Source organism: Taudactylus pleione, unplaced genomic scaffold (assembly GCF_031769625.1).
Source record: "Taudactylus pleione unplaced genomic scaffold, aTauple2 ptg000130l, whole genome shotgun sequence".
NCBI classification, from domain to species: domain Eukaryota; kingdom Metazoa; phylum Chordata; class Amphibia; order Anura; family Myobatrachidae; genus Taudactylus; species Taudactylus pleione.
In genome coordinates, this window is record NW_028284532.1 from 6,165,901 (window position 1) to 6,310,079 (window position 144,179).

Consider the following 144,179-nt stretch of genomic DNA (forward strand, 5'->3'; position numbering starts at 1 on the left):
ACCAGAACGCACGCACAGAAGCCCTAGCAGACCCTGGGGAGAATACTCAGACACCACTCACCTCCACTCCCAGTGACTGAACACCTAAGCCCAAGGATTCCAGCATGCAGGTGAGTAGCGGCCGATCCTAGGCTGCATCCTGACAGGTGGAATGTATTTTGTAGTGATTAATTGGAGAGGCATGACTTCCAGGCGAGTTAAGAGAGAGAGGAGTATGGAGGAGGAAGAAGATGAGGTCACACTCCAGTTGCAGTCTGATCCTGCCAAAGAGGAGGAAAACAGTGAGGTAGAGGAAGTGCAGGAGAGTGCTGTGGAGGACATTGAGGAGGATGGTGAGGAGGCTACTGTACCTGCACCTGGCAAAACAAGAACAGGACATAATGTCAGGTTGTCATATGCTGAGAACTGCACCCTGGTCCATGCCTTTGTGCAGGTATTCCCATGCCTGCTGGGTGCCCTGGTCCATCGGACCCCTGCGTCCGGTCCAGGACGCAGTCAATGCATTAAGCTCCTGCCATCAGGACATCTTGAATGTGAAGAAGTAATTCGGCAACATAAAGATGGTCCTGAAAAGCAAGATGCCCGAGGAGTACTGTGAGGCTCATATGACAGGAGGAGGAGGTGTCGCACTGGTCCAATACCTAGAGGAAGAACTGAAGTAGATCATCCCTCCAGAGGTGCTTCCTGGGATACATGTAGTGGACTCTGACCATCCAGCATCCCCACCTCGTCCTAGTAAACACCTATAAAAACCTTTTAACTGTAACAATGTACATAAATGTCAACTCTTATTTTTTTAAACTCTTTACGGACAAAATATTGCATGACACATAATTATTATTATATTTTATGCATTTTTTTTAATATCCCTATAAACATTTTTTTATTGATAACAAAGTGAGGGCAAGACCCTTCAGCCTCACAGTAATTTTTTTTTCAACATTATTTTCTTGTTTATTGATTCATTTTCAGTTTTTTTCTTAATATATTATTGTTTCAGTAAAGTTGTTTACAAAAAACATTTCTGTATATTTCTTAATAATATGTACCCCCTAAATAATATATTTATTATTTAAAGTAATGTGTGTTTTAATTGTTTGTATAAGTAGGTACACATTTAGGGGGTACATTAAGGTAAAAAGATTTAAAAACACTTACATGTAGGAACACTATTTAGGGGGTACGTTTTATCTAATATGGGTTAGTGTAGTAGGAAAACTTTTAAACATACATGTACGTAGGCTAATTTATTTTTAGTTTTAAGTTACACATTCTTAAAATATGTTTAATTATTGTAAAAACGCTAAAAACGTGTACTTGTTTTCAGAATTTGACACTTACAACTCACCTAACAAAACACCTATTTCTTAAAGAGTTTTCAGTCATGTTTTATGTCCGAGTTTCAAACTCGGATCCTATTACATTGGCCGAGTTATATGTTCAACATGGGAAAATATCTGGATTCCAGTTTAAATCATGAGAGTTGTTTGCATCTGAAAAACATGCGAGTTTGCATTTTCTCGGACCTTATTACATTGGTCGAGTTTACAAAATTCCGACCCTATTACATTTTGCCCCTAATGTCCAATGAAAATACCGGTTATGTAACTCGGTTAACTGTGCTACATGGTAAAGTTGGAAGATGTAAATGAAGGTCTACTTTCTTTAGTATTGTCAAATCAGAAGGCCTGGTGTCCATTTATTTTAATGCTAGTTAAGTAGCTATTGTACACCGCTAAACCTGCTGTATCTGCAATTGAAAAACAAATGTCCTTGTTGTTAAACCAGCATGTGAAGGGTCACTTGTTTGCTGTTGATCCATGCCACAGGATCTTGAGGTGAGTTTGTGGATGGCAATAGGGGGGTGGCGATTCTGAAGTGTAGGTATGTTGCAACCATTTTCGGGGCTTGTCTTAACCATGCGAATGTAATCCTGTACGCAGTTGCAAAGCTCTGGCATCTCAGTTTCAACAGCCATTCTGCGCGACATTAGGGTTTCTCAGAACTTTGATGATCAGTATCTGACGCTGCGTTTTTGTACGCAATCGGTTGGACTTGTGAAGATGCTGGTGTGTGTCTCAATAAAACATTTGCATGATTTCACAGCGTATAAAGATGCAGCCGTGACGTGATTTGCATCCATCTCTGTATCAGGCCCTGTGTCCTACTAAGTATATCATGTGCTGTGCCCTTTGTACCATAAATACTGTGTTATGCTCCCTGTGCCATATATACTGTACTGTGGCACCTGTACTGTATACACTGTGCTGTGTCCCTCTACTTACCACTCTTCTGAAGGTTAATATAGAGGTAGGTACAGTATATTGGAGGAAAACATTGCCACCAACCACCAGGTACACAGGCTATTATATTTACTAAAATGTATTAATGTCACTAATGGCTGGAATAAAAGGTTGTTGTAATTATCACAAAAAAAGAATAAAAAAATAAGAAAGTACTGAGAGATCGGTTCAGACCTATGGGAATAAAAGTTAATTTCCATTTAAATTTTCACTAGGTAAAACAGCTCAGAATATTAAATGTGTATTAATTGCCAAATACAGTATGTACAGTGTGAGCATTAGCTGCTTACATGGTATAGTCACTGATAGCTTCTACAGACATCACAACAACTCAGTTTTATAACAAGTTACAACTGATCTACTTTTAGATCAGTATTCACCACATAATCTACGTATAGAACAAAGAATAAAGAAGCTAGCTCCTAAATACAGAGCGTAAGGTAAAGAACTGCTTTCTTACTGTACCTCTCAATAGACAATCACAGGAAGGAATGGATATGAAGCTGCATACATTACATACAGCATGCAGGATATCTATTACACCCAGAAGGACAAATGGCATTGGCTGTGTTTATGAGCAATGGACTTTATAACTAATATCAAACCAACCCCCCTTCCCCTGTGGAGAGTGAAAACATAGGAGCCTGACACAGCCAGGACTGTGACATAGAGATTGAAACACTTTGTAACATTAGTACTATCTAGTAACCATTGCAATTAGTGAAAGGTCAGAAGGGAGACCCCACTAAACACACAAATACTGAACTGAAAGAACCAGCTGCACAAGAAACAAAAAGTCAGTGTAGAAAACTTGAAAAAAAAACAGATTTTATGCCAGTGTAAATTCAAAGATCCTGTTTAAACAGATGCTTAGTTAAATACCAATACTGGGCAGGGCCAGATTAAAGCTTGTAAGGGCCCCAAAGCAACTAAGTTGTGGGGGGCCCTTTAAGCCACACAGAGTCCACCAATGCACCCTCCCCGCTCCTCCCCCCAAGCCACACGGAGCCGCTGGGCACCTGTTCTTGGCAGGGTCACACCAACCCTGTGTGGGGGCCAATCTGTGTGTGGGGACCCCGGAGCTGCCGCCTCTGTTGCCTCCCTCTTTCTTGCAGCCCTGATACTGGGTTACCTTTGCTATTATAAGTTTTAGCTATTAATGTATATTGTTAAATATACAGAGTAATATGCAATCACTTTATTTTCAGTTTCTGTTCCAGCATACTTACTGCACATGTGGTCATTGGATCCATCTCCTGAAATTTGTGCGTAAATGCAGCCCATAGACTAAAGATGACATTAGGGGGTATATTTACTAAAGGTCGATTTTGGCTTTTTGGTGTATTTATAGGTGATTTTCTGAGTGATTTGCAAAACAGGGATTTACTAAATGCAAAATCGACTATAAAATTGACTATAGAACCAAATCCCGACCGAAATCCATCATGGACCAAACATCAATACTTTCACATAGACCACTACAAGATTCTTTCATTTACTAACAGTTGGATTGAAAATTGATTTAAACTCGACTACAAAATCGACAGAAAATCCCCTTAAATAAATTGAGTTAAAAAAATCAGATGATTTGTAGCTTCTGAACACAATTCTGTTGATAGCAACTTAATTATGATGTCTATGAAAGTAGACACAAGTAGACACAAGGATGTGGTGCACTGTGGCATGCACATAACTCCTGACACTAGTTTCTGCTGCATAATTTCCTTGACCCATTCCTTATACTCATTCTAATCTACCTCCACAGTTGACCCTCCTCCGGTGCTGCATGCAGAGCTCCTTTCCAGGGCCATCTTGGATTTGACTTGGCCTCGGATGTCTAAAAAGGCTTCACGCACTGGTGCTTGTCACATTTAAAATGCCCAATAGAATTCACCGCATCAACTGCTGCCTGCCTCATGGCATGCTTTCTTCTTGCATATGTGCTCCTCAAAGTTAGACAACAGCGAGTTTACCAATGCACAATTCTCCTCAAAGATAAACCTAACATTGTGGCCAGATTTAGTTTGCCAGGCTGAGCCTCCTGCGCAAATCGGAGGCCTGGCCCTCTGTCTCATCCATCACACTATCCTCATCAACTGGATCCCTATCCTCTCTTGTCCTACTCCTGGCAGCCTCCATAACAAATAGAAAAATAAATACACAAACTACAATTAAAACCTATCACAAAATGTAAAAACACACACTCCCCAGGCACACACACAGAAACACTGACAAAGACAAAAACAATTATTAGACAAAATATAAACAAACTTCAAGATGACAATAATAATACAGAACTTGACAGGACAGAACTCTGAGAAATCACTTATTAAGCAACTATATGTAAACACCACTCTCCTGCTAAACACTCCTCCCTCCTCTGTCTCCATAGAACTAGAGATGTGCAGTTCAGTTTTCCTGAAAAAGAAACACACCCAAACTTCCAAGTGGAACCGAGTCTTGTCTCCAGTCTGCTATCAGTGTGGAACTCGGATTTAAAAAACGAACTTGGGTTTTGGATTGCTTGTAAACAGGTCCAAATGATATGATTTTAGCTGTTTTTATTGTTTTTTTTTATAGATTTGTATTGAGTTTTTAGGAACCCAAAACTGAACTAAAACTGAATCCGAACCAAATTACTTGAGCGTTGTTTTGCAAAACCAAAACACGTTGATCAATTACAACCACAGGGGGGTCCGCGCACATCTCTACACAAAACACCCTTTCAATTTGCTTAGGTGTATACCAACCTTTTTATAATGAGTTTTTGTAGCTTACAGTGTTTTGGTCAATAGGAGTACATAAGGAAGTGTTTGCCGATGTTGTAGGTGATTTTGTAGGTTATTTTGAAGTCCACATTCCAAATCGACCATATTTACACTCTTGAAAATCAACCCATATCGCATTTGATTTTGAAATTGATTTAAAAATTTTATGTTAGTAAATGAGAGATTTGGCAAGTGATCTATACAGGCAATTTTGAGTAAATTTTAGTCGATTAAAATCAACATGAAAATCAACTCAAAAATGTACCTTTAGTAAATATACCCTGAGGTATCTAGACCAAGTTCCAAAAAGCATAGCATCCCAGAACCTGGTACATTATTTAGAAGCCCACATAGAAACCTATAGCATCTGCATTTGTGATTGAAAATTAAGGGACCCCAGTTGATATCAGAGATATCTACTGCAGATACTTAATTGTTGCAGGAATCATCTGAAAAAGAAAGATTTCCTGGAAAATCCTGTTAAAAAATAGATTTCTATAACCTTACAGAGCAAATAACCGATTGTTTACCACAACCCTTCTCAAATTTTTTATATTATCAATCCTTAGTAGTGTTTTCCTTGTTGCTGAGCTACAATCATCTGGTCTTCTACTAGTGAGGTAAGGAGCCAGTCCAATGTCTCCCCACAATGAAAAGATCCACTGAGGCTTCCACATTCAGAGTTTCTTACACAATTCATTAAACCGTGACCAACTTTACATAACTCCTAGTCAGTACTATCCAAGGATAAGTCACCATTTGGTGGGGTGAACCCCTCTTTTATCCCTTGTCCGGACAAGTTCCCATGGTGGTGTGGCTTCAACAGTCCTGCCCTAAAATATCGACCCGACTCATGATTGGTACCTGCTAGCATAACCCCAGTCCTCAGGAAATAGCAAGCACCATGTGGTGGTTGACTGAGCAATGGGCACCCACTTTATCAAACAGAAGGAGCATAATCACATTAGTCCCTGGGCACCTTGAGCCAAGCTCCAGTATAACACTGTGTAGTCTTTCCTGTGATTTTTTGCTCTTAACTGACTAGTATTTCTGGCAAAACATGGCTGACTGCTAGCAGAGGAAGTTCCAAAAATCAAGCTATTGGCACAACTTCTCAGGATGCCTCCTGTCTTGTGTGCATACAGAAATCTGGCTATACATAAGACAGTATGACAAAAATGAAAGCAACACATGCTACAATATGTTTCCACATTCTACAATATGTTTCTCCGATACCTACTGCAGTCCTTCCATTCCCGCCTGCAGCTGCATCACCCATAGATTTCTATGGGGAATGTGATGCTGCCATATTTATCAATGCCCCTGTGCCTGCTGGCACTTTCACACACATCCGGACAGTATGACTGCATCCTGCAATGCGATCATGGGCACTAATATCGTGCCCAGATCGCATTGCAAATGCGATCATAGATAAATGGGCCGCTAAATGTCAATTTATAGTGTGAAAGTGTGAGTCACTACACTGTACATAAGGACTCTGCCATTGCACTCAGAATACATTTCCCAGACCACTAGTACTGTTTCATAAATTTATGTGGCTAAGAGATATTCTGGGTGTAAATTACTCAACAGAGAAGTGCGTGGACAGATAATGTATTCCCAAGGGGAGACCAAAAACACACAAGTGTTACATCAGAGTACTACTCACACCCAGAGAATAGGATACCTTTAAGTAACAGGTTTCACATGTTAGGTAAGGAGGATTTTTTATGGTCGGATCCAAATTACAGTCATTATCAAAGATAAGAAGCTACACGTATAGAAGTATAAGGGGGAGAAGAGTGAATTAATATAAATAAAAAACTAGTAATAAACAGCACTGTGTACCAAATAACATACTAACAGGAAGGATGCAAATAATATGAAGATATTCAACTTCAATACTTATACTCTAAGATTGGATGAAGAATCTGTCCTAAGGGAAGGATTACAATTTGCTCTGGGTAGCAATTTAAATAAATGTGAAACAAATGTATAGTACATTCAGAAATTCAAAAGAAAGCTGTCTCTTAATATTTCATAAACTAAAAACGTAACAGTAGCCTTAGATGTTGGTGTTTTAAACACAAATCAGTGCTAAATCCCAGCCATAACAGAGGATTATTGTAGAGACATTTAATAAACTACCGGTACTATGTGAAGATTTGGACAAGATCAATCCACAATGGGTAAATCACTGAATTTAACAAAAACTGAAAGACCAATAATACATTTATTGGAAAAGAAGACAGGGTAAATTTACTAAAGTGAGCATTTTTAGAATGTTTAGATGTTGCCATAGCAACCAATCAGATTCTAGCTATTATCTTCTAGAAGGTGCTAGTTAAATGTTACGTAGAATCTGATTGGTTGCTATGGGCAACATTTCCACTTCTGAAAACTCTCACTTTAGTAAATTTACCCCTACGTCTATCACTATCAATGCCACTGATAAGGGGGCCGTATTGTTATAATGAATACAACTAAAAGTTATAGTAAGACAACTAAAGGATAGGAAGACATATAGTATCGGGCATGATTCTGAGTCAGACAGATTTCTGCTCACTTACACAAATAGTGATATTATACAGTGCATGCAGCGAAGCAATGTACACATTTTTACATGCCTACTATCAATTCTGAATCAGATTGATCTCTACCAAATCTCTCTTTGCATGGAATGGGCTCAAACTTGAAATGCAAATGGGTCACAACAAGCAAGTGATCTGTCTCGTAGGAGGGTCGTGGGAGTGTCACAGGGGTCTATCTAAAAGCTCCATGTGATTATGAGTCATGTGTACAGAGAATGAAAGACCATTTTTCAATGCTCCCTTGCACCTACAATGCTGCAACTGCTGATACTAATGATGAAGATTGCGGTGGTTGGTGTAACATCAGTGGGATTCCAGATTGAAGACACACATATCATATTAGATGTACGGAATCTCACGTTAGCATAAGGTAGTAAATCAGGCTTCCACCGCTTCACGCAACAACAGTCACTTTGTGTTCGACACAGAATTAGGATCGAAGTGCTGACTCTACCTATTTCTGCAATTGTTAATATTCAACATATATCTGCAGAGACTACAATGCACCCATGCATCAAGTGTACTTCATAGTTGCTCAGCGAAATAGCCGACATGGAATTCTTGCTTATCACCTAGTGCTTCCTACAGCTGTTCTGACAACATGGAACAACACTCAAGAATTGGCTTAGGTGCAGTAGTTCACTGAAATTGTGATTTTAAAAGATGGAAGCAAAGTCCTAAAATGAGTAGAATTTTAAGAAAACTGTCTTTATAAATATTCTAGAGTCATAAATTAACAAGAAGTATATTATTATATCATTAATAACACTCCTACACTGCCTGTATTCTACTGGTAACCAAACATTATACAATGATATAACCAATACCCCACATCATCCTATGTGGCCGGGACAGACTCTTTAACAGCAAATATGTCCCATTTCATAGATAATTTCCACCAACCAGTGGTTATAGAATGAAAGCCATTAAATGGGAAGAGAGATACACGTTAGCTTTTGCTGACGTGAGTTCCCTATACAAAATCATCAATCATGCATTAGATTTAGATGCAGTACAGTAGTTTTGGAACTATTCAATATGGATTAAAATAAATGAATTTTTTTAAGTGATGGGATAAAATTTATATTGGAAAATAATTTATTTTGGTTTAAGGATATGTATTATACTGTGCAACAGTGAAAATGTTTCTGACATGAACATAGTGTTACTTTAGCATGTGAAGATGAATGTGACAATCTCTCAATTAGCTCTCAGTTCTGAGATATAGCCCATGTATGATGATGTAGGGGTATTTTGTTAAATACTAGGAAATTTAGGCATCTAGAGAATAAATAGGTCACCAAACCGGAATACAGGAATGCTGACTCATTGTAGGCCATGTAATCATCGTAGGCCATGGAAAAAAATGTCCATCACAGCCCCCTGGTTGATTGAAGCAAAATTCTTTTGCAACCTTTACACATCAAACTCAGACTTATGAAAAACGTTGTAAAGGGGATGAGCAAAGTTGGGGAAGTTTTCAACTACCTGAGAGGAAAATTTGCACTTTGAAGTGATGCTAAAGTTAAGGTCTGTCTACCAATTTGTCAAATTTTGAAGGATGAAAACTTTGACTGAGGCCCTGATTCAGAGCCGGACGCTCTGACAGAGCGCTCGCTCTGAATTAGGGCCGGGCTATTTTTTATTTACAACGGCCTCCTGGCTGCTCGCATAGCTGTGGGTGACCACCCACAGCTATAGCGAGCAGCCAGGAAGATAGTCTCGATGGTCAAGACCATCATTACCATCGGGCTTGCGATGAGACCCTTGTGGTAGGGTCTCGTTGCTGCAAGCTCCAGAGAGATTTCGGCTCAAACAGAGCCGAAATCTCTCCCACTGACATCACTCGTGATGTCAGTGGGGCCGCCCCCAAACGGAGGCGTTCACATGGGAATGCCTCTTTTTGGGCAGCCATTCCCCTGGCCCACCCACCAAAGGGGGCGTGCTGTCACTCAACATCGACAGCACGCCCCCTTTGGTATGAGATCTGGAGCAACAGATTGCCCATCGCTATCCGGGTCTCGCGCATGCTCTGGGCCACCATCGACCCAGTTGCGAGCGCTCAGTGCTTGTGACCAGGTCTGAATCAGGCCCTGAGTCCTCCAGGTTAATGAGAAAGCAGATTTAAATGTATTGTGCACAACGTCTTGGGTAACAGAACAGCTGGAAACTATGTTGAGATTATGAACAACCTTCTAGAAAAAGATAATCAATTAGGCTGCAACATGTCACTCAAAATCCACATTCTCGACTCCCATCTGGACCTCTTCCCTGACAACTGCGGTGCTGTGAGTGACGAGCGCAGTGAGCTTTTTCACCAAGACAATACAGCAATAGAATGAAGATATCAGGGTAGGTGGAATGCTTCTATGCTTGCTGACTACTGTTGGACAGTGACAAAAGATGCCCCAGAAGAGTACAAGCAAGAAGCAAAGAGAAAATGCTCTCATGAATAGACCACTATTTGAGATAGTACTTTTAGTTGCTATATGTTGTTTTTGTGTGATCTTATTTGTGATTAATTGAATTGAAACAACTGTTATTTAGTTGTATCAATAAAATATCAGATTATTTTAAAATTGCTTCTCATTATAACTATATAACTGAAATACATACTGTATAGCACATGAGTGTAGCTCAAAAACTAGAGCTAATAAAAACATTCTAAACTTATATTTGTTTTTCTTTTGCTCAAATTTGTAAAGTATGACTATTTTTTGAAAGGAAACAAATTAAAGGTATTTTTTTGTGATACAGTTTTATTAGAAAAAATAGGTATGGCAATGGGAATCCATTACGTCTCCTCATATACAAAAATATATAAATGTGTTTATGTGAGAAAGAACGTATATCGAACAATAATATAAGTTGCAATTATGGCTTAGGTATATTATTGACATTTTATTAATTTGGAGAGGGGAAGAAGTGTATTAGTAGAAATATTATTCCTATCTCAATAATAAAACTATATTAATTTAGCATGTAATACCAGTGATACCAGAAGAATTTTTTTTATACATTTAGTTTACTATATAAAGGATTGCACTATACAAACAACAGTAATTCTTATACAGATAAAAATAGTGTTCACCATTCCTTCTGGCTTAGAGATGCAATGAGGTCAAATAAATACAAAATTGTTGGGAAATTGAGGCATTTAAAAGTCAGTCACAAGATATGAAAAAAAAACATTTTGAAGACAAAGGTTATTCTGCTCTGTAGATAAAACAATTGAAGAAATGATGGGAATCGATAGAGATGGTCTTACACCTTACATATAGACAAAATGCTGGACCATGGCTAAGATTTACCGGTCTGGTGTAATTGGTGTTCCCTTGCTGGCTCCATGCAATCTTTCAGCTCATCACAGAATGACAAGCATGCAGGCTGACATCTTCCCACATAGGCTGTGCTCACCTCCTTTCTGTAACTTTTAGTCATGTGATCAGATGAGCCAATGACCGGCCTTACCTCTGTTTGACATCATACAGTATTTAGACTAGTTTAGATTGCTGCTTAGTGCCAGATCTTCATCATACAGTACTTTCTAGTTGCCTGACATCTTGACTTCTGGGACTCACAAAATCTCCTAGCAAAGGGGTAGGCAATATATGGCACTTAAGCTGCTGTAGTACTACACATCCCAGCATACCCTGCCACAGTATTGCTGTTAGTGCATGCTAAAGGTGTGTCAGGGCATGCTGGGATATGTAGTTCCACAGAAAATGGAGTGCCACAGGTTGGCCTATCCCTGTCCTACTCTAGCATCCTATGGTGTCTACTGTTACTTCTTCAAGATCCTTAATGCCTCCCTGTGCTAACATACATATTCTGGTGTCTCATGCTTCCCTGCACTGCACCATTTTAAGCATACCACCTGATGCCTCATGCCTCACTGCTCTCCATAGTATAAGCCATCATATCCCTAACCTTCTGTTTTGTCTGTCATTCACTGCATCATACTGTGTTAACTGATATACCTCCAGAAGACCTTGTGTCTTGTGCCTAAAACTTCAAGTCATCTTTCGTCATTTTAATCCCTACTGGTTATGTCTTGTGCCTACTTAGATGGTTGCAACTTGCATGGTAATAGCCATGAAATCCAAACCTGAGGTGGTCATGGATAGAGAGAGGTCCAAGGATGTATTTAGCTGTTTTTCAGAAGTTCATGAACCACATATTTTGAGATCTGTTGTACCAGTATGCAGTAGTATATCTTGATAACATCTTGATATTCTCCAAAGATTTGGCAAGTCATTGCAAGCACGTCTGTGAAGTTTTATCCCGACTTTGCACTAATCAGCTCTTTTGTAAATTAGAGAAATGCTCCTTTGACCAAACAGAGTTGAAGTTTTTTGGTTATATAATTTTGAGTTCTAGTCTCCAGATGGACCCAGAGAAAATTTCTGCCATCGTCAGTTGGCCTCGTCCGACAGGACAAAAGGCAATACAACGTTTCCTTGGCTTCTGCAAATTTTATCGCCTATTTATCAGAAACTATTCATCTGCGCAACCCCTATCACTGCACTCACCAAGAAAGACCAGGATACCAGGGTTTGGCCACAGAACGCAGAGGCAGGGTTTGTCAAATTAAAGCAGTATTTAATTTCAGCTCCCATTCTGAGACAACCCAAATGTGATCAACTTTTCTTCATAGAGGTGGATGCCTCTACAGTTGGTGTTGGGGAGGTCTTGTACCAGAAGGATGAAGGGGGTAAATGGTACTTTTGTGGCTTATTTTCCCGTATATTCTCAGCACCAGAGAAGAACTATGCAGTCATGGATAAGGAGTTACTAGCCATTAAACTGAGTGGAGAGATCTGCTGGAGGGGGCAAAATTTCCGGTCATGGTTTTTACAGATCACAAGAATGTCACTTATCTCAAAACTGCTCATTGTCTGAATTATTATCAGTCAAGATGGTCCCTGTTTTTTGATCTTTTTAACATAATTATTACCTATCATCCAGGTTGTAAAAACGTGAAAGCTGACACTCTGTCTCGAGCATTTAGTTCCACCAAGGAGAATGAAGTACAGGAGGACAAGCCAATTCTGAATCCTGCGTGTTTTGTTGCAGCTACTAAGATCAAGATTCCACCAGGGAAAACGTTTGTAGCACCTAAACTCTGAACTAAATTACTTCAGTGGGCTCATTCTTCATGCTTCTCTGGACATGCAGGAGTGGCAAAAATGCTGGAGTTGATCCTCAGGAAGTATTGGTGGCTGACTGTGTGTCGCGATGTTAAAGACTTTGTGGCAGCCTGTATCACCTGTGCTCAACACGAGGTGCCTCCTCAACTTCCCTTGGGTTCTTTCTGTCTGTACCTCATCATCCTTGGTCTTATGTTTCCATGGATTTCATAACGGATCTACCTTATTGCCAGGGTTTCAATACAATCTGGGTAGTGGTGGGCAGGTTCTCCAAGGTTGCACACTTTGGGGGTCATTCAGACCCACTCGCAAGTGGCAGTACGCTCGCAAGTGGGTCGATGTTCCCCACTGCGCATGCGCACGACGGAGGGAGCTCCGTCGCGCGCATGCGCGAGACCCGGACTGCGACAGCCAAGCTGTCGCTCCGGGTCTCGCACCAAAGGGGGCGTGCTGTCGATGGTGACTGACAGCATGCCCCCTTTGGTGGGCGTGCCAGGGGCGTGCCTGCCAGATGGAGGCACTCCCATGGGAACGCCTACCGTCTGAAGCCGGCCCCACTGACATCACTAGTGATGTCAGTGGGAGTGATTTTGGCTCTGATAGAGCCAAAATCACTCCACGGCTTGTGGCTGGGAAACCCTACTGCAGGGTTTCCCTCGCAAGTCCGATGGTCGCGATGGTCAAGACCATCGCGACCATCTTTTTGAACGCTCGTATATGCTGTGGGTGGTAACCCACAGCTATACGAGCGTCCAGGAGGATGCTCCATTTTAATGGAGGAGGGCCCTGATTCAGAGCGAGCACTATGGTCAGAGCATCCGGCTCTGAATCAGGCCCTTTGTCCCATTGAAAGGGTTACCATCGGCACCCAAAATTGGCTGACATATTTATAAAGGAAATCTTCAAGCTACATGGATTTCCCAAATACATTGTTTCAGACAATGGTGTGCAATTTACTTCTAGGTTCTGGAGGTCCTTATGCAAGTGCTTTGATATCAACCTAAGTTTCTCTTCTGCATACCACCCTCAGAGTAATGGTCAAATGGAGTGTGTAAATCAAGATCTAGAGAAATTCATTCAGATATATGTCTCAGCCAATCAAGACGATTGGGTTTCTTTGGTGCCATGGGCTGAATTTGCTCACAATAATTTGTACCATGAAGCATCGGGGTACTCTCCGTTCTTCATTCAGTATGGGTTGCATCCTGTGATACCCGAGTTACTGGCTCTTCACAGTATTCCTTCCAGCTGTTGGTGTCACAGTGAGTCGGTTCCTCAATATTTGGATAGAGGTAAATTGTGTAAAGCCTCTGCCAGGTATAAATAGCTGGCAGACAAGAAGAGAAAGAAGGGTCCTATATTGAGCCCTGGTTATAAAGTCTGGTTGTATACTAAACACTTGCGATTAAAAGTCCCCACCGTGAAGTTTGCTCCCAGATTTATTGGTCCTTTTCAGTTCCTTCAGTTAATCAATCTGGTGGCTGTCCTGGTACTCTTAAGATTCCCAACATATTTCACCTCTGGTGCTCAAGCGATGTTTGAGACATTGCAATTTTCCCTCTGCGATTCCAGTGGATCACCAAGAGGAGTATGAAGTTGAACAGATTTTGGACTCCAGAATTTCCCAAGGTTCAGATCAATTTCTGGTGGATTGGAAAGGATATGGTCCAGAAGAACGTTGTTGGGTTAATGCCACGGATATTCATGCACCTCAACTTCTTCCAAAGTATTATCAAAACTTCCCTGGCATGCCATTTGTAGGGTGTTTGCTGTCTACCCCTAGAAGGGGGGGGTAATGTCACAGCGCAGTCAAAACCCGGGTGTCACTTACCGGAACCGGTGATGCTGGGTTATGGTCCGGCATTGGACAGTGGGCGGGAGATCCTGGATGCCCGCTGTCAGCTGCTCTCTCCTCTCTCCTCCTATAGACAGGTGGCCACGGCTCCCATAGGGGTGCGCGTGCCACTCTATTCAAGATTTAAAGGGACAGGCACAGGAGATTCGAGAATCTGAATGGCGCTGTACTCACCTTGACCTATTTAAGGAAGTTCTTGGGAGCACTTCAGTGCCAGAGTATAGTATCCATTACCTTACTCCAGCGTTCCTGTGCATATCCTGTTACTTGTTCCTGACCTTGGCTTTGTTCATGACTCCGATTTCATCTCACCCCTGGTACTGCATTTGATATCTGGTTCTGACCTTGGCTTTCCTCTGTGACCTGCATATGTCTGCTCCCTGGTACCGTCTTGTCTGTTTGGTTCTGGCCCGGCTTGTTGACTATGCTGAAAGTCTTCTCTGCTCCATCCAGAGTTCGTGAGCACCTGTATTGCGGAACCTATCCTGACGGCCGCGACCTATGTGTCGGACGCAGCCAAGTCCATACCTTCTTGCGAGGGTCCCTGGTGAATACCGCGGCACATTAGACTCTGTGCCTCAGAAATAGGTCACATCAATCCCAAAATACCGGTTGCATCCACTATTCACCCGAGAGTTAATGACATCAACTTAGTGTGAAGGAGCCATATGCTGTTTAGGAAATGTGAAGATGTTACATGTTCACCAGTAAAAAGCCATCTGACAAGGACAACTGCTGTCAAGAGTGTGTTCTTTGTAAGGACAATCTTACTATATATAGATATATATATATATATATATATATATTGTTTTTTTGCACACAATTTGCACTTATTAACCAGCAATTACACCTGGTGCCCTCCAATGAAACTCCATACTGTTACATTTTGTAAGTTTTCCTGCAGTATACTGTTTTTATTTCAACCTTGAGAGCCGCCATATTACATGGTATGTATATATAATATATATATATCAGGGGCATATCTATAATGAGTGCAGGGTGTGTGGTGCACATGGGCCCCTTGGTCCAGGGGGGCCCACACCGCACACCCTGCACTCATAGAGTCTTTATACTTACCTGTCCATTGTCGCCAGAGTTTATACAACCTGTGTGCACTGTCCCCAGTGCGTTTTAGTTCACATACATAGAAGCACTGTAAATGCAAATTCAATTTCATCTACTAAAGCGTCAGGGCATCTGAAATCCAAAAATCAATATGTTACAGTGGTACAGAAAAAAAACATCTGTAATAAAGAGAAAGTTATTGCATACATTTGTTTTTATAAAATTGCCAATATACCTTTCACCACACGCAGTGGCAAAGAAAGGCTCAGGTCTTGGCCTTTATTTATGAGTGGTAGTTCTGCAACTGCTGGCAGTGAGGCATCTAATGTCTCTCACGATGACAATGCAAGCCATTGAACACCAGAAAATCAGTGCAAAAGAAAAGTCAAACCACTAAGCCAGTAGAAGAAACTGTGTGTTCAGTATTGTCACAAATCCATGAGTAGAGTCTAAGGGGTAAATTTACTAAAGTGAGAGTTTTTAGAAGTGGAGATGTTGCCCATAGCAACCAATCAGATTCTAGCTATTATCTTCTAACAGGTGCTAGTTAAATGTTAAGTAGAATCTGATTGGTTGCTATGAGCAACATCTCTACTTCTAAAAACTCTCACTTTACTAAATATACCCCTAAGTGTGTCCATGAGTGCTATGTGTAAGTTTGACCTTTCTGAACTTGTAGAGAAGCCTCCTTCCTCCATAACTGCACCCTCTGTTTGAGACAAGTCATCTATTGAGCTGTTTTGACGTGTTTTTATTTTTTAGCCCTGTGGTTCTAGTAGAACTACAAGTGCCAGCAGGCTGGTGGCACCTTTACCCCCACTGTGAAGAATATATTAAACAAAACACAGTACACATACAACGAATATTGTTTTCCTTTATGACACATTCATTCACTCACGTGCACTCACACTACATACAGTACTTAAAGTACCTACTCCCTGATGGAGGTTGGTCCCCTTCTCCAAATGGTAGTCATGGTAAAATAAAATACCATACGAGACCCCAAGGACATGCAGTGGGCAGTGGGCCTGATTCACAGTTCTATGCTAATGCAAACACATTTGCGAATTTTGTTGCTTAGCAATTGCTAAAATATGATAATGTATCAGTCAGCAGAATATGTATTGAGACCCCCACTGGAGCCCTCACAGCTTACCGCAACTGCGTACACAAACGCAGCATTGGACGCAGATCCTAAAAACATTGACACCTCAACTGAGTCCATGGTTGCTCAGAATAGCCATGGTAACTGAGATGCTGGATTTGTATTCTCTGCGAGCACAGACCCTGGCTAGTACATGCCCAGGAAAAGTCCCCGATACGCCTGCTTTTTGGCCAGAACTTTCCGTAACCACCCTCAAAACGGTCTTTTCCTGTCAGTCAATTGCGAATGAATCCTCACAGCGAGCTCGATCACTATTCATTAGCCACGCGATGCAGCTGTGATGCATGCGCAGACCTCCGATAATCAGTCAACTGCTGAAAATCGGCATAGCGCTCAACTACCAGGCCAAGTGTTCGCTGCCACAGTAAATGATTTAAGGTCATTGCAATCAGCTCGTCAGCTCCATTAACTGTAATGGAGAAACGGTTTCCATGGCAGAGGCCGCTCTCAGCCAAACAGTGGCTGCTGTCATGAAAAAAGGCATTACCACCCTGGCTGATTCAGCTAGATACTGGTTAATGGAAAACAGGGGTAACCCCATGCCGGTTTTTCCTATGATTTTCCCTGACCAGACCAGTCTAAAAGGTCCAGGGTTGGTTATAAATTCAGGGGGTCAACTCACAGCGTTTTTTTTTTTTAACTATATATATGGTTTTAAGCCTAAGAGGCACGCACACATCATAGTGATCTGTGCATGCTTCTTTTTACATGTGTTTCAGTTCAATTTTTAGGTTGTATTTGCATTCGGTAAATCTGACTAACATCGAATTCGATTTTGAAACAGATTTCCAAATTGAATGTTAGTAAATAAGAGATTTGGCCAGTGATTTATCTGTTCGATTTTGAGCTGATTTCAGTCGATTAAAATCTGCATAAAATTTGGATCAAAAAAATTTACCTTTAGTAAATATTCCCCTTAGTTTACTATTTTGTGAACATACTTGTCCTTGAAGTACAGTATAAGGACAGGTATATTTACAGGGTATAACTGTGCAAGTGAGTTTAAAGGTATATAATTATTAATATTTGTTATAATGATAATTAATAGTGGAAATTGTCGAAGCTGGATAATTGGCTGAGACAGAATCAGTCTAAAATTAGATTGGAACAACGCCATCTTGCGAATGGCCATAAGACACCATCTTAAAAATGAAATCTGCACAATGCCATTTTGCGAATGGCCGCCCAGCGCCATTTTAGAGAAACTCATACTTAAGTAAATATGGCGATGCTATTATTAGCATCATGTGATCGCATATTTCACCATACCCATACACCATACACACATTAAAAATACGCACATTAGCAAATACATAATACCCCGCATACGGACGCTGTTTATTAGCTTCATGCGTATGCATCTTCCCTAAGTTAAAAGTCCTCACTACATAAATCTAACTAGCGTCTTTTCCCACACCCCTAATACTTACACACTGCACACTCACATAAAAGGTTCCATAGCTTCAAAGTGTTGTGAAATAAAGACTATTTGATATCTATGGTTTAGTACATGATAAGCAAACCGTGTTTGGTGTTGTACTGATCTACTCTGTCTCAACAGTTTTCTGGTGTCATCGGTGAGAAGATCGCAACATGCGTTCGCAACTTATTGACTGTAGAGAGTTAAAACACTAAAATGTACTATGTAATGTTAGCAGCTTAGATTTGCATGCGGCGGGAAAAAGGAGACAAAAGGCTGTTGGAGGCTGACCTGTGTCCATTTGAATCGACCTGTTAAATGTCCTGTAATAGAAGCACCGTGACGGAGAACCAATGGAATCATGCCAAACCTACCTATTGTATTGCTTATCCCTGTAAGGGTATATATGTGCATTCAGACCCCAATCTGGAGTCTTCTTGTTGATGGAGGTTTCTTGTTGATGCCAGTAACTGGTCCCAGAGCACGTGCGTATGTAATAACTGTATCTTGGGTCTGTATGATTTCTTTGTGCTAAATTGTCTTTAGATCAGAGCGTCTAACCTACTGTTTTTATGTTGAATAATAACCTTTGTGTGTTGGAAACACATTTCAAAGTCTGGAGGCATTTATTTGCTGTATGACTGCGTACGCAAATAGCGACAATTCTAGAAGGTATAGGCAGGATTTAGAAGGTATAGGCAGGAGCATATAGAGGTTTAAATCCAGTATCGTTAGTTGGGGGCTCGCAGTGTTAATCTCGCAATCGGTCTGTAACACTCGGTATTGAACTCTCAGCAAAAGGGTGGAGGCGCCTGACAGGAGAACGCATTGTGCATTCGGAATCTGTTACTACCGTTGTTGCTGAGAGTGCGCTACCGGTTACTGTGACTTTAGGAGCGTTGATTGAGAATCCAGGGACGGGGAGGAAAAAGTTTGTTTTCCTTCGTCGATAGGTTGTTTTTCCATTTTATTTTGTGTGTTAAAAAGGGGGTGTCGCATTATTGCGTACACGGTTGGGTTGCATTTTTGCATACGCAGCTGAGTCAAATTTTTGCGTACGCAGCTAAGTGAAAGAGTCATAATACAGTTGTGTAATAGTCGCATTATTGTGTATGCGACTAGTCGCACAATAGCGTATACGTATTTCCGGTCTTGCTGCCACATGTTTTAAACAAAGCCGTTGAGATTACATTATCAATTGTTACCAATAACTGGGTTAACGTGTATTTTTCTGCACAGGAAAAAAGTGTGTAACTGTGAGTATTTGTTTAGGGTGTAACAAGTGACCTAAATGTTAAGGGTATCGTAGGACCCTTAAGTGCTAGGCGTAACGAATGGCCTAGTGACTCGGTAGCATATTACCGTTTACTTTACACAAGCCAGGTGTATGGGTCGTTATTTTTGTTAGGGTTTGGCTCCCAGTGTGATTATAGTATTCAGTAATCGGTTAGGCTTACTTGAGAACTATAATTGAACCGCATAGTTTTGGGCTAAACTGTGATTGTGAACTGCTGAGAGGGTGGACGAAATCAACTGGAAAACAAAGGGTATATATTGCCCCCTAGCGGTTGAAACGTAGTCAAAAAGGGATTTCTGCGTGGGAGCAGCTTTTCTTCCATAGGTGAGTGGAGGCGTCTAGAGGTCTTCCATAGGGTTTGTGGATACACCATTTTTCCAAGACGTCCGCAGGTAAGTGAAAGTATCTTGACTGTCTTTCACCAGTTTAAATCTTTATTGAAAAACGTAGGATTTGTCCCAGGATGGGAGCCACGCAAACAGTAGAGATGTTAGACAATGATGTGCTGCTAATGGAAGCGCCGCTTGGATCGGCACATCGTATTATGCATACTAAGTATGGTGCTTATGTAATTAGGTACTGTGATATATGGTTTAAGATGATGATAAAGAGTGTAAGGCTGTTTCCTAGAACTGGTAATTTTGATAAGGATGTATTGAACAATGTCCGAGATCACATCAGTCTGGTGCGTTCTCGAGTGAAAAAGGTAAAATATAACGAATGTTTAAAATTATGGCAGCATGAGGGGGATGCGTGGCTTAAAGGTGTGCAAGAGACGCAAACTAGAGTCTCGAGCACATTACCAGAAAGTACACTCGCAGCGCTGAATTGCAATGCATGCGAGCCGTGAAATAGCGTGCATGTGCAGCAAGGTAGCATTGTGGAAGGTATTGCCAGTGGTTCACGCGCACCACCGCCGCCCTATGTTGATGGTGGTGCAGGTACAGTTGTTGAAAAAAAACATAAAAATGTAACAAGTAATTTGTACCCTCTCTTAAGTAATCATAAGGAAAATGTTTATGATGTGGATGATGAGCCTATTGTTATGTCTGTACACATGTTAGATGCTCCACCACGACAATCACAAGTGGTGCCGCCATCTCCATCAGTGATAGTACAGGAAGTGTTAACATCCACTGCACCCATAGAGGAGGTTGTTAACCCTATACGTTGCAGTAACAGACTAAGCCCCCAGCCAGGTAATAAGTAGCAGTGCGGCCGGGCTGCATCCCATCTGGACAATAACTGTTCCGAATGGGAATGCGTATGCGAATGCAGTAGTGCCCACAAGGGAAGTAGTAATGCATTGTCCTTGGACAAGAGTGGAGCTAAATTCCATAATGAATGATTTCCCCGATCCCAAAAAGGAATTAGCCAAATGTCAAAGATTTTTGAGAAATTTAAGTAGTTCTCATGAGCCAACCAACAAAGATTGGCGAGTGGTGTTAAGAGCCTGTCTACCACGCAATACCGACTTGACAAAATTTATCACGGCTTGTGTATTGGATGGAGATGTTCCCTTAACAGACTAAATTAATCAAGGTAACATTTCCCGCATTGTAACTCCATTGGGTGTATATTTTCCAGTAGTAGTTAACTGGAACAAAATCTTCACCATAAAACAAAGAGAGAGTGAATCTGCAGAAGATTATTGTGATCGGGCTCTGCAGGCTATCACCCAGTTCACTGGGTTAGAAGATATTAAAGATAGCACTCCCCACAAGGGAATGATTGTCACTGTACTCATGGATGGTCTTAAAGAGAACCTAAAGACCTGGGTTCAGACCTCACAGCCTGGCTGGAGGGGAGTCACAGTAGACAACCTCATAGAATCCGCAATTGAACATGATAAGAACATCTCTAAGAAGAGAGAGACCCAGAGCGAGAAACTAATGGCTGTCAGTATTCAAGCTCTAGAAAGAATGACGGTAACATCACAGCCAGCAGACACACCTGCATCCACACCGGCATCCACACCTGGACCTGAACAGTTACACCTCCTCACTAATCCTACACCACCGCAATTGCAGCCCTAACCAACTTATCACACACAGCCACAATTCCCATACTATCCTCAAACCCCATATCTCCCACAATATCCTCTTCCTCAATATCGTTACCCATACCCACCACCTTTCCCTCCTGCTAAACCCACACAACAATCCTTTCATCCACCCCACCCACAAAAGTGTTTTAATAGCAACCAGCCAGGACATCTAAGTAAGAACTATACGGCAAAGAAGGTAGGATCCCCTAACCAGGGAGTACCTGGATATCCCCATAAAGGATATAAACAGAGACCAGCAAAAATGTCCAACAGGCACCAGCTCCAATTGTGGCCATTAATGCTTTATTGGAGAGTGGGAGCCAACGCTAGGGGTCAGGTCATACCTGTAGAATACAGATAGTCAGGTTAATGGGAAGTACTAGGGAAGAACCGGTAATGATGGTTGATTTAGCTGGTACTAAATATCCTTTTCTTGTAGACACAGGGGCGACCAGGTCAGTGATAAAATCTCCCGTTAATTTACAGGTAACCAACGAGACAGTACCAACAATGGGCATAACAGGTAAAGTGCAACATTAACCTTTAACAAAATCCACAGAGGTCACTATCGGGCCATTGCATACCAGGCATTCTTTCCTCCTGGCAGCAGCAGCTCCTACTAACCTACTGGGAAGGGATTTGTTATGTAAGATGGGATGTGTTATATATTGTACCCCTGATGGTGTATTTTTAGATATCCCAGAGAGAGTTGCGCATGAGGTGAGGGATATGTTAGACACTCCCCAAAGGATAATGTATCACTCTACCAGTTTAAGTGAAAATCCATCTCAGGTAGATCAAATGTTATCCCAAATTCCAGATTCACTTTGGACCAAGGATGGACAGGACACTGGATTAATGGCAAACGTAAGCCCCGTAATGGTAAATTTAAAAGGTGGTAGCCAAGCTCCAAAAATTCCCCAGTACCCACTAAAACAGGAGGTAGAATTAGGGGTTTATCCCATAATTGAGCGATTGTTACAACAGGGAACTTTAGTTCGTACAGCTAGTGTAGCCAACAGTCCCATCTTTCCGGTAAAGAAGAGTGGTGGGAGGGGTTAGAGGCTGGTACAAGACCTTAGAGGTGTTAATAAAGTGGTAGAGAGCCAATTTCCCATAGTGCCAAATCCAGCTGTCATTCTCATGCAGATCCCACCACATGCAACCCATTTCCCTGTCATTGACCTCTGTTCTGCTTTCTTCTCTGTGCCTCTTCATCCTGACTGTCAGTACCCATTCGCTTTCACATACAGGGGTGTACAATACACATGGACACGATTGCCCCAAGGTTTCATAGACAGCCCCAGTATCTTTTCCCAGGCCTTGCACGACTGTTTACAATCTTTTCAACCTGCCAATGGGTCTGTTCTAATACAATATGTAGATGATTTATTGCTATGTTCTGATTTGTTTATGTCATGTTTAAATGATACTAAACTTTTGTTGCTTCATCTCTCGCAAACAGGACACAAGGTTGCTAAGGACAGACTACAGCCGTGCCAATCCAGAGTAAAATACTTGGGACACTGCCTAACACAGGGGTTACAACATCTAACTACTGATCGAATCCAGGCCATACAGAACATGACACTGCCGCAGAACCAACAGCAAATTCGTACCTTCTTGGGAATGTGTGGATACTGCAGAATGTGGATCCCAGGTTTTTCTATTTTGGCCTTGCCATTACAGGACTTAGGACCTCATTCAGAGTCGGTCGAAGGGGCCGCACGGTCGTACGCAGCCGATGTTCGCTTAACTGCGCATGCATACAGTTCACAATGCGCGTGCGCAAACTAGCGACTACGATCAGAAATTTCTCTCTCCTTGAATACCGCCAGGTCGGTAGTTTGAGTGACAGATTGCGGCGTTTGTGGGTGATAACATGGGAAGGTGCTTGAAAACGGGGGTGTGGAGATCCGAACGCAGGCGTGCCTCATTATGCGAATGGCGTTTAATGGGAGTGCATAATTAAGAAAGTAGTGTCATGGCACACGTGACAGGGGAGGTTTTACACTGACATGATCGTAGAGCTTAAGAGAGGGTATGGTCAACCTTAAGCTCTACGACCAGTTCCGATGGTTACCGATGCTCGCGATTAATCCTTAAATAGCCGGAGATGACGTGCTATGCGTACGAGATGTGGGCATATTTTTAGCGGTCCGACCGCATCCACCCCTTGGTCGGCCAGCTAACGATCCGACCTTAGGGATGCAACATGCGTGTGCATCATTTGCATATCCGGCCCCTTTCCTATACGACCGTGCGGCCGCTTGGACCGACTCTGAATGAGGTCCTTAGTTTCTTCCTCAAAGCCCGACCATGTCATACAAACAGAGGAATCAGAGCAGGCTTTCCTTAATCTTAAGGATAGTCTGACAAAAGCACCTGCATTGGGAATACCTGACTATGAAAAACATTTTGATTTGTATTGTACGGAAGCCGATGGTTGTGCAGCAGGTGTCCTCACACAAAAACATGGTGATGCCAGTAGGCCCATAGCATACTACAGTGCACAATTGGACACTGTGGCAAGATCACTCCCAACGTGTTTAAGAAGTGTAGCAGCAACTGCTCTATTGGTCACTAAGAGTGAGGATGTGGTACTAGGCCATGCTCTGCTGAACTCTGCCCAAACCAGACACGTCTCTTCAGCTAGATTTTCCAAGTGGGAACCAGCTCTAATAGCCCCTGCAAACATCACTGTTAGATGATGCAGTACGTTAAATCCAGCAACATATTTACCATATGTGCAACATGATGCACAAAGGGTGGAGGGAGATGGGTTGCTGGCGGGAAGTGAGTTCAGCGGACATAGTGATGCACATGATTGTATGGAATATCTGAACCAGACCTTTACTGCATGACTTGACATATGTGATACACCTTTAGAGAATGTGGATGTGACATTTTACACGGACGGTAGTTGTCATAGACAAACAGACACAGGTGAATTATGTACAGGTTATGCTGTTGTAAATGACACAGACATCATAGAAGCTGAACCCCTTGGTCCTCCTCACTCAGCCCAGGTGGCGGAGTTAGTAGCACTAAAAAGAGCGTGTGAATTGGCAGCAGGCAGACCTCCTAACATTTACACTGACTTTAAGTATGTGTACGGAGTGATACATGATTTCGGAGCTCTATGGCGTCTGAGAAATTTTTTGACAACAGCAGGCACACCAGTTGCACATTCCAGACATATAAAACAATTACTAAAAGCAATTCAACTGCCCAAAATGGTGGCAGTAATTAAGTGTAAAGCCCATACATGTGAGGATGATTCGGTGTTACTGGGCAACAACAGAGCAGAATGCAAAATGGGCAGCATTTATGTCTTTTCAAACAATTGATATGCTGAAATTAATTGAGATGCAAAATTTGTGTTCTATCCAGGAAAAATCAGTCTGAAAGTCCAAAGGATGTGGGCAATAGTCCTCTGGACTCTGGAGGGACGGACAAGGTAAGCCAGTAGCTCCCAAGGCATACTACCCCAGCCTGGCTGAGGCAGCACACGGTCTGACTCATTTGGGAAAGCAAGGTATGTGCAAATTGGTGAGAGCATACTGGTGCGCAGCAGGGTTTTCTTCTCAAGCGGAAAAGAGAGCAATGTCCTGTCTGACCTGCTTGAGGAAAAACATTGGGAAAATGATCCCTACCGAACCATCCCACATTCCACTGGCTGACGGACCTTTCCAGGTAATACAAATTGATTTCATCCAATTACCACCTTGCAGGAATCTCAAGTATGTATTAGTGTGTACTAACGTGTTTTCCAATTGGGTTGAGGCATACCCAGCAGCCACTAATACTGCTGCGTTTACTGCCAAGAAAATTGTACAGGAGTTTGTATGCAGATACGGTATCCCTAAAATTATCGAGTGTGACAGGGGTACTCATGTCACAGGTGATGTTTTCAAAATATGTGTAAACTGATGGGTATTAATAGTCGACTTCACACCCCCTACCGACCGCAAGCCAGTGCCAAGGTAGAGAGGATGAACGGGACTATTAAAAATAAACTAAGTAAAATCATGGCAGAGAGTGGACTAAGATAGCCAGAAGCATTACCGTTGGTCCTACATAGCATAAGGACCACTCCTAGACCCCCTCTAAATCTGTCCCATTTGATTATAAGTCCACAGGAAGACTTGAAGGGTAACAACAAAGTAACTGTAAGGTATTTTATATCAATGAGTAAACAGTTAAAACAGCAACAGCAGAAACTGAAATTGTTGTCACATGATATGCCTGAAACTAACTGTCATGATGTTGAACTTGGAGAATATGTTATGATCAGAAATTTCTTACATTCAGATTGTTTGACTGATCATTGGGAGGGTCCATATCAGGTGTTGCTGATGAGTACCACATCTTTGAAGGTGGCCGAGAGAGATACCTGGGTCCATTCCATTTATTTGCTGTATGACTGCGTACGCAAATAGCGACAATTCTAGAAGGTATAGGCAGGATTTAGAAGGTATAGGCAGGAGCATATAGAGGTTTAAATCCAGTATCGTTAGTTGGGGGCTCGCAGTGTTAATCTCGCAATCGGTCTGTAACACTCGGTATTGAACTCTCAGCAAAAGGGTGGAGGCGCCTGACAGGAGAATGCATTGTGCATTCGGAATCTGTTACTACCGTTGTTGCTGAGAGTGCGCTACCGGTTACTGTGACTTTAGGAGCGTTGATTGAGAATCCAGGGACGGGGAGGAAAAAGTTTGTTTTCCTTCGTCGATAGGTTGTTTTTCCATTTTATTTTGTGTGTTAAAAAGGGGGTGTCGCATTATTGCGTACACGGTTGGGTTGCATTTTTGCATACGCAGCTGAGTCAAATTTTTGCGTACGCAGCTAAGTGAAAGAGTCATAATACGGTTGTGTAATAGTCGCATTATTATGTATGCGACTAGTCGCACAATAGCGTATACGTATTTCCGGTCTTGCTGCCACATGTTTTAAACAAAGCCGTTGAGATTACATTATCAATTGTTACCAATAACTGGGTTAACGTGTATTTTTCTGCACAGGAAAAAAGTGTGTAACTGTGAGTATTTGTTTAGGGTGTAACAAGTGACCTAAATGTTAAGGGTATCGTAGGACCCTTAAGTGCTAGGCGTAACGAATGGCCTAGTGACTCGGTAGCATATTACCGTTTACTTTACACAAGCCAGGTGTATGGGTCGTTATTTTTGTTAGGGTTTGGCTCCCAGTGTGATTATAGTATTCAGTAATCGGTTAGGCTTACTTGAGAACTATAATTGAACCGCATAGTTTTGGGCTAAACTGTGATTGTGAACTGCTGAGAGGGTGGACGAAATCAACTGGAAAACAAAGGGTATATATTGCCCCCTAGCGGTTGAAACGTAATCAAAAAGGGATTTCTGCGTGGGAGCAGCTTTTCTTCCATAGGTGAGTGGAGGCGTCTAGAGGTCTTCCATAGGGTTTGTGGATACACCATTTTTCCAAGACATCCGCAGGTAAGTGAAAGTATCTTGACTGTCTTTCACCAGTTTAAATCTTTATTGAAAAACGTAGGATTTGTCCCAGGATGGGAGCCACGCAAACAGTAGAGATGTTAGACAATGATGTGCTGCTAATGGAAGCGCCGCTTGGATCGGCACATCGTATTATGCATACTAAGTATGGTGCTTATGTAATTAGGTACTGTGATATATGGTTTAAGATGATGATAAAGAGTGTAAGGCTGTTTCCTAGAACTGGTAGTTTTGATAAGGATGTATTGAACAATGTCCGAGATCACATCAGTCTGGTGCGTTCTCGAGTGAAAAAGGTAAAATATAACGAATGTTTAAAATTATGGCAGCATGAGGGGGATGCGTGGCTTAAAGGTGTGCAAGAGACGCAAACTAGAGTCTCGAGCACATTACCAGAAAGTACACTTGCAGCGCTGAATTGCAATGCATGCGAGCCGTGAAATAGCGTGCATGTGCAGCAAGGTAGCATTGTGGAAGGTATTGCCAGTGGTTCACGCGCACCACCGCCGCCCTATGTTGATGGTGGTGCAGGTACAGTTGTTGAAAAAAAACATAAAAATGTAACAAGTAATTTGTACCCTCTCTTAAGTAATCATAAGGAAAATGTTTATGATGTGGTTGATGAGCCTATTGTTATGTCTGTACACATGTTAGATGCTCCACCACGACAATCACAAGTGGTGCCGCCATCTCCATCAGTGATAGTACAGGAAGTGTTAACATCCACTGCACCCATAGAGGAGGTTGTTAACCCTATACGTTGCAGTAACAGACTAAGCCCCCAGCCAGGTAATAAGTAGCAGTGCGGCCGGGCTGCATCCCATCTGGACAATAACTGTTCCGAATGGGAATGCGTATGCGAATGCAGTAGTGCCCACAAGGGAAGTAGTAATGCATTGTCCTTGGACAAGAGTGGAGCTAAATTCCATAATGAATGATTTCCCCGATCCCAAAAAGGAATTAGCCAAATGTCAAAGATTTTTGAGAAATTTAAGTAGTTCTCATGAGCCAACCAACAAAGATTGGCGAGTGGTGTTAAGAGCCTGTCTACCACGCAATACCGACTTGACAAAATTTATCACGGCTTGTGTATTGGATGGAGATGTTCCCTTAACAGACTAAATTAATCAAGGTAACATTTCCCGCATTGTAACTCCATTGGGTGTATATTTTCCAGTAGTAGTTAACTGGAACAAAATCTTCACCATAAAACAAAGAGAGAGTGAATCTGCAGAAGATTATTGTGACCGGGCTCTGCAGGCTATCACCCAGTTCACTGGGTTAGAAGATATTAAAGATAGCACTCCCCACAAGGGAATGATTGTCACTGTACTCATGGATGGTCTTAAAGAGAACCTAAAGACCTGGGTTCAGACCTCACAGCCTGGCTGGAGGGGAGTCACAGTAGACAACCTCATAGAATCCGCAATTGAACATGATAAGAACATCTCTAAGAAGAGAGAGACCCAGAGCGAGAAACTAATGGCTGTCAGTATTCAAGCTCTAGAAAGAATGACGGTAACATCACAGCCAGCAGACACACCTGCATCCACACCTGCATCCACACCTGGACCTGAACAGTTACACCTCCTCACTAATCCTACACCACCGCAATTGCAGCCCTAACCAACTTATCACACACAGCCACAATTCCCATACTATCCTCAAACCCCATATCTCCCACAATATCCTCTTCCTCAATATCGTTACCCATACCCACCACCTTTCCCTCCTGCTAAACCCACACAACAATCCTTTCATCCACCCCACCCACAAAAGTGTTTTAATAGCAACCAGCCAGGACATCTAAGTAAGAACTATACGGCAAAGAAGGTAGGATCCCCTAACCAGGGAGTACCTGGATATCCCCATAAAGGATATAAACAGAGACCAGCAAAAATGTCCAACAGGCACCAGCTCCAATTGTGGCCATTAATGCTTTATTGGAGAGTGGGAGCCAACGCTAGGGGTCAGGTCATACCTGTAGAATACAGATAGTCAGGTTAATGGGAAGTACTAGGGAAGAACCGGTAATGATGGTTGATTTAGCTGGTACTAAATATCCTTTTCTTGTAGACACAGGGGCGACCAGGTCAGTGATAAAATCTCCCGTTAATTTACAGGTAACCAACGAGACAGTACCAACAATGGGCATAACAGGTAAAGTGCAACATTAACCTTTAACAAAATCCACAGAGGTCACTATCGGGCCATTGCATACCAGGCATTCTTTCCTCCTGGCAGCAGCAGCTCCTACTAACCTACTGGGAAGGGATTTGTTATGTAAGATGGGATGTGTTATATATTGTACCCCTGATGGTGTATTTTTAGATATCCCAGAGAGAGTTGCGCATGAGGTGAGGGATATGTTAGACACTCCCCAAAGGATAATGTATCACTCTACCAGTTTAAGTGAAAATCCATCTCAGGTAGATCAAATGTTATCCCAAATTCCAGATTCACTTTGGACCAAGGATGGACAGGACACTGGATTAATGGCAAACGTAAGCCCCGTAATGGTAAATTTAAAAGGTGGTAGCCAAGCTCCAAAAATTCCCCAGTACCCACTAAAACAGGAGGTAGAATTAGGGGTTTATCCCATAATTGAGCGATTGTTACAACAGGGAACTTTAGTTCGTACAGCTAGTGTAGCCAACAGTCCCATCTTTCCGGTAAAGAAGAGTGGTGGGAGGGGTTAGAGGCTGGTACAAGACCTTAGAGGTGTTAATAAAGTGGTAGAGAGCCAATTTCCCATAGTGCCAAATCCAGCTGTCATTCTCATGCAGATCCCACCACATGCAACCCATTTCCCTGTCATTGACCTCTGTTCTGCTTTCTTCTCTGTGCCTCTTCATCCTGACTGTCAGTACCCATTCGCTTTCACATACAGGGGTGTACAATACACATGGACACGATTGCCCCAAGGTTTCATAGACAGCCCCAGTATCTTTTCCCAGGCCTTGCACGACTGTTTACAATCTTTTCAACCTGCCAATGGGTCTGTTCTAATACAATATGTAGATGATTTATTGCTATGTTCTGATTTGTTTATGTCATGTTTAAATGATACTAAACTTTTGTTGCTTCATCTCTCGCAAACAGGACACAAGGTTGCTAAGGACAGACTACAGCCGTGCCAATCCAGAGTAAAATACTTGGGACACTGCCTAACACAGGGGTTACAACATCTAACTACTGATCGAATCCAGGCCATACAGAACATGACACTGCCGCAGAACCAACAGCAAATTCATACCTTCTTGGGAATGTGTGGATACTGCAGAATGTGGATCCCAGGTTTTTCTATTTTGGCCTTGCCATTACAGGACTTAGGACCTCATTCAGAGTCGGTCGAAGGGGCCGCACGGTCGTACGCAGCCGATGTTCGCTTAACTGCGCATGCATACAGTTCACAATGCGCGTGCGCAAACTAGCGACTACGATCAGAAATTTCTCTCTCCTTGAATACCGCCAGGTCGGTAGTTTGAGTGACAGATTGCGGCGTTTGTGGGTGATAACATGGGAAGGTGCTTGAAAACGGGGGTGTGGAGATCCGAACGCAGGCGTGCCTCATTATGCGAATGGCGTTTAATGGGAGTGCATAATTAAGAAAGTAGTGTCATGGCACACGTGACAGGGGAGGTTTTACACTGACATGATCGTAGAGCTTAAGAGAGGGTATGGTCAACCTTAAGCTCTACGACCAGTTCCGATGGTTACCGATGCTCGCGATTAATCCTTAAATAGCCGGAGATGACGTGCTATGCGTACGAGATGTGGGCATATTTTTAGCCGTCCGACCGCATCCACCCCTTGGTCGGCCAGCTAACGATCCGACCTTAGGGATGCAACATGCGTGTGCATCATTTGCATATCCGGCCCCTTTCCTATACGACCGTGCGGCCGCTTGGACCGACTCTGAATGAGGTCCTTAGTTTCTTCCTCAAAGCCCGACCATGTCATACAAACAGAGGAATCAGAGCAGGCTTTCCTTAATCTTAAGGATAGTCTGACAAAAGCACCTGCATTGGGAATACCTGACTATGAAAAACATTTTGATTTGTATTGTACGGAAGCCGATGGTTGTGCAGCAGGTGTCCTCACACAAAAACATGGTGATGCCAGTAGGCCCATAGCATACTACAGTGCACAATTGGACACTGTGGCAAGATCACTCCCAACGTGTTTAAGAAGTGTAGCAGCAACCGCTCTATTGGTCACTAAGAGTGAGGATGTGGTACTAGGCCATGCTCTGCTGAACTCTGCCCAAACCAGACACGTCTCTTCAGCTAGATTTACCAAGTGGGAACCAGCTCTAATAGCCCCTGCAAACATCACTGTTAGATGATGCAGTACGTTAAATCCAGCAACATATTTACCATATGTGCAACATGATGCACAAAGGGTGGAGGGAGATGGGTTGCTGGCGGGAAGTGAGTTCAGCGGACATAGTGATGCACATGATTGTATGGAATATCTGAACCAGACCTTTACTGCATGACTTGACATATGTGATACACCTTTAGAGAATGTGGATGTGACATTTTACACGGACGGTAGTTGTCATAGACAAACAGACACAGGTGAATTATGTACAGGTTATGCTGTTGTAAATGACACAGACATCATAGAAGCTGAACCCCTTGGTCCTCCTCACTCAGCCCAGGTGGCGGAGTTAGTAGCACTAAAAAGAGCGTGTGAGTTGGCAGCAGGCAGACCTCCTAACATTTACACTGACTTTAAGTATGTGTACGGAGTGATACATGATTTTGGAACTCTATGGCGTCTGAGAAATTTTTTGACAACAGCAGGAACACCAGTTGCACATTCCAGACATATAAAACAATTACTAAAAGCAATTCAACTGCCCAAAATGGTGGCAGTAATTAAGTGTAAAGCCCATACATGTGAGGATGATTCGGTGTTACTGGGCAACAACAGAGCAGAATGCAAAATGGGCAGCATTTATGTCTTTTCAAGCAATTGATATGCTGAAATTAATTGAGATGCAAAATTTGTGTTCTATCCAGGAAAAATCAGTCTGAAAGTCCAAAGGATGTGGGCAATAGTCCTCTGGACTCTGGAGGGACGGACAAGGTAAGCCAGTAGCTCCCAAGGCATACTACCCCAGCCTGGCTGAGGCAGTGCACGGTCTGACTCATTTGGGAAAGCAAGGTATGTGCAAATTGGTGAGAGCATACTGGTGCGCAGCAGGGTTTTCTTCTCAAGCGGAAAAGAGAGCAATGTCCTGTCTGACCTGCTTGAGGAAAAACATTGGGAAAATGATCCCTCCTGAACCATCCCACATTCCACTGGCTGACGGACCTTTCCAGGTAATACAAATTGATTTCATCCAATTACCACCTTGCAGGAATCTCAAGTATGTATTAGTGTGTACTAACGTGTTTTCCAATTGGGTTGAGGCATACCCAGCAGCCACTAATACTGCTGCGTTTACTGCCAAGAAAATTGTACAGGAGTTTGTATGCAGATACGGTATCCCTAAAATTATCGAGTGTGACAGGGGTACTCATGTCACAGGTGATGTTTTCAAAATATGTGTAAACTGATGGGTATTAATAGTCGACTTCACACCCCCTACCGACCGCAAGCCAGTGCCAAGGTAGAGAGGATGAACGGGACTATTAAAAATAAACTAAGTAAAATCATGGCAGAGAGTGGACTAAGGCCCTCATTCAGAGCCGGACGCTATTTGCGGTCGTTCGTTTAAAAACAAGGGGTGGCTATTCAAATGATCCGTACGCACATTGCAGTCTGTTCACACCTCTAAGTCTGAACGAACGAGCAAAACATACGCTAGTTTATTTGTTAAAAACGCCCCCTGGCCGCACGCATCCTACGTCATGTCCGCTATTTATTAGATTAATCGAGTACATCGACCAGCGTATGAACTGCTCGCTATTCTTGTGGTTGGTGTTTGCTACCACAAATTTGCGAGCAGTTCTGGCTCTAAAATAACCCAGTGACGTGGTCAATGACGCTGCTATTTTAAATATACACACCCATAAAACGCCCGTTTTGACCTTTAAGCACGCCTGCGTTCGGATCTCCACTCCCCATTTTCAAGCACCTTCCCCTGTTACCACCCACATACGCCTCATTCTGTCACTCAAAATAGCAGGCACTCGCTATATAGCGTACAAACGATTTTCGGCCGCACTGACTGGTTCGCGCATGCGTACTAAAAAGCGTACGCATGCGCAGATGTGCAAACATCGCTCGGAACGAGCGTACTGCCGCTAACGAGCGGCTCTGAATGAGGGCCTAAGATAGCCAGAAGCATTACCGTTGGTCCTACATAGCATAAGGACCACTCCTAGACCCCCTCTAAATCTGTCCCATTTGATTATAAGTCCACAGGAAGACTTGAAGGGTAACAACAAAGTAACTGTAAGGTATTTTATATCAATGAGTAAACAGTTAAAACAGCAACAGCAGAAACTGAAATTGTTGTCACATGATATGCCTGAAACTAACTGTCATGATGTTGAACTTGGAGAATATGTTATGATCAGAAATTTCTTACATTCAGATTGTTTGACTGATCATTGGGAGGGTCCATATCAGGTGTTGCTGATGAGTACCACATCTTTGAAGGTGGCCGAGAGAGATACCTGGGTCCATTCCATTTATTTGCTGTATGACTGCGTACGCAAATAGCGACAATTCTAGAAGGTATAGGCAGGATTTAGAAGGAATAGGCAGGAGCATATAGAGGTTTAAATCCAGTATCGTTAGTTGGGGGCTCGCAGTGTTAATCTCGCAATCGGTCTGTAACACTCGGTATTGAACTCTCAGCAAAAGGGTGGAGGCACCTGACAGAAGAACGCATTGTGCATTCGGAATCTGTTACTACCGTTGTTGCTGAGAGTGCGCTACCGGTTACTGTGACTTTAGGAGCGTTGATTGAGAATCCAGGGACGGGGAGGAAAAAGTTTGTTTTCCTTCGTCGATAGGTTGTTTTTCCATTTTATTTTGTGTGTTAAAAAGGGGGTGTCGCATTATTGCGTACACGGTTGGGTTGCATTTTTGCATACGCAGCTGAGTCAAATTTTTGCGTACGCAGCTAAGTGAAAGAGTCATAATACGGTTGTGTAATAGTCGCATTATTATGTATGCGACTAGTCGCACAATAGCGTATACGTATTTCCGGTCTTGCTGCCACATGTTTTAAACAAAGCCGTTGAGATTACATTATAAATTGTTACCAATAACTGGGTTAACGTGTATTTTTCTGCACAGGAAAAAAGTGTGTAACTGTGAGTATTTGTTTAGGGTGTAACAAGTGACCTAAATGTTAAGGGTATCGTAGGACCCTTAAGTGCTAGGCGTAACGAATGGCCTAGTGACTCGGTAGCATATTACCGTTTACTTTACACAAGCCAGGTGTATGGGTCGTTATTTTTGTTAGGGTTTGGCTCCCAGTGTGATTATAGTATTCAGTAATCGGTTAGGCTTACTTGAGAACTATAATTGAACCGCATAGTTTTGGGCTAAACTGTGATTGTGAACTGCTGAGAGGGTGGACGAAATCAACTGGAAAACAAAGGGTATATATTGCCCCCTAGCGGTTGAAACGTAATCAAAAAGGGATTTCTGCGTGGGAGCAGCTTTTCTTCCATAGGTGAGTGGAGGCGTCTAGAGGTCTTCCATAGGGTTTGTGGATACACCATTTTTCCAAGACATCCGCAGGTAAGTGAAAGTATCTTGACTGTCTTTCACCAGTTTAAATCTTTATTGAAAAACGTAGGATTTGTCCCAGGATGGGAGCCACGCAAACAGTAGAGATGTTAGACAATGATGTGCTGCTAATGGAAGCGCCGCTTGGATCGGCACATCGTATTATGCATACTAAGTATGGTGCTTATGTAATTAGGTACTGTGATATATGGTTTAAGATGATGATAAAGAGTGTAAGGCTGTTTCCTAGAACTGGTAGTTTTGATAAGGATGTATTGAACAATGTCCGAGATCACATCAGTCTGGTGCGTTCTCGAGTGAAAAAGGTAAAATATAACGAATGTTTAAAATTATGGCAGCATGAGGGGGATGCGTGGCTTAAAGGTGTGCAAGAGACGCAAACTAGAGTCTCGAGCACATTACCAGAAAGTACACTTGCAGCGCTGAATTGCAATGCATGCGAGCCGTGAAATAGCGTGCATGTGCAGCAAGGTAGCATTGTGGAAGGTATTGCCAGTGGTTCACGCGCACCACCGCCGCCCTATGTTGATGGTGGTGCAGGTACAGTTGTTGAAAAAAAACATAAAAATGTAACAAGTAATTTGTACCCTCTCTTAAGTAATCATAAGGAAAATGTTTATGATGTGGTTGATGAGCCTATTGTTATGTCTGTACACATGTTAGATGCTCCACCACGACAATCACAAGTGGTGCCGCCATCTCCATCAGTGATAGTACAGGAAGTGTTAACATCCACTGCACCCATAGAGGAGGTTGTTAACCCTATACGTTGCAGTAACAGACTAAGCCCCCAGCCAGGTAATAAGTAGCAGTGCGGCCGGGCTGCATCCCATCTGGACAATAACTGTTCCGAATGGGAATGCGTATGCGAATGCAGTAGTGCCCACAAGGGAAGTAGTAATGCATTGTCCTTGGACAAGAGTGGAGCTAAATTCCATAATGAATGATTTCCCCGATCCCAAAAAGGAATTAGCCAAATGTCAAAGATTTTTGAGAAATTTAAGTAGTTCTCATGAGCCAACCAACAAAGATTGGCGAGTGGTGTTAAGAGCCTGTCTACCACGCAATACCGACTTGACAAAATTTATCACGGCTTGTGTATTGGATGGAGATGTTCCCTTAACAGACTAAATTAATCAAGGTAACATTTCCCGCATTGTAACTCCATTGGGTGTATATTTTCCAGTAGTAGTTAACTGGAACAAAATCTTCACCATAAAACAAAGAGAGAGTGAATCTGCAGAAGATTATTGTGACCGGGCTCTGCAGGCTATCACCCAGTTCACTGGGTTAGAAGATATTAAAGATAGCACTCCCCACAAGGGAATGATTGTCACTGTACTCATGGATGGTCTTAAAGAGAACCTAAAGACCTGGGTTCAGACCTCACAGCCTGGCTGGAGGGGAGTCACAGTAGACAACCTCATAGAATCCGCAATTGAACATGATAAGAACATCTCTAAGAAGAGAGAGACCCAGAGCGAGAAACTAATGGCTGTCAGTATTCAAGCTCTAGAAAGAATGACGGTAACATCACAGCCAGCAGACACACCTGCATCCACACCTGCATCCACACCTGGACCTGAACAGTTACACCTCCTCACTAATCCTACACCACCGCAATTGCAGCCCTAACCAACTTATCACACACAGCCACAATTCCCATACTATCCTCAAACCCCATATCTCCCACAATATCCTCTTCCTCAATATCGTTACCCATACCCACCACCTTTCCCTCCTGCTAAACCCACACAACAATCCTTTCATCCACCCCACCCACAAAAGTGTTTTAATAGCAACCAGCCAGGACATCTAAGTAAGAACTATACGGCAAAGAAGGTAGGATCCCCTAACCAGGGAGTACCTGGATATCCCCATAAAGGATATAAACAGAGACCAGCAAAAATGTCCAACAGGCACCAGCTCCAATTGTGGCCATTAATGCTTTATTGGAGAGTGGGAGCCAACGCTAGGGGTCAGGTCATACCTGTAGAATACAGATAGTCAGGTTAATGGGAAGTACTAGGGAAGAACCGGTAATGATGGTTGATTTAGCTGGTACTAAATATCCTTTTCTTGTAGACACAGGGGCGACCAGGTCAGTGATAAAATCTCCCGTTAATTTACAGGTAACCAACGAGACAGTACCAACAATGGGCATAACAGGTAAAGTGCAACATTAACCTTTAACAAAATCCACAGAGGTCACTATCGGGCCATTGCATACCAGGCATTCTTTCCTCCTGGCAGCAGCAGCTCCTACTAACCTACTGGGAAGGGATTTGTTATGTAAGATGGGATGTGTTATATATTGTACCCCTGATGGTGTATTTTTAGATATCCCAGAGAGAGTTGCGCATGAGGTGAGGGATATGTTAGACACTCCCCAAAGGATAATGTATCACTCTACCAGTTTAAGTGAAAATCCATCTCAGGTAGATCAAATGTTATCCCAAATTCCAGATTCACTTTGGACCAAGGATGGACAGGACACTGGATTAATGGCAAACGTAAGCCCCGTAATGGTAAATTTAAAAGGTGGTAGCCAAGCTCCAAAAATTCCCCAGTACCCACTAAAACAGGAGGTAGAATTAGGGGTTTATCCCATAATTGAGCGATTGTTACAACAGGGAACTTTAGTTCGTACAGCTAGTGTAGCCAACAGTCCCATCTTTCCGGTAAAGAAGAGTGGTGGGAGGGGTTAGAGGCTGGTACAAGACCTTAGAGGTGTTAATAAAGTGGTAGAGAGCCAATTTCCCATAGTGCCAAATCCAGCTGTCATTCTCATGCAGATCCCACCACATGCAACCCATTTCCCTGTCATTGACCTCTGTTCTGCTTTCTTCTCTGTGCCTCTTCATCCTGACTGTCAGTACCCATTCGCTTTCACATACAGGGGTGTACAATACACATGGACACGATTGCCCCAAGGTTTCATAGACAGCCCCAGTATCTTTTCCCAGGCCTTGCACGACTGTTTACAATCTTTTCAACCTGCCAATGGGTCTGTTCTAATACAATATGTAGATGATTTATTGCTATGTTCTGATTTGTTTATGTCATGTTTAAATGATACTAAACTTTTGTTGCTTCATCTCTCGCAAACAGGACACAAGGTTGCTAAGGACAGACTACAGCCGTGCCAATCCAGAGTAAAATACTTGGGACACTGCCTAACACAGGGGTTACAACATCTAACTACTGATCGAATCCAGGCCATACAGAACATGACACTGCCGCAGAACCAACAGCAAATTCGTACCTTCTTGGGAATGTGTGGATACTGCAGAATGTGGATCCCAGGTTTTTCTATTTTGGCCTTGCCATTACAGGACTTAGGACCTCATTCAGAGTCGGTCGAAGGGGCCGCACGGTCGTACGCAGCCGATGTTCGCTTAACTGCGCATGCATACAGTTCACAATGCGCGTGCGTAAACTAGCGACTACGATCAGAAATTTCTCTCTCCTTGAATACCGCCAGGTCGGTAGTTTGAGTGACAGATTGCGGCATTTGTGGGTGATAACATGGGAAGGTGCTTGAAAACGGGGGTGTGGAGATCCGAACGCAGGCGTGCCTCATTATGCGAATGGCGTTTAATGGGAGTGCATAATTAAGAAAGTAGTGTCATGGCACACGTGACAGGGGAGGTTTTACACTGACATGATCGTAGAGCTTAAGAGAGGGTATGGTCAACCTTAAGCTCTACGACCAGTTCCGATGGTTACCGATGCTCGCGATTAATCCTTAAATAGCCGGAGATGACGTGCTATGCGTACGAGATGTGGGCATATTTTTAGCGGTCCGACCGCATCCACCCCTTGGTCGGCCAGCTAACGATCCGACCTTAGGGATGCAACATGCGTGTGCATCATTTGCATATCCGGCCCCTTTCCTATACGACCGTGCGGCCGCTTGGACCGACTCTGAATGAGGTCCTTAGTTTCTTCCTCAAAGCCCGACCATGTCATACAAACAGAGGAATCAGAGCAGGCTTTCCTTAATCTTAAGGATAGTCTGACAAAAGCACCTGCATTGGGAATACCTGACTATGAAAAACATTTTGATTTGTATTGTACGGAAGCCGATGGTTGTGCAGCAGGTGTCCTCACACAAAAACATGGTGATGCCAGTAGGCCCATAGCATACTACAGTGCACAATTGGACACTGTGGCAAGATCACTCCCAACGTGTTTAAGAAGTGTAGCAGCAACCGCTCTATTGGTCACTAAGAGTGAGGATGTGGTACTAGGCCATGCTCTGCTGAACTCTGCCCAAACCAGACACGTCTCTTCAGCTAGATTTACCAAGTGGGAACCAGCTCTAATAGCCCCTGCAAACATCACTGTTAGATGATGCAGTACGTTAAATCCAGCAACATATTTACCATATGTGCAACATGATGCACAAAGGGTGGAGGGAGATGGGTTGCTGGCGGGAAGTGAGTTCAGCGGACATAGTGATGCACATGATTGTATGGAATATCTGAACCAGACCTTTACTGCATGACTTGACATATGTGATACACCTTTAGAGAATGTGGATGTGACATTTTACACGGACGGTAGTTGTCATAGACAAACAGACACAGGTGAATTATGTACAGGTTATGCTGTTGTAAATGACACAGACATCATAGAAGCTGAACCCCTTGGTCCTCCTCACTCAGCCCAGGTGGCGGAGTTAGTAGCACTAAAAAGAGCGTGTGAATTGGCAGCAGGCAGACCTCCTAACATTTACACTGACTTTAAGTATGTGTACGGAGTGATACATGATTTCGGAGCTCTATGGCGTCTGAGAAATTTTTTGACAACAGCAGGCACACCAGTTGCACATTCCAGACATATAAAACAATTACTAAAAGCAATTCAACTGCCCAAAATGGTGGCAGTAATTAAGTGTAAAGCCCATACATGTGAGGATGATTCGGTGTTACTGGGCAACAACAGAGCAGAATGCAAAATGGGCAGCATTTATGTCTTTTCAAACAATTGATATGCTGAAATTAATTGAGATGCAAAATTTGTGTTCTATCCAGGAAAAATCAGTCTGAAAGTCCAAAGGATGTGGGCAATAGTCCTCTGGACTCTGGAGGGACGGACAAGGTAAGCCAGTAGCTCCCAAGGCATACTACCCCAGCCTGGCTGAGGCAGCGCACAGTCTGACTCATTTGGGAAAGCAAGGTATGTGCAAATTGGTGAGAGCATACTGGTGCGCAGCAGGGTTTTCTTCTCAAGCGGAAAAGAGAGCAATGTCCTGTCTGACCTGCTTGAGGAAAAACATTGGGAAAATGATCCCTACCGAACCATCCCACATTCCACTGGCTGACGGACCTTTCCAGGTAATACAAATTGATTTCATCCAATTACCACCTTGCAGGAATCTCAAGTATGTATTAGTGTGTACTAACGTGTTTTCCAATTGGGTTGAGGCATACCCAGCAGCCACTAATACTGCTGCGTTTACTGCCAAGAAAATTGTACAGGAGTTTGTATGCAGATACGGTATCCCTAAAATTATCGAGTGTGACAGGGGTACTCATGTCACAGGTGATGTTTTCAAAATATATGTAAACTGATGGGTATTAATAGTCGACTTCACACCCCCTACCGACCGCAAGCCAGTGCCAAGGTAGAGAGGATGAACGGGACTATTAAAAATAAACTAAGTAAAATCATGGCAGAGAGTGGACTAAGATAGCCAGAAGCATTACCGTTGGTCCTACATAGCATAAGGACCACTCCTAGACCCCCTCTAAATCTGTCCCATTTGATTATAAGTCCACAGAAAGAAATGAAGGGTAACAACAAAGTAACTGTAAGGTATTTTATATCAATGAGTAAACAGTTAAAACAGCAACAGCAGAAACTGAAATTGTTGTCACATGATATGCCTGAAACTAACTGTCATGATGTTGAACTTGGAGAATATGTTATGATCAGAAATTTCTTACATTCAGATTGTTTGACTGATCATTGGGAGGGTCCATATCAGGTGTTGCTGATGAGTACCACATCTTTGAAGGTGGCCGAGAGAGATACCTGGGTCCATTCCATTTATTTGCTGTATGACTGCGTACGCAAATAGCGACAATTCTAGAAGGTATAGGCAGGATTTAGAAGGTATAGGCAGGAGCATATAGAGGTTTAAATCCAGTATCGTTAGTTGGGGGCTCGCAGTGTTAATCTCGCAATCGGTCTGTAACACTCGGTATTGAACTCTCAGCAAAAGGGTGGAGGCGCCAGACAGGAGAACGCATTGTGCATTCGGAATCTGTTACTACTGTTGTTGCTGAGAGTGCGCTACCGGTTACTGTGACTTTAGGAGCGTTGATTGAGAATCCAGGGACGGGGAGGAAAAAGTTTGTTTTCCTTCGTCGATAGGTTGTTTTTCCATTTTATTTTGTGTGTTAAAAAGGGGGTGTCGCATTATTGCGTACACGGTTGGGTTGCATTTTTGCATACGCAGCTGAGTCAAATTTTTGCATACGCAGCTAAGTGAAAGAGTCATAATACGGTTGTGTAATAGTCGCATTATTGTGTATGCGACTAGTCGCACAATAGCGTATACGTATTTCCGGTCTTGCTGCCACATGTTTTAAACAAAGCCGTTGAGATTACATTATCAATTGTTACCAATAACTGGGTTAACGTGTATTTTTCTGCACAGGAAAAAAGTGTGTAACTGTGAGTATTTGTTTAGGGTGTAACAAGTGACCTAAATGTTAAGGGTATCGTAGGACCCTTAAGTGCTAGGCGTAACGAATGGCCTAGTGACTTGGTAGCATATTACCGTTTACTTTACACAAGCCAGGTGTATGGGTCGTTATTTTTGTTAGGGTTTGGCTCCCAGTGTGATTATAGTATTCAGTAATCGGTTAGGCTTACTTGAGAACTATAATTGAACCGCATAGTTTTGGGCTAAACTGTGATTGTGAACTGCTGAGAGGGTGGACGAAATCAACTGGAAAACAAAGGGTATATATTGCCCCCTAGCGGTTGAAACGTAGTCAAAAAGGGATTTCTGCGTGGGAGCAGCTTTTCTTCCATAGGTGAGTGGAGGCGTCTAGAGGTCTTCCATAGGGTTTGTGGATACACCATTTTTCCAAGACGTCCGCAGGTAAGTGAAAGTATCTTGACTGTCTTTCACCAGTTTAAATCTTTATTGAAAGACGTAGGATTTGTCCCAGGATGGGAGCCACGCAAACAGTAGAGATGTTAGACAATGATGTGCTGCTAATGGAAGCGCCGCTTGGATCGGCACATCGTATTATGCATACTAAGTATGGTGCTTATGTAATTAGGTACTGTGATATATGGTTTAAGATGATGATAAAGAGTGTAAGGCTGTTTCCTAGAACTGGTAGTTTTGATAAGGATGTATTGAACAATGTCCGAGATCACATCAGTCTGGTGCGTTCTCGAGTGAAAAAGGTAAAATATAACGAATGTTTAAAATTATGGCAGCATGAGGGGGATGCGTGGCTTAAAGGTGTGCAAGAGACGCAAACTAGAGTCTCGAGCACATTACCAGAAAGTACACTCGCAGCGCTGAATTGCAATGCATGCGAGCCGTGAAATAGCGTGCATGTGCAGCAAGGTAGCATTGTGGAAGGTATTGCCAGTGGTTCACGCGTACCACCGCCGCCCTATGTTGATGGTGGTGCAGGTACAGTTGTTGAAAAAAAACATAAAAATGTAACAAGTAATTTGTACCCTCTCTTAAGTAATCATAAGGAAAATGTTTATGATGTGGATGATGAGCCTATTGTTATGTCTGTACACATGTTAGATGCTCCACCACGACAATCACAAGTGGTGCCGCCATCTCCATCAGTGATAGTACAGGAAGTGTTAACATCCACTGCACCCATAGAGGAGGTTGTTAACCCTATACGTTGCAGTAACAGACTAAGCCCCCAGCCAGGTAATAAGTAGCAGTGCGGCCGGGCTGCATCCCATCTGGACAATAACTGTTCCGAATGGGAATGCGTATGCGAATGCAGTAGTGCCCACAAGGGAAGTAGTAATGCATTGTCCTTGGACAAGAGTGGAGCTAAATTCCATAATGAATGATTTCCCCGATCCCAAAAAGGAATTAGCCAAATGTCAAAGATTTTTGAGAAATTTAAGTAGTTCTCATGAGCCAACCAACAAAGATTGGCGAGTGGTGTTAAGAGCCTGTCTACCACGCAATACCGACTTGACAAAATTTATCACGGCTTGTGTATTGGATGGAGATGTTCCCTTAACAGACTAAATTAATCAAGGTAACATTTCCCGCATTGTAACTCCATTGGGTGTATATTTTCCAGTAGTAGTTAACTGGAACAAAATCTTCACCATAAAACAAAGAGAGAGTGAATCTGCAGAAGATTATTGTGACCGGGCTCTGCAGGCTATCACCCAGTTCACTGGGTTAGAAGATATTAAAGATAGCACTCCCCACAAGGGAATGATTGTCACTGTACTCATGGATGGTCTTAAAGAGAACCTAAAGACCTGGGTTCAGACCTCACAGCCTGGCTGGAGGGGAGTCACAGTAGACAACCTCATAGAATCCGCAATTGAACATGATAAGAACATCTCTAAGAAGAGAGAGACCCAGAGCGAGAAACTAATGGCTGTCAGTATTCAAGCTCTAGAAAGAATGACGGTAACATCACAGCCAGCAGACACACCTGCATCCACACCTGCATCCACACCTGGACCTGAACAGTTACACCTCCTCACTAATCCTACACCACCACAATTGCAGCCCTAACCAACTTATCACACACAGCCACAATTCCCATACTATCCTCAAACCCCATATCTCCCACAATATCCTCTTCCTCAATATCGTTACCCATACCCACCACCTTTCCCTCCTGCTAAACCCACACAACAATCCTTTCATCCACCCCACCCACAAAAGTGTTTTAATAGCAACCAGCCAGGACATCTAAGTAAGAACTATACGGCAAAGAAGGTAGGATCCCCTAACCAGGGAGTACCTGGATATCCCCATAAAGGATATAAACAGAGACCAGCAAAAATGTCCAACAGGCACCAGCTCCAATTGTGGCCATTAATGCTTTATTGGAGAGTGGGAGCCAACGCTAGGGGTCAGGTCATACCTGTAGAATACAGATAGTCAGGTTAATGGGAAGTACTAGGGAAGAACCGGTAATGATGGTTGATTTAGCTGGTACTAAATATCCTTTTCTTGTAGACACAGGGGCGACCAGGTCAGTGATAAAATCTCCCGTTAATTTACAGGTAACCAACGAGACAGTACCAACAATGGGCATAACAGGTAAAGTGCAACATTAACCTTTAACAAAATCCACAGAGGTCACTATCGGGCCATTGCATACCAGGCATTCTTTCCTCCTGGCAGCAGCAGCTCCTACTAACCTACTGGGAAGGGATTTGTTATGTAAGATGGGATGTGTTATATATTGTACCCCTGATGGTGTATTTTTAGATATCCCAGAGAGAGTTGCGCATGAGGTGAGGGATATGTTAGACACTCCCCAAAGGATAATGTATCACTCTACCAGTTTAAGTGAAAATCCATCTCAGGTAGATCAAATGTTATCCCAAATTCCAGATTCACTTTGGACCAAGGATGGACAGGACACTGGATTAATGGCAAACGTAAGCCCCAGTAATGGTAAATTTAAAAGGTGGTAGCCAAGCTCCAAAAATTCCCCAGTACCCACTAAAACAGGAGGTAGAATTAGGGGTTTATCCCATAATTGAGCGATTGTTACAACAGGGAACTTTAGTTCGTACAGCTAATGTAGCCAACAGTCCCATCTTTCCGGTAAAGAAGAGTGGTGGGAGGGGTTAGAGGCTGGTACAAGACCTTAGAGGTGTTAATAAAGTGGTAGAGAGCCAATTTCCCATAGTGCCAAATCCAGCTGTCATTCTCATGCAGATCCCACCACATGCAACCCATTTCCCTGTCATTGACCTCTGTTCTGCTTTCTTCTCTGTGCCTCTTCATCCTGACTGTCAGTACCCATTCGCTTTCACATACAGGGGTGTACAATACACATGGACACGATTGCCCCAAGGTTTCATAGACAGCCCCAGTATCTTTTCCCAGGCCTTGCACGACTGTTTACAATCTTTTCAACCTGCCAATGGGTCTGTTCTAATACAATATGTAGATGATTTATTGCTATGTTCTGATTTGTTTATGTCATGTTTAAATGATACTAAACTTTTGTTGCTTCATCTCTCGCAAACAGGACACAAGGTTGCTAAGGACAGACTACAGCCATGCCAATCCAGAGTAAAATACTTGGGACACTGCCTAACACAGGGGTTACAACATCTAACTACTGATCGAATCCAGGCCATACAGAACATGACACTGCCGCATAACCAACAGCAAATTCGTACCTTCTTGGGAATGTGTGGATACTGCAGAATGTGGATCCCAGGTTTTTCTATTTTGGCCTTGCCATTACAGGACTTAGGACCTCATTCAGAGTCGGTCGAAGGGGCCGCACGGTCGTACGCAGCCGATGTTCGCTTAACTGCGCATGCATACAGTTCACAATGCGCGTGCGCAAACTAGCGACTACGATCAGAAATTTCTCTCTCCTTGAATACCGCCAGGTCGGTAGTTTGAGTGACAGATTGCGGCGTTTGTGGGTGATAACATGGGAAGGTGCTTGAAAACGGGGGTGTGGAGATCCGAACGCAGGCGTGCCTCATTATGCGAACGGCGTTTAATGGGAGTGCATAATTAAGAAAGTAGTGTCATGGCACACGTGACAGGGGAGGTTTTACACTGACATGATCGTAGAGCTTAAGAGAGGGTATGGTCAACCTTAAGCTCTACGACCAGTTCCGATGGTTACCGATGCTCGCGATTAATCCTTAAATAGCCGGAGATGACGTGCTATGCGTACGAGATGTGGGCATATTTTTAGCGGTCCGACCGCATCCACCCCTTGGTCGGCCAGCTAACGATCCGACCTTAGGGATGCAACATGCGTGTGCATCATTTGCCTATCCGGCCCCTTTCCTATACGACCGTGCGGCCGCTTGGACCGACTCTGAATGAGGTCCTTAGTTTCTTCCTCAAAGCCCGACCATGTCATACAAACAGAGGAATCAGAGCAGGCTTTCCTTAATCTTAAGGATAGTCTGACAAAAGCACCTGCATTGGGAATACCTGACTATGAAAAACATTTTGATTTGTATTGTACGGAAGCCGATGGTTGTGCAGCAGGTGTCCTCACACAAAAACATGGTGATGCCAGTAGGCCCATAGCATACTACAGTGCACAATTGGACACTGTGGCAAGATCACTCCCAACGTGTTTAAGAAGTGTAGCAGCAACCGCTGTATTGGTCACTAAGAGTGAGGATGTGGTACTAGGCCATGCTCTGCTGAACTCTGCCCAAACCAGACACGTCTCTTCAGCTAGATTTACCAAGTGGGAACCAGCTCTAATAGCCCCTGCAAACATCACTGTTAGATGATGCAGTACATTAAATCCAGCAACATATTTACCATATGTGCAACATGATGCACAAAGGGTGGAGGGAGATGGGTTGCTAGCGGGAAGTGAGTTCAGCGGACATAGTGATGCACATGATTGTATGGAATATCTGAACCAGACCTTTACTGCATGACTTGACATATGTGATACACCTTTAGAGAATGTGGATGTGACATTTTACACGGACAGTAGTTGTCATAGACAAACAGACACAGGTGAATTATGTACAGGTTATGCTGTTGTAAATGACACAGACATCATAGAAGCTGAACCCCTTGGTCCTCCTCACTCAGCCCAGGTGGCGGAGTTAGTAGCACTAAAAAGAGCGTGTGAATTGGCAGCAGGCAGACCTCCTAACATTTACACTGACTTTAAGTATGTGTACGGAGTGATACATGATTTCGGAGCTCTATGGCGTCTGAGAAATTTTTTGACAACAGCAGGCACACCAGTTGCACATTCCAGACATATAAAACAATTACTAAAAGCAATTCAACTGCCCAAAATGGTGGCAGTAATTAAGTGTAAAGCCCATACATGTGAGGATGATTCGGTGTTACTGGGCAACAACAGAGCAGAATGCAAAATGGGCAGCATTTATGTCTTTTCAAACAATTGATATGCTGAAATTAATTGAGATGCAAAATTTGTGTTCTATCCAGGAAAAATCAGTCTGAAAGTCCAAAGGATGTGGGCAATAGTCCTCTGGACTCTGGAGGGACGGACAAGGTAAGCCAGTAGCTCCCAAGGCATACTACCCCAGCCTGGCTGAGGCAGTGCACGGTCTGACTCATTTGGGAAAGCAAGGTATGTGCAAATTGGTGAGAGCATACTGGTGCGCAGCAGGGTTTTCTTCTCAAGCGGAAAAGAGAGCAATGTCCTGTCTGACCTGCTTGAGGAAAAACATTGGGAAAATGATCCCTACCGAACTATCCCACATTCCACTGACTGACGAACCTTTCCAGGTAATACAAATTGATTTCATCTAATTACCACCTTGCAGGAATCTCAAGTATGTATTAGTGTGTACTAACGTGTTTTCCAATTGGGTTGAGGAATACCCAGCAGCCACTAATACTGCTGCGTTTACTGCCAAGAAAATTGTACAGGAGTTTGTATGCAGATACGGTATCCCTAAAATTATCGAGTGTGACAGGGGTACTCATGTCACAGGTGATGTTTTCAAAATATGTGTAAACTGATGGGTATTAATAGTCGACTTCACACCCCCTACCGACCGCAAGCCAGTGCCAAGGTAGAGAGGATGAACGGGACTATTAAAAATAAACTAAGTAAAATCATGGCAGAGAGTGGACTAAGATAGCCAGAAGCATTACCGTTGGTCCTACATAGCATAAGGACCACTCCTAGACCCCCTCTAAATCTGTCCCATTTGATTATAAGTCCACAGGAAGACTTGAAGGGTAACAACAAAGTAACTGTAAGGTATTTTATATCAATGAGTAAACAGTTAAAACAGCAACAGCAGAAACTGAAATTGTTGTCACATGATATGCCTGAAACTAACTGTCATGATGTTGAACTTGGAGAATATGTTATGATCAGAAATTTCTTACATTCAGATTGTTTGACTGATCATTGGGAGGGTCCATATCAGGTGTTGCTGATGAGTACCACATCTTTGAAGGTGGCCGAGAGAGATACCTGGGTCCATTCCACTCACTGCAAAAAGGTCAGAAACAAGAGAAAAAAACGGTGGAGAAACAAGGCGGAGACAAGGCTGATAACATGGACCTGTCGATCGTGAGCTTGTTTCGGGAGGATTAAAAGGTTGTAGTGCGATACCTGAGATAAAGAAATTTACAGGTCCTTGCTGCGTCGATGGACTAGTCTGCTGTGTTCATTTTCATATTCTCTTCCAGAGTTTCCATCATCCTAGTTTGTTCGGGGATATCTGGTTTCTGTGATGGGGGACCGATAGAGGAGATGGGAGCTGATGGCAGTGCTGATGGAGTGGAGTCAAGAGGAGGAGTGCTATGCCAATCAGGGGAGTGTCTGACCAATCTTAGTACTGTAATTGTTAAGAGGTCTGCTATTTTGGATACACGGGGACAGTGTGAAGGTCTGTCATCTGAGGATTATTGTATGTGTGAGTTCTGTGGGTCTGTAATTGATGAGAGATGCATCCAGCATTGTCAACCTAAGTATAATCAGTATTTGGGTGGGTATCCTTTAGAGGATTATCACACGATGGTGGGCAAAATTCTGAACCAAACCGACTGTTAGGTGTGCTCTCACGTGCCCCAGGGACAGCATAATGTAGGATTGGTTGCATTCCCAATAAATATCTCTGAAATTTTACAATTGCCAAAAGGGAAGACACTGGATGGAAAATTTCTTAATACCAAACCACCTCATTTTAAACTCCACCAGTACTAAGAAGATAAAACACTTTTATGTTTAAACATCACCAACTCCAATGACCCAGGATGTTGGGAGGTGACTGGTAATAATCAGATGATGACCTTCTCACAAAGAGCTGACAGTGAGCCTATGAATTATGGACTACTACGCAAAAGTAGGTCAGGTGGAAGGCACTTCTGGTATAAATATACACTGAGTAACACCAAAGAAATGGTTGGTAGAATACCAGAAGGGTACTGTGCAAAGGTTATACAATCAGAAACATGTATTCACCAGATGGGAGAACCTGAGATAGGGTTATTTGCAAGAGAAATGTGTTTAATGATAATGATGCATACTATTCCTTATGTTCTCCTTGATGATGTATATTTTATATGTGGAAGGAAAGCGTATAAATGGCTTTCTACAAGTTCTGAAGGTTTGTGTTACCTGGGAAGAGCAGTCCCAGAGGTTATGACCCTCACACATGTTGAAATGCTTGGTATTCATAAAAACGTACCATCGCCATATCTTCACACACAGTATGAATTCAGAGGCAAAAAGAAATATGATACCTGGTGATGTGCATAAAGCCACACAGTTAATTAGTGAGACAACTGAATTTCAAGTTTTAGTAGCATTGGATCCCACCAGGATCGCTCGGGGTACACTAAATTTTAGATATATCCAAGATCTTGCTAAATTGATAGATAATATCACCGAGATGTATGATGACACCTTCAGGTATACAGGTAGGGAATTGCAAGCGTACAAGAAAGAATTGGTGCAACACAGACTAGTGTTAAATTATTTAACAGCTGTCACTGGAGGGTATTGTGTAACTTTGGCCACCCAATTTGGAATAAAGTGTTGCACTTATGTCACAAATTATACCAGCGACCCCAAGGAGGTGATAGACCAGAAGATGGATGAAATTCTGCAGCTAAAATGGGAGTTTCAAAAGAACCATAATGCTTCAGTGGCTGAAGTAGAGAAGAAGGTAGAGGAATGGGTTTCATGGTTGAACCCAGGGAAATGGTTCTCAGGTCTAGGACAGTGGGTCCAGGAAATGATTGCAAGCATAGGTAAACTCCTGATCCTCATACTGGTTGTCATCATAGTAATTGGCATATGTGTCAAGTGTGTTCCTACTGTGTTGAAGTGTGGAAGATGTAAAAATAAGGTAAACCGAAAGAATGAAATTATGATGATGGTCAGTAATGGCAATATGAATACTGAGGTAAATGTAGAAAAGCATTACAACCCTGAACTAGGAAATACCATTGTATAATGTATTATGTTTAGACATGCATAAAATGTATTATTAAAATGTTATTCTAATACACCTCAAATAATGTAAGTCCCTATCTCCCCCACAAGACTTCCTTTATAGGATAGGTGCATCCCTACATCTCTCCCATGATCTTCCAAGATCTGCAGTATGCTTATAATGGTAGTTTTATGTCCCCTAGAGACCCATTATTGATGGATTAAGAACCACCTTGTGCCATCCCATAATATAACATTAAATAGTATGTCAAAATGTAAGCCTAAAAAATTAAATGTAAGATCAGTGTATGATAGCATGTTGGTTGCTATCAAAGGGTGGACTGTTGAAGCTGGATAATTGGCTGAGACAGAATCAGTTTAAAATTAGATTGGAACGACGCATCTTGCGAATGGCCACAAGACACCATCTTAAAAATGAGATTTGCACGACGCCATTTTGCGAATGGCCGCCCAGCGCCATTTTAGAGAAACTCACACTTAAGTACATACAGAGATGCTATTATTAGCATCATGCGATTGCATATTTCACCATACCCCATACACACATTAAAAATACGCACATTAGCGAATGCATAATACCCCGCGTACGGATGCTGTTTATTAGCTTCATGCGTACGCATCTTCCCTTAGTTAAAAGTCCTCACTACATAAATCTAACTAGCGTCTTTTCCCAAACCCCTAATACTTACACACTGCACACTCACATAAAAGGTTCCATAGCTTCAAAGTGTAATATTCAAGGTTTATTCATTTATTACTAATGTTGTGAAATAAATACTATTTGATATCTATGGTTTAGTACATGAAAAGCAAACCATGTTTGGTGTTGTACTGATCTACTCTGTCTCAACAGCTTTCTGGTGTCATCGGTGAGAAGATCGCAACATGCGTTCGCAGCTTATGGACTGTAGAGAGTTAAAACACTAAAATTTACTATGTAATGTTAGCAGCTTAGATTTGCATGTGAAGAAATAATAGTTTTGTAGCAAAAAGAAAGAGCGAAATATTATTGTTATTGCCTATATTTATTTTATACATAACAGGTTAATTTCAATATTTTTGACAATTACAGTAGGTACACTTTGACATGTAGTTTTCAACTGTCAATATAAGATAAACCTGGTGACTTCTATCCAAATAAAAGAAAGCACTATGGGGCACATTCGTGTCTGCGACTTCTGACGGTCACACATCTGCGACTTTATGCAAATGCCACTACCTGGTGTACAGCCGTGCATCTGACTGTGCAGAGAGGAACCCCAGATTACATTTCATATATGGGGTCAGGGCATTAGGGGCCTCTTTTAATATGCATTGTGTGTTATAATGCTCTTTTAAGTATGAAATCCGCCAATACAGTTGGACAGTAGGAAAGAGGTAGGAAGAACAGTTTGGCATCCCAGCCAGCAGAGTAGCGTGTCTGTGGGTAGGCAGCGGTCAGAGCATGTTCTATACAATCTGTGACCAGGTGAAGTTTCGAGCTTGCCTTTGAAATGCCAGAAAGAAAGTTCTTGGAATCTGTGTAAACATAGAGTAATAAAAATGGGAAATCAGAATAGTGATTCATAAAAATGATTTTCAGATGTTGGTGTTTGTCTATACTTACAGTAGTTATGTATTTCATCCTGGAACAATGTCATATAACACAAGTGAACAAAGCCTATACAAGAGCAAGACATCTGTACAAGGTGCTCCATGCATTTGGTAAACTACAGCTAAGACTGCAACCAAAATAACATGTAAAGTATATGCTCACCTCACTCAGCCGCAGTTTCTTAATTATAGTACATCCTCCTAAATAGTGCTGCGGTTAAATAGTCTCTTCTAATTGCTTAGAGAAACCACGGTACAGCGCTTCCCTCCAAACATGTGTCATACAGATGTGTCCACATTAGTGGCGGATCCAGAGGTGGGGCTGTAGCACAGTCCAAAATTAAAATACAGGAGCCACACCAGTGAGTCCCAGCTGGCCACCTCTGGAGCATCCACTGTTCCACATACATCTAGCCTCCTTGCGCGTTAAACAGCCCTTCTAGATGTGCCATGCTGTGGTGCGATTCCATAAGGCCAAGTATCTTTTTGTGCAGCGTATTCCCTTACAATGCATCTTATTCACAAAGCAGATGTTCGCACACAGAATATAGGCATGCTGCATATCATTTTTATCGGCATCAGCAGCTTGTGTGTCTTCTTCACATCACTTTGCGAATAAGACGCATTTTAATGGTAAAAGTCGCACGAAAAGACACTCGGTGTTACCAATTCACACGGCGCTCATGCGTTATATGTAACGCGCCTTGTAGCGCACGGATGATAGATGTATGTGGACACATCTGTACATTCAGCATAAGCAGGTTTAAAATCCATGTGCAGCAGTAAATGTGTGATGTGGAAAACCTGTGAGCTCTCAGTATAAATGCTGTTTTGAGACATCATGTCCCACTTATACACTATTACAACTGCTTATATTGCATGTGTTAACACACGGATTTATAAATTGAGATGGGGTTAAGAAGTATTCTCAAATGTTGCTGCTTCTGATGGGCACCAGAGTGGCTTGAATCATTCCTTGTCAAATATAGGTTAGAGACAGGAATATGACTTATATTATGCTTCAATATAAAAAGATTTAGGGACCTATTTATGTTTGCCATGCTAATCACCAGCAGTGACGTTGGTGTACAAGAGTCCACTGTGCGCCATCTCCCGGTGGTGCTCCGGGACTCCAGTGACGGAGGTGCGTCGATGACAGCGCAACCTAAAAATCCCAGCTGAATGCACTAAAGCCCCTTAAGCGGCTTGTCCATTCGTCTCCTGTATAATTCCCATAGTGAGAGAAATGTGCCCAGTGTCTCCTTCATAATAGAGACAGCTTGGAGGTTATGACACTTTTATATAACCACTGCTGAGTACATTAAGCATATAGCATTAACCCTGCATGTGCCAAGTGTATCTTCTGCTATATACATCTGCATTGGTGTGGATTGATAAATACACAGTAACTAGATAGACATAGACAAATCAATAGATAGACACCACAAGGTAGAAAGTGAATGGTCGACATGGACAAAAGTTTGACAGGGTCAAAAGATTTACATATAAATGATTGCCTTGGACTTAGGTCGACAGGGTCAAAAGGTCAACATGTAAATGGATGACAAGGAGTTAGGTCATCGGGGTCAAAAGGTTGAAAGAGTCAAATAGTTGACAGGGTCAAAAGGTCGACATGCAAATGGTCGACATGCTTTTTTTTTTTCTTCTTTACCCTAATCCTAGCCCTCTCCCTAGTGCCTAGCCCTAGCCATTCCATTGTGCCTATCCCTAACCCTCCTTCCAATGCCTAACCCTAACTGTCCTCTTCTGCAGCTTAACATTAACCCTGCACCAAGTATCTAACCCTAATCCTAAACCTAACCCTAAAAATCACAAGCTGCCAGGACCCTGCCAGGCTGCGGTAAGCTTCAGCTACCGCTACCTGGGCAAAGGAGCAACTATCGCGACCATTGGTCGTGATGGTGTTCTCAGGCTGAGACCTCAGTCACAGTGCTCGGAGTGCATTGCATATGTAGCAAGGAGGTATCTGTTTCCTACAGACACCTCCTGCTGTGTTAGCATTTTAGATGGACGGAACTGCACAGCCGCTTGTGTGCAGCTCTGCAATTCACCATCACCGAAAAGGCCCATAGTACAAATGTCGGGGAGAGATTCAAAGACCCTGCTGTTTCTGCAGCATTTTAGGGAAATTAAATTAATACATGGGCAAATTAGTGTTGGTGGATGATATAATTAAATGAGCTGGTAGAGATTGTGCATGTAGTGCTGTAAAATTTATTGCAGTGAGGATTTTAAAGTAATGTTTTAACCTTTTCTGCCACACACATTGTAGTTGTTTTGCAGAACTGAAAAGTCTATCTGCACAGACGTGCTGCCCAAAAGAAGAAAGCAAGTGTGCACAGGTGTATTTGGAACGTACTGTACAGCAAAATAAGCTCCCCCGAGGGTATGCAGTCACGATGCCGACGGTCTAAATGCCGACCGTCGGCATCCTGACTGTCTAATCCCGACTGTCTAATCACGACAGGCATCGAAATCCCGACGCCTGTCATTTTATCTACACTGGGAGCCTGACGCCTGGTATCCCGATCGAAGGTAAGCCGGGCACCGGGTGCGTACAGCCGCGCGGGGGGGGGGTTAGGTTAGGGGCTCCCGTGGGGACAGGGTTAGGCACCCCTTGGGAGGGTTAGGGTTAGGCTCCCCCCGGGAGACTTAGGTTTAGACTGCGATGAAGGGGGGGTTAGGTTTAGGCACTTACAGCGGGGGTTAGGGTTAGGCACTTGGGGTGGAGGTTAGGGTTAGGCACCCCTAATGGAGGGTTTGGGGGGGTAGGTTAGTTAGTACTTACCTTAGCTGCTGTCGGGATCTTCACTGGTGATGGTTTTCCGTCGTCAGGATTTTAACCACCCGGCGGTATTTGATACCGATCCCCTAAGGGTATGACTAAAAGTGAAGAGAGTACGCAAGTTTTATGGTTCGCAAATTACAGTGGGTGCATGACACTACTGGGCCAGATCGAGAATATTTATCCTCTTCACAAATTCTATTAAAAAAATTTCTAACATTGGCAACCAGGGCCACCAAAAAGGGAAAGGGAATGGGTGGTCATCCAGAACTCTATATTGGCTCAGAACTGCAGGGGAGGTATAACCACCCATCTCTGATGGTGCAACCACAATTTTCTGTGCATGTGCACCCACACCATAGTAACGTAGTCCATGACAGGTAGTAGCCACACCCGCCCCCCTGCCCACTCCTTTCACCACAGGGGGCAAGTACTGGGGCCAGCCCAATGTCTTGGCAGCATTAGTGGCAACACCAAAAATTTGAATCATCAGGACATGCATGTAAATGACACTTACAGGTTTCATAATTTTGCCCGTAAATTCTGGGGATATCTTCTGGGATCTTCTTCCAAAAATCTTTTAGTTTTATTTCTATTGCATCTGAATTGCTCATTGCTGTTTTGAAATAACCAGGCTCCACGACGCAGACCTTCACACCAAATCTGGAAATCTCGCGGCTGAAAATACAGATATACTTGAAAAATTGCTGTAATACTCATGGCTTTAATAGGGACCTCTATCCATATTATTCTTTCATTTATTTCCCAAGCTACTTGTAATTAATGTTTGTAATACCTTGAAATGACAAATGACAAATTAAATGCATTTTTAAACAACTCAACCTGTCTGCAACAGAATAATGCAGAACCTCTTGAAGACAGTTTGGCTTTCCCCAAAGGCTTCCTTCACGTGCTCAGATATATTATGGAATTTGTCAATCCTTTACCTGTTCAACACACAAGGGGAGATGTAGGAAACCTATGACAGAGATAAAGTGAAAAAGTTGAAGTTGCATTCAGCAATCAGCTTCTGTCATTTATCTAGAACAGTCTATAAAATGATTGGTTACTGTAAGTGTCTTCTCCACTTTATCTCTCTCGAAAGTTTGATACCTTTCTCCCACAATGTGATATTGCAGTGGATATTGGACTCAACATCTGTCTATATGGTCCCAAAAAGTTCCCACCACAATTCATCTGGAAGTTGGTAATGTGGTCAGAAGATGACCTGTCAGCCCATGTGCACCACTATCAGGCCCCAATAATGTCAGATAAGAGATGGCATACTTGGTCCATGCTCTAATTGTCCTGATGAGACAGAATATGGCCACATATGCATCCGACTAAATTGGACACTGATCCTCACACAGGACTGGTCAGTCTGTGGCTGCCTTCAATGCTGCAGAGAAAGTGATCAAGTCATGTTTTCACTAAGGGGAAGCAAAACAAATATAAAAAAATATGTAGATGGTAATCATCAAATATAAGAGAAAAGGTGCCCTCTCCGCAAGAAAACAATATACAATAGTCTAGTGAAACTGAAGGCTGCTGGCACAGGGAACTACCAACATCCCAAAGATAAAAACCTCAAACACACAAGAGAAGGGAAGTGATAGTGTCAAACTAATTACTCTTAAATATAATTAATAAAGTATGTAAATGCTGCATATGGTATTACATTAACTAGCCTGGACACCTTATTGGTATGGAGAAACTTCATTGTTATTTGCAATTAAATTTCAGCACGCACTGAAGGGTATATTTACCAAGGTTTTTAGAAGTGGAGATGTTGCCCATAGCAACCAATAAGATTCTACTTAACATTTATCTAGCACCTTATAGAAGATAATAGCTAGAATCTAATTGGTTGCTATGGGCAACATCTCCACTTCTAAAAACCTGCACTTTAGTAAATATACCCTGTATCATATGGAGTGCTTCCACTTGCATATTGCAGGCAGCAACATCGCAGTGCAAGTGTATCCCCATCGCCGATGGTGCAACCAATGTGTGGCCTATGGTGCGTCATAAGACGCACAGCACTGCAGCTGGCTGCGGCATTAGCATAAAGATGCAGTCGCGCTGCAGCAAAAGCGTGCAGCTCTAAATCAGGCCCTAAGAGTCTTTACCTCTGCACAATATGAGAGGATTGGAAGGATCCAGCCATCCTAACAACAAGAGCACCAATGGTGAGAGAACCACACGTTTACACAGTTTGGAAATGGGAACATTTTGTTTAGAAGTCTGGGATTCCTCACTGACTGTTCCCTCTCAACATTCTGGTGCCGCTGCATCCACATTTGACTTAATTGTCTATATTAATATTTAGACTGTGGCCATAAGCCAATTTATGATTATGCCATCTTAAGATCTCTGATGCTGAATGCTTTGTTCAATTGTGAGATTTTATATATTCTCTAATACAAAGGTTGCAATCTGATTTTTTTTTCTTTACTAGCACTGTTAGTGTATATATTACAATAAATTATTATAAATTACATTAAGTGAGTAAACTGTTTATTAAATAACCATTCTTTTCTGACAACTCCCACACTGCAGATTACTTTTTGTTTCTTTAATTGCTGTTCTACAAGTAGTGGAAACAAATTCCATTAATATGGACAACACTACTTCCTCTACACAATTATTTACATAACACTATTCATAAATGTTTCTCTTTATATAATCTTGATGCATATTTTGCAAAGAATTAAATTGCTTACCGGAGACTGTCTGAGAATGCCTCCACTCCGAATTTAGATAAACAGTATCCTCCACCAAAGGCAGATAATCTCCCAGCAATACTTGATATGTTGACCACTCTTCCCCGGGCTCTCCGGACCATGGGCAGCATCTTTATTGTAACATCTATAAGTCCCAGCAAATTCACATTCAAAATTTTGAAATAATCCTCTTTAGTCAACCATTCAGCGGGAGCAGAAGGGAAAGCAATCCCAGCATTATTCACCAAGCTCCAAAGGCCTGTTGAAAAAATAGTGGAGATTAGAGATGCTGCAAGATATATGTAATGTATAGTATATGGGAGATGGACATTATCAAGTGGAGAAAGATTCTATGATCTGACAAGTTCAAGATATACCTTTTTGAACACAAATCTAGGTACTATGTAGGAGCTGGATGACAACTTTTAGCCCCAGATAGTCTAACCTACTGTACTGTATGTGCCACTGCCAGTGGCTATATATAGGGCATTGTGGAAGAATTAAGCTAGGTTGCATTGGTGAGCCACTAAATCTGTACTGTAATGGTGGGATCCACCCAAACAAGTTTGAAAAGGGGTGTGACCACACCTATCTGCTGCCTAGAGGATACAGCTCAGATGGATTTGTAGCAGCCAAACCAGGCCAGAAGGCTCATTGCCATACCTGCAAGAAGCAGGCAGGACTCTATAACGTATGGAGTTGTGCACAGACTAGCTGCTCTTCATAGTTAGGGTTGAAGAAGTGAGGTAGTGCCCTGAATGGGGGTAGGTTGTTTTCTGCTGCTGTACTGTATGTTGACGATATTAAAGCATGGTTTTGTTTGTTTGAACCCTGTTAACCTGTATGGTGACCCTTATTTGTGCACCCAAATACTGCACCACTGACCACTCAACTGAGCAACATATCCCAAAATGTTACATTATGGTGGAGAATTCTCTTGCAATTGATATCTATGCAGAAATATGTGCTTTGCAGCAGCAGCTTAAAATCATAGACGCTTTCAGCACAGCAGTTGCTAGAGACAACAGGAATCACCCACATGAGCCCTGGAAGATAGTGAGTGACAAAAAAGCCTGTTGTGAAGTGTTGTTAAACAGAAAGATTTGTCTGCAGGTGCTGCTGAAAATAAAAGCAAGTGTTTGTGAAGCAACAGTATGTAGTCAGGGAAGGGGTTATTAGTGGAAAACTCAAGTGTATTTCTGCTGAAGAAAACAAGTGTTTTAATCTTCCTCATTAGCGTTGGCAGAGGGGTATCTATAATGGATGCAGGGTGTCCCCGGGAAAGTAGGCGCTGGCGCCATTTTCATGGAGACCCGCGCATGTGCTGTAGATTCTGGCATGAAGCCAGAATCTACAGCGCTCAGTGGAGCTGAGCCACTGTCAGAGAGGAGGCTGCACACGGACTGTCAGAGAGGAGGCTGCACACGGACCCCCTCCTCTCTTAAAACGCCCCTGAGAGTTGGGTTTGGTCCAGAGCAAGGAGTTTAACTCTTTCAAGATGCTGTGTTGCAAAGTGAGTGTCACAGCACCGCTGAATCCAGGTCCCTCTTACCTGGTCCGGCGACGCTGGGGTCTGGGCTGGCCAGGGACAGTGGGCGGGAGATCCTCAGAGCCCGCTGTCAGCTATTCTCCCTCTCCTCCTCCGGCGGCTGTGTGCAGGTGGCCGCGGCGTCCATAGGAGTGCGCGCGCCGCTCTGCAGAGGATATAGGGGTCTATTTACTAAGCAGTGTTAGGAGACAGAGTGAAAAGTGATAAGAAAGTGATAAGGTGCCAGCCAGAGCCAGATTAAGGTCTGAGGGGGCCCTTGGGCAACAAACTTGTGGGGGCCCCTTATGCAATGTCCCCAATAGCACCCAGAACCTGGGTGCACCACATGTTGAAGATACGCATGTGTATATATATATATATATATATATATATATATATATATATGTGTAAAATGGTGTTTTTAAACAAATGTCAATGTGTTCAAATGTGGCCAATGTTGTATCTACAGTATCTTTATAGTGTTTTTATGGTGCCCCACCCCTGTGTTATTGCTCTATGGGACTACCCCTCCAATGGGGGAAATATGGACTCTTCCAGTCAGCAGGAGGTCACATGATGCAGAACCTCCTAGAACCAGCTGCAGGTGGCTGAGGGGGACAGTTAAGTCGGTTACAGAGCAGTGCGAAGGGAGCTTAGCAAAAGGGCAGACCTGCGCTGTGGAGGTTACCTCAGCGTGTGTGTGTCCCGGCTGTCAGTGAGGGCAGCAGCACAGTGCAGTGACTTCAGAGCCGAAGGCGGACTCAGGCGGAGCTGAGAACCAAAGCCGCCCCCCCCTCTGTAACTTGTTCCAGTTAAAAAGGCAGACCTGGAGGTGCAGCTGTCAGAGAGGAGAGGCAGCCCCAAGCTCCCCCTCTCAGTATCTGACAGCCCATCAAGGAGGGGAGAACGGCAGCTGCGTGAGGTGGGCAGACTGGTTGCTGCTAGAAGAGTCCTCTGACAAAGGTAATGCTACACCCCTGTCAGCTGCAGTATGGTACATTCCGGCTGAAGACTGAGAACGGCCCCTGCGCGGTGCAGTGAAGTGGTGAGCACACTGATTGGTGTCTGCCAGAGCAAAGGTAATCGTGAAACTGAAAGTGTACACACCCCCCCAGCCTATATACCGCTGATAGCTCCGGAGCCGACAGGAGAGAGTGAGCAGCTACATAGATAAGAGTGAAAGTTGCAGCAGCCCCTCTGTAGTGAAGGACAGATTGAGAGGTGATTCTGACTACAGTGTAGCCAGTGAGTCGTGGATTGAAATACACCCTTACAGTGCATGACATATGGATTAATCAAAACATCATTCACAGCCAAAGTATTCAACTTCCATAGATTACTCAGTGGCAGGAAGCCTTAGACGATGTAAATGTAAGAGATAGATGAAGGAGTGGGTGTAAAGTGAGACTTGTTATCATTAAGCCAACTTATTATTTAGCCAGTCCGACTCAACATACGGAGAGAGATATTAGAGTAACTGTACATGGCTATTTGCTGGATCAGTGTCCGGATTTATAACCAGCCAGTTATTATATGGTGACAGTGAAGCTTGACAACAGTTACAGTTTACAAATACAATATTACCCTAACTGGTAAAAGGCAGGAGCTCCGATAAGCAGACAATAGTTTTGTGCAAACAAATTAAAACCAGAACTAAATGCCATTAACAACTAACAATCTAGTCAGAGGCAATCAAAGGAGAAAGGATTGTGCACCACCGTGGTTAAAACCTAGGTTAGGACTGTGAGACTTCAAATACTGTATTAGTGATTCCTTATACTGCAGTATAAAAATAGCTAGAAGGGTTTAATGTCAAAGTGGTATTATAAATTGGTAAAATTAATTAATTGAGTTCCTTGTAAACATAGGGATATAAATATATTTTTGAATTTTAAAGTTACACATGTAAGGGTATAGAAATATGTGTTTCAATATATCATCTTATTTTCTAAAAATGTGGCCTAGCAGAGTCGACTATGGAAATGTTCCTGCTAAATAAAGTTTATGGTTTTGTCAAAATTGTATTCGAAATTCCTGACCAAGTTGTGTGAAGTTTAAGTGTTATTTGGGGAGCTTGCCTCTCTGAAAACGTAATTGGAGAGAACCTTTGTATATCCACCACCTGAGGATAACGAACTGGGTAAGCCACCAGGTATAGTGGGTTTGAGTTGTTACATTTTTTGGCGTCATGAACAGGATCCAGTCAGAGTCCAAAGCAAGCGTTACCCCTATCTAATACAAGATGTCACACAGGGAACAACAGATGGGTCAGGGGGAGGAACCTGATAGAGGGAGTCCCATAATGCATACTGTTGCCCCCATTATGATGCCCTATTATTTTGGGTCTCCATGGCTTCCCAGCTACTCAGGAGAATTGCATACAGCAGGAGTGGCTGAATTCAAAGAATTCAAAGCAAAACTTCAGGCCATGTTCAGATTGTACCCAGTCAGTGAGCCACAGAAAGTGGAAATATTAATTGGACAATTGAAGGGTCTTGCCCTGCGTGAGGCAAATTCTTGGCCACAGAGTCAGAAAAGGACTGCTGAGGATATATTGGAAAGACTGGAGAACATCTTTGATTCACGAACATTGTCGAAGCTAAAAATACATTTTTATGCAAGAAAGCAGCAACCAAGTGAGTCGCTACGGGAGTTCGCTCTTGGCTTACAGGAAGCCATGCAGGCCATTAAGACTTGCAAGCCAGGTGAAATGATTAAGGAAGATGAAACACTCGTCAGTCAATTTATAGAGTGAGTCTATGGGGACCAGATGAGAACTCAGCTCAAAATTATTCATTTCCAAAACCCAACTAGTAGTTTCCTAGAGTTCAAGGAGACTGCAATTAAAATTCTGGGAGCCAATTCCAGTTATATGCAAACCACTGCTTCTTCAGATTTGGCACCGTTCACAACGAAGACGTTCTCCCCGTAATTACCAACAACATGAGCCATATCATGAATATGGTGATGAGCCTGAAGAAGTGGAAAGTGAGACAGTGCTGCAGAGTCGGCAGAACGTAATGGGGCCAAAACCTTTGCCAGAACCTGAAAGCGAAGCTAGAGCGGAGGACCCCTTCTCAGGTGAATTGCTTCAATCAGAAAAATTCTAGGGCCATTGAACAAGAGACAGACACTGAAGGGGTGATCCACATGGCCACGGAAAAAGATTCGGAACTTCCTGAAACCAATTGTTCAGATGTAGCTACACGGAAGTTTGAACCTGATATCCCTACCAATACTCCTAGTCCAGCTAAGGAAACAGTGAGAAGCCTTTTCCCAGCTTGGTACCATCCAGATCACGAGTTCACCACGATAAGCTCTCAAGAGGTAGCAGCAATTCTGAAAAAGGCATGTACCAAACCAACAAAGAGACGCAAAGGGAACTCGATCCATTAGATACGGGCAATAGTGTCCAGAAACAATTGTAACTGCTTGAAAGTATTAAATTAAATTAAATTGTTACTTGTAAAGTTATTGTTGGTAACATCTGTGACTAAGTGATGTTGCTACAAATGTAGCTAAAAGTTTTTGAGTGTAAATATAGTTTGCTGAAATTCATTAAGAGAAACCGATGTATGGGGACATGTATCATTCTAGCGGGGAGGAATGTGATACCCCTAAAGTGTGTATGGTTGAAACTGTGCACCACAATGATATGTTTGCTGCCAGTTTATATATATATGTGTTGGCCCGCTCACACAGGGGAACATGGTGCAGCCTGCCTCTCTGGGCTGTGGGAGCTGAGAGGCGCGCGGCATGGGACACTGGAAAAGAGCCGCAGGAGAGGGGGGAGAATGGCCCCAGGAGAAGCCCAGCATGTTAATGGGCTAAAGCGGCGCATGCAGGCGGCGGGAAGAGGACCTGCACGCGACCGCTACTACAAAAAGGACTTGCGCAGAGGCTGCCGGGGGAGTGCCTGTGGTGAGAGGAGCGGATCGGGAGCACTGCACTGACCGGAGGGGCAGAGAGAGAGAGCTGCCCCTGACGTGAGGAGAGCGGGACTTACCGGTGCCCGCGGTGAGGTCTCATTGCGGCCAGAAGGTGTCAGCTGGGACTCAGCCAGCCGGAGAGCTGTGGGGACGCTGCCGGCGGAGAGCAGCATCAGTAGGGGCCGCCCACCAGCCTTCCCCCTTAATGTGACTGTAGAGTCCGGAGCTCTGAAGGGACTGGATGGCAGAGAAGAAGTGAGGTGGAGCTCTATGCCGGGTGTTTCCTACAATCCGCACTGATCGGGAGGCGGATCGGGGGAGTTGAGCCTAGGCGGAGCCTCTCAGACTGGCCTGCCCTTCGGTGTGCAGAAGAGCAGTGAGTACCAAAAACGCCCCTTCTCTTACAACCCACCCTTCTGATAGCGAGTGCAGGGAGTGCAGGGACGGACACAAGCAAGTTTGGGGAGGTCTTACAGCGCCCCTCTAAAGAAGTAGTCAGCTAAGGCCCTGTATAAGACACCACTCCTCAACTCATTACCGGGTGTAGATGTTAAAATGCAGCCTTTTGGACACACATATGTTTTGCTGAAATGGTTGCAGTATAAGTGAGGAGTCAGCCTGAACAACGGTATTATACCGCAGCAAAACTCTCTCTGGAATATCATATTAGTAACCAAAGTATAGAGCAAGAAGAGCAGGAGAGCCAGGATTAGTGACCAGGAAGAATTGTATTTAAGTTCTTAACTGACAGATTCATGTAAGCTTCTAGCGAGGCTCCCTGTAAGTTGCAAGCATACGGAGACTGAGCTATACACTTGTTCTTCAAATACAATAAACTTTAATGCAGCCTGCAGAACCACTAGGATTATAATTACTGTGATTTATATCCCGGGCACCGTTTGCAAACACTATGATAAACAGACACTTTTTTTGCATGAAGAGGTAAAGAAGTACTTTTATTAGTTTTGTGCACAAAGTTATAGGAGGTTATATTTTATGTATTATTGGTATCGCATCCTGGTATTTTACTGTATGCATGTCTATTGCTTAACCCTTCTTTCAGCAGTCAGGTCTGTGGTTCCAGAGTTCCAGTTATAATAAAATATACGGATCTCAGCGTACTTTCCTGTCTCAAAGTGTGTGTATACAAATTGCATTGTATATTGCTGAAGTATATTTCTGATGAAGAAGTTGTCATTTAGCCTAATTAATATTGTTGAATAAATGTACCAATTGTTTTACCCATTATTGCCTGTATCTATTTGGTAACATTCCGGAAGAGCCCAAGGACATCCAGAGACAGAGTACTTGGTAAGGAAAAAAAACCCAACTCAATACTCCGAGAATAGTTCCGAGAACAGTACACCCTTAGGCGGGGTGTCACATTTGGCGTCCACGAACAGGATCCAGTCAGAGTCCAAAGCAAGCGTTACCCCTATCTAATACAAGATGTCACACAGGGAACAACAGATTGGTCAGGAGGAGGAACCTGATAGAGGGAGTCCCATAATGCATACTGTTGCCCCCATTATGATGCCCTATTATTTTGAGTCTCCATGGCTTCCCAGCTACTCAGGAGAATTGCATACAGCAGGAGTGGCTGAATTCAAAGAATTCAAAGCAAAACTTCAGACCATGTTCAGATTGTACCCAGTCAGTGAGCCACAGAAAGTGGAAATATTAATTGGACAATTGAAGGGTCTTGCCCTGCGTGAGGCAAATTCTTGGCCACAGAGTCAGAAAAGGACTGCTGAGGATATATTGGAAAGACTGGAGAACATCTTTGATTCACGAACATTGTCGGAGCTAAAAATACATTTTTATGCAAGAAAGCAGCAACCAAGTGAGTCGCTACGGGAGTTCGCTCTTGGCTTACAGGAAGCCATGCAGGCCATTAAGACTTGCAAGCCAGGTGAAATGATTAAGGAAGATGAAACACTCGTCAGTCAATTTATAGAGTGAGTCTATGGGGACCAGATGAGAACTCAGCTCAAAATTATTCATTTCCAAAACCCAACTAGTAGTTTCCTAGAGTTCAAGGAGACTGCAATTAAAATTCTGGGAGCCAATTCCAGTTATATGCAAACCACTGCTTCTTCAGATTTGGCACCGTTCACAACGAAGACGTTCTCCCCGTAATTACCAACAACATGAGCCATATCATGAATATGGTGATGAGCCTGAAGAAGTGGAAAGTGAGACAGTGCTGCAGAGTCGGCAGAACGTAATGGGGCCAAAACCTTTGCCAGAACCTGAAAGCGAAGCTAGAGCGGAGGACCCCTTCTCAGGTGAATTGCTTCAATCAGAAAAATTCTAGGGCCATTGAACAAGAGACAGACACTGAAGGGGTGATCCACATGGCCACGGAAAAAGATTCGGAACTTCCTGAAACCAATTGTTCAGATGTAGCTACACGGAAGTTTGAACCTGATATCCCTACCAATACTCCTAGTCCAGCTAAGGAAACAGTGAGAAGCCTTTTCCCAGCTTGGTACCATCCAGATCACGAGTTCACCACGATAAGCTCTCAAGAGGTAGCAGCAATTCTGAAAAAGGCATGTACCAAACCAACAAAGAGACGCAAAGGGAACTCGATCCATTAGATACGGGCAATAGTGTCCAGAAACAATTGTAACTGCTTGAAAGTATTAAATTAAATTAAATTGTTACTTGTAAAGTTATTGTTGGTAACATCTGTGACTAAGTGATGTTGCTACAAATGTAGCTAAAAGTTTTTGAGTGTAAATATAGTTTGCTGAAATTCATTAAGAGAAACCGATGTATGGGGACATGTATCATTCTAGCGGGGAGGAATGTGATACCCCTAAAGTGTGTATGGTTGAAACTGTGCACCACAATGATATGTTTGCTGCCAGTTTATATATATATGTGTTGGCCCGCTCACACAGGGGAACATGGTGCAGCCTGCCTCTCTGGGCTGTGGGAGCTGAGAGGCGCGCGGCATGGGACACTGGAAAAGAGCCGCAGGAGAGGGGGGAGAATGGCCCCAGGAGAAGCCCAGCATGTTAATGGGCTAAAGCGGCGCATGCAGGCGGCGGGAAGAGGACCTGCACGCGACCGCTACTACAAAAAGGACTTGCGCAGAGGCTGCCGGGGGAGTGCCTGTGGTGAGAGGAGCGGATCGGGAGCACTGCACTGACCGGAGGGGCAGAGAGAGAGAGCTGCCCCTGACGTGAGGAGAGCGGGACTTACCGGTGCCCGCGGTGAGGTCTCATTGCGGCCAGAAGGTGTCAGCTGGGACTCAGCCAGCCGGAGAGCTGTGGGGACGCTGCCGGCGGAGAGCAGCATCAGTAGGGGCCGCCCACCAGCCTTCCCCCTTAATGTGACTGTAGAGTCCGGAGCTCTGAAGGGACTGGATGGCAGAGAAGAAGTGAGGTGGAGCTCTATGCCGGGTGTTTCCTACAATCCGCACTGATCGGGAGGCGGATCGGGGGAGTTGAGCCTAGGCGGAGCCTCTCAGACTGGCCTGCCCTTCGGTGTGCAGAAGAGCAGTGAGTACCAAAAACGCCCCTTCTCTTACAACCCACCCTTCTGATAGCGAGTGCAGGGAGTGCAGGGACGGACACAAGCAAGTTTGGGGAGGTCTTACAGCGCCCCTCTAAAGAAGTAGTCAGCTAAGGCCCTGTATAAGACACCACTCCTCAACTCATTACCGGGTGTAGATGTTAAAATGCAGCCTTTTGGACACACATATGTTTTGCTGAAATGGTTGCAGTATAAGTGAGGAGTCAGCCTGAACAACGGTATTATACCGCAGCAAAACTCTCTCTGGAATATCATATTAGTAACCAAAGTATAGAGCAAGAAGAGCAGGAGAGCCAGGATTAGTGACCAGGAAGAATTGTATTTAAGTTCTTAACTGACAGATTCATGTAAGCTTCTAGCGAGGCTCCCTGTAAGTTGCAAGCATACGGAGACTGAGCTATACACTTGTTCTTCAAATACAATAAACTTTAATGCAGCCTGCAGAACCACTAGGATTATAATTACTGTGATTTATATCCCGGGCACCGTTTGCAAACACTATGATAAACAGACACTTTTTTTGCATGAAGAGGTAAAGAAGTACTTTTATTAGTTTTGTGCACAAAGTTATAGGAGGTTATATTTTATGTATTATTGGTATCGCATCCTGGTATTTTACTGTATGCATGTCTATTGCTTAACCCTTCTTTCAGCAGTCAGGTCTGTGGTTCCAGAGTTCCAGTTATAATAAAATATACGGATCTCAGCGTACTTTCCTGTCTCAAAGTGTGTGTATACAAATTGCATTGTATATTGCTGAAGTATATTTCTGATGAAGAAGTTGTCATTTAGCCTAATTAATATTGTTGAATAAATGTACCAATTGTTTTACCCATTATTGCCTGTATCTATTTGGTAACATTCCGGAAGAGCCCAAGGACATCCAGAGACAGAGTACTTGGTAAGGAAAAAAAACCCAACTCAATACTCCGAGAATAGTTCCGAGAACAGTACACCCTTAGGCGGGGTGTCACATTTGGCGTCCACGAACAGGATCCAGTCAGAGTCCAAAGCAAGCGTTACCCCTATCTAATACAAGATGTCACACAGGGAACAACAGATTGGTCAGGAGGAGGAACCTGATAGAGGGAGTCCCATAATGCATACTGTTGCCCCCATTATGATGCCCTATTATTTTGAGTCTCCATGGCTTCCCAGCTACTCAGGAGAATTGCATACAGCAGGAGTGGCTGAATTCAAAGAATTCAAAGCAAAACTTCAGACCATGTTCAGATTGTACCCAGTCAGTGAGCCACAGAAAGTGGAAATATTAATTGGACAATTGAAGGGTCTTGCCCTGCGTGAGGCAAATTCTTGGCCACAGAGTCAGAAAAGGACTGCTGAGGATATATTGGAAAGACTGGCGAACATCTTTGATTCTCGAACATTGTCGGAGCTAAAAATGCATTTTTATGCAAGAAAGTCGCTACGGGAGTTCGCTCTTGGCTTACAGGAAGCCATGCAGGCCATTAAGACTTGCGAGCCAGGTGAAATGATTAAGGAAGATGAAACACTCGTCAGTCAATTTATAGAGTGAGCCTATGGGGACCAGATGGGAACTCAGCTCAAAATTATTTGTTTCCAAAACCCAACTAGTAGTTTCCTAGAGTTCAAGGAGACTGCAATTAAGATTCTGGGAGCCAATTCCAGTCATATGCAAACCACTGCTTCTTCAGATTTGGCAACGCATCACATCCAATCGTTGGCATCAGTAGATCCCTTAGTTGCCTTGAAGGAACAAATCGCTGATCTTACCCAGGGGATGTCAGACATATGTAGAGAGATAAAGAACTTGAAGGAAACACCTAGAAGGGAAGAGAAAGACTGGCAATCAGAAAGAAGGCCCCTCTATGACAACCAACGGGAAGCAGCTTGGAGTTCTGGACGACAAACTGCGAATAAGTTCGATGAACTGGGTCGGCCAATCTGTAGCCGCTGCCAGAAAAGTGGACTTTTCAAAAGCAACTGTCAACAGTTGGAAAATGTAATCTCAAATCCTGAGGTCGAGGACCAACCCTCAGGAAGAATGGAGAGAATAGGTCCACTCTTGGAGAGAGGTGTGAGTCTCGGTCCAATTTTGCAGAACCAAACAGGAGTTATCCGGATGCTATTTGCAGATGATGTTACACCAGCCTATGCAAGAAAAATTTTAGGCCAAGTTGTGTGGTTCAGTGTACGACGTGGATATGGCTTCATAAATCAGGGAGATGACACCAAGGAAGATGTGTTTGCACGCTACACTGCCATCCAAAAGAGCAATCCTAAAAAGTACTTTAGAAGCATAAAAGGAGGAGAAACTGTTGAGTTTGATGTGATAAATTGAAAAAAGGGTATCAAGGCCATTAATGTGACTGGACCTGGAGGTGTTCCAGTGCAAGGCAGCAAATATGCAGCAAATCGTAATCATTATTGGCGTTATCCATGTCACAAGGGTCATTCACATAACTACCAGCAAAACTACCGATACAGTGGAAGAGGAGAGGAGTCAGAAAAAGTTGAACATGCTAATCCCCATGGCCTTACCGGAGGAGATACTACCCACCATGCTATCTAAGAGGATCATATGGACACAGACAACAATATCCCGATGACTCAGAGCTGAGTGAATTGTTGGAAGCAACCGCTAGTCAAAATGTAGAGGAACAAAGTAAAATGGTACAGAGCCTGCAGGGAGTAGTCAGATCACTACTTCCTCAAGAGTCACTATATCAGAGTAGACCCAGAATGGGTGATGTCCATTCCAGTGTGGTCCACCATAATCATCCAGATTGGTGTGCCACTGATTGTAGAGAAATCATTGAAAAGGTGGCTGACACACCTATTGCCGAGAGGTTGGGATCTCCCAAACAAAATCACTTAGATTCTGTTGTGCAGGAGTTGAAATATGTAATTCCCGAGGAACCTGGTAAGATAGCCAAGAAGCCTGTAATGTCTGTTCTAGCACAGTATGGGGTCCCAGAGGATGAATATACAATTATAGATTCAAGTGAAGTGGCCCGAATTCTGCAAAGAGCAACAAGACCCTCAAAAAAGAGTAACAAAAGGATTTGTACCCATTAGATGAAAACATTACAATCTTTTGAAGTGAATTGGTTGCATGAAATTTTTCATCAAGTGGATACATATAAAATGTATCAAACTGTAAATGTTACATGTAGATGGTGCATGAGTAAATTGTCAATAGAATGTAAGCATATGTATTACTAATTATTTCCGAATGCATGGGACACGCATGTTTTAGTGGGGAGGAATGTGGTACCCCAGAACCTAGGTGCACCACATGTTGAAGATACGCATATGTATATATATATATATATATATATATATATATATTTATATATATATATATATATATGTAAAATGGTGTTTTTAAACAAATGTCAATGTATTAAAATGTGGCCAATGTTTTTATAGTGTTTTTATGGTGCTTCACCCCTGTGTTATTGCTCTATTGGACTACCCCTCCAATGGGGGAAATATGGACTCTTCCAGTCAGCAGGAGGTCACATGATGCAGAACCTGCTAGAACCAGCTGCAGGTGGCTGAGGGGGACAGTTAAGTCGGTTACAGAGCAGTGCTAAGGGAGCTTAGCGAAAGGGCAGACCTGCGCTGTGGAGGTTACCTCAGCGTGTGTGTGTCCCGGCTGTCAGTGAGGGCAGCAGCACAGTGCAGTGACTTCAGAGCCGAAGGCGGACTCAGGCGGAGCTGAGAACCAAAGCCGCCCCCCCCCCCCCTGTGACTTGTTCCAGTTAAAAAGGCAGACCTGGAGGTGCAGCTGTCAAAGAGGAGAGGCAGCCCCAAGCTCCCCCTCTCAGTATCTGACAGCCCATCAAGGAGGGGAGAACGGCAGCTGCGTGAGGTGGGCAGACTGGTTGCTGCTAGAAGAGTCCTCTGACAAAGGTAATGCTACACCCCTGTCAGCTGCAGTATGGTACATTCCGGCTGAAGACTGAGAACGGCCCCTGCGCGGTGCAGTGAAGTGGTGAGCACACTGATTGGTGTCTGCCAGAGCAAAGGTAATCGTGAAACTGAAAGTGTACACACCCCCAGCCTATATACCGCTGATAGCTCCGGAGCCGACAGGAGAGAGTGAGCAGCTACATAGATAAGAGTGAAAGTTGCAGCAGCCCCTCTGTAGAGAAGGACAGATTGAGAGGTGATTCTGACTACAGTGTAGCCAGTGAGTCCGTGGAGTTAAGTACACCCTGTTAAATTCGTAAATAAACCTTTTAATACATTCCTGCCTATAAACCTCTAAGATTCACCTGCCTAGAACCTCTAAGACAAAACCTGCCTATAAACCTCTAAGATTCACCTGCCTAGAACCTCTAAGACAAAACCTGCCTATAAACCTCTAAACACAACGCTAATTGCGTACGCAGTATGACCGCAAATAAAGACAGGAGTGGAATCTTGTGGTTCCAACGCACAAGTATTATTCAGGTAAAAGTACAGTCAGTTACACGCAATCTATACATACATAATTTAGGCGTAAAAGGAAATAATACAGACCAAGTACGGTTATACATACGCTGCGCCTCCGGACCCAGAGATAGACTTCTGACTAGATATCCTCAGTTCACCCAAAATTCAGCATGAACTGGCAAACCAGTGTTTGGACACATGTATTTATTCCCCCCCAGACTGAAACAGGACAAAGGGGAAACTTCCTGCTGATCTCATTGGTTCCCAGAGGAGGAGCATATGTAATGACACATTTAACAGGTTGCTTCAAATAGACTTTCCCTGCCTCTAACAGCCGGGGTCTTTTTGGTAACGCCTCCTGTAACATTCCATCAACTAAAACATTTTGTTGCTTATAAGTTCTGCGATCCATAACTTGAGTTTGCATGATGCGATCTCTCCACCGATAACACCGGGATTCTGTAAAAAGCGTATGCATCAGAACAAGACCAAACATACCTTGCTTATCATGTATAATACCTTAGATATCAAAAACCTCTATTTCTTAGCATTTAAACTAACTTAACCAACTTGAATCATACAATTTGATGCTAATGGAACTTTATGTGCGAATATGTAGTGTGTGGGTATTCGGGGTTTGGTAAGGATGCTAGTTATTAATGGGTGAGATTTAAGTGCATAATCTCTCATACACAAAGTGAACATCCAGCAGTGTGGATGGCTGAGAGTTGTAATTCTACATGCCCTCTGTCAGCAGGCCCCCACCTGCTGTGTTCAAAGAAAAACAAAACCTCTTTTGTTCTCACAGACTCTTGTGTGAAGTGCAAATGTATTATCACCTCAAACTTTTTGGGATTTGGAGCCATCTTGTCTAGGATTCAGGCAAATCCAATTGTGTAGATATTATATTACAATTGCCACAACTATACTTTATCTGCATCCAGGGATTCCCAATTTGTATGTAAAAATACCCATTGTCTCTTCTTATTTACTTCTACTCAGACAGCTGGTTTTTCCCGTTGCCCTTGGTAGGTAAAGAAAAACATTGCCATCTGTTCTTAGCTCCTGGGTTATAACTTGAATTAATGCTGACCACACAAAATGGTGTCTTGCGATCTCATTTCCAACATGGAGTCTTGCGGCCATTCGCAAGATGGCGTCGCTGTGATTAAATTTTAAACTGAACTTGTCTCAATTATTCAGCTTCGACAACCCTTACAGTGCACGACATATGGATTAATGAAAACATCATTCACAGCCAAAGTATTCAACTTCCATAGATTACTCAGTGGCAGGAAGCCTTAGAAGATGTAAATGTAAGAGATAGATGAAGGAGTGGGTGTAAAGTGAGACTTGTTATCATTAAGCCAAATTATTATTTAGCCAGTCCGACTCATCATACGGAGAGAGATATTAGAGTAACTGTACATGGCTATTTGCTGGATCAGTGTCCTGATTTATAACCAGCCAGTTATTACATGGTGACAGTGAAGCTTGACAACAGTTACAGTTTACAAATACAATATTACCCTAACTGGTAAAAGGCAGGAGCTCCGATAAGCAGACAATAGTTTTGTGCAAACAAATTAAACCAGAACTAAATGCAATTAACAAATAACAATCTAGTCAGAGGCAATCAAAGGAGAAAGGATTGTGCACCACCATGGTTAAAACCTTGGTTAGGACTGTGAGACTTCAAATACTGTAATAGTGATTCCTTATACTGCAGTATAAAACTAGCTAGAAGGGTTTATTGTCAAAGTGGTATTATAAATTGGTAAAATTAATTAATTGAGGGCCTGATTCTGACCCGCTCGCGAGCGCTGTACGCTCACAAGCGGGTCGATGGTGCCTAAGTGCGCATGCGCACGATGGAGGGAGCTCCGTCTTGCGCATGCGTGAGACATGACGAGCGATGGGGAATCCGTTGCCCGGGGTCTCGCACCAAAGGGGGTGTGCTGTCGATGGTGAGTGACATGTGAACGCCTACCGTCTGAGTCCGGCCCCACTGACAACAGTAGTGATATCAGTGGGAGTGATTTTGGCTCTGATAGAGCCAAAATCACTCCAGGGCTTGCGGCAGCGAGACCCTACCGCAGGGTCTCGTCGCAAGCCCGATGGTCGCGATGGTCTTGACCATCGCGACCATCATCATGGACGCTCGCTATAGTTGTGGGTGGTAACCCACAGCTATGCGAGCGTCCATGAGGCCGCTCCAAGTTGAGGTAGGAGGGCCCTGATTCAGAACGAGCGCTCTGGTCAGAGCGTCCGGCTCTGAATCAGGCCCTGAGTTCCTTGTAAACATAGGGATATAAATATATTGTTGAATTTTAAAGTTACACATGTAAGGGTATAGAAATATGTGTTTCAATATATCATCTTATTTTCGAAAAATGTGGCCTAGCAGAGTCGACTATGGAAACGTTCCTGCTAAATAAAGTTTATGGTTTTTGTCAAAATTGTATTCGAAATTCCTGACCAAGTTGTGTGAAGTTTAAGTTTTATTTGGGGAGCTGGCCTCTCTGAAAACGTAATTGGAGAGAACCTTTGTATATCCACTACCTGAGGATAACGAACTGGGTAAGCCACCAGGTATAGTGGGTTCGAGTTGTTACACTTATGCAGTGCCCCCAGTAATGGTCCCCCCTATGCAGTGTCCACTGTAGTAATGCCCCTTATGCAGTGTCCCCAGTAGTGGTCCCCCTATGCAGTGCTTATATAATGCACCCCAGTAGTTGTCCCCTATACAGTGCCCCCAGTAGTGCCCCTTATATAGTGCCCCAAGACCAGGTAATGGTCCCCCCCTATGCAGTGCCCCCAGTAGTAGTCCCTCCCTATGCATTGCCCCCAGTAGTAGTCCACCCCTATACAGTGGGGCCAGTAGTTGTCCCCCCTATGCATTGACCCTAGTAGCACCCCCCCAGTGCCCCATTGAAGTGGCCCCCCTATACAGTGACCCCTGTAGCAGCCCCCCTATGCAGTGCCCACTGTAGCAGCCCCCCCTATGCAGTGCCCCCTGTAGCGGCCCCGCTATGCAGCGTCCCCTATTGCGGCCAACCCCTATGCAGTGCCTTTTACAAACACACACAAAAAATAAATAAAATCACAACTTACCTGAATCCCCGCTCCTGTTGCGACCGCCGCTGCCCGCTCCAACTCCCGGTTCTTCCACTGCACTATGGGAGAGACGTCTCTCCCATCATCACACGCTGCGGAGGGAGCCGGAAGGCAGAGCTCATGAGTGAACTCCAGCCAGCTCCCTCCGTAGACGCAGCTGCCAATGAAAGTCTGTCTGACTCTCATTGGCTGCTCTAACACACAGTTGCTGCCAGCGACTGTGTGTCTGGAACTGTGTAGTGTGGCCACGCTCACTGTGGTCTACATTACACTAGCAGCGGGGACACTAGCGGCGGGTGCAGGCTGCACCGCTGCTAGTGGGGGCCCCTCTTTGTGTGGGGGCCCAGGGACGACCAACCCTGTCGCCCTCTTCTTAATCCTGCCCTGCCTGTGCCAGAGTGTAGGCTCCGTTACCATACTCCAGCATTCCTGTGCATATCCTGACTATTGGTTCTGACCTTGGTTTGTTCGTGACTCCGATTTGCCTTACCCCTGGTTCCACGTTGATATCTGGTTCTGACCTTGGCTATTCCCTGTGACCCGTTTATGTCTGCTCCCTGGTACCATCTCGGCTGTTTGGTTCTGACCCAGCTAGTCGTCTACGCTAATGTCTCCTGCATCCCAACCAAGTTCGCCAGCTCCTGTATAGGGAAACCTAACCTGAGGGCTACGACCTGTGTGTCAGACGCAGCCAAGTCCATATCTTCTTACGAGGGTCCCTGGTGAAAACCGCCAGCACATTAGACTTCCGTGCCTCAGGAATAGGTCTAGCCAATTCCCTGAATACGGGTAGCATGCACAGTCTGAAAGTTTGTGACAGAATACTCTGGTCCAAAAACATGGATGCTGCTGGTAACCCATTGCCCCGAGACTTGCTCGAGAATCTACTCGCTAGAGTCGAGAAACAAGAACAAGATCAAGCTCAGATTATGCAGTGTCTGCAGAATTAATGCAACAACACCGGTACAATCAGCCCCACCTCCTGTCCAGTGACTGTACAAGGGGCCAGTGCTTCTGCACCATTACGCATTCCGAATCCCACGAAGTTTGATGGGAACTCAAAAGACTATCGAGGTTTCTTGAACCAGTGCTCAATTCAATTTGAGGTTCAAGCAGCAAATTTCCCGTCAGAAAGGATGAAAGTGGCTTACAGTATGTGATCTCGCTGCTGTCCGGTCAAGCTCTGGCTTGGGCTTCTCCATTATGGGAGAGAAATGATGCTCTGGTTAACAATAGCGCAGAGTTCCTGAAGGTTTTCTGAAGGGTCTTTGACGAGCCCGGTCGAGTATCCTCTGCGGGATCGGCTGTTCTACATCTGAGACAAGGCAATCAATCTGCAGGACAGTGGGCCTAATCCAGACCCGCTTGCGAGCACTGAGTGCTCGCAAGCGGGTCGATGTTGCCCAAGTGCGCATGCGCACGACGGAGGTGGCTCCATCGTGCGCATGTGCGAGACCCGAATAACGACGGCCAAGCCGTCATTATGGGTCTCGCACCAAAGGGGGCGTGCTGTCGATGGTGATTGACAGCACGCCCCCTTTGGTGGGTGTGCCGGGGGCGTGGCTGCCCAGTCGAAGGCGTTCCCATGGGAATGCCTACTGTCTGGGGCCGGCCCCACTGACATCTCTAGTGATGTCAGTGGGAGTGCTTTTGGCTCTGATAGAGCCAAAAGCACTCCAGGGCTTGTGGCAGCAAGACCCTACTGCAAGGGTCTCGTCGCATGCCTGATGGTCGCAATGGTCAAGACTATCGCGACCATCATTTTGGCCGCTCGCTATAGCTGTGGGTGGTCACCCACAGCTATGCGAGCGGCCAGGGGGCCGCTCAAAAAAGTAAGAGGGCCGGCCCTGATTCAGAGCGAGCGCTCTGTCAGAGCATCTGGCTCTGAATCCAGGCCTGTATGCGGTGCAGTTCCGAACCCTTGCTTCAGAATTGGGATGGAGCAATGAAGCCTTAGTTGCCGCATTTATGCAGGGTCTTTCCGATCAGATCAAAGATGCTCTCGCATCCAGGGAGCTGCCAACGTTCTTGAATGACCTAATCTCCCTGTGTATCCGGGTGGATCCTCACCATAGGGAGAGAGCAAGTGAAAAGGAATAGTCTCGACGATTTACCTTTAAGCTTGCTCCACCTTTCACGGCACCAGTGGAACCTCCAGAAGAGCCCATGCAGGTTGGAAAATCCCGCCTTCTTGTCGCAGAGAGAGAAAGGAGATTTAAAAACAGATTTTGTTTATATTGTGGGGAACCAGGTCATCTTCTCTCCGGCTGTCCAAAACGTCCGGGAAACGGGAAGGCCTAACTGATCAAGGGGTGGTCAGATTAGGTACATTTCAACACACCCCAAAGAATTGTGTAGTTTCCCAGTTCTCTATTGATGTGACCCTGGTCCTGGGAAAATTCTCTGAAGTCATTAGGGCTTTCCTGGTCTCAGGTGCCGATGACAACTTCTACGGCTAAGAAAGTTCAAGAGCTAGGAATTCCTATTATGCCACTTCAAACACATCTCAATATCATTGGAGTGGATGGGAATAAACTTCCTACAGTGACCATCCACTCTTGGACAACAAAGATTATCATGCAAGTAGGGACTCTTCATCAAGAATCAATAGCATTCTACATACTTCCATCAGCCGAGAGTCCTGTCATCCTGGGTCTTCATTGGCTTCGCAACCATTCTCCTGTGTCAGATTGAGAAGAACCTCAAATTCTGTCATTGGGTCCTCGATGCCATGGCTCCTGTTTGTCATCCGTCAAACCTCCCCAGCGAGCCATTCGGAGTTCAGTCATCTATCCAGAAGTTCAGCTTCCAGCTTCATACTGGTCCTTCCAAGATGTCTTTAGTAAGAAAGCCGCAGAGACACTTCCTGCTCATAGAGACTGGGATTGCGCTTGATAAAGCAGGAATATGAGGCCGTACATATTCCTTCAGCAATTCATGAATATATGCATGCTTATGTCTTTCATTATTATTTTCATTGCAATTAAGAGTACATAGAAATGATTCAGAATATATGTTAGTTGTAAGTTGCGGAGGACCGTCACATGTGTCGAATGGCCTCAGACCTAGAGATGAGGTCTACCCTCTCTCTAAAGTAGGCAGGTGTGTGTCTGAAGCAACAGTTATTATTGGTTAATATTGTTTAATCTAAAGGTATAAGTGTTATTGCGGAAATAGGTATAAATCAGAACTGATGAAAACCATTTCTTCTCTAGCAAGACAGAATAATGGGTTAGTTTAATACGAACAGACTAGGAGACAGTAGGTCTCAGATCTGGCTAAACAAGGAGGGAGCTAATCAGGATAGCCTTGGCCTATAAGTGGTCACCAGTATTTTGAGAACATAGAAAGGAGATTATAGGTTTTGTTATGATTAAAACATATTATCAGTGAAATGTTTAGTGCACATGAATATTGAATTAATTAATTAATATTCGTCATTTTAGAATATGTCAGTAGCAGAGAGGGAAAAAGTATAAAAGATTGATCAAATAGGGGAGGGGTCAGTCAGTCGGGTTGAGCAGGAGAGATCGTAGGTCGAGAGAGTCGCGGGGTGCTGGGCTGTAAGTATAAACAGGGCTGGCTGTCACCTTGTGAGTCTAGGCTAGGCATTGCAAATAATCATTTTTGTCACTGCTGCTGAACTAATGTTTTTGTATGTTATAAGTCAGCTTTGTCATTTTCATTTATTTTAGAGTTGGTATTGGTCTGAATTATTTAATTTCTTCTTATAATAAGTAAGGTTTATAAATACTATCCAAAACACATCGCGCTATCACGCTATTGACCTATTACCTGGGAAAGAGCCACCTCGGGGGAGAACTTTCCCTCTCTCACTTCCCGAGTCCCAATCAGTGTCTGAGTATATTCAGGAGAATCCGGAACGCGGGTTCATCAGGGAGTCCAAATCACCTGCAGGTGCCGGTCTTTTCATTGTCAAAAAGAAGGACGGAGGTCTGAGACCATGCATTGATTACCGGGGCCTGAATGCTATTACCATCAAAGACCGGTTTTCCATTACCTCTGATATCTGAACTTTTCAACCGAATTAAGGGAGCCAAGATTTTTACCAAGCTAGATCTTCACTGGACCTATAATCTGATCAGGATTTGGGCTGGAGATGAGTGGAAGATGGCCTTCAATACTCGTGATGGTCACTTTGAGTACCTAGTCATGCCTTTTGGGTTAAGCAATGCTCCAGCTGTCATCCAAAAATATATGAATCACATCTTCAGAAATTTGCTCTATAAATACATTGTAGTATATCTAGATGACATCCTAATATTCTCAGAAGATGTGACAAGTCATTGCCTGCATGTATGTGAAGTGCTGACATGACTTCGGGTCAACCAGCTGTTTTGCAAACTTGAAAAATGTTCCTTTGAGCAAAAAGAGCTAACATTTTTGGGATACATTATTTCTGGTTCCTGCCTTCAGATGGATCCTGCAAAGCTAGCTGCCATTACTAACTGGCCTCACCCTGTTGGGTTGAAAGCGATACAACGCATCCTAGGATTCTGCAATTTCTATCGCCACTTCATCAAGTATTACTCAATCATAGCAGCTCCAATTACTGCGCTCACCAAGAAAGGACAAGATACTCAGAGATGGTCTCCTGCAGCTGAAGAGGCTTTTGTTCTTTTAAAACAGTGCTTTATGTCAGCTCCTATTCTAAGACAACCTGACTGCGATCTGCCTTTCTTCTTGGAGGTGGACACCTCCACGGTGGGAGTTGGGTCAGTGCTGTCACAGAAGGATAAATGGGGCAAGTGGTACTCCTGTGGGTTATTTCCCGTAAGTTTTCTGCTCCAGAAAATAATTATGCAGTTGGGGATAAGGAGTTATTAAGCTGGCGTTGCAAGAGTGGAGATATTTGCTGCAGGCGGCAACATTTCCAGTGACAGTTTACACAGACCATAAGAACCTTACTTATCTCAAGACTGCTCATTGCCTGAATTATTGCCAGTCCAGGTGGTTGCTGTTTTTTGACCATTTTAACCTGGTTATTACCTATCGTCCAGGGTGCAAGAATGTAAAAGCTGATGCCCTGTCTCGAGCATTCAATTTGGCCCAGGAAGATGAAGTAAAGGAAGACAAACCAATTTTAAATCCTGGGTGCTTTGTTGCAGTTACTAAGGTCAAGGACCCTCCAGGGAAAACATTTGTAGCACCCGAACTCCGATCTAAGTTACTCCAGTGGGCCCATTCTTTACGTTTTTCAGTTCATGTGGGAGTGGGGAGAACTTTTGAACTGATCCTCAGGAGCTATTGATGGCCAACGGTGCATCGTGATGTCAAGGATTTTGTGGCAGCTTGTACCATCTGTGCTCAGCATTAGGTGCCTCCTCAACTTCCTGCGGGGTCTTTATGTCCGCTTTCACTACCTGATCATCCTTTGTCCCATATATCCATGGACTTTATAACTGATCTACCCTCCTGCCAGGGGTTCAATACAATCAGGGTAGTGGTGGACAGGCTCTCCAAGGTCGCTCACTTTGTCCCATTGAAAGGTTTACCATCAGCTCCGAAGATGGCTGATGCATTTATAAGAGAAATTTTCAAGCTACATGGGTTTCCCAAAGACATTGTTTCCGACTGTGGGGTACAGTTTACTTCCAGGTTCTGGAGGGCATTATGTAAATGCTTTAATATCAACTTAAGTTTTTCATCTGCGTACCATCCTCAATGTAATGGTCAAACAGAGTGCGTAAATCAAGACTTAGAGAAGTTCATTCGGATATACTGTATGTCTCAGCTACTCAAGACAATTGGGTTTCCTTATTGCCATGGGTGGAATTGCTCACAATAATTTGTACCATGAGTCATCGGGGTACTCTCCATTCTTCATTCAGTATGGGTTACATCCCATGATACCAGAAGTACCAGCTCTTCAGTCAGTATCTCTTCCAGCTGTTGGTGGCACAGTGAGTCGGTTCTTCAGGATTTGGAGGGAGGTGTAAAAGAATTTGTGTAAAGCCTCTTCCAGGTATAAGCAGGTAGCAGACAGGAAAAGAAGGAGGGGTCCTGTGCTGAACCCCAGTGATAAGTTCTGGTTATCCACTAAACACTTGCGATTAAAAGTTCCTACCATGAAGTTTGCTCCCAGATTCATTGGTCCCTTCTAGATTCTTCAGGTCATCAATCCGGTGGCTGTCCGCTTAAAATTTCCCGATACTCTTAGGGTTCCCAATGTATTCCATATCTCTCTTCTGAAACCATTGGTGCTTAATCAATATTCAAGACAATGCAACCCTCCCACTGCATTTCCAGTGGACGACCAAGAGGAGTATGAAGTTAAACAGATTTTAGATTCCAGAATGTCTCGAGGTTCAGTTCAATTTCTCCTTTGGATTGGAAGGGGTACGGGCCGGACAACGTTGTTGGGTTAAGGCCTCGGATATTCATGCACCTCAACTCCTTCGTAGGTTCCATCAGAAATTTCCTGACAGGCCATTTGTGGGGTGTTCGGTGCCCAACCCTAGAAGGTCACAGTGCCGCCGAATCCAGGTCCCTCTTACCTGGTCTGGCAATGCTGGGGTCCGGGCTGGTGTGGGACAGCAGGTGGGAGATCCCCTGTGCCCGCTGTCAGCTGTTCTCCCTCTCCTCCTCCGGCGGCTGTGTGCACGTGGCCGCAGCGTCCATAGGAGAGTGCGCTCCGCTCTGCATAGGATTTAAAGGGACATGCACACAAGTTAGTGCAGACCACAGAAGGCACCAAAATCAAGCCCTGTCTATTTAAGGAAGTCTAGGAGAGCATTCCTGTGCCAGAGTGTAGGCTCCATTACCATACTCCAGCGTTCCTGTGCATATCCTGACTATTGGCCTTGGCTTGTTCGTGACTCCGATTCTGCCTGACCCCTGGTTCCGCGCTGATATCTGGTTCTGACCTCAGCTATTCCCTGTGACCCATTTACATCTGCTCCCTGGTACCATCTCGTCTGTTTGGTTCTGACCCAGCTAGTCGACTGCGCTAATGTCTCCTGCATCCCAACCAAGTTCGCCAGCTCCTGTATAGGAAAACCTAAGCTGAGGGCCGCGACCTGTGTGTCAGACGCAGCCAAGTCCATACCTTAGACTCCGTGCCTCAGGAATAAGTCTAGTCAATTCACTGAATATGGGTAGCGTCCACAATCTATCAGAGAGTTTGTGACAGAAATAGATATCTAAAATGTAAAAGCACAGTAAATAATGTGTGTAGCCAATTTATGGTGCCAGGGTTACCAAGAGAGCATGGTGAAGAGAAACGGTTACATGAGCAAATTGTTGAAAAGCTACAGTGTGAATTATTTTCTTAAAAAAATAATTTAGACAACAGGAGATGAAAAAAGACTTGGGAAATAAAGCTCGTAAAGAGACATACCACAAATTGGCATTTATGTCTAAGCTCCTTGAGGATGCTGAAGTGTTGCGACTAAGACGTGTTTTCGGCAAATAAAAGATGCTAGCAGAGTCGCACAGGACCTGGCGGCTCAGTTGCACCAGGCTTCTCATACCATATGGTGTATTCAGGCTGGATGTATGAGGACACATCTGTACTTTAGCAGGAAGTGGAAGAATTAAAAGAATGTGTAAAGGGATATCAGAGTGATGCAGCATGTACACAAGGAATTGTGACAGATTTAGCTCTGGCGTTGAAAGAAAAATACTTTTTAATTGAGGATAAAGGTGGGTGAACCGCGCTCACTGGTGTGACTGTAGGAGAGGAGTGGGGGGGGGGAGGGGTCAGGAGAGGAAGTGTTCGTGTATCTGAAGGGATGGGGGTGGGGAGTGTGAGAGTGCTGCACCTACGGTAGGAGTACCTGATCCTACCTGAGATAAAGACTGGTAGAAGTTGGGTAAGGTGCGCTCTCTAGTGGGTGAGGGAGTGTGTAGTGTTGGTATATAATCAGTGAGATGTGTAACAGAGACTGAAGACCTTTGGTCAACAGTCTTGAACCCGGCAGTGTGGTGGTGGAAGTCCTTGGGGTGGATGGGGTAGCGGCGTCCTGCAAATGTACAATTTACCTACCGGTAGGTGCCTGGGTAGGCGTTGCGATATGGGAGGATGGTGGTGATGATCGGCAGTCTTTTGTAGTTCAGCACACCAGGTGACTGTGTTCGCTGGCTGCTCCTCATATGCTGTGGCTCCTGGTGTGGATGTGCCCGAGCTAATGAATCTGGCACTCCGTTTGTTGTGCTGGCAGACTGGTGGTGTCTGGGTCAGTGTTGTAGCCGGACCCGGGCTGGGTCTGCGGATCAGAAGGCTGCAGTGGGCTGGTGGCACCGTGGTGTGGGATGCGCGCCTAATTCCCCTGTGCATGTGCCGCGTGGGAAAGCGGGATGGCCGGGGGTGTGTGTCCAGATCAGGGAAGCCGCTTGCTGGAGGTGTTGAGCGGCTCCTTGTGACTCTCCTGTGAGTGAGGTCACCGGATCTGGGTGGGAGTAAGTGGGCTGGGTTCCGGGAGTGCTGTGGTCACAAGGTGGGGATGCCGCTCGCCGGAGGTGCTGGCGGCTCCTTGTGGCAGGCAGTCACTGCTGATGGCAGGGGAGATCTCTGGCGATCAGGTGGGGTTCTGGATCACGGTTCTGTGACGGTGGCTGGTGTGGGTCTCCAACGTGTTTCGGCTGTGCCTTAATCATGGAGGTTACCGGTGTGTGGTGTAATGGCATCTGAAGTACTGATTTACGGGTGGGTGTGTCTGGAAGTGGCCAATGGGGAGGAGGTGTGTGTGAAGTGGGCGTGGTTGATGGGTGGTGGAAGTGTGGAAGGGCTTGGTGGTGGGAAGCCATAGGGAAATGTAAGGGGAGTGGCCGGACGCGAGATGGATGCTAGGGGCGGGGGCGGCAGTAGAGGGGAGTGGTGGATTGAATGGCTGATGGTCTGTGGGAGGTGATGACGTTGAGGGCAGGTGGCTAAGGGGGGTGGTTCATGAGGATGAGTTGCGAATAAATAAATAAGGCTGAGCATGTGTATTGGAGGGTGGGTGCTGTGGCTAAAGTGGTTGAATGTGGTGTGACGTGTGCTGGGTGGTGGCTGGGTGGGGGGGTGTGGGGGATTGTATTGTCATGGAGAGGCTAAGTGGTGAATTATTGCGGTGTGCTGTGAGGGATACACAGCACACCAGGGGATAACATACCGGGGTTGGGGGGAGCTTACGATGGGGGGGGAGGGGGAGTGGAAGAGTAGGTGGGGGTCGTAGTAAATGGGTGTGTGGTGTGCTGTGACTTAATGTGTGTGTAACTGTAGGGGCTAGATGAATATTGTGGGTGTGGGGACTGTGTGGGGTGGCTCTGGTTGATGGGAAAAGAATGGATAGGTAGTGTGACGTGTACTAGGTGGTGGCTGGGTGAGGGGGGTGGAGTGAATTGTAGAGATGTCAGTGTGGTGATAGGGGTTGGTGACTGGATGGGTGGGGTGTGGATGTGTTATGTGTCACGTGTGTGTTTATAAGGGCTGGTTGTGGTGTGGTGAGTGGGCTGGTGGTGCTGTGGGTGTGTAAGGTGTGTGGGGGTGTGGGTAGTGGGATGTGTGTGGATGTCCGGATAGGAGTGAGTGGGTGGGTGGTGAGAGGGGGGGGACTGGTGGTTACTTGCTAATGACGGACCTGATCTCATTGTCGATATTCAGAACGTTTGGTGCGAGAGTTTGGAGTGTGATTATCCATTTGAGTTCTTCCTTGTTGAGAATTCTTGTGTGGTCCCCCCCTCTCCAGTTCTTCTGCATGTGTCTGATCCCTATGAAATGCAGGCCTGTAGTGCTGCTGTGGTGATGCTCGAGGAAATGTACTGGTATGTTGTGACTGTCCAACTTGTTAATGATGTTTCTGAGATGTTCCTTGATCCTGGTATGCAGTGGTCTGGTGGTCCTCCCTACGTATTGTTTGTGGCATGGGCACTGCATGAGATAGATGACATTCTTTGTGTGGCATGTAATGTATTCTTGTATTTTGTAGGTGGTGCCTGTCTGTGAGGAAGTGAAGGATGTAGTGGGTTTTGTACTCCTGTAGTATAGGGTTGTGCAATTGGAGCATGTCCTGCAGTGGTAGAAGCCCCCTTTTAGAGTTCCTCTGTCTAACGTGGTCTGTGTGTTTGTTGTTGGGGGAATGTGGTTGACGACTAACTTGTGTATATTCAGTGCTTTCCTGTAAATGACTTTGGCTTTAGGCGGCAGTATGTCTGAGAGTAACTCGTCTTTATGTAAAAGGTGCCAGTGTTTGTTTATTGAGTGGTGCTCTGGCTCCTTCTGCTACTTTTGCCATGGTTTCCTGCAGTGTGGGTGTGTGGTATGCTTTTTCTGCAAATTGTTGTTTGAGTGTTTCTCCCTGTGTTATGCAGTCTGTCAGTCTGGTGCAGTTTCTTCTGAGTCTTTTGAATTGTCCTATGGGGATGTTGTTGAGCCAGTTAGGGAGATGACCACTACTTGATAGGATGTAGCTATTGACGTCGACGGGTTTTTGGAAAGTCTTAGTGTGTATACGTCCATTGTGGATGAAAATCTGTAGGTCTAGGAAGTTTACGGAGGTTTTGCTGTAGCCTGTGGTGAATTGGAGATTCTTGTCATTTTTATTGATGTAATTAATGAATTCTAGGAGTGTGGATTCTGGTCCTTTCCATATGCAGATGATGTCGTCTATGTATCTTCCCCAGAGGACCAAGTTCACCTGCCAGTCATGACCTGTCCATATGTGGGAGTCCTCCCACCGGCTCATGAACAGGTTAGCATAACTGGGGGCGAACTTGGTTCCCATCGTGGTCCCTGTTTGTTGTAGGTAGAAGTCATTGTTAAACCAGAAGTAGTTATGTGTGAGGATGTAGTTTATACCTTGGAGAATGAATGCTGTCTGTTGAGGGTCCATGGAGTCGTCTTGTTGGAGGTAGTGTCGGGTACTGTCCAGTCCGTGTTTGTGATCTATGATAGTGTAGAGTGAGGTGACATCACTGGTGATGAGCCAGTGGTCATCACCCCAGGGGGTCCTTTCTAATGTCCTGAGAATGTCTGTTGTATCTTGCAGATGTGAACGTTGTTGTTTGACATAAGGTTGGAGAAAGTGGTTGATGTATTTGGAAAGGTTGGAGGAGATAGAATTGATGCCTGAGATGATAGGTCTACCGGGTGGGTGGGTTGTGTTTTTGTGGATTTTGGGGAGATAGTAGTAGACGGGAATGACTGGGTGAGGGTTGTGTAGATAGTTGTGTTCTTGTTTGGAGAGGATGCCTAAGTTGTTGCCAGTGGTCAGTATGCATGCGAGTTCATGGTTGAAGTTGTGTGTGGGGTCTGTGTAAGACATTGTAGGTATTGGTGTCTTGGAGGATGCGGAGGGACTCTGTAATGTAATCTGCTTTGTCCAGTAGTGCTATTCCTCCTCCTTTATCTGCGGGTTTAATGATGAGATCGTGGTTGTTTCTTAGGCTGTTGAGTGAAGATAGCTCTTTTTTGGTGAGATTGTTGTTGTGGTGTTTAATGGGGGTGTTTAATTTGTTGATGTCTTCCATCACTAGGTGTTCGAAGGTGTGTATTAGATGTCCCTTGAGGTGGCTTGGGAAGAATTTGGAAGGTGGTTTTAGTGTGGTGTGTTTGAAATGGTCTGTCGTGGTTTCATGTGTGAGGGGGTTGCTAGCGAAGAATTTTTTTAGGGTGAGTTTACGGACAAATCTGTTGAGGTCTAAGTAGGTTTCGAATTTATTGAGTTTGCTATGGGGGCGAATTTGAGGCCTTTGCTGCGTAGTGTCTTGTCACTCTCTGTGAGTGTCTGGCTGCTTAAATTGAAGATCCCTTTGGTGTCGGAGGTGGTGGTGTGTGGGACGGGGGGGTTTGGGTTTGGTTGTCCGTCCTCCTCTGCACCCTCGTCTCGTTGGTCTAGTTTTCTTTTTGGTCGTGACCTCACACGCAGGAGAGTCACGAGGAGCCGCTCACCACCTCCAGCAAGCAGCTTCCCCAATCCGGACACACACCCCTGGCTGTCCCGCTTTCCCATGCGGCACACGCACAGGGGAATTAGGCGCGCATCCCACACCATGGAGCCGCCAGCCCACTGTGACCTTCTGATCCGCAGACCCAGCCCGGGTCCGGCTACATCACTGACCCAGACACCACCAGTCTGCCAGCACAACAAACGGAGTGCCAGATTCATGAGCACGGGCACATCCACACCAGGAGCTGCAGCATAAGAGGAGCAGCCAGCGAACACAGTCACCTGGCGTGCTGAACTACAAAAGACTGCCGATCATCACCACCATCCTCCCATATCGCAACGCCTACCCAGGCACCTACTGGTAGGTAAGTTGTACATTTGCGGGATGCCGCTACCCCATCCACCCCAAGGACTTCCACCACCACACTGCTGGGTGTCAAGACTGTTGACCAAAGGTCCAGCAGGGACAACGTGCTGGTCCAGAACCACATGTTAAGGAGCCCCCTAAAAGGGTCCACCCACCTTCCCCCCGTGCCACCATACTGATCTACCCCATTGCCCCTGGGTCATTTGTTCTCAAGCAGCATTGTGCCTACTTAATAAAGCCTTTGACCCAGCACCATTGCTTCAGTCTCTCTGTTACAAATCTCACTGATTATATACCAACACTACACACTCCCTCACCCACTAGAGAGCGCACCTTACCCAACTTCTACCACTCTTTAATTGTGTCCACACAAGCAAAACTTGCGGATTGTGAATTAGAGAGAGATTGTCCAACTGAGAAGCTCCATGAATGCTCTGGGGAGAAGAGAAATATTTCAATATGTTGTAGACTTGAAAGAGACTGGGATGCAAAAAACATGGAGATTGTTTGTGTCAAAGTAAGTTTTGTGGAGCAAATACAGAAGTTCTAGTACAACTTGGCTACTTCCAGAACAACTTCGAAGTGTCTTGCTGAAAGAAATATTTTTCTAGAGGAAACTCTGCATGAAACAGCACAACAAAGTAAAGTTTTGGAGAAAGACCTTGAAAAATATCTATCTACTGCACAGAAACAGTTGCACAATATTCAAGTCAAAATGAGTGCCAGAGAACAAGAGCTTGAAATTGTAGAATCTGAAATAGCTGAACAAAAGTTGTAACTTGTTAAACTTGAAGATGTGGAGAACAATATTCTGCAGACTCAGAAAAAGTTGAAAATCACAATGGGAAAAGTTACCCAGCATGAAGAAAAACTGAGGAACACTCCCATTTGAGAGCAGGAAAAGCAGTAAAGAAAAATAATTTGGACTACACTCTGGAATTTGATTCTGGCCATGTTAATAAAATTGATCTATTTACTATTATTAAGTCTATAGCCAAAGCAACTTGCCCATGTTGATCAGTATGTTGGAAATGAAGAGAAATTGGAAGGTCTGCCAAACATCACAAAAGTGTGTAGGATGAAGATTTTAACTTCTTGCCTTCGGATGTTCGGGAAAGTGTTGAAGTTCTTAAGTAGAGTACAGCCAAATACTGTAGATATGGATGTGGCTATAGAGAATGTTGGGCTAGAGGTTCAAGACAAGAACTGGAAGTTTTCAAATGGAGGAAGAAGCACAAAAGGCTTTATCTGAAAATTGTTAAAATGGAGAAAATTGTTGCAAAATTTGTCAGCATTGTCACACAACTGGAGGATTCACATAAGCATGTAAGGTTCCATGAAGTCAGAAAAAAAAGAAACACAGGAACTTGTAGAATAACACCATTAGATGACAGAAGAGTCTGGATGATGTTCTTGAATGTGGTGAAAGGCCCTGAAGAGGAAAATGAAAAGGGACTTTGCCATGAAAATGCCTTGTCCCAAGTCGATCACCCCAGGGGTTGTGCCGGGGAGGGTATATGTAGTAGAATTAAGCAATCAAGTTTAAAAAGGGGGGGTGACCATACCTATCTGCTGCCCAGGGTATACAGCCCAGGTGGCAGTCACGCCAGGTCAGGAGGCCTGTGGCGATATCTGCAAGAAGCAGGCAAGACTCTGTGAAGTTGTGCACAGACTAGCTGCCCCTGATAGGTAGGTCTGAAGAAGTGAGGTAGTGCCCTGAATGGGGGCTAGGTTTTTTTTTTGTTCTGTTGCTATATGCTGTTGATATTAAATCATCATTTTGTTTGTTTTAACTGAACAAGCTGTTTAGGGACCATTATTTGTGCACCCAATTACTGCACTACTAACCACTCTACTTAGCAAAATATTCCAGAATGTCGCAGGCATGTATAGCACTAGACCACTTTACTTTCCCATCTCAGTGTGCATCAGCAAAAAAAAGTCTGCATGTGCCTACAAACCAGGCAAAGCCACCTTAATGCCCCATTTAGACCTGTTAATTTATCTCTGATCACGGAACCGATCAGAGATGTGTCCCTGCTAGGTGCTGGAGCCTGGAGGATGCAGAGCCGCCTGTGGAGAGCCCACTGCCAGCCAGGGGATGGGGAGGGGGAGAGGCCGGTCTCTGCCAGTGCAGACTCCGGGCATGGAGTGAGAGGTCCAGGGGTGAAAAGTGTGGGGAGTGAGAGAGGAAAGCAGGTAGTGCAAAGTGCAGGGGTGGGAGAAGGAAGCAGTCCATGTGAGGTGCAGGGACTAGGAGAGCAAAGCAGGCAGTGTGAGGTGCAGGGAGTGAGAGAGGGAAGTAGTCAGTGTGAGGTGCAGGGGTTTGGAGAAGGAAGCAGTCAGTGTGAGGTGCAGGGACTGGGAGAGCAAAGCAGGCAGTGTGAGGCAGCGGGTGGGAGAGGGAAGCAGTCAGTGTGAGGTGCAGGGGGTAGGAGTAGGTAGCAGGCAGTGTGAGGTGCAGGTGGTGAGAGAGGGAAGCAGCAGGGTGGGAGAGTGAAGCAGGTAGTGTGAGGTGCAGGGGATGGGAGTGGAAAGCAGGTAGTGTGAGGTTCAGGGGTGGGAGAGGGAAGCAGCAGAGTGGAAAAGTGAAGCAGGCAGTGTGAGGTGCAGGGGTGGGAGAGTGTAGCAGCAGGGTGGGAAAGGGAAGCAGGCAGTGTGAGGTGCAGGAGAGGGAAGCAGACAGTGTGAGGTGCAGGGGTGGGAGAAGGAAGCAGCAGTGTAGGAGAGTGAAGCAGGTAGTGTGAGGTGCAGGGGACGGGAGAAGGAAGCAGGTAGTGTGAGATACAGGGGGTAGGAGTGGAAAGCAGGCAGTGTGAGGTGCAGGGGTGGGAGAGGGAAGCAGCAGGGTGGGAAAGGGAATCAGGCAGTGTGAGGTACAGGGGATGGGAGAGGTAAACAAGTAGCGTGAGGTGCAGGGGTTGGGAGAGGGAAGTAGGCAGTGTGAAGAGCAAGGATGGGAGAGGGAAGCAGCAGGGTGGGAAAGGTAAGCAGGCAGTGTGAGGTGCAGGGGATGGGAGAGGTAAACAAGTAGTGTGTGGTGCAGGGGTTGGGAGAGGGAAGTAGGCAGTGTGAAGTGCAGGGGTTGGGAGAGGGAAGTAGGCAGTGTGAAGTGCAGGGGTTGAGATGGAAGCAGAGGCTGAATCTCATCAAAATCCCTAGAGCTTGGGGGGGGGGGGGTTTGTTTTTCAACTAAAATTTCCTTACCCACACTTCAAAATTCCCGCTTCGAGGATTGATGTTATGTTTATATGCAAAAGAACAAAACTGGAGAACATTCATTTAAAAAGAGAACAATTTGTGGAGCCACCTGAAAAAAGAGAATATCACCATATTGCCAAAGACAGAGCCCATCTTCCTTACAGAAATGATCACACCTGCTGCTTCTTTCATTAGTTTGTGGGGTGGCATTCTCTCCAGCTCAGACACTCTGAGTGTGGCACTTGATTCCATTTGGGTAAAAAGTTATGTGTCAATCAGTCAGCATGTGATACTGTATTCAGATGTCTTTATATATTTGATGCAACATGCACGTTTACTGTAATCTCAGCCACTGAATTCAGTAGATGTTCAAAGGTAAAGGATTGATGTGGCCAGAAATTGGAGACACTATTGCGGACTGCCTAAGTGGCCTCAAGCAAACTGAGACTTTTGTTATCCATATTATTTTCCCCAAGAAGGTGGATGGGGCCAGGTGGCCCATGCATTACTGTTTTTGCTGGTGGCTGGTCCCAGCTACGGAACCTGTCTTTTTTCCAAAAGGGCCTACACATTCCAGAATGTTAGATGGCTAGTCAGGGAGCTGGAGCCTAGGGCATCTAATAGCATGAATCTCAGGCACTGAATGCTGTTGCATTCAGGTGGTCTGGGAGCAGCACTCTGAGTGGTGGAGGACAGTCAGGTGACTGAATCCAACATGGCTGCGCCCATACTGGGTTTTAGAGGGAACTCTGGCATGCATCAACAGTAATAGCATGCTGTGGAAGTGTAGAGAAAACAGCATGCACAGAGCAATTTCATCTTCAATATCTGCAGTTCAAGACTAGCATTACTGTTTGGACTACACCCACTGGCCCTGATTCAGACCCGGACGCAAGTGGCAGTTTGCTCATCCGCCGTACGAGCGGAAAAATGTAAATTCAAGCGCTCGCTCGTATGTTCGCTCGCAGCTAATCTTCCGCCCCATATTCTCCCAACCCCTCCTCTAGCTAGCGAACGTTCAAAATAGCAACCGTCCGTCTCCTCTTTGGTTGCAGGGAACGCTCGCACAAGTCAATCCCGGAAGTGGCCCTGTCAGTTTTCGATTGCCTGCTATTTCATTCAGCAAACATACTTGAATCGATTAATGGCAATCACTATATTAATTAGCTTAATTGTTATTCACATGTTTGCAATCCTTTTTTTTTTTCAATGTCAATAAACTTTATTATTGTTAGTGTGTGTCCTTGCTTCCGCAGAATATGTACGGTTGGACCAAGGGGATGGTTTTTCAAAATTAAAAGTTTGTTTGAATGCTACTATTGTTTTGGGTTTTTTTTATAGGCCGATTTTGCTACTTTTTTTTAAGATTTAAATTAGCTTACGCATGTCACTGCATCAAGCCTATCATAACTCACATTATATTTGTGAGGGTGTAGGTCACATGACTCATACAATAACCAATAGAATGGTTTCTGTTAATTTACAAAGTACATTAGCCAATCAAAATTTTTCTAGGACCTTTATTAAAACTGTTTTGTGTAAAAAAAATCAATGCCATCATGAGAGCCTCAGCTTTTTGTAGGCGTGAGCTCCTGGTCCTCACTGAGGTGATGGACCGGAGAATCACGGAGCATCCGCCCCCCATCACCAACCTCCGCAAGCGTATGGCCTACGCGGAGGTGCACCGCCGCCTGCGTTCCATCGGCTATCGCCGAAATATAGGCCAACTGGAACGCAGGTGGTCGGATCTGCGGCGCAGATCCCCATGCCTGTTGGCCAATTTGCGACAGCAGATCCATGAAAATAATTTTTTTTTTTTAAATGTAAGTATACCTGCGTGTGCATGTTTAACGTATAGCCCTGTTTCTTTATTTTGTACATACCTGCATGTGCATGTTTAACGTATAGCCCTGTTTCTTTATTTTGGACATACCTGCATGTGCATGTTTAACGTATAGCCCTGTTTCTTTATTTTGTACATACCTGCATGTGCATGTTTACCGTATAGGCCTGTTTCTTTATTTTGGACATACCTGCATGTGCATGTTTACCGTATAGCCCTGTTTTTTTAAAATTTATTTTTGGTGTGTACATTTTTTTCCGTAAAAATGAAATATGTAATAATTAAAATTTATCAACATCATTTAGGGGCTGAGCGCAGACTCCAACGCCACCTATGTCGGGCTCGTCCCCTATCCCCTACTCCCACCCAAACATCCTCTGCCCACTCTTCCCCAAATTCCCCCTCCACCTCAGACCTGGCAGACCGTGAGGCCCCTCCCTCTCCTCACATTCCCATCCCTCCAACTTCACCCTCCCCTCCACCCCCCCTCTCTTTTCTTCCCCCTCCCCTCCAACCCCCCCTCTCTTTTCCTCACCCTCCCCTCCACCCCCCCTCTCTTTTCCTCACCCTCAACTTCCTCCCAAATAACCCCTCCTCCATCCGTGCTGCACTGGCCCACCACTGATGAGGATGATTTTGGGGCTCCTGGCCCAGTCAGCATTATGACCGGTATGTTTCCCTTTTAAACTATGGTTGTTTTTTCATTATTTTGTTTTTGGTTGATGTTGTCCTTTTGCCTGTGCAGTTCAAAATTGTAAAGTATTTCTAATTTTTTGGATATATATCTTTGTGAAACATTGTCTAGGATGTTTTCCCCTTACACATATGACACATGTCCAAACACTCATACTTGTTTACGGTACCAACAAATGTTGTATTTTTGCGTAGTTGTAACCAGGGCCGTTGAGAGCGCTGCGGGGCCCCGGTAAAGAGGGGGCATGGCTTAATCGCGGGAGGCATGGCCATGCCTCCTCAAATAAAACAGTAAAAAAAAGTATACATTTGCAGCGCCGCGTAGCGTCGCTGCACACCGGGGCGGGGGCGCTGCGAGCCCCTCAGCCCGGCGCAAAGCCAGGGGGGGCGCGATCAGTGGGATCGCTCCCCCCCTCAGGCATAGGAGATTGCTCGCAGCTGCTAAGCAGCAGCCACAGCAATCTCCCACTGCATCTCAGCACACGCTGTGTGCTGGGAGATAGTGAGGAGGGAGGGGGGGCGGTGCCGGACCCGGGCCCCCGCCGGGCCCCTTTGGTAGCCCGGGCCCGGGTAAATTGTACCCGCTGCCCCCCCTCTCTGCGCCCCTGGTTGTAACTCTATTTTGTGGAATTTTTACCAAATATTTTTTTGCCATTTTTTTACAACAATCTTTTCGTTTGGCATTCCTTTTGTTTTGGAGATGTTTTTTTTCCCCTTTTTTTGTATAGTCTGTTTTTTTGGTGTTTTTTAACATATAAAATTACGGTGTCATTTTAGTAATCCTCACATATTTTTAACCCACAGAGGACCAGAGGCGTAACGCTGAAATGTATGCTGGCTTGCAGATCTTGGAGGGCCATGTCTTTGCCATGCTTGTGGCCTTGGATCATATTTTGGCACTCCAGCGCCACTAATTTTTTATTTTTTGCCCAAAAAATGTTTAAAAAAATAAAAATTATTTTGATTTTTTTAAGGCTCATTCCTTGTCTGTAAATTTTAGATTGTTGAACCTTACATAAGTCTACTATTTTAGCATGAGTTTTTAAGTAATGTAAATTTGTTTGTATAAAGCTCAAGTAAGTATGTAAGCTGGCACATTAAACACCTAACAAAACCAATAGGTTTGTAGAATTAACGGCAAAAATTGTTTTTTCTTTTTTGGGGGTAATGTAAAATTTTAACCAAACCTGATTAGGCCTAGATTGGAAAACATACTGATTCACCATAATACCTTTGGTGTTTGTTTTTAGCCACAAAGCAGGGTCAAAAAGTTTACAATTTCACACATTACAGGATTAGCCATTAAGCAAGTTTGCCTTTTTTGGACCAGGTTACACATGCTTGTAATTTACCAAGGAAATGTTTGTTTAACGTTAAAAATAAATTTAATGCACACAAATAAGAAACACCAAGTGAATTGTCACAATCAATTCACACATTGAAAACACACACATAAATCCAAACAACACCAAAAACAACAAAAGTAAAACAACAATCAGGAACTGTTTGAAGAAGTAGCATGCCAACATGAATCCCCAAATGAGGCGAAGAAATCATTGTTCCCGAAGTTATATCCAATGTGTCCACATGAAGTCATATTTTGGGATCAGGTAGTATGCATCATTTATTATGGTAATTTTATGGAATAAAACAAAAACAAAAGCAACAAAAAATTAAAATTGTACATTAAAATATTACATGTCTACATTGTGGCAATTAATTAATTAGTTGAAATAATTACCTAAAAAATCTGGCAACAATGTCATCGCGTATGGCCCCCCCGCAAACTGACCTCCGACCAACCTCGGGGGGGCCATCCTCAGGCAAGGCATCCTCTGGCTGCATTGGGACACCACTCCTTATGGCAATGTTGTGAAATATTCCACACAGGACCACAATTTTCGAAACCATATCCGGCAAATACATGAGGTCGCCACCAGAGCGGTGGAGGCATCTGAATCAGCATTTTAAAAGGCCGATACAGCGCTCCACCACCTGCCTGGTGGCTGTAAGTGTGGAATTATACTGACTTTGTGGCCCTGGTGTGGGAACCAAATAAGGAGTGAGCAGCCAGGGCATGCATGGATAACCACTGTCTCCTGTGAAAATATAAAAAATAACATCAGGACCATTGGGTACCAACCTTTGCATTGTTTTCAACAGAAGGTGTCAACTTACCCAGAAGCCATGCATCACCAGCTTGTAGGTTGTTTAATTTGTGCCAAAGCCCTGATTGCCGGATGATGAAGGAATCATGTGCACTGCCTGGGAATTTGGCATTCAGGGACAGGATCTGGAGGGAGGCATCACATACCACCATTACATTCAGTGAATGAAAGTGTTTTCAGTTCCTACATATTGCCTCCAGACTTGCTGGAGGCTGAAGTGGTATGTGAGTACCATCCACAACCCCTATGATGTGTGGGAAGGCAGAAATTTGGTAAAAATTAGCCTTCACCACACTAAGGGAACCCATATCCAATGGCATTTTAATAAAATGATGGAGGTGTTTAAAAAGTGCATCCATCACTGCCCTCAGGATCCTTGAAAAGGAGGATTGGGAAATTCCTGCCACTATTCCCACGGTGGTTTGAAAGGATCCTGAGGCACTAAAATGTAACACAAACAATAATTGCGTAAGTGGTGGTATTGCTGTAGGACTGTCAATTTGCCGTTCAAGATCACTCTCTATTAATGAGAGAGTGTCTATGATGATTTGTGGCGGAAGACGGTAGCGCCTTAACACCTCATCATCTGGCATTCCAAAAAGGGTGACACGTGTTCTATATATCTGGGGTCTTGCACGCCTACGAGACCTATGCCTGGGACGAAGTTGAGGTTGGTCGGGTTCTGGAACCATGGCCAATATAATATGACCAACATCAACCTGAAATGGTAAGCCAGGTAGTTATTGTTTTAGACAAATGTGTTAAGAAAAATATACTTATCTTTTCAAAGCAAACCAAAGATGCTTACAGGCCTGGGACGTGTCATGTGCAAAACAACCTACATTTCCATAGTAGAAAATATTTTTAAGATTAATTTAATAAACTATGAATGAAAAAAAATTTAGTTTGTGGAAAAATAGAGAAGGGAGCACACATTAGTTCGCTAAATAGTACGCTACTTTTACAGTTAAATAAGGACACATTAGTTCGCTAAATAGTATGCTACATTTAGTGGTAAGACATGATTTTTCACAGAAAAAAAAACATTACTTAGCGAAACATATGCTAAGACCAACACATCAAAATTTGTAAATTCATAAAACCAAAAACACTTACCAAAAACAGACAAATATCCCAAAGTTATAAAACGTCACTGGGTCACTGTCAAAATAACTGTAAAAAAATAAAACAAAAATAAATATTGGAAACTATTTACTATTAAGTTGTTAGGTGGATTTTTTAAATACTTACTCAATTCAAACCAAAAAAAACTAAAAAAATCAACAATGCTAACGTAACCAAAATAAATATGAAAAAAACCCCAAAATATCACAAATAACAGCTACTACTTCGAAACAACCACCAAGTACCAACAATCCACTACACCGCAAAACCTCCAACAATCCAAAAATGCCACCTCGAATGGAGTCACACCAAGCCATAAATAGTCTTTATTTTCCCGCACAAATTAAGGACGGACAATAGGAGCGCACAATGATGCGGCTGAATAATTGTGATGCATGTATAAAAACGTCACTGAAATCCCAAATCTGCTGTAGTTGAGTCCAAAATGACTACAGAGCAGCAAGGTACTGGCCAAGAGGCGCCAGGTAAGTATTTGTATTTTTTGTTGAAAATTATTGTTTAACAATATTTTGGACAACATTTTACATTAAAAAAAATTTTTTCTTTTTAAAAAAAGGTGTTGAGGATGCCATGGAAGAGGCTGCTGGGCCTAGTAGGCCCACAAAGCAAAAAAAAAAAAGGCAGCCACAATTCACAAGGAAGGAGATGGAGGTTTTGGTGCAAATGTGCAATGACACCCTGCCACGGGCACCAAGGAATATGGGTGCAAGCCAGAGATGGAAAATGTGGGACGACATAGCCAGTGCTGTCAATGGGGTGAGTGAGTTGGAACGTTCAACCCAGGAGGTCAAACGCCGGTACATAAAAATTACATTTGACTAAAAAGTGTTTACAGGTCAAAATACTGCATTAATAATGCCAACTTTTTAAACTACAGATGGAGCGACTTCAAATATCGCCTGAAACAAAAACTTGCTGATAGGGCTAGGCATGCAAGGGGGACAGGTGGGGGTCCCACCCCTGTGTCACTTGAGCTCACAGATTTGGAGGAGCTGGCACAGGGGTGTGTGCAGGATGAGGAGGTGTTTGGCGTGTCGAACATGGATACCGACATGCCAGACTTTGCGGTTCCTCATGTTGACCCAGGTAAATGTTGTAATGTTAACAACTCTGAAATGTGTTTTGGAAAATTTCTAGATTCTAATTTTACTCTTTTCTCTTTTTTCTCACAGAGACACAGGCGGATGAGTCTGCTCCAGAGGTGAGCTTTGGCCGCATAATTTCTTCTGGATCTGCAGGGGAGGAAGCAGTAGATCCGGCTGGGGACCCTGTGGAAGACAGTCCAGGGCCTTCCCCCTCGGAGGCAGTGGCCCTCCTCAGTGATCTCAATATTAAAACGGATCAGCAGACAGAGATTCTGCTGAGGATGGACGCCAGTCTGCTACGGGTGGCAGACGCCCTGGAGGAAAATGCTGCGGCCAACGTGCGAATTGCCAATGCCCTGGAGCAGCTCATTAGCCAGCACATGATGGAGCCGGCCTCCCTTCCTGCCAGAACATCAGGCCCCTCCACCTCTGGCACAACAACAGCCATCCCTCCAAATGTGCCTAGCCCTATGCCTAGTCCAGAGGCCCCAACATCTGCCTCTGGACAGGCCAGGCGAAGGACCTCCCGGACCCGTCCCGGCTCACTCCAACCCCCGGACAAACGGCCAAAAAGGCGATGACAGCACTGGCTAATTTCCCCACAATCCATCTCTGTGTTTGCCCCATATTCCTTAATGCCCAAAACCTCCCTCTCCTTCCTTGTGAATTGTTTTTAATTTTTTTATTTGTTTGTGTTTCAACTGCCACTTTTTTTGTGTGTGTGGCAATAAAAAAAATTAAGTTTATTTACGTTGTTAAAAATTTAATTCAGAAAAAAAATAAAAAAATAAAATTCAGTTTAAAATCTGCTCAATTCTCTTGTTGATTTATTACAAAACTGGTTAAAAGGTAATCCCTCAAACAAAATTACAAACAATACAACGGAAATAGAAACATTTTTTTTTTCAAACAATCAAGGGTTAATAAAAAATTATGAGTTTTAAATTACACTTAAAAAAAAAGGACGATTGGTTTCTTTGCCCAAAAAATATTAGCCAAAAAAAAACATGCGTACAATATTGTTTAACTAAAAAAAAACACAAAAAGTTCAAAATACCCCAAAATACAATAAAAATTGTTTGCTAATTGATTGTATTAGGCCGAAATTAGCAGGTGAGTAGTTCACCTGCGTTCGGTTTTTAGCTACTAAAAAAGGTCTATTTGCGAAACACCTTAGAAGCAGTTTAGCAATTAAAAGATGATTGTTTCTGTGGCCTCAATTGATAAATCGACACTACATCGATGAGCCCAGGGAAGGACGAGGAGACCATCGTCATTGCGGTAGACTATACCAGACCACAAGCTGAGCGAGCAGTCTTAATGAAAATTGGATCAGACAGTGACGTATCACTTGTTCCGTTCACATTTGCTGCTCGCATCAGATAATTTATGTACGCCCAAGAAACGCCTCGACACGCCTGCGTTTTCCCATCTCCACCCCCGTCACCGCCCCAAAACGGACAGTTCTGTCAATCACATTTGACATGTCACTGCTTGTTCTCTGTTCGACGACTGACTGAAAAAATGATCGCAATCAGCCGTACGCACATGCGCACTGTTACACCGACGCATGCGTGGTTGGACAACATCGGATGACTACGAGCGAACGGCCGCTTACGAGCGGCTCTGAATGAGGGCCACTGTTCCAATCAGGAATCTGCAGAGTTCACAGTCAGAAGGAGACCCAGATGAGTAATCAGCTTGGAAGGAATAGTCTAAATGCACACACTGGACGTGTTGCAGCCTGCATGCTATAAAGATACCTTTATATGAGGAATTTATAATATCTGAACATGAGTGCGGTACAACCATTTTCACTGTTCATAAATCAGGGGAGGAAGTTACACCACTTTGTGTTATATGAGAGACTCTTTGTCACGAACTACTACACTATATATTTTTTCTTGTTTTCTTGTCCCTTCCCCATCTGCAAGATTCTATATAAGAAGAACTACCACTTCATCTACCATGTTGAACATTCCTTATTGGCAGTAAGACAACCCTACAGTTTTGTGTTCATTTACCATTTTGTCATTGTATTTGTATTCCATTGGAGTGCGCAGAGTTTTAAGTTTGTCCATTTTTCGGGAATGCCTCCATCTGGCCAGCCACCCCCCCGTTTGGCCAGCCCCCCAAACGGGGCGAGCTGTTGATCAACATCGACAGCTGCCCCTTTTGGATGCGAGCGTCGAAGCGAGTGATTTCTCACTCGCTCCGGGGCTCGCGCACGCGCAGTACACACGCCGCGCGTGCGCACTGCCCGGCCATCAACCTGCTTGCGAGCGGGACTGAATCAGGCCCTATGTGCGGTGTAATGTGAATAAGATTGTGCACTGTGACTCCTTGGGCCATAGCCCACTTTGTAAACAAGTACTGTGATTCTGCTGGCCGTACCCCACTGTGTATACAAGTACTGTGACTCTGCTGGCCGTACCCCACTGCGTGGGTGGGAGGACCCAAGGACAAATCCATCTTGCACTACTTCTCATTTCTGCCACTGCTGTGTGGCAATGTTTCATAGATGGGCTTTAAACTGTGGTGTCTGGGTTGCTGTGCCACTGCTCTGTCGCTTAGTAACCAGTCAGCTCACTGCAATCTTTTTTCAATAATGGTAAAAACAATATTATAAGCTGTGAGATGGTGTAAATTGACTGGAAATTAATATTATCGAGGTTAATAATACTCTAGGAAGAATAAAAAACCAAATTTATGTGATTTTAGCTTTTTTTGTCAATTTTTGTAAAAAATCCAAATCCAAAGCCAGTCACCGCAGTTTGGAAAATCCAAATCCAAAGCCGGACGACGAATTAGAACAAATCCAAATCCGGTAAAAATGGTCCGGCGCACAAACCTACATAAACATATATACACAATAAACCAGTACACAACACATACACTTAAATTTTGATGCTGCAGGTTGGTAATGGGGACGGGTACCTCACATCATTAGGCCCCTGCCCCCTCACGCCACAATGCCACGATTCGGGGGTGATATGGGGACGGGGATTTCCATATTGGCTCCGCACCCACTTTGCCTGCTGTAAGGGGGGGGATTTGTCTGTCAGAGAGTGTTTCTAAGTACTCAGAAATGACCGCCCCTGTCGCCACCCCCTTAATCCGGCCCTGGCTCTTGCCATCTGTAGATGGCAAGAGCGATGCAGTCCCAATTGCCGGCAATACGGACCTGGCTGCAGCTGCAAAGCCTTCCAGGCACTGCCGGGTCCCCACCAGGTTAATCAGTAATACACATGCGGAGACTGACCGTCGCATATGCGCATTACAGAGTAGCCAGTTGTTGGCAGCGTTAGGCTGCCAGCTGGCAATCAGAGGACCCTGCTGACGAGGAGGACATCGCTGGACCTCGCCGGCAAGTTAAGTAATGATGAATACCAGTGGCATATTCATTTGTATCACTGCGATACTAAACAAATTGTGCCGCTGGTATTTGGGATCGTTGTTAAATGGGGCCTTATGTGTTGTAAACACCAAATTTATGCCCCCATTTATCAACGAAGGCAAACACCAACAGAATATTTTGCTTAGTATCACTGTGATACAATCAAAAACTGCACTGGTATTTACCAATACTTACCCCTACGGCGAGGTCCCATGAAAGTCCTCCTCATCAGGGAGGTCCTCCACTGGGCTGTTGGAAGCCTAATGCTGCCAGCAACAGGGCTTTGGTGTAATGCGCATATGCGATGGCCCGTCTGTGCATGTGTTTGACACGGGGACCCAGCAGTGTCTGGAAGGCTTCGCTGAAGGGCAGCCCAAGGTACCCATTGTCGTCAGCGGGGTCATGGCGAGAACGATGCTGTGACAAACAGCAGTAATCTTTGTCGAAGCCGGATAATTGGCTGAGACAGAATCTGTTAAAAGTGAAATCTGCATGACGCCAGTTTGCGAATGGCTGCAAGACGCCATTTTGCGAATGGCCGCTCAGCGCCATTTTAGTGAATCTCACACATTATAAGTACATACGGCAATGCTATTATTTAGCTTCGTACGATTCCCATGCAATAGAAAGATGTTAAAAGTCCTCATTATATAAATACAAACAGTTACTAAAACATATAATATGACCCATCCAGCAAAATACGCACCACGGTGTACTCCACAAACACGTAGTTGCACAACGCTAACTAGCGTCTTTTCTTAGTATCCTTACACTTACACACTGCACAAATACATAGGAAGGTTCCCTAGCATTAAGGTTTATATTCAAGGTTTTATTCATTATTAAGTATGTAATAAAGTGACTGTATTTAAGATCTCAGGTTTAGTACATGATAAGCAGACCGTGTTTGGTGCTATTCTAAACCGCTGTGTATTTGCAGGCTTCCGGTTCCATCGGCAAAGAAATCGCAACATGTGTCTGAGAGTTATGGACCATACAGATATAGGCATTAAAATGTACTATGTAATGCAGCCAGTTTAGACTTGTTATTCAGTGGGAAAATGGACACAAAGAGCTATTGGAGGCTGGACTGTGATCTTACAAACTGACCTATGAACTGTACTGTAACAGAAGATCCAGGAAGAAGAACCAATGGGATTATGCCAACTTGTTCTATTGTATTGCCTGTCTCTGTAAGGGTACATATACGGATGCTCTATTTCCAGTAGTTAGTCTGCTTGTTCACATTTGATGCCGGAAATCTGAATCCAGAGCGCCTGCGTATGTATTGACTGTACCTTGCGATTGTATAATTTGTTTGTGCTAATTGTATTTAGATCACAGCGTGTAACTATCTGCTTTTTGGTGAATAATATCTTTTTGTGCTTTGGAAACACAATCAAAGTCTGGAGAGTAATTATTTCTTGTGCGACTTACAACGCTAAATAGCGACATTTAGAGTGTATAGATAGGTAGGAATCAATATCTTATATTACCGCTATTTGGTAATTCCAGAAACGAGGACATAACCCCTTTAGCAAGCGCTAAAGGAGTTATGCTTCCAGGGCCGGATTATAGGTGGGCGGAAGGGGTGGTCATCCAGGGGCCTCCACACATTGGGGGCCCCCACACTGCTGCAAACATTGGCTGGAACCTGGCCACCCATCCCTAGACTCTCCCAGTCCCTGGCTGGCTCCCAACTCCTGCTAGCATCACATAGCAGTGCACACTCACTCACCTAAGGTCCTGACTCCTGCCTGACTGTGGCTGACTATGGATTGGAAACCCCACCCCCTTTGCCAAAATAATGCAGCGATTCGCAGGTGTGCGGGGTAGGGGGCGGAGCCTAATGCTGTGAAGTGCCCGCCCCATTAGAAAGCTGCTGCTGTAACAGTCAGGTAGTGTGTGCAGTTCTTAGTTCCTTCCTCCCATTATCTCTCTCTCTCTTCCTCCCTTTTTCTTTGTCCCATCCTTCTGCTCTCCCTCTCTTCCCCATCCCTCTATCACCCTTTCTGTCTCTCTCTTTCTCCCACTCCCTCTCTTCCTCTTTCTCTGTCCCTTTCTAACTCCCCTCTTTCCATTTTTCTTTCCCTCTGGCCCCTCCTCCCTCCCACCCTCTCTTTCTCTCTCTCCTTTATCCCTCTCTGCATTACCATAATTGCAAAGACGGAATTGCAAAGATGCTTGCATGCAGCTTTGCAATTCCGTGCTGTGCTGAATCAGGCCCATGTCCGCTATGCTGCCAGGAGTCGATTCACAGCAGTGTTGCGAACATGAAGTAGTATGCTGCGACCTTGCCGGTCAATGGAGAATCCAGAGACATACAGATGTGTCCTCTTGCATTCTTGCGCTTGCATGGCAAACGTGCGCATGCATCGTATCATGCGATTTGCCGTGGCACTTAGCATTCTGTATCTCTGCGATACATAATTAAGTACTGTAGCTCTTTTACTATATTAGACCTCCTGGAGGGAGGAAGCACCATTGTCAACGGAACCACCATCTGGTCATAAACCTGCAAATATATGTACTGCCAGGACATTCCTCTAATGTGACACTGGTAACACAAACATTCCTAATTATAATTGGGACATTCCATCCACTTGTCTAATTGGAATATTGACTTACAGTAACCCTTCAGCACTTCATTTTTTTGCACATTCATGATATTCTATATCAATTAGTTTTGTGTATCAATTGTATTATTATGAATTTATACATTTTACATATATATATTTTTTTATTTTTCGTTGATATGTAGTTTAGCATCAGTTTTGTAGAGTGACATAATTATTATTATTGCCTGCTCTAGTTATAGATAACATGTCCATTTGCGGTGTGCCTCTTTTACATTCTTTCTGGTTACATGGGATAGGTATAAGTGCCGATTCCAATGATGATGGTCATGGCTACGGATGTGGCTATAACCAAGAAGCCATACAGATATTTGCATTAACATTAGGTAGAAAATATGGCTGACTTAGTGATCCACACTTACAACCAACTCAGTATCAGACCCAATATAAACAATGTACAGTACTATCAGAGCCGTAACTAGACTTTTTGGTGCCCTGTGCCAGAAAGAGCATTGGCGCCCCCCTCATTTTTGAAAGGGACATAACGCACACAAAAAAGGGGAATGACCTCATGGGGAAGGGCCAGGGAAGAGATAGGGGAAGCCAGGAGATGCTGGGGATGAAATAAGAGGAAGCTACAAATGAGAATGATAATAAACAGAAGTTTGACAGGCCCAAACAGCGCCCCCTGACCTGTGGTGCCCTTTGCGATGGCACCGGCCGGACTACCCTAGCTACGGCCCTGAGTACTATGCTGTGCTGAACTAAACTCAGATTGCCTGTAGCACTTCTCTCTATTGTTAGACAGTAGATATATTAGAAAGGGGATTGAAATGCCAAATCTCTGGCTGGATAGGAATAGTGCACAATAGGAATAGCGTCGGCAGGCCTTGCGGAAGGGCAGCAGCATACGCTTTTCCAGATTCAGAAACAATCATGCCTAATTTTTGCAGCATTTATACAATTCACAACTTCTAATAGGTGCTTAAACCATCTGTGTGAAATGGTATTGCAGAAATATTTTATTGGAACTATTCGACATCCTCTCTGGATAGTTTTGTTTGAAAGTTTAGGAACTATCCTTCAATTGTGATGGTGTTTAAAGCATCCATGTGACTCCACTATATTAGAAGATTGTTTTGTGATAATGCCCAGTACATTAATAATTTTTTGTTTCAGCCCTCTGAGGAGTGACACCAAAATGCTGGCTCCTCCTCAGTCACCAGGAGCTGGGTGCTGCACTGTGATGTTATTGTACAGCACCTTGCTCCTGCTCACTGAGGAGTTGGCAGTGTGAGGAGAGGCCCTTTGGACATCACTGGGAGTGCTGGGCACACCCACAGAGCGATGAAACGTGGGTGTGCAGTGAGGCCCTACTTACTTGCCCGTGATGCCACACCCCCTTTTCGGGCGCACGAGCAGGGGGTGTATTGGCTGCACTGGGTATCACCAGCCCCAGTGACGCCACTGGATATAGGAGGCATATGCAAATCTTTTCACATGCAGTCTTAATGCCAACAGGGAACTAAAGAGACATGTAACAAAACTGCATTGTGACCATGTTTGTGTTTTAGCAACCAAGATGTAAAGGCAGTAAAGTTATGGGTGCCCACAGCTAAGCATAAGCCAAACAAGTAAAGGCATACAGTCAGGTCCATAAATATTGGGACATTGACAGAATTTTCAGAGTTTGGCCTCTATTCACCACCACAATGGTTTTGAAATGAAACAAACAAGATGTTGTCACAGTTGGTGCTAGTGAGTTACCTGTATCAGGTGATGAACTGGAATCACTGGAGGCCGGCTGGACTGGAACCATGGTTGACATGAATAGCTCTTTTATTATAAGAAGTGGGTAGCAGTGAGAACTGCCTTTGGTGATGAGTGACTGGAACTGGAAACTGGAGATGTTGGAATGAGACCAGAAGGAACTTGGAGGGACCGGACTGGGACTGGCAGGTAGGCTGACTGAGCTGGTTGGGGTACCAGTAGATGAGCTTGCAGGTGGATGGTAGCACGGAAGCTACTTGGTGCAGCTAAAGAGCCGTGAGGTGAGTGGACTTGGAGGAACCGGACTGGGACCGGCAGGAAGGCTGACTGAGCTGGTCGGGTTACTAGTAGATGGGCTTGCAGACGGATGGTAGCGTGGAAGCTACTTGTTGTGACTTGGGAAGCCGTGGGTAGACGTTGGTAGCTGGGTGGCTACGTGGAGCGACTAGATAGCCGTGGGTAGACGCTGGTAGCTGGGTGGCTACGTGGAGCGGCTGGATAGCTGTGGGTAGACGTTGGTAGCTGGGTGGCTACGTGGAGCGGCCGGATAGCCATGGGTAGACGCTGGTAGCTGGGTAGCTACGTGGAGCGGCTGGATAGCCGTGGGTAGATGCTGGTAGCTGGGTGGCTACGTGGAGCGGCCGGATAGCCGTGGGTAGGTGCTGGTAGCTGGGTGGCTACGTGGAGTGGCTGGATAGCCGTGGGTAGATGCTGGTAGCTGGGTAGCTACGTGGAGCGGCTGGATAGCCGTGGGTAGACGCTGGTAGCTGGGTGGCTACGTGGAGCGGCTGGATAGCCGTGGGTAAACGCTGGTAGCTGGGTAGCTACATGGAGTGGCTGGATAGCCGTGGGTAGACGCTGGTAGCTGGGTGGCTACGTGGAGCGGCCGGATAGCCGTGGGTAGGTGCTGGTAGCTGGGTGGCTACGTGGAGCGGCTGAATAGCCGTGGGTAGATGCTGGTAGCTGGGTGGCTACGTGGAGCGGCTGAATAGCCGTGGGTAGATGCTGGTAGCTGGGTGGCTACGTGGAGCGGCCGGATAGCCGTGGGTAGACGCTGGTAGCTGGGTGGCTACGTGGAGCGGCTGGATAGCCGTGGGTAGACGCTGGTAGCTGGGTAGCTACGTGGAGTGGCTGGATAGCCGTGGGTAGACGCTGGTAGCGTGGAAGCTACTTGGTGCGGCCTGGGAGCCATGTGGAAAAGCTGGTAGCGTGGAAACTACTTGATGCGGCCTGGGTACCGTGTGGAGAAGCCGGTAGCATGGAAGCTACTTGGAGTGGCCTGGGAGCCATAGGTGAGTGGCTGGTAGCATGGATAGCTGAATGCAGCAGGCTTACGGATAGCACTGGTCTAGGAACCAGCAGGAGCCTGGGACATACTGGCACACAGAGGTACAGCTATAGCACAAGCAGTACACCATGGAACGTAACAAGATGTTCAAGCACTGAGTGCTATTAGAGGAGGATCTATATACCTAGAGTCTGGCAGCGATTGGTGGATACAGACAGGTGGTCTGGCAGTGGCATTCAGAGTGGAGCAAGGCACAGCATGCAGAGGGAGTATTCATCTCTGCAGCCCTTGAGAATCAGGACCACACCTGTGATTCCAATTAAGACTAGCAATGCTCACAGACAGAGCAGGGTCCAGGTGTTTAATCAGTGTGGGGAGGTGAGAGCTCTGCACACACAGAGATGTAACAGCCAGCATGATTCAGCCAGAGCAGATGTCCCAGGAGAATTACAAACACAGATCCATGGAGCAGCTGGCAGAGGTAAGTCACAAGGTAAAAACTAGCCAGGATTGTGACAGTACCCCCCTCTTCATGGGTGGACTCTGAACACCCAAATAAATACATAGGAGAACATGAAAAAATGAGACACCCAGGAAACTGAAAAACTTTCTTCCAAACATGACATTACAGGAGCTTCAAACATAGGGGCACCATCACTCTAGAAACATCTCTTTAGACATCCTCTTAATTCTTACATTTATTGGGATACCAGGAGTGGAAATTCTTCAAAGGGGATGGTTCAAGACCTTCTTTGATTCTTCTTTCTGCTGCGAGAATGTTTTGTGCCAACCAATGGACATGGGATCTCTGGTAACTCCTGTGGAAACACATAACTGGAAAGGACAGGGTCAAATGGCAGATGGTTTCCAGGGAATGGAGAATTATCATATGCAGGATTGAGTTCAGACTCCGAGTCAGTATCTTAAGGTAAAATCGAAGGTTTAGTAGGACTTGAACATTGATAGGACTCCTGGGAGGAACTAAGCAAAATATAACCAATTTTGATGGTGTTTTGGGAGTTACCGCAGTATGAAGAGGACAAGGAGGTGGGCGCACATCTCATGTTCAGGGAAGTGGAGGACTCAGCAGAGGATGATTCTTTAGTAGGACCGACAGACTGCTTGGACCGATTTTCAGAACTGAGAATTTCACTAGAATTTTGTTTGACAGGTTTAAGACCAAATTCTTAAATAACAGCTTCACTGAAAGTCTTTATTTTTAGAAGCACAGGATCTTTAGACTCGATGAGAGGATTGGCCCAGTCCAACGCCTTACCTCTAAAGGAAGAGAGAAGGTACTTAGTAAGGTTGGTAGGAGTGATACCACAAGCTGGATCTGCTTCCAGGATTGCAGCATATTGCTTCAGTAATGCAAAGTATTGCGATAAGTCCCCATCAAAATATATGTATCCTGGAGTATCCAATGAAGTTTGTGTGTTCGAGGATTGTGGAGCACATTCAGGTGCAGGGCTGGAAGAGACTTGAGGATGCTCTGATTGTTGAGGAATCAAAACAACTGAAGTTGACAGCTGTTCAGTACTTGGACCAACTAAAGGAACTGGAAGGAGTCCTGAGGAGCCAGAGACAGCAGCTTCAACATTCGAGGCTGAGAACAGGCTACAGAAACTGTCATCCTCTTGAACGATATTTTCAGGAGATGCTGAACAGGAGCCATGATCAGGATTAGTAGTACATGACACTTCTCCCTGGGAACTGGAACCTGGACCCCACTCCTGGGGCATGAGACTTGAGACCACCTCCTGGGGTGCGATACTTGAGGCCCTTTGCTGGGGTGTGAGACTTGAGACCCCCTCTTGGAGTACAAGACTTGGGACCCCTTGCTGGGGTGCAAGACTTGAGACCCCCTCCTGGGGCAGGAGACTTGAGACCCCTCCTGGGGCACGAGACTTGAGACCCCCTCCTGGGGTGTGAGACCTGAGTCCCTCTCCTGGGGTGCGAGACCTGAGACCCCCTCCTGGGGTGCGAGACTTGAGACCCCCTCCTGGGGTGCGAGACTTGAAACCCCCTCCTGGGGTGCGAGACTTGAGACCCCCTCCTGGGGCATAATTCTCCGGGGGTGAGAGACTTAAGGTCCCCTCCTGGAGTACAGAACTTGATACTCCCTGTTGGAGTATGGGACCCAAAATCCCCTTCTGTGGAAGCTGACTCGACTTTTCCTTTTTGGGCATGGAACATGAACCCCCCTTTTGGGATGCGGGGACAGAGACTTCTTCCTGGGGCGAGTGACTCAAAACCCCTTCTTGGGTTACGAGACTTGAGGACCCTGCTGGGGTTGAGACTCTGGAGACCCCTCCTGGGGTTGCCAACTGGAGTCCCCTAACGGAACAGGCAGAATCCAGGTTGGGACCAGAACAGGCAGAATCCGGGCTGGGACCGGAACAGGCAAAATCCGGGCTGGGACCTGAACAGGCAGAATCCGGACTGGGACCGGAACAGGCAGAATCCGGGCAGGGACCGGAACAGGCAGAATCCGGGCTGGGACCGGAACAGGCAGAATCCGGGCTGGGACCGGGACAGGCAGAATCTGGGACGGGACCGGAACAGGCAGAATCCAGGCTGGGACCGGAACAGGCAGAATCTGGGCTGGGACCGGAACAGGCAGAATCTGGGCTGGGACCGGAACAGGCAGAATCCGGGACGGGACCGGAACAGGCATTGAGACGTTGACACATAGTTATACTGCTGGAATTGCAAAGGGGACAGCTTTTGATAAAGTGGTCAGAAGCTCCACAATAGCAACAGAGATGTAAATCTTTACGCCGCTGGTGTTCAGCCACAGAGAGCTTGGAGCGCGGGTAACTTTGATGTCTCACTTTACTTGGCATGGAAGAATCTTTGGTTCTTAGAGATTCCCAGACAGAGTTTTTAGTTGAGACAGACGTAGCTCTAAGAAATTCAGGAATTATCTGAAAGACTTTGCTGAGTAGAGCCTGTAGCTGTTCCAGCAGTTGATGGAAAGTAGTTTGGGGTTCAGGTAAGATTTGGGTATCATCTAGCCGGTTAGTCAGAATTTGCAGAAGCGGTAGTACTCGATGCTGTACTGCCTCCTGTGAATCCAAACGAGTGATTAGGTTATGGAAAGCACTTGATCCAGGATTAGGTGCTTGATCCGCCACCATCGTTAGGCTTGAACATACTGTCACAGTTGGTGCTAGTGAGTTACCTGTATCAGGTGATGAACTGGAATCACTGGAGGCTGGCTGGACTGGAACCATGGTTAACATGAATAGCTCTTTTATTATAAGAAGTGGGTAGCAGTGAGAACTGCCTTTGGTGATGAGTGACTGGAACTGGAAACTGGAGATGTTGGAATGAGACCAGAAGGAACTTGGAGGGACCGGACTGGGACCAGCAGGTAGGCTGACTGAGTTGGTCGGGGTACCAGTAGATGAGCTTGCAGGTGGATGGTAGCACGGAAGCTACTTGGTGCAGCTAATGAGCCGTGAGGTGAGTGGACTTGGAGGAACCAGACTGGGACCGGCAGGAAGGCTGACTGAGCTGGTCGGGTTACTAGTAGATGGGCTTGCAGATGGATGGTAGCGTGGAAGCTACTTGTTGTGGCTTGGGAAGCCGTGGGTAGACGTTGGTAGCTGGGTGGCTACGTGGAGCGACTGGATAGCCGTGGGTAGACGCTGGTAGCTGGGTGGCTACGTGGAGCGGCTGGATAGCCGTGGGTAGACGCTGGTAGCTGGGTGGCTACGTGGAGCGGCCGGATAGCTGTGGGTAGACGCTGGTAGCTGGGTAGCTACGTGGAGTGGCTGGATAGCCGTGGGTAGATGATGGTAGCTGGGTGGCTACGTGGAGCGGCCGGATAGCCGTGGATAGACGCTGGTAGCTGGGTAGCTACGTGGAGTGGCTGGATAGCCGTGGGTAGACAATGGTAGCTGGGTAGCTACGTGGAGCGGCTGGATAGCCGTGGGTAGACACTGGTAGCATGGAAGCTACTTGGTGCAGCCTGGGAGCTGTGTGGAGAAGCTGGTAGCGTGGAAGCTACTTGGAGCGGCCTGGGAGCCGTAGGTGAGAGGCTGGTAGCGTGGATAGCTGAATGCAGCAGGCTTACGGATAGCACTGGTCTAGGAACCAGCAGGAGCCTGGGACATACTGGCACACAGAGGTACAGCTATAGCACAAGCAGTACACCATGGAACGTAACAAGATGTTCAAGCACTGAGTGCTATTAGAGGAGGATCTATATACCTAGAGTCTGGCAGCGATTGGTGGATACAGACAGGTGGTCTGGCAGTGGCATTCAGAGTGGAGCAAGGTACAGCATGCAGAGGGAGTATTCATCTCTGCAGCCCTTGAGAATCAGGACCACACCTGTGATTCCAATTAAGACTAGCAATGCTCACAGACAGAGCAGGGTCCAGGTGTTTAATCAGTGTGGGGAGGTGAGAGCTCTGCACACACAGAGATGTAACAGTCAGCATGATTCAGCCAGAGCAGATGTCCCAGTAGAATTACAAACACAGATCCATGGAGCAGCTGGCAGAGGTAAGTCACAAGGTAAAAACTAGCCAGGATTGTGACAGATGTGCTTTAACTGCAGACTTTCAGATTTAATTTGAGGGTAATTACATCCAAATTGGGTGAACGGTGTATGAATTACAACAGTTTTAATATGTGCCTCCCACTTTTTAAGGGGCCAAAAGTAATGGGACTATCAACTCAAAAGCTATTTCATGGACAGGTGTGGGCTATTCCCTCGTTATTTCATTATCAATTAAGCAGGTAAAAGGTCTGAAGTTGATTCTAGGTGTGACATTTGCATTTGGAATCAGTTGCTGTCAACTCTCAATATGAGATCCAAAGAGCTGTCTCTATCAGTGAAGCAAGCCATCATTAGGCTGAAAAATCAAAACAAACCCATCAGAGAGATAGCAAAAACATTAGGTGTGGCCAAATCAACTGTTTGGAACATTCTTAAAAAGAAAGAACGCACCGGAGAGCTCAGCAACACCAAAAGACCCGGAAGACCATGGAAAACAACTCTGGTGGATGACAATAGAATTTTTTCCCTGGTGAAGAAAAACCCCTTCACAACAGTTGGCCAAATCAAGAACACTCTCCAGGAGGTAGATGTATATGTGTCAAAGTCAACAATCAAGAGAAGACTTCACAAGAGTGAATATAGAGGGTTCACCACAAGATGCAAACCATTGGTGAGCTACAAAAACAGGAAGACCAGATTAGAGTTTGCCAAACAACATCTAAAAAAGCCATTACAATTCTGGACCAACATCCTATTGACAGATGAGACAAAGATCAACTTGTACCAGAGTGATGGGAAGAGAAGGAAAGGAACTGCTCATGATCCAAAACATACCACCTCATCAGTGAAGCATGGTGGTGGTAGTGTCATGGCGTGGGCATGTATGGCTGCCAATGGAACTGGTTCCCTTGTATTTATTGATGATGTGACTGTTGACAAAAGCAGCGCAATGAATTCTGAAGTGTTTCGGGCAATATTATATGCTCATATTCAGTCAAATGCTTCAGAACTCATTGGACAGTGCTTCACAGTGCAGATGGACAATTACCTGAAGCATACTGCAAAAGCAACCAAAGAGTTTTTTAAAGCTAAAAAGTGGAATGTTATGCAATGGCCAAGTCAATCCCCTGACCTGAATCCGATTGAGCATGCATTTCACTTGATGAAGACAAAACTGAAGGGAAAATGCCCCAAGAACAAGCAGGAAGTGAAGACATTTGCAGTAGAGGCCTGGCAGAGCATCACCAGGGATGAAACCCAGCGTCTGGTGTTGTCTATGCGTTCCAGACTTCAGGCTGTAATTGCCTGCAAAAGATTTGCAACAAAGTATTAAAAATTGAAAGTTAGATTTCGGATTGTTTAGTTTATCCCATTACTTTTGGCCCCTTAAAAAGTGGGAGGCACATATAGAAACTGTTGTAATTCCTACACCGTTCACCTGATTTGGATGTAATTACCCTCAAATTAAATCTGAAAGTCTGCAGTTAAATCACATCTTGTTTGTTTCATTTCAAAGCCATTGTGGTGGTGAATAGAGGACAAAATATGAAAATTCTGTCAATGTCCCAATATTTATGCACCTGACTGTACATGCCTACCCTCTCTCGCGGGAGGCTCACGATTTTTCGGGTAACCCCCCGCACTCCGGGAAGGGTAGGCACTTCTCCCGCTTTCTGCCCACTTCCTAGTGAAGTGGGCAGAATGGGGAGAACTTCCGTGGCGATCACGGGTCCCCGTGTAGGGGATGGGGCTTAATGGCGCAATTATGCATGAATTGCATAATTTAGCCCTGCCCCTTAAGGTAATTTGCGACAATCGTGGCTATTTACCATGAAGGGGAAGGGACTTAATGACGCAAGACGTCAGGCCCTGCCCCCCGTCGCAACCCAATCTTTCTCCTCCTTGGGTTCTCCCGGCAAGGAGATAAAAAATGTAGGCAAGTGTGAGTAAAGGTGTTATAGTAATCCAGAAACATTTGAGCACTTCTGTAAAATGCTAAAACATCTTTGTGTATAACTAACCTTTCTCTTGAACAATATTATTCACCCACTCCGCAGCAGAGCTTACACTCTGACTATCAGTTACATCTAGGATTATGGTCTGCACTCTGCTGGATGTCACATTCCTCAATTCCTCAGCCCCTGTCTCCGTCAGACAAGCAGCCAGAACCCTCATTCCACGTCTGTCCAGGTTCATTGCCAGCAGGTTCCCAAATCCAGTGTCACATCCAGTGATGAAGACATATTTATCTGTGAGATTCTCCAGTATCTGACTCTGTCTGTACCATCTGTACAGGAGGATCACAGCCAATACCACCAGCAGAGGGAGCCACATGATGAAGAGTCTTATGAAATACAATGAAGAGCAATGAAAAGACAGATACAAAATGGTTTTAAATACAATATCATTTGAGATTGCTATACATTTATTTTTTTCTTATTAAAATTGCATTACAGGTTGAGTCTCCCATATCCAAATATATTTTTTTAGCATGACTGAGATAGTGAAACCTTTGCTTTCTGTTGGTTCAATGTACACACACTTTGTTTAAGGCAAAAAATTATTAAAATAATTGTATAAAATTACCTTCAGGCTGTGTGTATGTGTATATGAAACATAAATGAATTTCATGTACACAAACTTTATTTGAGCCACAAAATTCTTGAAAATATTGTATAAAATTACCTGCAGACTGTGTGTATAAGGTGTATATAATACATAAATGCATTCTGTGTTTAGATTTGGGTCCTATAGTATTAACAAGATATCTCATTATATTATGCAAATATTCCAAAATGGAATATTGCGATATCCAAAATACCCCTGGTCCCAAGCACTTTGGATATGGGACATTCAACCTGTACTACCTAAAAATATGAAAATGTTCAATCACCACTCTAAAATGGCTGCAGAAAGAGAATAAGGTGTATATTTACTAAAGTGCAAGTTTTTAGAAGTGGAGATGTTGCCTATAGCAACCAATCAAATTCTAGCTATTATCGTGTAGAATGTGCTAGATAAGTGTTAAGTAGAATCTTATTGGTTGCTATGGGCAACATCTTTACTTCTAAAAACCTGCACTTTAGTAAGTATACTGTTAAGTGTAAGAGAACTAATCAGAATCTGCTATATCCATGATTGTAATTTTGATCAGTATCATAGACCCTTCCACACTGTCACAGCCCCAGATTTGTATAGAAGAGGTTATATGAACAACATCATCCCAGGAAATACGACTGCATGGAGCACACCCGGACTCTAATTTGGGAGAGGAGTTATATACATCCAAGTGGTACTGAAGCATGTCATTGACATTTCATCATTACTATGGGACAAAACATTTTCCTGCATCATGTATTGGTGTACTTTTTTTTATATATTTTTTTATATTCATTTACTTAATTTTTAAAATTAACCCCTTTTCTCACCCTTGTGTTGAAGCCATTTTCTGACGTTAGCAATTGTCACATTCCAACATCAATGTCACTGTTTTTTATGCGGAACCCAGACATATTACAACTTGTTTTTTTTTTTTTTTAGAAGACTTGTATTTTTAGAATATACCATTAGTCTTTTTATTTATTCTAACATGTCAACAAAAAATAATCTTACAAGCACCACTAAGAAATACTTTGTGGTTCTTATTTTGCCAATGGATCCACCATACCAAGTATTGGTTTTCACAAAGTTTGCTGCTTCAGTGTTTTTAGACCTTTTTGTCAGATGTTACTATGGTATACTGAAGTAAAATTATAAGCATTTCATAAGTGTCAAAGGCTTTTATTGACAATTACATTAAGTTTATGCAAAGAGTCAATATTTGCAGTGTTGACCCTTCTTTGTCAAGACATCTGCAATTCGCCCTGGCATGCTGTCAATCAACTTCTGGGCCACATACTCACTGATGGCTGCCAATTCTTGTCTAATAAATGTTTGTTAGAATTTGTGGGTTTTTGTTTGTCCACCCGTCTCTTGAGGATTGACCATAAGTTCTCAATGGGATTAAGGTCTGGGCAGTTTCCTGGCCATGGACCCAAAAATTCGATGTTTTGTTCCCCGAGCCACTTAGTTATCACTTTTGCCTAATGGCAAGGTGCTCCATCATGCTGGAAAAGGCATTGTTTGTCACCAAACTGTTCTTGGATGGTAGGGAGAAGTTGCTCTTGGAGGATGTTTTGTCACCAATCTTTATTAATGACTGTGTTCTTGTGAGTGATCCCACTTCCTTGGCTGAGAAGCAACCCTACACATGAATGGTCTCAGGATGCTTTACTGTTGGCATAAAGTTGATTGACAGCATGCCAGGGCGATTTGTAGAGGTCTTGAAATTTTACTTCAGTATACCATAGTAACATCTGACAAAAAGGTCTAAAAACACTGAAGCAGCAAACTTTGTGAAAACCAATACTTGTGTCATTCTCAAAACTTTTGGCTATGGCTGTAGGTTTTGACAACAAAACTCTGTGGTTGAAATGAAAATAATTTTTTTTTTAATTTTCGCTGTCTCGATTTAAATGCTTCTTATATGTAGAAAGAATATTTTAGCCCAACAAGGCCTACCATTTTGTAAACTAGACAATCTGCCACATTAGAGAAGGGGTTTCCATGAAGAAATCTCAGATATCTCCAGCGGTGCCCCTGATTAGTCTACACATTGTTTCCCCATACAGTAGTATGGGGAGAGCGATTCATAGAAGCACGGAAAGCTCAACTTTCCGTTTTGCTTCTAAAAAAAAAGCTGCCAGCTCAGGAAGGCGTAAGGAGCCTCTTGATGGGAGAAGAGCAGCGAAGACTACTGCCCTCTTTTCTGTCCCTGGCCACTCAGCGGTGCCCAGGGAGAAAGCGGGAGAGAAAAAATATCTGCTTCTGCTACCAGTGTGTGACCCGGATACTTACATCAGAGGTTCCCAGAGAGTATATATTAGTGAAGTGACACAGCATATGCCAGGTCACCTCACTCTGCTGACTGCCCGGTACCCCTGCTGGCCCCACAGCCAGCTTGCCCTGCCCTCATCCCTGCCACCGTTCTGTCCTGTACATAGACTAATGAAGTGACCCGGCACTTCAGACTGGCGACTGCCCAGTACCCCGCCATCTCTTTATGCCGATGGTACTTCCTTGCGCATACACGGAGGCATCCTGCTGTAGAGTCCATGATATGATGGAGTACCACACTTCACCAAATGATCGCGGAGGAGCCAGCATTTCGGATCGCTTCACCGGAAAGGTAAGTATACATGAATTACTTCTTACATCTACATATACAAATCAGCATGATGGCCACACAGTAGGCCTGACTCAGATGTGGACGCAATGCCAATATTTAAGCAGTTGAGCGATTATCGGTCAACTGCGCTTGTGTCACGTTCACACTGCGCACGCACCAAGGTACCTCTGCAATGCTGCTCACAGTGAGGATTTAATTGCAATTTCAGGGACCCTATGTGGGAGGTTATGGGGAGGGGCAGGAAAAACACAGGTGTGTCAGTTTTTAGGGTGTGCATCTGTGGTCCTGTACACAGAAAATATGGTGGCAGCATCTCAGCTCCCTCTGCCATTCTGCTTAACCATAGGGTTATTCAAATAGGCGATTATTGAAGGATTCGCGACCACCACTGTATATTTGTACACAGTTGCTTGGCTCTGCAAAGCCCCCTGTGGGCATCTCTATAAATTTCCAGGCGGCTGTATGCATTAGAAATTGTTTGCACGGCAGCTGCTTATCGGATCGCAGCTAAAATTGCATTAGCGTCCATAACTGAATCAGGTCCAGTGAGAGAAGTTATGAATTTGGGCCAACGGGTATTTGCATAGGGAGTGAAGCACATTTACCCCAGAGAAAGTCAAGTCTTCCTAAATGGCCTGTCCAGTAGGGAAGCAGTACAGGTAGTGTAACAGGTCCTGTGCTGACTGTCCATCAGCAGTTACAGTCATGCCAAATGAAGGGCTTTATATCTACATTTTTCCACATGTTTTCTTAGTGCAGAGTCCAACTGAGAATCAGGCCCATAGTGTGTTAATACTGTGTTAATACTGTAACCTCCTGTACATATATTCTACATGTCTTATGTACAGCTGTTCAGTCACAAGATATGTTCACTTTTTTTAAATTACTAATAGAATCAGTTGATTAACTTGTGACAGTTGACATCACGCAGTGTCTGCGGGTTATTTAATGAAACAATAACACTATAACCTACACTATGGTTAGTTTATTTATTTATTAGCATTTCATTTAAAGTACCTGTCCCAGTAGAGGTTAAAATATATGGGGATGATGTATCAAACAATAAAAAGATTTGATCAGTGGGGAAGTTGCCCATAGCAACCAATCAGCTTATACCTATAATTTTATGGCATGTACTTAATAAATGCTATGTCAAAGCTGATTGGCTGCTATAGGCAACTTATACACTGGTCCATATTTGCTGAGTCTACTTCTGTTAGTCCCCCTTTCCTTCTCCATGTTCTTCCTCTTTCCTCCCTTCTCCCTCTGTTTGTCCCCCCTTTACACCCGTCTACCTCGGTTTATGCCCCGCAGAACACAATATCGACCCCGGTTACTATAGGGACCCGCGAGTTGCCTTCCCGTCGTTGGTGGGTTTGTGGTGTGTTGGATGATCGATAGCGATCATCCAGCACACCGGGAGTGTGCAGGGAGATTGTTCAGCGATATTGCTGACGATCGTCCTGTGTGTATGCACCATTAGCAGTATTAATTTATGTCATATTTGATATTTTGCCTTGCTCACATGTTTTTAAAATTAGTTTTTCCACTGTGTATTTGATTACACCTACTGTAAGAACTGCATATATTACAGTAATGTCTATGGAGCAAGTTAAATATATGTATGTATATATACAATGCAAATTAATGGACGGCACTCAGAGTCTGAGCAACCCAAACAATAATAACTAGAGACAGTCTTACTGACCTACATTATTGTTGGGGTTGCTCAGACTTGGAGTACCGTCCAATAATTTGAATTGTATACACATCGTGGGACTGGCAACGGAGCAGACTGTTTTCTTTTGTTCTGAGTGCCGGTCATTTGGATTTGGTATGTGTGTGTGTATATATATATATATATATATATATATATATATACATACATACAGTATATGTGTAAAAAACTATGATGTGTGTATAGTATATAATTTGATGTGTTTATCTTGCTCCAGCGCAACGTACTGTAATATATGCACAGGATTGTTTGAGGGTGGTGGGCCCCAAACCGGTATCTTGCCTAGGGCCCCATGAGGTCTAAATCAGGCTCTGAGTAGATCAAGTGTTTAATACAAAATTAGAGCAAATATAAAATAAATACACTTACAATATGGATTTTGGAACATTCACCTTTGAGCATTTAGGACTTTTCTCCACCATACATAAGGAAAAAGAAATTGGATTTGCACAAATCACACCACACTAGGTTGCAACCGGTTTTAAGCATAGCTCTCCAGCAGCACAAAAAAGGGGTTAAATGTGTGTGTTCCAAAAAGGGATAAAATGTGCACTTGGTGAAAGGAGGTTGTGAACTGTTAGGTCATATCTATCTATCTATCTATCTATCTATCTATCTATCTATCTATCTATCTATCTATCTATCTATCTATCTATCTAGTTTGCTAATATGCCACCAAAGATGGGTGGGAGGCCTTTGGAAACGTGAAAACAAGAGTCTTTTGAGTATGCAAATAGTAAGTATCACCAGTGCTGAGTGCAGTTGAGGGGCATATAGTAGGTATCACCAGTGCTGAGTGCAGTTGAGGAGCTTATGGTAGGTATCACCAGTATTGAGTGGAAATGAGGGGCATATGATAGGTGTCTTCAGTGTTGGGTGCAGTTGAGGGGTACAATATATGGTAGGTATCACCAGTGTTGAGTGCAGTTGTGGGGCATATGGTAGGTGTCACCAGTGCTGAGTGCAATTGAGGGGAATATGGTAGGTGTCTTCAGTGTTGAGTGCAGTTGAGTGGTATTTGGTAGGTATCAACATTGTTGAATGCAGTTGAGGGGCATATGGTAGGTATCACCAGTGCCGAGTGCAATTGAGGCACATATGGTAGGTTTCACCAGCATTGAGTGCAATTGAGGGACATATGATAGGTGTCTTCAGTGTTGGGTGCAGTTGAGGGGTATATGGTAGTTATCACCAGTGCTGAGTGCAGTTGAGGAGCTTATGATAGGTGTCATCAGTGTTGAGTGCAATTGAGGGGCATATGGTAGGTGTCATCAGTGTTGAGTGCAGTTGAGGGGCATATGGTAGGTATCACAAGTGTTGAATGCAGTTGAGGGGCATATGATAGGTATCACCAGTGCTGAGTACAATTTAGGAGCATATGGTAAGTGTCTTCAGTGTTGAGTGTAGTTGAGGGACATATGGTAGGTATCACCAGTGTTGAGTACAATTGAGGAGCATATGGTAAGTGTCTTCAGTGTTGAGTGCAGTTGAGGAGCTTATGGTAGGTATCACCAGTATTGAGTGCAATTGAGAGACATATGATAGGTGTCATCAGTTTTGAGTGCAATTGAGGGGCATATGGTAGGTGACTTCAGTGTTGAGTACAGTTGAGGGACATATGGTAGGTATCACCAGTGTTGAGAGCAGTTGAGGGACATATGGTAGGTATCATGAGTGCTGAGTGCAGTTGAGGAGCTTATGGTAGGTATCACCAGTATTGAGTGCAATTGAGAGGCATATGGTAGGTGTCATCAGTGTTGAGTGCAATTGAGGGGCATATGGTAGGTGTCTTCAGTTTTGAGTGCAGTTGAGGGGCATATGGTAGGTATCACTAGTGTATGGTAGGTTTCACCAGTGTTGAGTGCAGTTGAGGAGCATATAGTAGGTGTCATCAGAGTGTAGTGCAGTTGAGGGGCATATGGAAAGATCACCAATGCTGAGTGCAGTTGAGCCACATATGGTAGGTATCACCAGTGTTGAGTGCAGTTGAGGGGCATATGCTTTTGCGACACGCTATTAAATTTATAATGTAACAAATACATTTTGTTTTTCAATTTCCACCAAATCGTTTCTCTGCGTGGTTATTTTGGTATAAGATTTTTAAATGATAAATTGTTATTGCCAAGAGGAAATCAACGACTACTAAGTGGTTTACTTACTCAGGTGTTTCAGATCTTGCTCACTTTCTAAAGATAAAGCCCATATATATGAAAAATAATAATAATAATGAACTCTGGGCCTGATTCAGACCCGTTCGCAAGCGCAATGTGCTCGCAAGCGGGTCGATTGTTAGGCAGTACGCATGCATGGCGTGCTCACTGCGCGTGTGCGAGCCCGGATGCGAGGCACTCGCCTCGCATCCAAAAGGGGCAGCTGTCGATGTTGATCGACAGCTCGCTCCGTTTGGAAGGCGGGGCGGGAGGTGGCTGGGCAAACGGCGGCGTTCCTGCAGGAACGCCTGCCGTTTGTGGGCGGCCTATTGATATCACTCGTGATGTCAGTAGGTGGACTTCCTGCTTATTAGAGCAGGAAGTCCACTGGGGCTTGCGGCAACGAGACCCTACCGCAAGGGTCTCGTCGCAAGCCCGATGGTCGCGATGGTCTTGACCATCGCGACCATCTCCTGGCCGCTCGCATAAGCTGCGGGTAATAACCCACAGCTATGTGAGCAGCCAGGAGGCCACAACTAAAAAAACAAGCGCCCTCCCTGATTCAGAGTGAGCGCTCGCTTTTTGCGAGCGCTTCTGAATCAGGCCCTCTGCCAGTTCACAATACAAGTAAGTATTTAATGCAAAAATAGCCAATACACAATGATATACAAATCACCAGTAAAAATAATTAATATTACAAATTCATCCAATTCATACAGTATATGCAATATAATAATCTGCAATTATGAGATTAGTTATCCTATATGGTTAGTGGCCAAAGGACTTGAATATATCAATTGCTAGCTAATCAACTATAGTAGTGAAATTATTTTCCCAAAGGCATAAGATGTTAGTAAGCTTGTGGTGTAAAGTATCATAATTGTAGAACTAATAATTTCCAATATATGCTTAAATGTTAGATGTAGACTTTCAAGTTAGAGCCATGCAAGAAGCAGCAATTCCAAATTATGTATAATCCCCACAGTTGATGGTCAAATCCAATTAGACAGCTACCGAGAGTTTCTGAAATCATTTATCAGATATTAGGATATTCAAATGTATGTAAAGTGACATCAACTAACATCTTATTAATATATCAACAATTAGGGGAAGCAAGTCTTCCAAAACTCACACCTGTGCAAAAAAAATACATCAGAGGCAAATTCCTGGGGACGTCATGATGTCATGACATCTCTCCCAGAGTTCAGAGAAGTGGGCGGCCAGACGGACGGCAGGAGCGTGGCATAAGGTAAGTATTGTTACTGTTTTTTTTGTGTGTAAGGGGCACTACTACATGGAGCATTACTACTTGGGGCACTATGGCACACTACTACTGGAGGCACTACTACTGGGGGCATTACTACTTGGGGCACTAAGGGCGTTACTACTGGGTTCATTTCTACATGGGCACTACTACTGGGAACACTACTACTGGGGCCATTACTACAGGGGGCATTACTACTGGAGGCACTACTGCAGGGGGCATTACTACTTGGGGCACTACTAATGGGGGAACTATGGAATTACTATGGGGCACTACTACTGGGGGCACTAGGGTACATTACTACTGGGGTCATTATAAAAGGGGTACTACTACTGGGAAGACTACCACAGGGGGCATTACTACTGGGGGCATTACTACCGGGGACTCTAGAGGCATTACTTCTGGGGGCATTACTACTGGGTGCACTACTACAGGGGGCATTACTACTGGGGGCATTACTAATGGGGGCATTACCACTGCGGGCACTACTAATGTGGGCATTATCACTGGGGACACTAATAGGGGCACTGCATAGGGGCACTGAATAAGGGACACCACTCCTGGGGGCACTGCATAAGGGGCACCACTACTGTGGGCTCTGCATAAGAGGCACTACCATGGTGGGCATTGCATAAGGGGCACCACTACTGAGGGCACTGCATAAAGGATACCACTACAGTGTGCATTGTATAAGGGGCACTAATGTGCACATTGTGTAAAAGGGGCACTACTGTGTGTCATAACTTGAATAAGGGAACTACTATGTGGTGTAATGTGAATCAGGGACACTATGTGCGGTGTAATGTGAATAAGATTGTGCTACTTCGTGACAACATTTGAATTGGGGTTACTATTATGTGACCACACCCCTTTCTTTAAATACCACGCCCTTTTATTACCACTGGGGACACAACATAAGATGCACCACTACTGGAGGCACTGAATAAGGGTTACCACTGCTGTGTGCATTGTATAAGAGGCACAACTACTGGGGGCATTATGTATATTAGGGGCACTACTACTGTGGGCATTGTGTATAAGAGGCATGAGTGTGGGCATTGTGTAAAAGGAGCACTATTGTGCATCATAACATGAATAAGGGAACTACTATGTGGCATAATCTGAATAAGGGGCACTATGTGCGGTGTAATATGAATAATATTGTGCTACTGTGTGGCATAATTTGAATTGGGGAAAATATTGTGTGACCATGTCCCTTTCTTTTGAGACCACATCCCTTCACTACCACTGGGGGCACTGCATAAGGGGCACCACTACTGTGGGGCACTACATAAGGAGTACACACTACATTGGGCAATGTATAAGGGGCACTACTGCTGTGGGCATTGAATAAGGGGCACAACTACTGAGGGCATTATGTGTATTAGGGGCACTACTACTGTGGGCATTGTATGAGGGGCACAACTACTGGGGGCATTATGTGTATATGGGGCACTACTACTGTGGGCATTGTGTATAAGAGGCACTATTGTGTATCATAACATGAATAAGTGAACTACTGTGTGGTGTAATGTGAATCAGGGGCACTATGGGCCTGGTTCAGAGCCAGACGCTCTGAATTAGGGCATCCCTGTTTTTTTTTAAAGAAGGCCTTCCGGCCGCTCGCTAAGCTGTGGGTGACCACCCATAGCTTTAGCAAGTGGCCAGGTGATGGTCACGACCATCGGGGCTTGCGACAAGACCCTTGTGGTAGGATCTCGTTCCCGCAAGCCCCAGTGAACTTTCGGCTCTAATAGAGCCGGAAGCTCACCACTGACATCACTCATGGTCAGTGGGGCCGCCCCCAAATGGCAGGCGTTCCTTTGGGAACGCCTCCGTTTGGCCAGCTAACCCCCCTGCCCGCCTACAAAACGGGGCAAGCTGTCAATCAAAATCGATAGCCGCCCCGCTTTGGTGCGAGACCCGTAGCGATGGAGCGCCCGTTGCTGGCCGGGTCTCATGCATGCGCAGTGGGGGACCATCGACCTGCTTGTGAGTGGGTCTGAATCAGACGCTATGTGCGGTTTAATGTGAATAAGATTGTGCTACTGTGTGGCATAATTTGAATTGAGGATACAATTGTGTGACCATGTTCCTTTCTTTCGAGACCACACCCCTTTACTATCACTGGGGCACTGCATATGGGGCACTACTACTGGGGGCACTGCATAAGGGGTACCACTACATTGGGCATTGTATAAGGGGCACTACTGCTGTGGGCATTGTATAAGGGGCACAACTACTGGGGGCATTATGTTTATTAGGGGCACTACTACTGTAGGCATTGTGTATAAGAGGCACTAATGTGGGAATTGTGTAAAAGGGGAACTACTGTGTGTCATAACATGAACAAGGGAACTATTATGTGGTGTAATGTGAATCGGGGAACTATGTGCTGTGTAATGTGAATAACATTGTGCTACTGTGTGGCGTAATTTGCATTGGGGATACTATTGTGAGACCACGTCTCTTTCTTTTGAGTACACACCTACTGCGCATTATGTCCCTTTATTAAGATAGTGCTGAGGATGGGGGCGGTGAGTTCCACCACATCTCTAGGACCACTTTAAGCACTGCTCCCATCACTACTCACATAGCAAAAGCTAGAAACTCCTCCCATCACTACTCACATACCACTAACTAGGCTTCTCCCATCACTACTCACATAGCTCCAGCTAGGCAATCCTCCCATCACTATTCACATAGCACCAGCTATTCACTCCTCCCATCACTACTCACACAACACCGGCTAGGCTCCTCCCATCACTACTCACATAGCACCAGCTAGGCTCCCTCATCATTACTCACATAGCACCAGTTAGGCTTATCCCATTGCTTCTCACACTAGCTAGGCACTCCTACCATCACTACTCACATAGCACAGGGTAGGCACTCCTTCCATCACTACTCACATAGCACAGGCTAGGCACTCCTTCCATCACTACTCACATAGCACAGGCTAGGCACCTCCCATCACTACTCACATAGCACTAGCTAGGCACTCCTTCCAGCACTACTCACACAGCACCGGTTAGGCTCATCCCATCTCTTCTCACAGTAGCTAAGCACTCCTACCATCACTACTCACATAGCACTAGCTAGGCACTCCTTCCATCACTACTCATACAGCACCGGCTAGGCTCCTCCCATCACTACTCACATAGCACCAGCTAGGCTCTCCCATCACTACTCACATAGCACCAGTTAGGCTCATCCCATTGCTTCTCACACTAGCTAGGCACTCCTACCATCACTACTCACATAGCACAGGCTAGGCACCTCCCATCACTACTCACATAGCACCAGCTATTCACTCCTCCCATCACTACTCGCACAGCACCAGCTAGGCTCCTCTCATCACTACTCACATAGCACCAGCTAGGCTCCCTCATCACTACTCACATAGCACCAGCTATTCACTCCTCCCATCACTACTCACACAGCACCAGCTAGGCTCATCTCATCTCTTCTCACAGTAGCTAAGCACTCCTACCATCACTACTCACATAGCACCAGCTAGGCTCCTATCATCACTAATCACATAGCACCAGCTAGGCTCATCTCATCTCTTCTCACAGTAGCTAAGCACTCCTACCATCACTACACATAGCACTAGCTAGGCACTCCTCCCATCACTACTCACATAGCACCAGTTAGCCTCATCCCATTGCTTCTCACACTAGCTAGGCACTCCTACCATTACTACTCACAAAGCACTAGCTAGGCTCCTCCCATCACTACTCACACAGCACTAGCTAGGCACCTCCCATCACTATTCACACAGCACCGGCTAGGATGGGGGCGGTTCAGGTAGGCGGAGCAAGGGCGTGCCGACGCAATCGCGTCATAGTGGTTCCGGCCTCCACTTTCTAATGTCAATATTACCGAATACACAAATCACGGCACCGCACCCCCGGACCGCCCCCGCTGCGAGTTGGATACTTAAGTATCCCTCGCTGCGAGACCATTACTACGGGGCCATACGACCTCCGATGATGAATAGGCCCCTCAAACAGGCTGACAACATTAACTTCCTATAGTCTACTAGAAGGTAAAAAGTACCCATGCCCTTTCCAATGTTTTTTATTTTAAACCTTTCAATCACTTAAGTATAACACCTATATTCTATCTACATTATATTCAGCATGAATACAGGCAACAAACAAGAAAAGCAAAAACAGTACATTCATGCTAAAATCAATTCCACCAGCACATCACCAGCACATCACCAGCACATCAACAAAGAGATAAAAACATTTTTCTAAGATGCAGGAATGACACAATAGGATTTTTGCTCACCTTTATTCAGACAGCAGCACTCAGCCAATACTAATTTTGCTTAGAGAATATATTTGTCTTCACTCAGTCATATAACTGTCTCTTGTTAGAGCTGCCAGTTTCTTCCAATCACTAGCAAGTAAACAAAAAGTGTCTGGAGATTAATCAGCCTAAGGAAAGTTGACAAAACAAACTGTCAGCAATGTTTAAGCTTATGACTTTCCGTTGCATAAACAAACAAAATGGGCCAAATGTAATAAGGTGTCTGTTTTGGTAAATTGCGATTTTAGGCCCTGATTCAGAGCCGGATGCTCTGACCAGAGCGCTCGCTCTGAATCAGGGCCCACCTCCATTAATATGGAGCGTCCTCCTGGACGCTCGTATAGCTGTGGGTCACCACCCACAGCATATACGGGCGTGCAGGATGATGGTCGCGATGGTCTTGACCATCGCGACCATCGCCACTGCGAGCAAAAGCCTGCGATTGAGTTTTTCAACCGCAAGGCCAGGAGTGATTTTGGCTCTATCAGAGCCAAAATCACTCCCACTGACATCACTAGTGATATCAGTGGGGCCGGCTTCAGACGGTAGGCGTTCCCTTGGGGGCGTGCTGTCAGTCAACATCGACAGCACGCCCCCTTTGATGAGACACTACGAGCGTAGGAAAGTCCTTCGCTCGTCGCGTCTTGCGCATGCGCACGACGGAGCTCCCTCCATCGTGCGCATGCGCAGTGCAGACCATCGACCCACTTGCGAGCGGACAGCCGCTCGCGAGTGGGTCTGAATGAGGGCCTTAGTGCTAAACTCGCAATGTAATAGGGTGTCAGTTCACTAGAACTCACATTTTTTCAGAGTTACTAAAAATCCCCACTCTCAAAATCGCATCCAGATGTTTTCTAATTGAAAACAATCAACTCTCCCAATGTTCGAGTTTTAGACTCGCAAAAAAAAGTTTATCAAAAGTCCCCAAATAACAGACATGCTTCAGGATAGTGAGTATATCCTGAGCAGGCCAGGTTAACACAGAAACATGCACAAACCCATGAGATAAGTGCATGTTTCTGTGTGCACTTACGCAAAACAATTAAAAATAATGATGTGCAGCCCCCCCCCCAAAAGCATAACCAGCCCCGGGCTTTATAAAAGCCTGTCCTAGTTCTAAAAATACAGGGGACAAAATGGGTAGGGGGTCCCCTGTATATTAAGAACCAGCATAGGGCTTTGCTGAGCCAGCCCTAGTTGTGGAGAAACAGGGGACAAAATGAGTAGGGGTCCCCTGTAATCTCCATTACCAGCACGGGACTCTTTCTAGCAGGGGAGAAGGGGGTAATGCCACAGCCAGGGAAAACCTTTCACCGGTTTCCCCAACCAAAAGCATTACCCCTCACCGCTAGGCAGCCCAGGCCGGGGATCCCTGGGGACCCCCCCCCAATAAAGGGACCCCCCTCTCCAGGCACCCCAGGCCTAAGCTGATAGCCTGGGGCTATCCCTGGCACCTCTGGGCGGTGTGTGCTGGGTTGATAGTGTTATTGTGTAGTGTAAAACAGATGTTTAAATATTGCCTTTAGCTGTGGTACTACATGTCTCAGCAAGCCTCCCCCGCATGCTGGTACTTGGAGAACAACAAGTACCAGCATGCGGGGCATTACAGGTCAGCTGGTACCTGTAGTTCCACAGCCAAAGAAATACATAAAAAAACACACCACACACCGTGACTGTAAAAGTTTAATATAATATACATGCACACTCACACTCACTAACACACATACTCACCTAGTATCCCTGATGCCATCATGTCCACTTGTCAAGTAGAATTCCATAGGGGTACCTATAATAAAGAATCCATACTCACCTCTCCTATGCTGGTTATGCTTTTGGGTGGGCTGCCATGGATCTCACTGATCTGTGATGACTTCTGTATAACTCGCACATTTTAATGTTAGTTGCATTAAAAGGTGTCAGTTTACAAAGTCATAAACTTGCCTAAATTCGCATCTGTAGACGCCTCGAGCTGAACAGTTCACAGAATATTACATTTGCGAGTTGCAGCTCAAACTCGCACCTTTAAAAAATGTGAGAAGGTGCTAGTTTGCTATGGACCAGCATGCACAGAAACGTACAAGAAAAAAAACTGTGATGTTATGCACGCCCCTATAACGGCATTATAATGCCTGCGTTTACTTAACCACACCCCCCGTAACCACCCACAAATGGCACGTCCTGTCAATCTATAGCGGAAGGGTCTGCGTACACACTGCGTGCAGTCTGCGTACCATAACCCAATCGCACTGGCTAGTTTGCGCAAGTGCAGTGTGATGCATCGGCCAAGTGCGTGCGTTCTCTCCATTGTGTTCCTTGCTGAATCAGGCCCTGTGTACCTGGACACACCATGTTGCAATGCAAGGGGTGCAAATACATACAGTCAGGTGCATAAATATTGGGACATTGACAGAATTTCCCACTTTTTAAGGGGCCAAAAGTAATGGGACTATCAACTCAAAAGCTATTTCATGGACAGGTGTGGGCTATTCTCTCGTTATTTCATTATCAATTAAGCAGGTAAAAGGTCTGGAGTTGATTCTAGGTGTGACATTTGCATTTGGAATCAGTTGCTGTCGACTCTCAATATGAGATCCAAAGAGCTGTCACTATCAGTGAAGCAAGCCATCATTAGGCTGAAAAATCAAAACAAACCCATCAGAAAGATAGCAAAAACATTAGGTGTGGCCAAATCAACTGTTTGGAACATTCTTAAAAAGAGAGAACGCACCGGAGAGCTCAGCAACAGCAAAAGACCACGGAAAACAACTGTGGTGGATGACAGAAGAATTATTTCCCTGGTGAAGAAAAACCTCTTCACAACAGTTGGCCAAATCAAGAACACTCTCCAGGAGGTAGGTGTATATGTGTCAAAGTCAACAATCAAAAGAAGACTTCACAAGAGTGAATATAGAGGATTCACCATAAGATGTAAACCATTGGTGAGCCTCAAAAACAGGAAGACCAGATTAGAGTTTGCCAAACAACATCTAAAAAAGCCATTACAGTTCTGGAACAACATCCTATGGACAGATGAGACAAATATCAACTTGTACCAGAGTGATGGGAAGAGAAGAGTATGGAGAAGGAAAGGAACTGCTCATGATCCAAAACATACCACCTCATCAATGAAGCATGGTGGTGGTAGTGTCATGGCGTGGGCATGTATAGCTGCCAATGGAACTGGTTCCCTTGTACTTATTGATGATGTGACTGCTGACAAAAGCAGCGCAATGAATTCTGAAGTGTTTCAGGCAATATTATATGCTCATATTCAGTCAAATGCTTCAGAACTCATTGGACGGCGCTTCACAGTGCATATGGACAATGACCCGAAGCATACTGCAAAAGCAACCAAAGAGTTTTTTAAGGCTAAAAAGTGGTATGTTATGCAATGGCCAAGTCAATCCCCTGACCAGAATCCGATTGAGTATGCATTTCACTTGATGAAGACAAAACTGAAGGGAAAATGCCCCAAGAACAAGCAGGAACTGAAGACATTTTCATTAGACGCCTGGCAGAGCATCACCAGGGATGAAACCCAGCGTCTGGTGATGTCTATGCGTTCCAGACTTCAGGCTGTAATTACCTGCAAAGGATTTGCAACAAAGTATTAAAAAGTGAAAGTTAGGATTTAGGATTGTTTAGTTTGTCCCATTACTTTTGGCCCCTTAAAAAGTGGGAGGCACATATGGAAGCCGTTGTAATTCCTACACCGTTCACCTGATTTGGATGTAATTACCCTCAAATTAAATCTGAAAGTCTGCAGTTAAAGCACATCTTGTTTGTTTCATTTCAAAGCCATTGTGGTGGTGAATAGAGGCCAAAATATGAAAATTCTATCAATGTCCCAATATTTATGGACCTGACTGTACATTGTTTGGGCATGCAGGGTACATACTGGCTGCTTTTGCATGTAGCCCACAAATGCTGGTCATTTTTAGTTTTACTCTGCAATGTAAATTTCAGTTTGGATACACCCCTCCCAAATCTAACTCTCTCTGCACATTTTAAATCTGCCCCACCCGCAGTGCAGCATGGTTTCACCAAGATGATCAGTTGCTTGCACTTTCTTACTCTAGGCCTGATTCAGCAAGGAACGCAGTTGCTTATATGAACGCAATCGGTCGATAGTTGCGTATTGCGTATGCATTGCAGTGCAAGTGCGCGAACTAGCCACTGCGATCGGAACAGCGATCGCAGAGAATACGTAGACCCATGGCAGAGTGATTGACAGGAAGTGTCGTTTGTGGGTAGTAACAGGGGGGGGCGGTCGGGCATACACAGGCGTGCCAGTGCGTTTCAATGGTGTTGCAGGGGCGTGCATAAATTAGCCACTGCAATACCAGAGGCCGTTTGAGGCCTCATAGCGTGCGCTGAAGTAAGCAATCCCTAAGTAAGGTCTGGGCTTCATTAACTGTCCGATGTTTCTCGATGTTACCAATTGTTTCTCTATGCTTGCCAAGTATACAAATGTGAGTATGGGGAAGTGGGTGTCCTTATGTCAGGCTGCGATCGCAATGCGAATGCAAATATTTAGATATCACCGCTGATATTAGCAACTGCGTTGCATGCGTATAAGCAGAATAGCATTCCATAGTGAATTAGACCCTCTATTCCCAAAGCTGAATCAGGCCCTGAGATCACAAATTGAATACTGGTGGAGCACTTTTATATTGAACACTTGGGTGTTATTATTGTGTCAATATTACGCTATTTTCATATTTATTATTATGGATAAGTAAATGTCAGTAAGAAGAATTTTGGTAAGTGCAGCGCCCAGCAAAAAAGTAATTCATTCAATATTTAGTTTTTTGTCCAAGAGTCCCTGTATTATATTGTTGTTTGGGGAGGCAGTGTTTAGGAGCGCTAATTGTGATTACACATTTCATCAGCACCCCTATGTGAATATGCTTATTTCAGGGTTCATAGAGCATTAGTCTATAATAGGTTTATTGCTCTGTCTCCCGATGATAATATATGGATCATATATTCAATATCCCATGAAAAAATAGGAAGCAAATAATAGACAATCTGGCATATTATCTGCCCACACCCTTATATCTATTTGTATTTATAAATGTACTCTTATGTGGAGACTATGGGGCTAATTACAAGTCGTATGCTGCTGCCACTGCTTTAGTGTCTTTTGCCATAGTCACATTTACGCAGGGGTGTTTTATGAGAGGAGGGGGCCCGCGTGCAGACTCTCCGGCGGTCCGGTGGTGCACTGTAGATTCTGGCTTAGTACCAGAATCTACTGCACATGCGCAGGTCTCCAGGAAAATGGTGCCCGCTCTGTTTTCCCGGGGACAGTAGTACTGTGCATGCGCAGGTCACTGGGAAAATGGCTGTCGCCATTTTCACAGTGATTTTTGCTGCTCTGCAGCGCCGGCTCGGCGCTGCAAAGCAGCACTACGGAGAGGTAAGTATAGGACTATGGGTCGATGGACGGCCAGTGTGCATGCGCGGTGTGCGCAATGCGCGTGCGTGAACCCCGGAGCCAGTGAGAATTTCATTTGCTCCAGGGCACACTACAAAACAGGGCGGCTGTCGATGTTGATCGAAAGCTCGCCCCGTTTTGTAAGCAGGGAGGGGGGGTGGCTGGACAAACGGAGGCATTCCCGAAGGAACACCTGCCGTTTGTGGGCGGCCCTACTGACATAATTCGTGATGTCAGTAGTGAACTTCCTGCTCTATTAGAGCAGGAAGTTCACTCGGGCTTGCGGGAATCGAGACCTTACCACAAGGGTCTCATCACAAGCCCGATGATCGCGATAACTCCCTCTACTCTCAGCCTCCTACACTATCCTGCTATTTTATTTGCCACTTTTTGGCCTTCAGAATGAATTTCCCACTCTTTCATGCACTTAACATAGGGTCTGTTTCAGAGATGGACACTAACACGATTCCCACGCAGAATGAGCGATTGTTTGCCATCACACATGCATATAATCTGCACTGCATGTGCGCAGCGATCGCCCTGCGATCGCGGATGCACATAAGACTCCATCGCAGAGCGAGAGACAGGTTGTCAGAGTTTGAGGGTGGTAACGGGTAGTGGTCAGAAATTCACTGGCGTGGTCTGTCCGTTTGAACGCCATTACGGGCATGCTTAAATTAGCCACAGCAAGTGCATACGCAGCGCTGAGTGTCAGGATAGGTCCCAAGCAGTGAAGTCACAAGGGGGGTGTGAGCCACACCCGGGTGTCACCCGTCGAGGGGTGACACCAAAGTGCAAACTCCCCCTCAGTGACAGGAGCCGGGTGCTGCACTGTAGAATTACGTGCAGCACTCGGCTCTTGTCACAGTGAGGGAGCCGACACTGCAAGAATTCTGGTCCCCAGAGGCAGCCCGCACCTCCGGGACCCCCCCGGAGAGACTAAAACCAGGGTTCGGGTGCGTGGCCCCACACCCATTCCGCGAGGTCACGCCAATTGACACAAGGTTATGCCCCTTTTTTCCGGCACGCTGCATTGCCGCGCGCACTGCTAAGTTGCCCACCGTACCGGGTGCATCAACAGGTAGGGACGCCACTGGTCCCAAGGCTGCGGCAGGTCAGACTTTCCGCAAGGGTAATATGGCCGCTGATATTGTGGCGATGTTACCAATATTTACGCAGGTAAGCGCTGTCACACGCAGGTAAGAGTTTTGCTAACATTAGCATATTTTCATGGCTGCGTTGCATGCAAAATCGCAGCTGCGATCTCATTAGCCTCCATTTCTGAATCAGGCCTATAGTTTGCATACTGCAGAATTAACGCAATACAGCACTATTATAGAAACTTTACATTTCTTATTGAATTACACATGATCCATTTTTACTAGAAAATATGTCATTGAAAATGACAGAACACAACATGTGGCTAATTAATTCTACCCCAAATATATTTGGCCATACCAGAAACATTAGAAGGTAAGAATGAATATGAAAGGGGACTGGGCGCTGTGATACCATTAAGAAGAATAATTAGATGGTGTACCTCTTTCTATAATGGAAACAATGTAGCACAGTGCCACCGGACTAGAGATGTGCACCGACCCCCGTGTTTTGGTTTTGGATGTGGATCTACCCTGGTTTTGGATTGGTTTTGCCAAAACCTCACCTCCGTGTTTAGTTTTCGTGTTTTGGTTCTGGATCTGGATTTTTTTCTAAATCATAAAAACAGCTAAAATCACATAAAATGGGCCTATTTTTGTTCCTACAGTATAATTAACCTCAATAACATTTATTTCCAGTAATTTCCAATCAATTTTGACCACCTCACAATATATTTGCTTCATCTAGTTAAGGCCAAAAGGTTGCATCCAGCTAGCTGGCTGACTAAGCTAAGTGACACAGTGGGCGGCACTAACATGTGACAGTTCAGCTTCCAATTTCCAACATGGATACAGTGTGTTATACAGTGTGGGTTAGATACACCAATAGTGCACTTACTGTGAAAGCAGTGTCGGCAGAGCGGGGTTGCTGACGGTGTCCTCAGTACATGGAATGGCGGTGCTGGCATTGTCCTTAGTGAAGGGTACCGGTGATGTCGGCAGTACGGGGGTGCCAGTGGTGTCTTTAGTGCAGGTTTGCTGGCTGTGTCGGCAGTGCAGGGGTGCCAGCGGTGTCTTTAGTGCAGGTTTGCTGGCTGTGTCGGCAGTGCGGGGGTGCCAGCGGCGTCTTTAGTGCAGGTCTGCTGGCTGTGTTGGCAGTGCGGGGGTGCCAGCGGTGTCTTAGTGCAGGTTTGCTGGTTGTGTCGGCAGTGCAGCGGTGCCAGCGGTGTCTTAGTGCAGGTTTGCTGACTGTGTCGGCAGTGCGGAGGTGCCAGCGGTGTCTTTAGTGCAGGTTTGCTGGCTGTGTCGGCAGTGCAGGGGTGCTCTCAATGCAGGGTGCCGGCGGTGTCGGCAGAGTGGGGGTGCCAGCGGTGTCCTCAGCGCAGGTTTGTTGACTGTGTCAGCAGTGCAGGGGTGCTGGTGGTGTCCTCGGTGTGGGAGTGTTGGCAGTGTGGGGGTCACTGACAGTGTCCTCATTACGTTGGGCAGCAGTGCAGGAGTGTCGGCAGCGGTGGTGTAGGCAGTGGGGGATGCTGCCAGTGGGGGTACCGGCGGTGCCGACAGACGGCTCTCTCAGCCAATCAGCGTTAAGCCCGCTCAAAACAAAACCTTGCGACTTGACAGAGGGGTCGCAAGGTTTTGCGTTGGGTCAGGGATCCGGGGCAGGCAGGGAGATCCGAGCTGCACTCGGATTGCCCTGGATCCCCGAAATTCGGGTGGGTTCGGATCTCTGAGATCTGAACCCACTCATCTCTACACCAGACAGAGTGGCCTCATATAGGTATACGCATTGTTTCTTGATCATTTTTTTGCTGATAAGAACCGATCTTGGGTCTGAGACAGAGTTACATGCAAGTTTATTTTGTCAATGGATCTTGCAATATTCACACTGCGCATACATCCAAGCTGAGCATACACAACTTTGTGCAAATATGGCAAATTCTAAGCCATCGTCCCACTTATGGCTAAGTGGGTGTACCCAGGAGGCAACTGGACATTTTCATATAGGCTAAGTGAGGGCATAATTGCGGACAAGAGATCCATCTGAATCATGCCACTCGCCAGCTTTTATGGTTCTAGTGTATACGTAGATATATCTAAAGCTGCCACTTCAGATCATGATTGATGATGGTTTGTTTTCCATGATGTTTTTATCTTGATCTGTGATCTTAGTCATGGTTGATTGATGATCTTCTGAATCATGTTCTGGATCTAAAGTCTCTTTGGGGTCTATTTACTAAGCAGTGTTAGGAGACAGAGTGAAAAGTGATAAGAAAGTGATAAGGTGCCAGCCAATCAGCTCCCAACTGTCATCTCACAGGCTGTGTTTGAAAAATGACAGTTGGGAGCTGATTGGCTGGCACCTTATTACTTTCTTATCACTTTTCACTCTGTCTCCTAACACTGCTTATTAAATAGACCCCTTTATCTTTTTTCATGAAGCATCCAGGTGTATCTGGTTGAGTAAGGTATATTTGTCTGGACATATTGGATGTACTGTACACATGGCAGAAGTAGCAAAATATCAGGCTTTATAACAGTGGTTCCCAAACTTTTTTGATTCACGGCGTCCTAGAGTATCAGCATTGTTTTCACGGCACCCCTAAGCCAAAAGTTTGTTGAAGAGGAATTAAGAAACAAATATAGTAAATTGTGCTTACCTGTCATCCTTAGATTCAGTTATGTGGTGGTGAACAGGCTTGCGCTTCTGTTTGTCCACATATTTACATTACATTGACCATTAATAATTTGATTTGGTGCTGCACCCCTGCAAGTGTCCCGAGACACCCCATGGCGCACAGTTTGGGAACCACTGCTTTATAAGAAATCAAGAAGATATTAATATTGTAAGAGAATTTATACATATATTGGAAATCAATAACCCTCTCCACATCAAAAGAAAGATTCAGCAATGTACTGTATGTATACATTGTATACATTATGCATATATATATATATATATATATATATATATACTGCAAAGGTTCCCCATAAGAGAATAATAAGTAACAGGATAGTGAGAGGAAAAGAAAGAAATAACCATGCCAGAGTTTCTATGAATTGCTGAATAGAGCTTCTGAAATTTATAGGTACTGATGACCTCTGGTGGCCAAATATCGTACACAGTACTAAAAGAGATCATCACATATCACAACAATTGTAGGCAGTGCTGACTGCAGACAGACTTCAGCCAATGCAAACCTGAGAAAGATGATGATCATTCTGCAAATAGTCCTGAAATATCAGAGGGCTGCTGCAATTCAGGTTTTGATTGACTGACTGGGGGAAATGGAGTCCATATTAGACCACAGAGATTGATGTCCTGGCTCTGTAGGTAAGGAAAGAGTTTTGAGGATGACTCTATTTACTGTACTACATGGAGGGCTTGAAATATTAAGGAGGCTGTCCAGAAGTGGGCAATCCCTTTACCTGTCCTTTTCTCCAGGTACTGAGAACCTAATACCAACCCTAAATGGCTGTATAGCTGAGCTCCAGGGGTAGATGAATACCAGTTGGCTCTGATTGAATCCTGATAAAACAGAGGTCCTTATGATAGGAGCTCACCATCACAGGACAAGACTACAGTATAGACAACTAACTGGTCTTATGCTTGGGGTTCAGCATGCAATCAAATCCTCATTCTTTCATATGAGGAACATAGCCAGAATCAAGCACTTAATTCCCTCAGAAGATCTGCCTATAGTCATACATGCATTTGTATCATCACTCGTAGATTACTGCAATGCCCTCTACCTGGGTTTCCAGCAAAATAATTGCACCACCTGCAGCTGGTACAAAATACTATCGCCAGCATGTTAACTAACCAACCCATTATCTACTCCCAATCTCTACTCCCTTCACTGGCTGCCTGTAAGATGGCGAATCTATTGTATATCAAGATTGGCTTACTGACTTTAAAAGTACTATATGATCAGGGCCCAAGGCGATCTGTAGATGGACTATTAGCAGTACCTAGAATCTTCTCTAATTCATTTGGGGGTTGAACTTTTAGCTTTGTGGCTTCGACTCTATGGAATTCACTTTTTTACACAGTTCGAGAGGCCTCTCTAAAATCCTTCAATAACAGACTCAAGACTTACTTGTTTACTCATGCATTTCTCTCATGTCCCCTTAAATACAACCCAAATGCTTAGTTCTCTTTTATGTTAAGCTTATTTTGTATTTTATAAATGCAAATGTCACTTTGAGTCCTATTGGGAGACAAGTGTTATTTAAATTAAAGGTGAGTGGGTTCCTTCTTTCAGGAAACTGAACCCACCCGAACTTGCAAGATCTGAGTAGATCTGAGCCAGGACTCAGATCTCCCCATCAGTTTCGGATTCCAAAATGATGTGAAACGCCATCTTCCCGGTGTTGGATCTCACGTTTTACCTGTGGTGATTTTCACATTTCACACAGGACTGCCAGAGGAGTTGGACGTTTGATAGAAATAGTGAGGAGCCCCAACATCTCCCTTAGTGTAATACTGGCCAAGCCTTTCCCTGGTCGATGCTTTTTATTTTTGTTTTAACTCATCTTCTTGTCTTATATACAATAAATAGTGATATTTTAGAAAATTTCCAGTAGCCTGTGTCCATAATGCAAGAAACCTTTATGAGTCAGACACTGTTTTATGTATCGGTAAGCACTGTTATATCCTGTTTGAAAGTACCTTTATGAGTTTAGCAGCACCTCCTTAAGGGGTAAATTTACTAAAGATTGAGTTGTTAGAAGTGGAGATGTTGCCCATAGCAACCAATCAGATTCTAATTAACATTTAACTAGCACCTTCTAGAAGATAATAGCTAGAGTCTGATTGGTAGCTATGGGCAATCTCCACTTCTAAAAACTTTCATTTAGTGTCAGTGTGTAAGTGAGGTATGCCACCTCCGCCTAACTTTAATCATTTGTTTTACCAGCACAGATTGTTGAAATAATCCTTGGTATGCTTAACAACACTATCTATACGTGTAAGTGAGACACACATCAACCCTGATGAAAGTGATACAGTGAGAAGATCAGATTACACGCTATTGATTGGATAAGTAAAACTTTTCAGATTTTGAGTTTTTGAATATCCTTTTAAACTTTTAAGACCAGGTAGCACCACCTCCCGCACTGCATTATTAATCTTTTACATATCATCCTGTGGATTTTTTGGTATAGATCCTCATAGTCCTCATAGTTTTTGTGAGGGGCAGCAACCTTTGTTTTGTGAAGTGCCCCAATTTCCCCTATCTTTCATCATCTCAAATTCCATCTCAGTTCCATTTTACCAGAAAAGCAATGTCTCTTCTTTACCAGGACATTAAAAAAATACTAATTCTTGGTCTACACAATGCCATTGTACCCACTGTCCACTAAACCACAGCTATGTCGGGAAGTGGTACTGGGCAAAAAAAGATTACATGACTGTGACAGCCCACCGGGTGGGTTTATCATCTTCAGCACAAAACAACAGTTCAATACTAGGCAGGCTACTCTCTGTATCACCGCCTTCACTAAAAGGCATACCGGTGTCAACCTGTAAGAAAATAGCAAAATGACTTATCCCACATGGACTCTCCTCAGATTTGTCATTTCTGATAATGCCACACGTATTGTGAGAGCATTACAGCTGAGCAAATTCAAACATATCCCATGTTTTGCTCACACAATCAACTTGGTGGTGCAGAATTGTTTAAAAATGGCAGGGGCGTGCAGGAGATGCTGTCTGTGGCACAAAAAATGTTGGGACATCTGGTCAGGTCTGAAAGATTTGGCCAAAATCAGTGACACCTCTACTGTAATACAATCTGATACAGTCACCATCCAAAAAATGGTGGAGGTTTATTTTAACAATTTGGAGGTCCTTGTACAAACTGGCTTTCCTTTACTTGGTGGTGCTGAATTCTTTTTAAAATGACGGGGGCGCGCAGGATATGCTCTTTGTGGCCCAAAAATTTTAGGACATTTTCACCATTTAGCAACTGCATGTAGAAGACTGCAGTGGCTCCAAGAAAAGTTCAATTTGCCATGCCACCAACTGAAGCAAGAGATAGTAACAAGGTGGATTTTCATTCTTTATATGCTTTAGTGAATAGAGGAACAGCAAAAAGCCATGACATAGGTAGAGTAGGGGGGATTTACCTTAGTCCAGTGCAGTGGATAATACTTTCCGTGTTGTGCAAGGTGCTCAAACCATTTGTAGTAGCCACCTGTGAAGTAAGTTCAGACCCTGCCAGCTTAGGTCAGATGATTCCGCTAATTAGACTTTTGGAAAAGCAGCTTGAGAAACTGAAGGAGGAGATAATATTAAGCGATTCCACCAAGTATGTTGGACATGTAGATCGTCCTTTATTCGTCAGTATCAAATGGTTGTCAACATCATTGAAATTGAATCACTACATTTTGTTGCCCATGCTTGATTCTAGGTTTAAGTCATATGTCATGTCTTTCTTTCCAACTGACACAGAGCTTAAGAGATGCAAAGAACTCCTGCTAAACAAGTTGTCAGCTGTAGTGGCACATGACACTCTGATGTCTCCTTAGGGGATGTAGATCAGTCAACACAACATTTTTATATCTGGTCAAGTGTTTAAGAATTGCTCAAAATTAGTGACACATCTACCGTAATGCAATCTGATACGGTCAACATCCATACAATAGTGGAGGATTATTTTAATGGCAGTGTACAAAAATAAATGTCAGACAGTCCCTTTGGCTACTGGGAGGAAACTGGCTTTGCTTTACTTAAGCTTCCCACCCTCGATTGTGTATTCTGAAAGAGTCCATAGCACAGCTTGGAAACTTGTCAGTGATCGGCATTGGAGACTACAGTACATCCTCAAAATGTGGAAAACATGATGTTCATCAAAATAAACTAAAAGTTACACGAGGAAGACCTTTACCGTCAATTACATCAAAGAAAAACAGAGCCTTTTGTTAATATTGTGTGAAGATGATGTTAACACTGATGAGGGTGAGGAGGAGGAAAACAATGATGACATCTTGCCACTGTAGAGAAGAGATCATTAATATCAACATTGTTAGCTGCCTTAAGCCTATTGGAAGCTTGTTTTGTGGGGGCGCAAACAAACCAACAACTTCAGCCATAAACTTGGCAGTGAAGTGATTGGTTTGTTAAACCACGTGTGTCCTTTTCAATATACATCATAAGGGTGGGTGGGAGGACCTAAAGACAATTCCATCTTGAACCTCTTCTTTGCTATATGCCCTATTTGTGGCATTGATGACTGTTTTTTGGCATTGATGACAAACATTTTTATAGTTTATTAAACTGCCATCCTGACTGCCACTGCTGTGTGGCAACGTTTCATAGATGTCCTATATTCTTTTAAACTGCTGCGCTTTTGTGCCACTGCTCTGTCACTTAGTATAGCCAGCCACCTCACTGCAGTCTTGGGCCTACATTGGTGAAAACAATACTGTGAGCTGTTAGGTGGTCAAAATTGACTGGAATTGACTGTAAATTCATGTTATTGAGGTTAATGGTGCATACACAGTCAAATTTTTCTTCAGATCTGAACGATAACAATTTTAAAATCGTTCAGTCGTTTGTATCTGAAAGCAAAATCTGACATGTGGGCAACAATGAACGATGATCGATGCGCGTTCCCGTTTGTCAGATAACAATATCTGACATCTGATGCGTTTACAGTCATATTTGGATGATTTCATTCATTTTAATACAGGCTGAAATCATTCAATCGTTCAATAGTTTACAAATCGTTTCAAATCGTTCAACCGTTCATCTGACATATCTGACCGTGTGTATGCACCTTAATTCTGTAGGAACAAACACAGGCAAAAATTGTGTAGCTGTTTTTATAATTTTTTTTTTAAAACTACAGATCAGGTAAGGTTGGTTTTGGCAAAACCAAAACTAAAACACGATGATGAATTAGAACCAAAACCAGTACACGGGGGTCATCGCACATCTCTAATATAAATGTATTATTATATAAATTATATATATATATATATATATATAGATATAGATGTTGCGAACGGATCGGCACTCCTCTGTTTGAGAAACAACTTGCTCCGGTGCCCTCAGAATGAAGAGACTTGTGGAAAAGCAAAATAACTGTGGCACTCGGAGACTCGTATGCAAACAAATTTATTAAAAGTTGTCACAAATGTATTCCAACGCTTCGGGGCTCTTAGGCTCCTTTGTCAAGGTGTGCAAGGTGTGTGAAGCTAAGTGGATAGCTCGATTGGGGGTAATTCACCCCAATGGCCTTAATGAAACTATCCCCTATGGATGCTTTATGTAGATTAATAGGAAGATATAGTTATGTTTAGTATTATTGGGATGTAACATCTATTGAGTCTGATTATTTATACCCATATTGTTTAATGTCTCTTTAAACCAGTGATGCATATTCATTTTGATGTTGTATAAGTATGGTTTTAGGTGCTGAGGCTGGATAGTAGCCAGGACGCTCATGGTTGTTATGGTGATGGTTTTTTAACAGCATAGTGATGACGGAGCAGCGCGACTAGCATGCTGACGTCATCAGGTGGCGACCACGTACGGGTGAGCAGTCCCGCCCCGGGAAGCCGGTGTGGTTCACGTGGGGTGAGTAAAGCTGTATAAAAGTATGTCATTGTTTCATGTTTGTTGTAACCTGAAGACAGTTGTAATAACTGAAACGTTGTTGATGCTATACTCCAGTCTGTGTTTTATTTCTGAGTCTCGAGTGCCACACCTTCTTCCGTATATGTTCAAAATTTTGTGAGGGCACCGACCACAGTTATTCACGATCATTGGGAGTGCCGGACCAGCGGTAATTATATGTAGAACACCCATACTGGGATATGTGTTCTAGTCAAGGCACCCAGTACAACAAGATTACTGACTTCTTAAGTGTTTATTATACCGGTGTTTGCCGTTTTTTATGGGAAATATTTTTATTGGACACATATGCATTCTTTTGCACTTATACTTAATGCACTTTTTCTGGGAGCATGGAGGTCTTCGGCTGCTAAAAAGCACAAGCACTTTATCAGTCATATAGTGGATGTACTTGGATTGATGCATAGTGGACATTGATTTGAAATTTATTCAACTGAGGCCCTTTATATATTCCTGGGCCATCATACATTTATTAGTGGTGAATAATCTCATCTGTTTGAAATCATAATGGAAGAGGTACAGGATCAGCTAAGCCACTTACAATATCCAATTGGAGAAACTCTATCATATTCAGAATCAGAGGCAGAGGCGATCCTCCATGATAAGGGCATTGATGATGAGGCGGAATCCATAGCGGTGGATGTTATTTATAAAGATCTGCTACGTCTTAAAAAGAAGAAAGTGGACTTCCATTTACACGGGCTGTTTCTGAGTGACTATTATAAGTCCAAAAAAATTCCCAGAAGCTTTAGCGTAAAGAACTGCCCGACAATAGGCCGGTATGATCCTCTTTTTTGTAGGTGCTGGATCGCCATACTAAACAAATGCTCCTTTGATTTGTTATTGCTTGTAATCGAACAATCAACTAAGGAATTGGAAAATATTAAATCTAAGATTGATGCTTTTGAAGCCATACATTTGGCAATTCTTATTACTGACAAGGAAACAGACTGGATTGATCGTCTTAAACAACTGGTGTCCCAGTATAAAAGGGACCTCATCAGGTTTAAGAAGGAGAAATTAACAAAAGTGGAATTGGATTACGAAAGACATACTGTTTATAGATGGCTATCAAGTAACAACTCCCAAGAAGGCAAACAACCGTTTTTTAGACGAAATAGGAAACAGCAATTCCGTTTTGAAACTGAGTCTTCTCAGGAAACTGGAAGCTCTAACAATGAATTGGATAAAATTGATCAAGCAGCGGGCCCTTTAGGAGTAAGCACACGTGCCTCAAAACTAGATCAAAGAGGAGGTATACGAGAAGGGGTCAACAAACCAAGAGGGCGAGGAAGAGCGGGGCGACCGCCGCTGGCGAGAAGAATTTGATTATCAATTTATCATCATATGAACTTTCTAATAGTGAGATTAATTTATTAAATAAGGGATTATCATTCATACCGTCAGTTCCCTTTGATGAATTCCAATGGAACATTGAAAAGCATTCATTGCAACGGAAACTGAAATTAAGAGAATTTTATGGGTCAGATCATCTACAAAGTCGAAATCAGGAACAGATCCCTGTCCAGTTGAAACAATTTTGCCCAAAATCTAATTTTGATCCATTATCAAATAATCCGAGTATTAAAACTTATATGCGTATAATGGAACATGAAGTACAAGAGGGACTGAAAAATCAAATCAATTATCATCCAAATTTGACTGTGCTTGAACGTCAAGCGTTAAAATCATTATCTGAAAATAGTGAATTGATCATCTGTCCGGCGGACAAGGGAGGGGCCATTGTCCTCCAGGACATTAATGATTATAAAAAAGAAGCGAATCGCCAATTATCGGATCTTCAAGCATACAATCAACTGAGTAAGGATCCTACGACATCATGTAAAAAACATCTGAAAGAAGTATTATTAAGAGCTGTTGACATGGGCTTTATTACTGACAAAATGATGGATATTCTAATTCCAGCACACCCGCTGGTTCCACTATTCTATACCATCCCGAAGGTCCATAAAAATTTGGACCAACCACCCGGTCGCCCAATAGTTTCTGCTCGAGGATCTCTACTGCAGCCAACAGCAGTATTTCTGGACTCTTTACTGCAGCCCTTAATTCAGAAAGAAATTTTTTTTCTCTTGGACACTACATCTTTTTTAAATAAATTGAGTTCAATTGATAAAGTACTGGTAGGATGTTGGCTAGCTAGTATTGATGTCGTTAGCCTGTATATATCTATACCCCACAATTTGGGTTTAATTGCGGTTAAAACATTTTTGAGAAAAAGTGGTGTGTATGCTGAGGCTATCATTGAGTTAATTTCGATGTTGTTTGAGATAATCCTTACGAATAATTTTTTCCTTCACGATAATCAGTTTTTTATGCAGGTTCTAGCGCAGCCCTGGCTTATGCAAATATTTTTATGTTTGCAATAGAGGATGAAATTTTCTTTAATGATCCAGATATTAGCAATCAGATAGTACTGTTTACACGATTCATAGACGACCTTTTTTTAATTTGGAGAGGTGAAGGAAAAACTCTAATAGCATTGATTGAAGCATATAACCAAAAAGATGGTCCTATTAAGTTCACACATGTTATTGACCAACACAAAATAAATTTTCTTGATGTGAAAGTTAGCATTGTTGATGGCAATATTACAACTACGGTTTTTTCTAAACCAATGGATCGGAATAATTTTCCTATACATGCATGCCCTGATAGTGAGTTTCATCATTGTAATTAAACAGAACAGATACGTGCACTTAAATAACCTATGGACACAATAAATTTTGTTAAAGTACGGCATAAGCTATCTCATTTTTGGAACTGGATTAGAACATAACCACAATTAGGTAAAAAAGCCCTTGGCGGTAAGGGGTTAAGAATCCCTATATACATGGTCACAAAAAGCACTGTAGACCTAGTTGTTCATTCAATCCCTTAGGGGCCAGCATATCCAATAAGAAAATCCACTTGGATTCTAATTTAAGTAGCTGTCGTGACCGGTCACCCCCTCAAAAGCTAGGTGGGACGTGGTCAATAATTTTATACCTAATTGAGGCCAAACTATGCTTCGCTTCCAAAAAGTGTTTGGCCACCGGTTGGTCACTGGATCCTCTATCAAGCGCCAATCTAATTGCGCTTCTGTGAAGTGCCATCTGTTCCTTAAACATCCTATCCGTCTTGCCGACATAATTTTTACTACACGGACATGTTATCAAGTAAACCACGTATTTCGTGGTACATGTCAGAAAATGCCTAATCGTGAAGGATTTGTCTGTCAAAGGGTGATAGAACAGGGAACCACTAGTCATGTACCTACATGTTATACAATTTACACACTTGAAACATCCCTGTTTTTTAGTACCCAAAAAGTTACTTAGCGAACTTGGTGGTTTAGAAGTGACATCCGATTTAACCAGTAAATCTTTAAAATTTTTTCCCCTCGTATAACAAGGCATAATTCTTTTGTCTCGAATGTTAGATAAAGTCTTATCACTAGAGACAATGGGCCAAAGTCGTGATGTATTCCGTTTGATATTATTACTTTCAGGGTTATGATGATTAACCCAAACTATACGGTTATCAGTTGTTTTATTCACTTTGGGGGTGAGCAATTGCTCCCGGGATAATTTTAATGCTTTACTCTTTTGTTTAAGTAAATCACTTAAGTTATAGCCCCTCTGCAGAAATTTATCCAACATAATATTCAGTTGGGGTTCTACTTCCTCTCTGTTACTGGTAATTCTGCAAATACGCAAGAATTGGGAGTATGGAAGACCCTGTTTAAGACCTATAGGGTGGAAACTTTTGAAGTGCAACAAGTTATTTCTATCAGTTGTGTTGACAAATAAATTGGTCTTAACTTGTCTACCGTCTTTCTGAATGTTTACATCCAAAAAATGTATCGAATGTAACTGATGTTCAAACATAAATTTAATTGGATGTAAACTATTATTCTGGGTTGTAGATATGTTACATAATTTCTCCAAAGGACCATCCCAAAAAAACAGTAGGTTGTCTATATATCTCAAATACAGACACAGATGCTGGCTGATCTCTTTACTGGTGAAGAATAGATCTCTTTCTACCATAAACATGTAACTGTTGGCATATGACGGTGCCACCGCTGACCCATTGGCACAGCCCCTGAGTTGAAGATAGTAGTTGCCATCGAAATAAAAGTAATTACGTGTGAGGGTCAATTCAAGTAATGTAATCACTAGGTCAATATCAGGACCCTTATAACAAGGGTTATTAGTCAACAGTTGTCTTACTGCCAATAAACCACTTTGATGGGGAATGCTCGTATAGAGACTTTTGACGTCTGCCGTGCATAAGAATACTGACTCTGGTAATTCCGGTAATTCTTGTAATATCCGTAACAATGTTGTGGTATCCTTAAGAAAGGTCTTCTCATTTTGTACACAGGGTTGAAGCAAACTATCTAAATAGATAGAGACCGGCTGAAGAAGGGAACCCCTGGCCGAAATAATCGGTCTTCCCAGTGGCTTGACAAGGGATTTATGAATTTTTGGAACCGTATAGCAAAGGCGTGATAGGGAAGTCTTGGGTCATAGCTCTCAGTAGTTCCGAACTCAGTCTGCCTTCATCCACTTCTTGTTTTAAAATGCAGTCAATTTCCTTTTTGAAGGTAGACACGGGATCACCCTGAAGTTTCCTATAAGTCCTATAATCCGAAA

General features: G+C 44.2%; 1 protein-coding gene and 1 pseudogene across 11 annotated transcripts; one reads left to right on the forward strand and one right to left on the reverse strand.

Annotated features, from left to right (window-relative positions):
- Positions 1-51,357: 51,357 nt before the first annotated feature.
- LOC148523547 (retinol dehydrogenase 16-like) lies at positions 51,358-111,975 on the reverse strand. Of its 11 annotated transcripts, none has more exons than XM_088473172.1 (5): positions 111,663-111,975; positions 57,159-57,417; positions 54,953-55,113; positions 51,684-51,715; positions 51,358-51,522 (listed from the first exon to the last, which is right to left on the reverse strand). In XM_088473172.1, the coding sequence occupies exons 1-5, from the start codon at positions 111,973-111,975 to the stop codon at positions 51,358-51,360; spliced, it is 930 nt and encodes a 309-aa protein (XP_088329298.1). The 11 variants fall into 11 exon arrangements, with proteins under 11 accessions (XP_088329298.1, XP_088329293.1, XP_088329299.1 ...); XM_088473167.1 differs by lacking the exon at positions 51,684-51,715 and adding an exon at positions 53,579-53,616; XM_088473173.1 differs by having other exon boundaries at positions 51,703-51,727; positions 54,949-55,113.
- Positions 64,065-64,754, forward strand: LOC148523548 (uncharacterized; annotated as a pseudogene).
- Positions 111,976-144,179: the final 32,204 nt, after the last annotated feature.

What these genes read in the sequence shown, in the direction of transcription:
- LOC148523547 (XM_088473165.1), bottom strand. Translation starts at nt 111,975, where the DNA reads ATGTGGCTCCCTCTGCTGGTGGTATTGGCTGTGATCCTCCTGTACAGA. An exon ending in TAAGTGTCATTTACATGCAT is followed by an intron (nt 52,990 to 54,931) that starts GTCCTGATGATT and finishes ATATAGCAGAAG; the next exon opens with ATACACTTGGCACATGCAGG. An exon ending in ATACACTTGGCACATGCAGG is followed by an intron (nt 51,523 to 52,969) that starts GTTAATGCTATA and finishes GGCATTTCAAAG; the next exon opens with GCAAGCTCGAAACTTCACCT.